This window comes from Rattus rattus, chromosome 16 (genome assembly GCF_011064425.1).
Source record: "Rattus rattus isolate New Zealand chromosome 16, Rrattus_CSIRO_v1, whole genome shotgun sequence".
NCBI lineage: Eukaryota > Metazoa > Chordata > Mammalia > Rodentia > Muridae > Rattus > Rattus rattus.
In genome coordinates, this window is record NC_046169.1 from 23,811,184 (window position 1) to 23,927,133 (window position 115,950).

The window sequence follows — 115,950 nt, forward strand, 5'->3', positions numbered from 1 at the left end:
TGTTTTTTTGTTTTTCCATTCTCCCTGGACATTCTACTCTTGTTCACCCATAGGAAGAACCTGGTCACTTGAACAGGTGGCCCACAGAATTGACTCCTGGTTAGCCTTCACAGATCTCAGGACTTTAAAATGATTCAAGTTGGGAGAACCTTAAGAAAATTGGTCCAGTAGCAACCAGGCTTTCTCCCAGCCCTGGAGAGGTAGAGACAGGAAGTTCAGGAGTTCCTCATCTCTGGTGTTCTTGGCCTGCGCAAATACAATGAAGGCTGTGGGTAATACCTTCATAACGAGAGCACACGAGGAGGATGCAGTAGTTTTGAGAGTAAAGGGATCTTTCATGACCCAACTGTGCTTGACACAAGGATGTAGGGTGCCAGACATGGTCAGGTTGGTCTAGGAAAGTGGCTCCAAGTGGATGTTTAAGGTCTCTGAGGATTAAAGACACAGTCACTTCTAGAAGTGAGGTGAAGACAAGTTTTCTGAAAGAGGAATACAAGTAAAAAGGGCCACAGAGATGTTTTGCTGTGTAAAGATCTGCCATTCAAGCTTGGCCAACCTAAATCCAAATCCTGGAACTGATCTGACCAAAACAAAGTGGAAGGAGGGGCTAGAGAGATGGCTCAGTGGTTAAGAGCAGTGGTTGCTCTTCCAAAGGACCTGGGTTCAATTCCCAGCACCCACATGGCAGCTCACAGCTGTCCGGAGTTGCAGAGGATCCAATACCCTCACATAGACATACATGTGACAAAATGCCAATGTATATAAAATAAATGATTAAAAAAATAGGAGAGACCCAACCCACAGAGATCTCTGCATCCACACAGGATAGTCATAATAAAAAAAAAAAAAAAAAAAAAAAAAAAAGGAGGAGACTCCTAGGTACATTTACTACAGAAGAATAAAAAAGCATTCTGTGAGAGATGAGTGGATTGTTGGAAGCCCTCTTACTACTTAGCTACAATCAGGTTGATGCCAACTGCCCATGAGCTCGCTTCATCAGGTTATCTCAAACCTGATTGCAAACATCTTTGTTTCTCATCTCTGCTGTGCTTGGCCGCGCTGCTTGAACTCTTAGGGTTCTTTTAAACCTTAGCTCCATATTTTCACGGCAGTATGTGTGAACAATGGGCGGGTCCACTATGGACCCTTCTCCTTTCCTAGCTAAAGAAGGCTAGCTCCCACCTCTGGAGGACCTAGGTTCAATCTTCGGAATTCAAAAAAGAATTGGGGTATAACTGAGACCTAAAAATTAAATAAGTTATCCAGCGTTACACAGCACTAATAGTGAAGGCACAGACACAGGCTAGTTTTAGTCCCTATTTGAAGAATGTTAGGGGCAGCAGATACATGTTGGCTGCCTTGTGAAGTTCTCTATAAAGCCATGCTTGTGCTAAAGATTCTGTAGACTGATTTTGGAGGGTTGGAATGTTGTAGAGCCATATCCCAGACTGTCTTTAGGTCTGCCAAATACCATCTCTGACTTACCATCCTTATGAGTTATTGGGCAAAATCTTTGGAATCTATTCTTATATGCCAATCGTAGCTTCCGCCAATCCAAAAGCTGAGAGTGTCCACAGAAAGCATCCGAAGCCTAAAGCAGAGATTCCCCAACTTTGCTCCAATGGCCTTCCTGTTAAGCACCACCAAAGTGTTGGGCAACTGCATTCACATGACTTGCTCAGTAACTATGAAAAGTTCATAGGCTGAGGCAGGAGGAACAGGAGTTGAAGTTACACAGTGAGTTTGAGAGCAGCCTTATCTACTTGAGACCATATTAAATTATTTAAAGCTCATGTTACCATGGTGAATATGTCATGTAAGACAATCTGGAAGTCTTGGGAGGGCCATTATCACTCACACTTGGCTACAAATACTATGACACTGTTTTGTGTCCACAGGCTCCGTGCAAGATGCCATTTCTGGCTTAAAGTGCAGTCACAAAACACCACCTGATTTACAATCCCTACTTTCCGTCTAAACATCTACCAAGCAGGAATTCATTGATTCCCTCTCCTTGGTGTTTTTTTTTTTTCTTTTTTTTTTCTTTTCAGGGCCTTTTTTTTTTTTTTTTTTTTCTGAGCTAAATCAACCCCTCCTTTTTTGGTGGGCCTTGTGCCTATTGATTAGATTATAAAACAAAGGTATCGGGGCTGGGATTTACCCCTCCTTGGTGTTTTCTTAAGTGCCCCTATTAGATTATCAAAAAAAAAAAAAAAAAAAAAAAACAAAAAAAAAAAAAAAAGGTATCTTTGCTGAGGAGTTCAATTCTAGGGGACAGGGCAGGTGACATGGCTAACTTGGTAAACACACTCAGCCAAGCCTGATGACCTGCATTCAATCCCCGAGACCCAGATATTGGGAGAGAACTGACTCCTAAAATTGTCCTATGACCACCAAGTCTGTGAGAGGGCATGCACACATGCATGGACACACTCGTGCACACGCACATACACACACACAAAGGTTAGCTGGGCATAATGATACACACACACACCTTTAATCTGAACACTCAGGAGGCAGAAACTGAGTTTGAGGCCACCCTGGAAAGATCCAGGACAGACAGAGCAACTGTGAGATCCTGTCTCAAGCTAAACAAACTTTTATTTTAAAATTTCAAATAGTTACATTCTCCGTGGTGGAGCCGAAAAGAAATCTCCATTAGATGGCATCGTGAGGACCAATGATGCAGAGAGGAGGGAACAAGACAACAATCAAGAGATTTGCCCTTTTGAGCTGGCCATCATAGCACAAGCTGGTAATCGTCAGGTGGCTGAAGCAGGAGAATTGTGAGTTGAAGTCCAGCCTCGACTCTGTAGGAAGGCAGGGTGGGCAAGTAGACAAGTGCAAGGTCAGCATGAGAAGGAACTAGCTAGAGATGGACCCTGGAAGTTCAGACTCGTTGAGGCCATTAATGGAACAATCTGCCCTTCGTGCCTTTATCGTTCCTCTGCCAATTCTGCTGTTGCTTATTGATTTTAAAGGGGGAGTTATCAAGCTGAGTAAGTAACCTTTGCTCCAGTCAGGAATGAAAATCTGTTACTATAACGCTGACTTAGTACCAACATGATTACTCTGATGTGTTCGTTCATAAACATCCATTGCCCCGAGTACTTTTAAATTTTAATGCTAGCATTTATGGGTGTTTTGCCAACACTTACCTCTGTGTACAAAATGCATGCAGTGCCCTCCAGAGGCCAAAAGAAGGCATCAGATCCTGGGACTGGAGTTACAGAAGGTTATGTATGCCTATGAAGGTGCTGGGAATCGAACCTGGGTCCTCTGTAAGAGCAGCCAGTGATTTTAACCAGTGAGCCAGCTCCCCAGTCCCTTGCCCCATCTTGTCATTGGTGATTACCATGTTGGAGGTAAAATACTTTGTTTCATTTTTGGTTTTTTTATGACAAGGTTTTTCTGTGTAGTCCTGGCTGTCCTGGAACTCACTCTGTAGACCAGGCTGGCTTTGAACTCAGAAATCCACCTGCCTCTGCCTCTCAAGCACTAGGATTAAAGGCGTGTGCCACCACCAACACCCGGTTTCTCATCTCGTTTTATACCTGTGTCAACTGACTTCCCTTTCTTTCCAATTTCATGTTGCTCTAAAACACTAGTTGGGTAGGAGGGGAAAGAATTATCTTAGAAAAGAAGGTTTCATGGGTTTTCCTGGGAAGGCATAACGCTCCAAATAGGGCAGAGAAACAGACTAAGGAAACCCCACATAACTGAACCACTGTGTTTAAAAGATTTTTATTTATTTATTATATATAAGGGCTGTCTTCAGATACACCAGAGAATCAGATCTCTTTACAGATGGTTGTGAAACCTGGGAATTGAACTCAGGACCTCAAGCCTGCTCTTCTTTCTCCAGCCCTGAACCACTGTGTTTAATTAGGGATGTTTACAATAGCATGGACGGTTTATGGATGGCTACAGCACTGGAGAGACCTCACTATACACACCCCAGCATTTTTTTTTTCTGAAAAGGTATCTCTAATATCCCAGGCTGGCCTCAAATTTATTATATAGCAGAGGTTGATTATGAACTGCTGATCCTCCTGCCTCTACCTCTCTTGAGATTATAGACATGGGCCACCACACGTGGCTCTAGGCTCGTTCCTTGACATTGGCATCGTATACTGTAACTAGTGTAATGTACTATTTATTTCAAAGTCAGAATTTAAGGACTCAGGAATTAAGAAGACAGGATTCAGAGTGGGCCATTAAAGTTTGGCTTCTTGTCCCCAAAACCTTCTGCTCTGTTGGCCTGAGGTCTTAGTTCCAAGGGGAGGGCTGCTTCTGCCAGGAGACACAATCATGATTCCTCTGAATCATCGATTAAAACTGCCATTTTAGCCAGGTGGCCCACACACCTGTAATCCTAGCACTTGGAGGCAGAGGCAGGCAGATCTCTGTGAGTTCGAGGCCAGCCTGGTCTGCAGATTGAGTTCCAAGACAGCCAGGGGGCTTGTCAAAACAAACAAACAAAGGGAAAAATAAACATATTCAAGGAGCTGGCATCCCAGTGTGTGTTAGGTTATGCTATGGGGAAAGTATGATCTTGTAGACATAGGAGGGAACACACAACACATCTTCAGGCAGAGTGGAAAAGTGGGACTGTAATGGTTAACTTTATATTAACTTGGCTGGGCCACAATGCCCGGGTCAAGTATATAATCCTATATACTTCTGATGGGGGATTTTGTGGATGAATTTTCTTTTCTTTCATTATTTTTACTTTTTTTTTATTTATTTTAAGTGTGTGTGTATGTGTGTGTGTGTGTGTGTGTGTGTGTGTGTGTGTGTGTGTGAGAGAGAGAGAGAGAGAGAGAGAGAGAGAGAGAGAGAGAGAGACCAGAGGCATTGGATTCACCCGGAGCTGTTTAGTGGCCATTCCCAGTCTGATGTATGCTAGAGTCTAGGTAAAATATTAAGGCCTAGACAGAACATTAAGGCCTAGGTAAAACCAGGCCTGTGTGACAGTTCCCTGGCTAGCATGACACTATAAGGAAACATTCTCCTGTGTTTTTGTTGTTACCAGGAACCTTTTTTAAATAATTTATTTATTTTTATTTATATGCATTGGTGTTTTGCCTGCATGTATGTCAGATCTTACAGACAGTTGTGACATGTGGATGCTGGGAATTGAACGTGGGTCCTCTGGGAAGAAGCCGTCAGTGCTCTTCACCACCGAGGCACCTCCTCTCCACCAGGAAAGTTTCTAATGCTAAGATTGATTCCATATTCTGTTATGTTCTGCGCCCTCGGAAACCAATCAGGATAGAAGTGAGTAGATGTGTTTCCTATAGTTACCCACAGTAAGCTTGGACCTAAACCAACTACTCACCGGCACCCCAAAAGCTTTTATGCTATTTGCCTTTCTAAGGTGCCTGTGGGATGGACCCCAACCCAAGAGAGACACCTGCACCAATATAAGAAACTATTCGGAATAAGACTTCCATTTTGAGTAGTGGTCCAGTAAAGTTTAAGTTCCCAAGACCTCCCTGGAAACTGACAGCCTACTTGGCAGAAAGACACAAGTCTGTGGATAACTGACATACCGGTTGGCAAATTTAGGCAAATGAATGTTAGGCAAGTCCCATCCTGCTACAGTTGAATACCCCAACCAATAGGAGCAGGATAAGTGTACAGCAAAGGCATGCTCCTAAGGAAATCCCTTTAAATCCTGATTTATGCAATGGATGTTTGTGGATTTTGGCCTTAAAAACCCTATAGGATCTTAACTTGGGGTCACGGTTCAGTTCCTCAATTTGGACCTTGGTCTTGGTCATCAGCCCTGGAGTATATGCTCAATAAACGATCTGTGCTGACCGAGAACAATGTTTGGGTGGCTCGTGAGGCACCTCCTGGAACCCAACAACGTGGGTACCAGGGATCAAACTTGGGTCCTCTTCCAGAGAAGCCCACACCCCTAACTGCTGAGCCATCTCTGCAGCCCCGAGATTTACCCTTAAACAGGTGGAAAACAGACCGTACTCGGTCTTACGGGTGGACCCTGGGTAGGCAGTTGAGGGTCTGACTCTGGAAAGCAGGGGGGAGTCCTGGCAGAGACAGCTTTCAGAGCATCTTATGCTGTATGCTGGGAGCAAGAGCTTCGAGAGAGACTGCACAGGGCTGAGCACTAGCCGCTCGCTCCTCTGGTGTACCCCAGCTCTATTCCCAACACCCAAATGGTAGCTTTCAACCATCTGTAACCCCAGTTCCGGAGGGATCTGACGCCCTCTTCTGAAAGTTCCAGGTACGCATGTAGTAGTACCTAGACATGCATGCGAAACACTCAGATATGTAAACTTAAATTAAAAAAGAAAGGAAAACACTGTGAGTTAGGCATGATGGTGTACATCTGAGATCTCAGCATATAGGGGTCAGGTTGTAGAGTCAGGAGATTTACTGCAAGTTTAAGGCTAGCCTGGTCTGTACAAAGGGCAGGCCAGCCAGGGTGACACGGGGTGACACCGCAAGACCCTCAGCCCTTTGTGCTGATGACCTGAACCTTCCCCGAGATGAGACAAAATAAATACCTCCTCCTTCGAGCTGTTCCGGGCAGGTATTTGGCTGCAGAAGTAAGAAACGGAGCTAATTCAGGAGGTAACCAGGGGCTCAGCCAAACCAAGAGGTGTCTGTACCAGTGCAGTTGGAAGATTTCACAGGCGACAATGTGCATGGATTCAAGGAGGGGATGCCACAGCAGCGTACAACGGACTCTGTGTAGGAATGCGAGGACCGCCAGGGTTGTGTGACTTTGGTGCTACCCAAGATTGGGAAAATGACGACAATGAATGCAGGAGAGAGGGGTAAAGAGAACCCATTCTTTTTTTTTTTTTTTTTTTTTAAATATTAGCCGTTTAGGTCTTTTTTTTTTTTTTTAAGATTTATTTATGATATATAAGTTGCTGTCTTCAAACACACCAGAAGAGGGCATCAGATCTCATTATAGATCATTGTGAGCCACCATGTGGTTGCTAGGATTTGAACTCAGCACCTCTGGAAGAGCAGCTGGTGCTCCTAACTGCTGAGCCATCTCTCCAGCCCAAGAGCGCCTATTCTTAAGTAGCCATGCAAGCCGCGATATTACCAGGTGATTTGAGTATAGCGTCTGAGGAAAGAAGCCCGGATGAGATTATAAACCTGGATCAATAGACGTACAAACGGGATATGTATTAGTCAGGGTTCTCTAGAGCACAGAACTTAGAGAAGGTCTCTCTATACTAAGGGAATTTATTGTCCTCCAACTATGGGCAGCTGTGGACCGGAAGTCCCAGAGTCTAGCAGTCGCTCAGTCCATGAGGCTGGTTGTTTCAGCTGCTCTTCTGTAGGAGCTGGGATCCTGAAGAAGTAGGTTCCAGAAGATGTGCTGGCAAGTAAGTGCAAGCAGGAGAGTGAGCCTTCCTTCCTCCATTGTCCTCATGTAGGCCTCCAGCAGAAGGTGTGGCCCAGATTAAAGGTGTGCACCACCGGGGTTGGGGATTTAGCTCAGTGGTAGAGCGCTTGCCTAGCAAATGCAAGGCCCTGGGTTCGGTCCCCAGCTCCGAAAAAAAAAAAAAAAAAAAAAAAAAAAAAAGGTGTGTACCACCACGCCTGGATCTGGAACTTACTTGTTCCCCGCTGACTTGAACTCAGAGGTCTCCTTGCCTCAGTGTCCTGGGATTAAAGACGTGTACTACACTTTTCATAGCCACTATGCCTCAAGACCTCCATGCCAAGATCCAGGTCAGAAACTTGTGTCTTCCAGCCTCAAGATCTGGATCACAGGTGTGCCCTCCGATTCAGGATGGTAGCTCATTTGAGATCGTCAAGTTGACAATCAGGGATAGCCATTACAGGAGAGTTATTAATGGAACGTCTCTCAGTTTCAAATTCACCGTTCATTGCTTTTTTGGGAGGGGAATCAATGGAAACAGAGACCTTTCAATTTTTTAAGAAGCGATACTCCTCTTTGTCGGTAGTGGGCGCTGGTGAGTCATGGAGCAGACAGGCATTTGCATTCCGGGATGTGCTGGGTCCAACACCAATGTGTGTTGAGTTTAACGGGAACTGCTCTGTGGTTTACACTGCAGTGGCCCCAAGCAAGCATTTAGAGACTTCCCTGCCACTCTGAGAGTCAAGAAGAACTGGACCTCAATGTTGGAGAGAGAAAGGAATTCTTCCTTTGGCCTTTATCCTAATTCTAAACCAAGGCTTCTTAATTTTTTTTTTTACTCCTGACCCCTAGGGGTAGAGCTTGACATTTTCTATAACTGGGTATATGGATAGATAAAATAGGTTCACAAGCTAAACATTTACTAGAAATAAGTCACAAAAGAATTGAGAGTAGGGCTTGGGGATTTAGCTCAGTGGTAGAGCGCTTGCCTAGCAAGCGCAAGGCCCTGGGTTCGATCCCCAGCTCCAAAAAAAAAAGAACCAAAAAAAAAAAAAGAATTGAGAATAATTCTTTAGTGTGTGATATATATGTGTGTGTATGTAAATGTATATATGTATAGGTGTACAGATATATGCACAAATGTGCACACATATATGTATATATGTGTATATAATATATATACATGTGCATTATATGCACACACATATATAATTTTACCATTTATAAAAGGTGAAGACAGGGGTTGGGGATTTAGCTCAGTGGTAGAGCACTTGCCTAGCAAGCACAAGGCCCTGGGTTCAGTCCCCAGCTCCAAAAAAAAAAAAAAAAAGGTGAAGATAAATTTGCATTCTAGTGAGACCCATAATGAACTAAATCTTAGCTGAATATTTGATGCCGCATAGAGCATCTCCCATGGTTTTTCAGAGTTAATATTCTGATTTCACAATACTCAAAGCTAAGGATGCTCATTCACATACTTAGTTAGGGTTTTACTGCTCTGAACAGACACCATGACCAAGGCAACTCTTTTTTTTTGTTTTAAGATTTATTTATTTTATTTATATGTATACACTGTCACCATCTTCAGACACATCAGAAGAGGGCATCAGATCCTATTACAGATGGTTGTGAGCCACCATGTGGTTGCTGGGATTTGAACTCAGGACCTCTAGAAGAGCACTCAATGCTCTTTTTTTTCTTTTTTTTTAAAAGATTTATTTATTTATTTTGTATATGAGTACACTGTAGCTGTCTTCAGACACACCAGAAGAGGGCATCGGATTCCATTACGGGTGGTTGTGAGCCACCATGTGGTTGCTGGGATTTGAACTCAGGACCTCTGGAAGAGCAGTCGGTGCTCTTAACCACTGAGCCACCTCTCCAGCCCGCACTCAATGCTCTTAACCGCTGAGCCATCTCTCCAGCCCCCCAAGGCAACTCTTTTTTTTTTTTTTTAAGGTGTTTTTTTTTTTTTTTTTTTTTTTTTTTTTTTTTTTCCGAGCTGAGGACCGAACCCAGGGCTTTGCGCTTGCTATGCAAGTGCTCTACCACTGAGCTAAATCCCCAACCCCAACCAAGGCAACTCTTATAAGGTCAACTTTTAATTAGCGCTGGCTCACAGGTTCAGAGGTTCAGCCCATCATCATCAAGGCAGGAGCATGGCAGCATTGGGGCAGGCATGGTGCTGAGGGTTCCACATCTTCATCTGAAGGCTGCTAGTAGAATATTGACTTCCAGGCAGTGAAAAGCCCACGCCCACCGTGACACACCTACTCCAACAGGGCGGGCCACACCTCCGAATAGTGCCACTCCCTGAGCCAAGCATATTCAAACTATCACACATACGAACACAGTACAGAAGGTGGAATGCACAGGTCTATCTAAGAAAGCGCAGGAAGGCCAGTGAGAGCGCCTCCTGAGATCTCCTAACTTGCCGAGCTGACGTCAGGCTCTACTCTGACCTCCCATGCTGCGCGCATGCGTGCTGCCCTCTGTAAATAGAGTGGAAACAAAAGAGAACAATGGTATTGGGTCTAGCTGGGTGCCATGACACATGCCTGGGGGGAGGCTGGTGCTGCTCGCCCGGCACTCACAAAGACCTGCGTTCCATGCCCTGCACTGTATAAACTAGGCATGGTGGTACATGTCTCAAGTCCGGGAGGGAAGCACAGGGCAGGAAGATTAGGAGCTAATCGGGGGTTGAGGATTTGGCTCAGTGGTAGAATGCTTGCCTAGCAAGCGCAAGGCCCTGGGTTCGGTTCCCAGCTCCAAATTTAAAAAAAAAAAAAAGGGAAAGGAACTAATGGTCATCCTTGGCTACACCGTGAGTGCAAGTCCTGCCTGGGTCACACGAGACCCTGTCTGAAAATAAAATAGTAGTGAGGTATGGTGTCTCACGACTGTAATCCTGGCACTCAGGAAGATGAGGCAGGGGGATTGCCATGAGTTCCAGGCTAGTCAAGGAACAGCGTGAACCTGTCTCAACAAGAACAAATATTAATAAAACAGGATACTTGTCATCCCAGCACATGGGGAGCAGTCAGGAACATCACGAATTCAAAGTTTACCCTTGGCCATACAGGACATTTTCGGCCAGGTTAGGGTATACAAGACCAGCTTTTTTTTAAAAAAAAAAAAAAAAAAAAACAAAACCTCAAATTCAATGTCAAAGCTCAGGCTACAATTAGGAGTTCCTTAAGTCATGCACTGTTGGAGGATGAATCACAATGTGGAGGGCAGAAAACACTAAAATCTTTCCACAGGATCTGATTCCAGTTTCCACTCCAGTCATGAAGTGTTTCAAGATGGTTCTAAGCCTTTCACAGGTTGGCTGTATTTTCCCCTGGGACACAAGGCCCTGATTCTGTTTGGTGGCAGGTGGAAGATTATTTACAACAACATGCCTTGGATCTTAAATGTCCCCTTTAAATGGCTGTGAGAGGCGTGGTCCCTATCTGGGTAAGGTGGTCTCCAACCATAATGCTGGTTTCTCTGAAGGCAAGAAAAGTGTTCAATCCCAAGGTTTCAAAACCAGCTAGGCAATGTAAGCCATGTCTGGGGAACAAAAGATGAGCGCCTGTTTCCCTTCGGGCACTGCCAAATGGTAACAGAACCTTTAGGAGGAGGGGCCTATCAGGAGGTTTTTAAATCAGTGGTTCTCAACCTTCCTAATGCTGTGACCCTTTACTACAAAGTTCCTCACAGTGTGGTGACCATAAAATCATTTTGTTGCTACTTTATAACTAAGTTTGCTACTGCCACGAATCCTAAGGTAAATATTTGTGTTTTCTGATGGTCTTAGGTGACCCGTGAAAGGGTTATTCAACTCTTCCCTCAATGGGGTCATGACCCACAGGTTGAGAACCTGTTTTACGTCGTTGGCGCGACATGCCTTCAGAACAACGCTACTGGACTCTTGTCTTTTCTCCTCTCCAGACATGTAGTGGATGGCTTTGCTCCACCCCAGGCTCAAATCAAACTGCTCTCTAAGCTGATTATCTCAGTTAAAAAAAATGTTTCTTTCATTCATTCATTCATTCATTCATTCATTCATTCAAGTGTGGCTACGTGCGTGTGAATGCAGGGGGGATTGGTGAATACTACCAGTACTGGAGCTGGAGTCACAGGTGGTTAAGGTCCACCTAATCTCTGTGCTAGGAACCAAACTCGAGTTCTCTAGAAGGGCATCGGGTCCTCTAGACCGGCGGGCAGACTACGCTGATTGGCCACTTCTCCAGCTGGTACTTTTTGCCTTACAGAAAGCCAACGCAGGCGGACCCGGAGTGTCTGGCTGTTTTTCAGAACAATTGGACAGACATCCTTGCAATTCAGTAGTAAAGCCGCCCTGATCCAAAACCTGTTTATGCTGGTTTTTGTGTCGTCGTCGTCCCATCGTCCTCCCCCCCCCAGCTGAGGACCGAACCCAGGGCCTTGGGTTAGCAAGTGCTCTACCACTGAGCTAAATCCCCAACCGGATTTAGAACGGGATGCTGTTCTTTTGTGTTGGGGAGTGTGAGCATTTTGGAAGAGGAAGTACAGTTCTGGCTCCTGGACGTCTTAGGCGACCGCAGTGTATTAATTCTACAGTAACATTGCTAGTTTTCTAGACTTTAGAAGCAGGCGCTCACCTAAGAAAGAAATGAAGTTCCCGGCTAATGAGCATGCGCCAGAGGTGACCAGAGAAGCACGTAACTCCACCTACTCAGGGTAACTACTCCCTTCCTCAGTGTCCTCCTCACCCGTGGACTCTACGTGAGGGGATGTGTGAGGGTGATAGACATGTGTGTCATGCTGGCACTAAGGAGGCAGAGGCAGGAGGATTGTACAAGTTTGGGGCTAGCTTGGGCTACACAGTAAGCTCCTGTCTCAAAACAAAAAACAAACAAAAAACCAAAAAAAACCAATCAAGCAAAAACACAGAGAAAGGAAATCGGAAAAAGGAAAAGGAAGGAGGTGGGGAAAGAGAGAAAGTAAGACAGGAAGGGAAAAACCAAAGGATAAACAGAAGTTAAGGGATCATGCTGTAACATGCCAACCCGAAAAACTGGTGGGGAAATCCAGTTAAGAAGACACCATTGCTGGTTGGTGATGGTTCATGCCTTTGATCCCAAAACTCAAGGGAGGTAGATCTCTGAGTTCAAGGCCAGTTGGGGGGTTGGGGATTTAGCTCAGTGGTAGAGCGCTTGAGCACTTGTCTCAAAAGCACAAGGCCCTGGGTTCGGTCCTCTCAGCTCCGGGGAGGGGAAAAAAAAAAAAAAAAAAAGGCCAGTTGGTCTACACAAACACTGCCTCAAAAAATTTTCACCTCATGAAGCCAAAGGTTCACACAGAAGGGTAAAAACCCTGAGTCTGAGGGAAGAGGCCACACCCTAGACACAGACCCTAAGGTCAAAATACCCAGTGTGTATGTACAGTTAGCTCTAGAGGGCAGCAGTTCCACAAGCTCAGGCTTTTTCAGACCTAAGGCCTGGCCAGCAAGGACTCACCAGGGAGGTCTCCCTCCCACTCACCGACCCAGGAGTCTGGCCTTCTCCCATCTCATAAGACATATCTGTCAGTGACAAGGACAATAGATTACAGTCAAGGCCGAACCCACAAGTGATCCCAGAACTTAGGAGGCTGGTGCCATGGAATTTCAAGACTAAGGCCACATTGGGCCACGTACGAGCCTGCTTCAAAAGAGAAAGACAGACAGACAATGAGGGCTATAAAGTAAGGAGCCCTTTTAAGACCAGCTTTAGGTCTCCTTTCCATTAAGAGGGTTTCTGCGGGGGGCAGGGAGGGGTGCACATCTTTTTTTTGTTTGTTTGTTTGTTTGTTTGTTTTTGGTTTTGGTTTGTGGTTGGTTTGTTTGGTTTGTTTTTTTCCGGAGCTGGGGACCAAACCCAGGGCCTTGCGCTTCCTAGGCAAGTGCTCTACCACTGAGCTAAATCCCCAACCCCGGGGGTGCACATCATTAATCCTCTTATGCTCAGCAGATCTGAGTTCAAGGCTAGCCTGATAAAAAGAGCAACTCGTAGGGCAGCCAGGCCACACAATCAGGGTTTTGGCCTGAGGATCTGGTTTGGTGTGAGCATGCTCGCTTGACCTCTTATGGTCATCGGTTCGATCCCCAGCCCCGAAAGGAGAAAAAAAGTGGGGAGGAAAAAAGCCAGGCATGTAATCCCTTACTTCCCTAACTCTCAGCAGTATGGCAGGACTAGAAGTTCAAGGACCACCACAGTGTGGAGGGCTGGAAAAGAGTTCCCACAGGATGCTCCTCTTCCTGAAAACCCAGGTTTGCTCCTGAGCACACACATGGCAACTCAAGGCCATCTTCAAGTTCAGTCTCGAGTACTTTGTACCTGGCTGGTTAACACACAGCACAGACAAAATGCCCATCACATAGAAATCTTTTTAAAAAAATCCAAGCATAATGCATGTACTTTCAATCCCAGCACTTGGGAGGCAGAGGCAGGTAGATCTTATGAGTCTAGCCTGGTCTACAGAGCGACCTGACAGAAGACATTGTATCTAGCCAGTCTGTTTTCCTCTACAATAGTCCCTTTGGTCAGTTTCCACTCTCACCCTTGAATGGGCCTCAAATTATTCTGTAGCAAACCACATTTTCGACGCTAAAAGTTAAAAAGGCAAACATTACTGGTTTGCTGTCCCAAGCTAGCCCCAAAATTTGGGATCAACAATCCTCCCACCTTAGCTTCCTAAGGAGCTGGGACCATGGATGCTTACCTAAAGAGGCTGTCCTGACATCTTCCTAGAGTCTGCGCACTGCACACTGACTGGCTAGGCAGGGTAACTATTGATTTGCACGAGGGAGAGTGAGGGCGACCTCTGCTCTGCCCTGACCTTGGGCTCTGCAGGTTGGGTTGACCTGGAAGACTACATTTCTCGAAGCTCATTTCCAATGGGTAAGATGTTATCAGTGGGCCAGGGCAAACATTCAGCAAGGGGGAGCACAGCTTTTGAGTCAAACAAATCAGAAACTTAAGGGAAGCAACTAGGCCACTGGTTCTCAACCTTCCTAAGGCTGCAATCCTTCAGTTCCTCATTTTGGGGTGTTCCCCAACCATAGCATTACTTTTGTTACTTCCTAGCTTTAATTTTGCTATTGTTATGAGTCATAATGTAAATACCTGAGAGTCCCAAGGGGGGTCGAAACCCACAGATTGAGAACCCGTGCAGTAGTAGCTTGGGCTGCACTTGGCCCCTCAGAACTCACCTGCGTGGTCAGTCCAGGAAGTGACTCCGAGTGTCCAGATGAGCTTAGCCAGGGAGCAGCCACACTCCACTTTGCAGCTGGCAGGGTGGTGGCAAATTGTACCCATTTCTGCAGGGACCTTAGTCTTCAATACTGAGGCTCATACCTGCTTAGAGTCACTATTTCTCCCTTGAGAAGAGGTGAATAGGACAGAGGGACTTCTTCCCCCCAGGGCACTTTCAACAAATGTCTGAGCAGTGCGGACTCTAGGGAGGACACACTCCTGAGCTTCCACGAGGACCGTCTCAAGGCTACTGAGTACCCTCAAGTCCAAAAGTCCAGATCCGGTCTCCAGGAAGAGCTGACTTGGTTTTTTTTTTTGTTTGTTTTGTTTTATTTTTTTTTTTTTTTTCCTTTTTTTGGAGCTGGGGACCGAACCAGGGCCTTGAGCCATAGGCAAGCGCTCTACCACTGAGCCAAATTCCCAACCCCCTTGGTTTTTGTTTTTAAAGACTGTTTTATGTATACAAGTGTTCTGTCTTCATGCACACAGTACGTGGGCACCAGATCCCATGACAGATGGTTGTGAGCCACCATGTGGTGGCTGGGATTTGAACTCAGGACCTCTGGAAGAGCAGTCGGCGCTCTTAACCACTGAGCCATCTCTCCAGCCCTAGGCTTATTTGACTGCGGCATCTCTAAACACTACATCTAAAGCAGTGGTCAAGGCACACTTGCTGGCAAAGGAGGGATGTTGGAAGTCAGTAAAGAAAGTCAGCTCGCCCAGGTTCTAGATCTTGACTTTAATGTCTGGTGGAGCTGGGGCTCGATGTGCAAGATTACTCACAAAGAGGTATGTTACTGAACACAGCTGTGCTCTGTACTAAAAGCCAAATTTATGCAAATGAAGACAATGGGCCGACCTCCCACACCCAATTCCTTCCCTCTGGAACTCAGAGATCTGCCTGCCTCTGCCTTTTGGGTGCACCACCACCCGGCTGGTGAAGTCTGTCTTAATAAAGACTCATTTCAGTCTGGGTGAGCACCAGTGAACTCCCCACCCCCCTCTGCTGCTTGCTCTGTCTCCTAGGGGTCTGTTAGTCTCCATGGAGCAAATCAGAACTTGATCAGCCTGGGACCGAGTGCTCAGTTAGTTCCCTAACAGCCTAAGCCCCAGCAGAAAAGAACAGGAGGGTCCGCCATGGTTGGCTTTTACTGTTGGAAATACAGCAGCCAGGTGAACAGAGGCAGGTTGTGGGTGGTGGCGAAAGTTCCCCTCCTCTACTTAGATCAGTGATGGTGAATCTCTCCCCCTGGGATGTCTTCCAGTGTGGCTCTCTCGGCCTTCCCTGTTGCTAACTCTATGGTTTAATTTGCATTGCGTTCTGTTGTGGATAACGTTACCCCACATGCTGCTATCAAGATCTTTCATTTTCCCAACCACTGAGCGTGTCTCCCAGGAGAAAAGATGCCCCAAAGGAAAACCGGAAGCAAGCTTAAGGGTAGTAGCACTTGGGTCTGATTCGACAACGCCCGATCTGGCTCAAGCCAGATGAGAGGCGTTGATTGACATGACGCATACATAATTGTGAGAAGGTATTGTGGGTCAAGAAGTTTTTCCTTACAAGTCTGGATCTGGGCAATTGCAACTGGAAAGGGATCAAACAGGCCAAGGTAATTCCCCCAGATAGGACCCTTTTATTTGGAAGCCATCCTCAGCCACTACATGCAACGGCACGTTTCAGACTAGCCTCGGTTTCTCCTTAGAGAGCCAAACCAGGTCATGAATTCTTTTATTCCATTTAAGAGAAGTTCCGAGAGGGTAAAGAAGGCCAGTGAGGAGAAAGTCCAAATAGCAAAGATACACTTTGACCTGATACTACCCCCCTCTCCCCTCCTCCCTCCTCCCTCTCCCCTCCTCCCCCTCCCCTCGCAGTGCTTGAAAGGGAACCCAGGGCCTCGTGGCCGATATTCCACCATGGAAGCACAAATCTCAATATATATTGCTTTATTTCATATTTCTATTGTACTAGTCAAGGGAGAATTAGAATTATAATAAATATATTTTGTAGTACAAAGAAAAGTTTCTGTGCGGCAAGACGGTGTACAAGTCGCTGGCTTAAGAATGCAAAGGGTGGGGGTTGGGGATTTAGCTCAGGGGTAGAGCGCTTGCCTAGCAAGCGCAAGGCCCTGGGTTCGGTCCCCAGCTCCGAAAAAAAAAAAAAAAAAAAAAAAAAAAAAAAAAGAATGCAAAGGGTTTTGTTATTTTTTTTTTTAAAAAAAGACTCACACAAGACGATTCAGTACATGGTTTGCTCCCTAATTCCATAAATATCAAGCCAATTACCTAAAAAAAAGGGGGGGGGATTTCTGAGCTGACTGTCTTGTGCCCCGCCTCTGCCTCTGCCAGCAGCCTAGACCTTTCTCTTGTCCCAGTGGTTCAAACCATATCATCCTGAGAATAAAAAAGGGGACAGAAAAGCAGTGTCTCTCTCCAGCAAGTCATAAGGACAATGTCTTTACCCAGCATCCTGTAACCTTTAGCAATCCGTCTGGGCCCGGTTTTTGAGCAGATCAGTTTTCTCTCTGTCTTGTATTTATGGGTTCTAATTTTCCCAGTGGTGTGATATTCTAGAACAGGAAGAGAAGAACCCCTGGCTCAGTTACTCAATGCCCCGGGCTAACTGTCCACTTTCCACCCACATGGACATCACCTGAACAGTGTACGTCACTAGCTCTCCAGACCGTGAACACAGGAGCTAGGGGAGGGGGGACATGCCCGTGTCCCCCAGAGCTTCGGAGGTAGAAGCAGGAAGGTCAAGGGTAGAAGATCATCCTTAGCTCGACAGCTAATATGAGGCCAGCCTGGGCTACATGAGACCCTGTCCGAAAAATAAAAATAAAATCAGTTGAAATAAGGGACATCTTTGCTAAAACAGAGCCACAGTGCTGGGCCAAGCGCCAAGCAGGGGCGCCAGAGCCTCAGAGGATGCATTGTTTGCTGAGGAGAACAGAGAGAGCAGGTGTCCTGGACGATGACTGACCCACACTCCCTCCTGGACCTCACCTCTATCTCTGTTATACTCAGAGACACAAGTTCAAAACCTCGTGTTTCCACGAGAGTTAGGGAAAGTCACTACCCTCCAGCTACACAGAGGAATTTAGCTCAGACCCAGAAGGGCCAGGCCTTATATTCCTCAAAAGCACAAGGGTGCCCTTAGCCCCCAACTGTCTGACTGCACCACTCTGATCCTACAGGTCTGAGCTTGGCAATGCTTCCCTTAACAACTCCTTACACGAAAAAAAATTTTAAAAAAAGTTCCATAAGAAAAGTATTATCCAGAAATAGGCAAGGACACCCATGACTACTTAGAACCCATAGGGTAGCCTGGACATGCAATGCTCTCAGAGGAAGCTATACAGCTCTCTTTAGGGGGTCCATGTTGTACCCTGTCTTATTGCCCGACTGCAGAGCAAGCCCCCACCCCCCACTAAATAAAACCTATTGAAGAGAGAGAGAGAGCATCCCTTCCAGAGAAGAGAGGTTCCCCACACTGGCTCCCTGCATGAGACTCAGCGGCGAGGCCCTGTCTTCTTAATATCAGAGAGAGATCTCACATACAAGGGGAGCCAGGCTCCTTGTCTGCCTGACTTGGGGAATCTTCAGAAAGAACCTTTAGAACTTAACATTCCAGCCCTGTGAGAGGAGAACCCTGCAAAGAAGGGATAATAATCTAAAGCTTCAGGGCAGGGCTGTAAACATTGTGGTTTTTCTAAGGCCCAACTTGGTACATGGCTTTGGCAGCTATGGTTAATCTCCAAGAGAAGGTGACAGGCATGTTCTGGGAGCACGGGACATATCTTTCTGCATCCTAAGACAAGGTACTGCAAGTCACTGAAAAAGCGAGGAACACACTGGGAGGAGAAGTATGCTTTCTTCTTTGGCCAGGGTTATAAGGGCAGATGCTCGGGGAAATCCCCCACCTCACTCCTTATCCCGCCTGACACACTGAGCACAGGAAGGTTCGAGGCAGTGATATCTCCCTCTGTCAGGGGCGGGTACGAGCTCTCCTGCAGTGCATCAAAAAAAAAGGTTATCAAAAGCTCTCTGGACTCCCAGTGCCAATCTTGCTACATCTTGTGGCTTCCAGTGAAGACGGCCAGGCCTTGAGAAGACCAGGTGAGAGCAGACCAAGTCCCCAAGGTACACGAACCAAGGAGACTACAGCAGCGCCCAGGCCTCTTTCCGCATCTGCGCCTCAGCGCTCTGTCCTCACCTCAGCAGCTTCTGGGACAGTCAGCAGCCCCTGTGGGGATCAGACTCCCAGAGTCACCCAAGAGGATGGACATCCTCCTTCGTGGGACTCTTGTTTCCCAGGACAACTCACCACCATGTGATTTTGAACTCATAGATGGGGCGTTTGCAGTAGTAGTGGTTGACCAGGTGCTTGTCACACACCCCGATACACTGGTGGTCCACCGTGAGGCCCTGGGCTGAGAGGTCCGTGACCAGGCAGTGCAAGAGGTCGTACACGTCAGCCACCGCCTCCCAGGGCCCAAAAGACACGTCCACTTCACAGTGGTGCTCAAAGAGCTGTCCGTCACTCTCACTCCGCTCAAAGCGGAGGGAGTTAAGGAGTGGACACTCATAGGGCGTGATGGGCATCTCTTCCTTGAAGACGCAGACTTTGAGCTTGGCAAAGCGGGCCTTCCGCTGTACTGCGCGAAGCCGGGCAATCTCCACGATCCGCTCCAAATGGTCTACAGAGTTTAACACAGCAGCCGTTAATGGACGGAGGTGGGATAGGAGAGGAGGGAGAGAGACGCAGACAGACACAGGAACACACGCCCAGTGTGGGGACGCAGAGGGAGGAGGCTGACTTCATGAAGGGACTCCATGGACTCAGTAAGAGCACACTTCACCCTCAATAAGGACCACGGCTTTCCAAAGCAAGGAAACCCCTGTAGGATGAGGGCGGCGGTACATGGGAGACATCTTTCTCAACTTGAAATGTCCCATTGTCACGGAAAGAGGGGAACATTTTCTCCTAATCTGGATAAACATTGGACCCGCCCACTCCTGGGAAAGGCCTGGGAGCCAAGGATGCCTTGTAACCCCTTTCCCCAGCTGGGAGGCAGCTGACCCCTCACCTTTGTAATAGGGCATGAGCCCCAGGAAGGCCTGGCGCACCTTCTCGCCCTTCAGTGGCTGCATGTTCTCCAGCTGCTCCAGGAGGGGCCCAATGGCGTAGTACTGGGCCTCTTTGTGCACAGCTCGCACATGCTCCCGGGGTGGCAGGTCCCCTGATCGCAGGAAGTTCAGCACATCTCTGTGCAGAGAAGAGAAAGGGTAAGAAAGAGCTAAGGATCAAGTGGTGGGATGGGAGGAGACGGTTATCCAAGTGGTTAGAGCACAGAATTTGGGCCATATCCCCAACTATAACTTTGGCCAGGTGAACTCTATCTTGGTGTGTTTCAGTGTCCTCCAGTACTAAGTGAAAGACTTTAAAAAATCACCTCATTCTGTTAAAAGAAAATTAAGCCCGGTGGAGTGGCATATGGGGGAGGCAGAGGCAGTTGGGGTTGTGAGTTCGAGGCCAGCCTAGTCTACAAGTGAGTTCCAGGCCAACCTAGTCTACATAGCAAGATTCTGTCTCAAACAAAACAAATCAAGCAACAAAGAACATGCAAATTCAATCGGGAGGGAAATTGAATGAGCTAATACATGAAAATGCTTAGAAAACTCCTAGCACAGAGTGAGCCCTCAGAAATTCCTACCGGTTGCCTTCCTAAGTCAGAGGTGTAACGGAAGGCTAGAATTCCATCAATTTAAAGCACGCATACAGTGGTTTTTCTCAGACAAGGTGTCATGTAGCCCAGGCTGGTTTCAAACTTATTAGGTAGACAAGCCCGACCTTGAACCCCTGCTCCTCTTCCCACAGTCTCTCATGTGCTAAGGTGGCCAGCATGCACCGCCATCTCAGGCTACGTATATACTTTATAGATCTCTGTACATTTGAGGTCAGTTTGGTCTACAAAGCAAATTCTAGGACAGCCAAGGCTACAGAGAGACCCAGTCTCAATAACAGAAGAAGAAGAAGAAGAAGAGGGAGGAGGAGGAGGAGGAGGAGGAGGAGGAGGAGGAGGAGGAGGAGGAAAAGACCTTTCGTAGACTCAGCACCAGTTTCCCAAGTACATGTTAGAAATGTTCAGTCATAACATAAGCACACAGATAACAAATAGTTGTAACCTCACACTTCCAATAGTAACAAAGACATTCTACTCATCCCACATTGCTCCCACTACTATTATTCTATAGCTATCTGGGAAGACAAAATACCCAACTGTGGGAGCTAACATCAGTTGGTGTCTCAGCTAAGTAAAGCCACAGACAGAAAGTACACATTCAGACTCTAGCGCCGAGGGTAACAATCGGGCCTATCGCCAGTACTTATGGGAAGAGAGGGAGAAAACCCGTAGCTCTGTTACATCAATAATTCATCTAAACCATAAGCAACAACAGCTAACACTAAGCATTAATGTGTCCTGGTCACTAACCATGCACCTACCCATTTGGTGCTCTTAATGACATTACAAGGCAGGTTTTCTCTTCACGCCAGTCTATAAACCAGGCCCACATGGGGCCTAGGAGGTTGTGGAAAACCCTTGCTGATGGAGTCAGAGCTGGCAAAGCCTCAGGTTCAGCCACAGCAGTCTCTGAGCCAACAACCACCACGCTCCTCACTTCGTTAGACTCGAACTAAGTCAAGTGCCTTCTGCACAATGAAGAACTTCCCCTCCCTGTCCCCAGGCCCAAGTAGCCCCTGGGATGGTAGATGGTCTGTCTACATGAGCTACAACAGCAGAGAAACATGTGCACCTTCCAAATACCCTGAACTCATACTCTGAAATTTTGAAAAACTCTTTATCTACTGCCGATAAGCCACAGAGTACTGGAGTCCAGCAGTCCAAGCATGAACGCTACTTCATCTCGAGGCCAACAGACAGCGTCATATAAGCCTCAATTTGGATCCTGTTCTCCTTCCCTACGACCCCTTTAAAGGTTTTAATTATTTTTCCATTATGTCCTGGAGAGGGTAGGTATGCACAAGAATATGGGCCCTCTGTGGAGGCCAGAAGTGTTGGCTCTCCCGGAGCTGAAGTTACAGGTGGTTGAGAGCCACCTGACACGGGTACAGGGACCTGAACTCAGGTCTTCTGTGAGAGCACTACACACACTGACCCTCTGAGCCATCTCTCCAGCCCCGCCCATCCCCACCCCTTTAAAGTCTGTCCTCTGAGATGCTCCACAAACCCTTATGAGCTCTGACAAGCAAAAGCCCTGGCGGGCGAGGCCCAGCTAAGAGCGCTATGGGAGACGCCAGCTGGGGCCAGCACGTCCCTCCCCAAATGGCCTGCAAACAAAAAATCTTTTTATAGTTCCACAGAGTGATGTGACACTCTGTTTTCTCACCATCAGAGGCAGCTGATGGCCCACTGGGGAAAACCAGACTCTGCAAAACAAATTATATCGCTAGAGGCTCCTTTGTAAGGATGAAAGTGACCCTTGTGGGCACTCTTACTTGGAGGTCAACACAAAGACAGATGTATCAGCTGAAGTTCCTGCCTCCCTGGTCACTGGTTCAAGGTCAAAAGCTAAATCAATCCTCTAGTCATCTCCAAAGAGACTGAAACAGCAGAGGATTCCAGCCATGTGCTTTGAAGATCTGACCTACCCGGGGTCACACACACAGGCTCTCTCCTTAACCATCATTGCCCCGCCCACCAGACAGCTACATTTATTTCTCATGTCAACAAGGAAACTGAGGGCTCGAGGGATGGCTCAGTGGTTAAGAGGACTTGCTGTTCTTCCAGAGGACGCAAGTGCAGTTCCCAGCATCCACAGCGACAGCTCACAACTGCTTGTGACTCCAGCTCTAGGGGACCCGACAGTCCATTCTGCCCTCTGGGGATACCCACACACACGTGATATGTACATATAAATAAAAACAAATCTTAAAAAACATCTTCGATGAAATTGAGGCATAAACTTTTTAAAGGTTTGACAGAAGTGGCTTTGTGGAAAGATGTAATAATCACATCTATTTCTTTAGGATAAGTACATTATCAGATATATTAAGACCATGGATGTGTGTGTGTGTGTGTGTGTGTGTGTGTGTGTGTGTGTGTGTGTATGTGTATGTTTGTATGTTTGTGTGTGTTACTGTTAAAATCCCAGTAACATACAAGTTTGATTTTTGTTTTGGGTTTGTTTTTATTTGTTTTTTTTCAAGACAATTTCTCTGTATGTAGCCTTGGTTGTCCTGGAACTCACTCTGTAGACCAGGCTGGCCTTGAACCCACAGATCTGCCTGCCTCTGCCTCCAAAGTGCTGGGATTAAAGACATGCACCCGCCACTGCCCTGCTACAAGATTGTCTTTAAGGGTTTTTTCAGCAAAATGAAGGGGCAGCAATACAGCACCAGCCCTTCCTTCCCCGTTTCTGCTGTAAGCCACTGTGAACCTCAGAACGGTCATCACCATGTACCACGGCCTCTGGGTGCTGCAGTTAGGATTCGTTGTTTGTTGGGAGTGTGGACACAGCGTCTTGCTTGCTACAAAGTACAACAATGCCCAGCTTGCATGGTATCACTGAATGCCAGAATCTAAATGTAAAGGTTTTCTCCAAGACCTTTTTCAACATTCTGTGTTGCAAGAGCGTTCCTCTACATAGACTTAACGACTCTCCAAGTCTCAAACTGCACAGAATGGGAAAGGTTTCATCAAACCCTGACAGTAGTAGACTTTCTCTCGCCAGGCTGTGGTGGTGCACATCTTTAATCCCAGCACTTGGGAGGCAGTGGCACAGGTGGATGTCTGTGAGTTCGAGGTCAGCCTAGTCTACAGAGTAAGTTCCAGGACAGCCAAGGCTACACAGAGAAACCTTGTCTCAAAAAAACCCAACCCAAACCAAAGAACAAACAAACAAAACTTTTTCTTGCTGTCTTTACCTTCGGCAAACAAGCGTTTTAATACAATACAAGTCAATGAGAACATTTACTGAATTCCACCACTAGGCTGTCTCTTCTGGTACTGGGGAAGATGGTAATAACGCTACCCAAGACCCAATCCCAGGCTCCTCGCTGGCTATGACCATGAAGCTGATTGTAGAGGAAGATTCAGACGTACCCAAAGTGTGTGCCGTCTCGGTCGATGAAGTACCGACCCTCCGAGTCTGTAGGGATGTAATGCCGCCCGCTGAACATGGCTGCCAGCATGGTGTCTTCATAGCGCCGCAGAGTAGACAGGCGAGTGGTAAAGTGAGCCCCTCCAATGTTCAGGGGGACGACCTCAGGAAACTGGAAAGGAACCACCACAGCTTTCAGACTGGCACAGGCAGCAAGATCTGGGCTCCTCCATGTCAGCCCGCCTAGGTCTGACAGATCATAATCACTTAGTCACCCCAAACTAGGGGACACCCCCACCCCACTTTCCTTGAGCATCCATCACCAAGTCCTACTCATTCAACCTGATAGTTTTTTTTTTCTTTTCTTTTCTTTTTTTCGGAGCTGGGGACCGAACCCAGGGCCTTGCACTTGCTAGGCAAGCGCTCTACCACTGAGCTAAATCCCCAACCCCTCAACCTGATAGTTCTTAAACCGGGACTCTCTTCACCCTGACCCTCCAATCTCCGCCAGCTTTCATCGTCTTCTACTCTTTCTGAAGTGCATGCCTTTATGTCCTTATGCTGGCTTTTTGGCCACAGATGTTCCTGACAGTCTCTTCGCTCCGAGGTAGCAAATGAAACTACCACACATGGTGTAGGTTGATCACCGTGTAAGCACCTGGATGACAGTTTGCTCTGTCAACCCAGGTGTGTGTCCCTTTTCTGATTCACACCAAGGCACTACACAATGGGCAGCATAAGTCCATTCCACCTTTATTCTGTGACCACTACCGCTCTTTCTTCCGTCTCGCATCCGAGATGCACGTACATATCCCCCCCTTATTCCTTCACTGCACTCTCCTCCATGATAGCACCTAGCACCATACAACGGCGACCGTTTTCCCTTGTCAACCCATTTTCCTAGCTGCCAAGCATCCCAGAGGCAGGGCGAGCATGTGTGCCTGCCAGTTGCGAACAGAGACCAATAGCTGTTTGCGAATGCACCGTGGTACCCAGTCCTTACTCTCTTCCTCTCATCCAGAGCCTGCAGGTGCTGGGCTGGATCCCTACCGCAGAGCTTCACACTCAGCACTCCCAACCCTCGTTCTCTACCTCACTCCATTCTCTCCTACTCGATCTATAGTGATTGATTAGTCTCCAAGTCACCTAAGGTTCCGGTCGCAAGGACTAAGTGAGGATGGGAAAATAACAGGAAAGGTTATTAGCTTCGAACACCAAGTTCCAGTTCTGACTCCAAATCAATTAAAAATTTATCCCAGCTTAAATTTTATCCTAGATTTTTTTCCCCCAAATACTACGTCTCTTTGGCTGTGGTGAAAGCCTAAAGTCTGTATACTTATCTAAATAAAGAGCCCTTTCCCCCAATCTCCATAGATCCTTTAAGAAAAAAACAAGGACCCAGCTGTGCATGGTGGTACACTGCTTTGATCCCAGCCATTGAGAGGCAGAACCAGGAAACTCTCTGAGTTCTAGACCAGTGAGTTCCATAGTCTATAGAGTGAGTACAGACCAACATGGGCGACCTAGAGAGACCCCGCCTCATAAAAAAAAAAGACACAAGTGAGTGAAATAAAACTTATCCACGATTTGCCCTTACAAGAGAGATTAAATTCACAAAAATCAATGAATGAAATGTACATGATTTACAATTATAAGTATGAGCTCAACTCTCAACTTATTATTATTATTATTATTATTATTATTATTATTATTATTATTATTATTTTGAGACAAGGTCTCTCTGTGTAGCTCTGGCTCTCCCGGAACTCACTGCGTAGACAAAGCTGGCCTGGAATTCACAGAGATTTATCTCCTGCCTCTGCCTCTGGAATTCAAGGTGTGTACCACCAGGCCCAACAAATTCAACTCATACACTCACGGTGCAAAGTGCCTTCTACATTTCTGCAGAAGCGCCAGGCCCAATGTAGGTACAGGTAGACTCAAATGTCATTCTGGTGTAATGCTTTTCACGTCGGGAGCTCTTTTTAAAAGGTAGCTGCCACTAATGCCCTTCTTTGTGCTGAATGCAGAACAAAAAAAAGTAACAGTAAAGAGTCCTAGAACACACACGGAGGGGGTGTGATTCAGAGGAGGCCAGGACTGGACAGCTAGCCTCCAGTCTACGGGGTTGTGTGTCCTTACACTCAAACCGCAACTTCTGCCCAATGACAGGGCACCAAAAAAAAAAAAAAAAAAAAAAAAAAAAAAAAAGTGGCACCACCGTGTTGGCTCTTTTCCCTGACTGCAGAGTTATGTCTAGAATTTTGCTTATTTTCACAAGTTTCCCACGATGCTGGCAATTCGGGGATTCTAACCTTACCGCAGCTGCCAGAGAGCCTCACCCAAGCCAGCTGCTTTGAACAACTCTGTCTGCCGAGTCTCCACTTTTGTATCCATCTTCCTATCTAGTTTAAGGGTCATATCAGGTGCAAAGTGTCACACGCACGAAGGACTACTAGCGAAGCCACAGCATACCACGGTACAGCAACAGATAAATGAAGCTCCCTAATCCATCCCATAATCTCTGCTCTAGAGTTCAACTCACCATTGCTCTCCTCTTAGTGCCCGAATTTACCTCCTGTATGTCCTTGCTCACGCTGCTTCTTTGCCCCGAATCCTCTACTGCTCACTTCTGCCCATCTAGCAAATGTAATTACCCCGTATGGTAACGGAGATTGTCTGCTGCATTAATAATGGTACCTGGACGAGAATTGGCCCGGCCCACTCAGGTGTGTCCTTTTTCCTAAATCACACCAAGGCACCAGATAGGTTAATAGGCACCGCAGTTTCTTAAGCCACTCCCCGGGGGGCTGGAGGATACACCTGGGCAACCCAGGGCCTCCTTTTGGATTGTATGGAACTTGCTATGTGTTGAGGAGTCCTTCTCTAGTTGATAAAGGTGACGGGATACAGGAATGGAATTGACATCTGGTAGCTACGGAGCATGGGAAGAAGGGGCTTGGAGTGCAGGTGACCCCGGGCCGGGAGGACACACCTAGTGCAGAAGTGGAATCAGGGATGGATAGCTCCCTAGGAGGCTCACCTCCCAAGGTCAGCTCTGCAAGCACCAGCTCTCCCTCACATCCCATCAGCCCTCCCTTCCCCCATCGCTCAATCCAGGTACCTCCTGGGGCAGCAGGGGCAGCCCGTGCCCCGCTTGCGTGGCCGTAGGAGTAGCCGGCTCCAGGAAGTCGTCTTCGGCTTCGGAGCTGGACATGGCACCGTCCGAGTGACGGCTGTCTGGCTCCCGCCCGTTGACTACCACCATCCCTCTGGCTCTGGGCGGTGGGCGCGGCTTCGGGTAGGCGGGTGGGCGGAGGCCTGAAGAACTAAAGTCAAGCAGTGCCTGACATGACGAGAGGAGCCGCCGGCGGGCGCTAGACGCCGAGGGCCTGCGGACAGTTAGGTTGTCGTGTGCTGCCCTCCAACAGTCTAACGACCACCGCGCTTCAGTTAGTCGCTGGGCTGACCTGGCCGCCTCCAGCCATTGGCCGAGCCTTCGCTGGCTCCGCCCTGATTGTCAGGGACTTCGCCCAATCACAGAAGAAACAGTTCCGCCTTAAGCCGAAGTGGCCACAGGCCTACCCAATTCTGATTGGCTCTTGGCTGACAAGCGCGAGCGACGCCAGCCTGCCCAGGGATTTGGCCGAGGGGAGGTGATCGCCAACTGACGACCTCGATCAGCAACCACCGCGTGGACCCTGCGCTGCAAATAGGAACCATGCGCTTCTTGCTATTGGCCGAGGTAGTGAGAGCTGCTGCTGTGATTGGCAAGAGCATCGTCCAATTATAGGGGGAACACGTCTGGCTGGGCTTGTTCCACTCTGATTGGCTCTCTGACTAACGGGAGCGCTACCTCCCTTGGTCCAGGCCGCTTACCTAGGGCAGCGGTTCTCTCCGCCACCTCTGTAACATTTCTGGCCTCACCCGGTCGCCTCCTACTATTGGCAGAGTCCGACTAGCACCATCCCAATGGTTAAAGGTCTGGTTCAACCATAGAGGTCTCGAACTAGAGTGACAACTGACAGCAACATGCCGATTGGCTCAACTCTTATTGGCCATCTAAAGGGCACGCGCTCTGCTCTCCCGACGTTCAACACAGCGCTGGTCCCCGGCGCGGTCCCCGGAGGGACAGACCACCCAATTGCTCCTGCTATTGGCTGTATCCTCTCTGGCCTCCGCCCCTGATTGGCAGGAAGCCCGCTCATAGGGGCCGCACCTTGGTTCTGTTTTCGTTGACTTTCTGACTAGCAGGCGCGAAGCTGCAGGCCACTTTATCTACCCGGTCCAGGCGTCCTGGGAAAGGGCCCAGGACTGGCTGGTTTGTCTCGATAGCAGCGAGTCAGTGAAAAAAGGCCTACTAGGCAGGCTGTCCCCGAGGATGCGCCGCGGAGGGCTGAGAGCACCTGCTGTGGGACAAATGGAAATTGAACACAGCAATACCTTGGCTGGCAGGGTGTGGCTGCTGTGCTAGCGCTTTTTCCGTGGACTCACACAGGAAGAAAAAACTGCCAAGCTTGGTCGCTTCATACGTTTAATCGCAGAGACTTGGGAGGTTTAGAAGGATTTCTGAGAATTTAACTCTTTTCTCTAATACAATAATAATAATAACAACAACAACAACAACAATAATGGAGCTGAACATGATGCCTCATGCTGTAATACGAATACTTGGAAGTCAAGGGCAGTCTCAGTTTCATAATATTGTGAGTCCATCTTGGGTTGCATGAGACTGCTAAAAATAAACAGTAAAAATGAAGAAAAAAAAGAAAACCCCACCCCTAAACAGCGCTCCCCTACTCGCTCTGACCTACCCACACCTCCCTTCACGTTCATGAAGCTGTGGGTTTATCAGCTGCCTCCTATTTGTTTAAATCGGCCAATCAGAAATAAGTGGATGGAGACTCGCCCTATACCACCAAAAGGCTCAAGCCCGCCTTTTGGGCTGGATTTCTGAATCTGTTGCCCCTGGCGGGGAGTGTGTGTATTTTGTTGTGTGTGACTTCAGTACAACTTGGCTGACTTTCGAGTCCCTGACTTTCCTGCTTGGTCATTCAACTAGACAAAGAAAAAGAAGCCACTTTTTCTGCAATTCTAGATGACCTCACCATGATGACGTCATTACCTCTGCACCAGGACACAGATGGAAACAGGCACTTCCAGAAGGCTCTTCCCAGCTAGCCGGATGACCCACTTGATGCCACACGTCCCAATCACACATCCACTGTGTGATCTCTGGGGTGGGGGGGAGCCTCCTTCAGAAAAAGCCCCGCCCCTTTCGGCAGCTCCAGTAGGCTTTTGCTACCTGTCCGGATAAACCACTTAAAGAGAAAAATAGAGATTTAATCAACATGGCCCACCCACACTGGGAAAAGGAGATGGTCATATCATTTTCAGATGAACTTTAGGCTTAAGTAGATGACGGACTGGGGCAGAGAATATGCCCTAGTCAAGACGTGGATTGTCTTGGTTTTGATTCTGTAAACTGGTCCAAGGAAATCCTTTCAGCATGCGACAAGCTGGATAATCCCTGCTGGAGATGTGGCCTCAGCATCGCAGACAATCGATCCCACGGAGTTGTGGGTGGGTATCTATTCTGTGAGCCTCTGCTGCTCATAGACTCCAAGATGACTTTCAGATTTTGAACAAGGACTAAACAAATGCCTTTCTGAGCACTTGAAACGGGACACTGTCGAGAGTGGGCAGTTGGATGGCTCAGTTATGTATCCTGTGGCCTTCAGTGGGTGAAGGGAACCAGGATAGATTAAGGCAGACGCTCAAGTGATTAACCTATGCAGAATCAACCAGGACATTGGCACAAAAGAAAGGAGACAAAATGAGGGAAGGGATGAGCGTGTGCAGATGCCCTTGAGGAGGCCAGATCTCCCAGAACTGAGAGCTACAGGTGGCTCTAAGTTGGCCAATGTGAGTGCTTGAGATCAGAATTCAGGTTCTCTGGAAGATCAACAAGTGCTCTTAACCACTGAGTCATCACTCCAGCCAGACTTTAGGTTTTTCTGGGGGTGGGGGATGGGAGGGGTTGTTTTGTTTTTGTGGTTTTTCTGTGTAGCCCTGCCTGTCCTGGAACTCTGTGGACCAGGCTGGCCTTGAACTCAACTTCCACCTTCCTCCGTCTCCACCTCCTCCACCTCCCTCTCCCCAGGGCTGGTATTCAAGGTGTGAACTACCACTGCCCTGCTAGAGTGGTACCATTGCAGCAGAAATTGCAACCAAGTTTGGTTTAGGTAACAAATAATTTTATTATCATACATGACAAGAAGTCTGAGCAGACAGGCACAGGGTTGATTCGTGGGACCAGGGTGTTTGTTTGTTTGTTTGTTTTGTTTTTCATCTATTCACTCTGCCAGAGGGTCTCATCCCTAGAATCCACAGGAGAAAACTGTGTCATTAAGGAGTTAAGGAGCACGGAGGAGATTCTGACAAGCTAATGAAAATTCAGGGAAGGTGACTCTCTCCTGAAATCCCTTGGGGAGACTGGGAGGCTGCGGTCGGAAGAGCTTGAGGCCAGATTGCGATTCACGGTGAGACCAAAAAAGGGTTGAAGTAGTAGTTTAGTAGGCACAGTACGGAACATGCACTAAGCCTGGGTTCCACCCAGTTAATAGTAATATATTCACTGGCTATTGTGGTAAATATAAAACTTGGACCAGTGAGGTGGCTCGTCAGGTAAAGGCACTTGCCACTGACTGACCTTGGCTCAAACACTGAAGCCACACACATACGCACACACACACACACACACACACACACATACACACACATACACACACATATACACATACACACACATACACACACATACACACACATACATACACACACATACACACACATATACACACGTACATACATACACACATACACACATGTACACACATATACACACGTACATACACACACACATCATGACAAACATGAGCGTGTGCACATAAACAAATAAAGAGAAAAACCAAACTGAGAACCCCAGCACTCAGGAGATAGAAACAGTAGGATCGGGTGAAGGTTGTCCTTAGCTACATAGTGGGTTGGAGGCCAGGCTGAGCTATATGAGACCCTGTCTTAAAAATGAAAGTGGGCAGGGTGTGGTGGGCATGCCTTTAATCCAGGCAGAGGCAGAGGTAGAGAGGCCAGGAGGACCTCCGCAAGTTCGAGGCCAGCCTACTCTACAGAGGGAGCTCCAGGACAGCCAGGGCTAGTACACTCAGAAAAGCCTTGTCTTGAAAAACAACAACAAAAGGAGTAGGGAAGGAAGAAGGAAAAAAGAAAAGGTATTAGGGAGTCCTAACATGCCAGGGGGAGAGAGACAAGGCATACAGAATCAGTCTTGTTTTTAGATGTATGTATGTATGTATGTATGTACGTAAATGAGTGCTCTCTTTTCATGCACACCAGAAGAGGAATCAGATTCCATTACAGATGGTCGTGGGTCATCATATGGTTTTGGGAATTGAACTTAGGACCTCTGGAAGCACAGTCTGTGCTCTTAACCACTGAGCCATCGCTCCAGCCCCACATAATCAGTTTTAAGTGCTGGAACTTTCTTCTACTTCTGCCAAGACTTTTCCTTTAGGAATGCACTTTCCCATTTGGTTTTGTTTATGCAGTTTGGGAACTCCAAGGTCAACAGCCTGGAATGAGGGCTGCTGGGAGAGTGGGAAGGGATGAAGGGGGGTGGGGGGGTCTGCTCCTTGGCAGCTGCAGCTACTGTCCGCACCACTCTGGGAATGACTTCCAGCGGGCTCAAAGGGAGGCTGCAGAAGGATCAGGGAGCCAACCCCCCCACCCCCCACCCCCACGCCCGAGGATAGGCTGGGCAGCACAGGAAAATGCAGGGGTGAGTGCATGCGTCTCAGAGAATAGAGGCTGTTATGCCTTGGAACTCCCCCCTCCCCCAAGAATCACATCACATGACACCAAGCCCTGAAATTAGGCACTCACTTGTGTCGTTTTCTGCCAACTCTCCCAAAGGAAATTTTGTTTTTTTTAAAAGAAAGGAACCTTATGTGTTTACTCAGTTGCTATTTACTCTCCTAATTTTATTTTTCTTTATGTGTCTCTGTGTGCTTATGCACCTGTGTATGGGTACCAGCAGAGGCCAAAAGAGAGGGTCCCGATTCCAGACGGTTGTGCCTCGTTCGATGTGAGAGCTAGGAATGGAACTCGGGTCCTCTGGAAAAGCAGCATGTGCTCTTAACTGCAGACCTGTATCTCCAATCTCTATCTTATTCCGACAATGGGTTCCACATGTCCCAGATGGCCTGGAGCTCTCTAAGCAACCCAGGATGAGTTTGAACTTCTAATGTCCCTGCCTCCACCCCGGGTGGATACACCATCACGCATCTGATTTACCAGCTCTGAAGTTCTGACGTTTGTTTCCAACTGGATTCCACTGAATTCTTGAAGTTGGCTGGAAAACGTAAGGCACGGGGAACTGCTGCTCCTGAGGCAATATTAAATGAGCAAAAGGGTGGGTCAGCCAGGCCTTGCTGTCCAGAGCCCATGAGTAAAGATCTTCAGGCTTGGCAAGCCTTTTGGTTTCTGTCATTGTAGCGAGAAAGCAACCACAGACAAGACCGAAATGAGTATGTGTGGCCAACCAGACGTGGTTCCCTGGCCAACATTTACCACCCCAAGGAGAAAAAAAGATATAAATCTCAGCCTCAGTGTAATCTTAAGTCAGCTCCATCCGACTTACATAGATGAGCTTCTCTGACTCGTTCTTGATTCACATTTCAATTCTCTAGCTGGGAAGACCAAAAAAGAGCCAAGTCTTGACGGCATCGATAGCACTAATCTTTACTCAAAAGGACAGGTTAAGTAGTTATCAGAACATAAATGCATCGGGCCGGGTGGGTCCTCATGTGTCTTGTATACCAGCATTTGAGGTTCAAAGTTGTCCGCAGCTATCTAGAAAATTCAGTGCTCTCCTGGGATACATAAGAACATAACTTTAAAAAAGAAAACCAAGGGGTTGGGGATTTAGCTCAGTGGTAGAGCGCTTGCCTAGCAAGCGCAAGGCCCTGGGTTCAGTCCCCAGCTCTGAAAAAAAAAGAAAAAAGAAAAAGAAAAAGGAAAACCAAGAGAGATGAAAGTATTATATCTACATAGGCATATCAACGACACTATTCAAAAACCACAGGGACGGGGTTCACCTGTAGATTTAGAGAATCTCTTGGGTTCCCCTCCCCCTTTCATCCATGTTTTGGGACTGGAGAAATGGCTCAGGAGTTAAGAGCACTGACCACTCTTCCAGAAGACTGGGAGTTAATTTCAGTATCCACTTGGTAACTTACAACCCATCTGTTAACTCCAGTCCCAGAGGACCTGATACCCTCTCCTTGCCTCTGTGGGTTACCTGTAGGATGTCATACAGGTGACAGCAGGTACAAGATAGAACGAGGCCTGTCATTGGACGAGAAGGAAGGATGGGCAGGAGAAAAGTTTGAGGGAAGAGGAGGAGCCTGGAATGGGAGGGACTGGAGAGGGGAAGCCGCTGAGAGAACCTGGAGGCTGACGTTAAGATTCCACTCTGTATATTTACAGGTTGTTATGAATGTTCTTTCTTAATTTTTTTTTTTTTCGGAGCTGGGGACCAAACCCAGGGCCTTGCGCTTGCTAGGCAAGCGCTCTACCACTGAGCTAAATCCCCAACCCCGTTATGAATGTTCTTAAGGGATGCATGTGTACAGGGCTTTGTATGTTTAGGTGGGCCATTATACCTTATCAATTGGATCAGAGGTTATTGTGTTGTGTGTTCTTTCATGTGGTGATTTAAGTTTAAGGGAGTGTGCGGCGGCTAGAGACACTGGGCCGCCATGGAGTTGGGATGTGTGTTTCTGGCATGGTGGCAACCTGCCTTGGGAACTAGATAGGTAGAGAGATTGCTGCCAGGCTCAGAGAGAAGCCATTGGCAGTGTGATATGGGATGAAACAGAGCAGGTGAGATGCTTTGCTGACTGAGATTAAGATATCTATCAGATATCTTGGGACACCGTGGTGCCAGATCTAGTTGGGGTAAAAGACAACTTTATTTTTTTTTTTTATTTTTATTTTTTTTTTTTTTTTTTTTTTTTGTTTTTTTTTTTTTTTTTTCGGAGCTGGGGACCTAACCCAGGGCCTTGAGCTTGCTAGGCAAGCGCTCTACCACAGAGCTAAATCCCCAACCCCGACAACTTTATTTTTTATAATTTTACAGCAACAGGTACCAGGAACTCACATGGTACACAAACAGATATTCGGGCAAAAACACCCGTATACATAAATAAAAACTAAAAAAAAAATGGTTTGTTTGTTTACAGTAGAGTCTCATATAGCCCAGGATGGCTCTTGATGCTCTTACACAGTCCAAAGTGACCTTAAACTCCTGATCCCCCTGCCTCCAAGTCTGAAGTACTGGTACTATAAGTGTGCGCCACCCCGCACAGCTCACTTAAATAAAAAAAAGCCCTTTGCAGTGGACATTTTTGTAGACAAAACTTTATTCTTCGTGTTATTTTTAAAAGTTTAAAAGATTTGTATGTATGAATGTCTTTCGTGTGTGTGTGTGTGTGTGTGTGTGTGTCCATCCATGCATGCGCTAAATGCTTGCCTATTACTGGAAGAGTTGAGCAAAAGGCTATGGGTCCCCTGGAACCAGAGTTACACATATTGTAAGACACCACGTGGGTGCTGAGAACTGCTCCCAAGTCCTCTGCCAGAGCAACAAGTGTTCTTCTTTTTTTTTTTTTTTTTTTCAGAGCTGGGGACCGAACCCAGGGCCTTGTGCTTGCTAGGCAAGTGCTCTACCACTGAGCTAATTCCCAACCCCGAAACAAGTGTTCTTAACCACCAGGCCACATCTCCAACTCACTTTCTCTCTCTCTTTTTTTTTTTTTTCCGGAGCTGGGGACTGAACCCAGGGCCTTGCGCTTGCTAGGCAAGCGCTCTACCACTGAGCTAAATCCCCAACCCCACCACTTTCTCTTTCTAAAAATAATCTTTTCATTTACTTTTTTTCTTCCTTAGTCCGTGTATCTGAGGTTGGAGGACAACATGTAGGATTCAGTCCTCTCCTCCCAGCATGTACGTTCCTGGGATAGACCTCAAGCGGCCAGGCTTGACCACAGCTGCCTTTACTCATCAGGTCCAAAGTAGACGGAGCTTCCATTTGTTCATGATTCTTTCCAACTGCAAAACTTTTTCAGATTCTGTAGTCATTCCATGCTTAGCCAACAGAGGGCACTTTTAGGCTTTCTCTATCCTAGCCAGACCACAAAGTCAAAATTCGACATATGTAACACCAACACAGTGGCTTGGCTGTGAACATTAACCAACTCTAGATTCTTAGTAATGACACCGCTGGAGAGGATGAGACACATTTATTTATTTTTCTAAGAGCATAGGGCCAGGCATGGTAGTGAACTCCTGAGACCCAGCACTTAGGACGCTAAGGTAAGTGTTCAAAGTCATCCTTAGCTACACAGAGCCAGCCAGATGCCCGGGTAAGTTCCCTGAGACTACCTCAGAAAACCAAAAATAAAAAAAATTTGTCATGCACACACACACACACACACACACACACCCCTACAAATTAAAAATAAATCTTTAAAAACAAAAAGACTCAAAGCAACAACAAAAACCAAACCTGATCTTAAGGAAAAAGTCACGTCTCGCCTAGTCAATCTCCTACCAGCCCGTCTTTGGGAGCAGCCTTGTGGCTGCTTGAAATAAGGGTTTACGTAAAGTCCTAAGGACAGTAATCTGCCTGGAGTTCTTAGGGCACAATCATGTCTGTGAGATGACCGAGTCCTGGGTGGTATTTAGAAAGTTCCCATAAGTACTAAAGATGAGAAGCGGAAAAGCTCCTGTGTAAAGATGGCGATTGGCAGGTAATGAATGGGTGGTCGCTGAAAGATAATGAATGAGTGGTGGTGGTCACTGAAAGGCAATGAATGAGTGGTCACTGGCAGGTAATGAATGAGTGGCGGTGGTCACTGAAAGGTCATTAAGACACAAGCTCTGAGTCCAGGCCACCTGCATCTGCACCCCACCCCCATCACTTACTCAATGGGCACCTTTGGGTAAGATACTTTATCTCCCTGAACTTATCTTGACAAATGTAGGTCTCAGCCCGGCACCCATCCGATGACCCAGGGCCTTGACCTTGAGCAGCTCCTGTGGATCCTTCTCAGAATGGCTGATTACAGGATGGCTCTATTTTTTTTTCCTCCTCTCATTTTTTTTTTTTTTTTTTTTTTTTTTTCCGGAGCTGGGGACCAACCCAGGGCCTTGCGCTTGCCAAGCGCTCTACCACTGAGCTAAATCCCCAACCCCGTCACTCTGGACACTCTTAATTCATGCTACAGGGCTTCATTTGGTTCTGTGAAATCCTAACTCTTCACAAACAGACATGTTTATAAAATGATTAAGGGCACTGGGTAGGGTAAGGCAGGAAGACGGCCACAACAAGTCTGAAGGCCGCCTAGTGAATTCCAGGCCAGTCTAGGCTACAGAGTAAGATCCCATCTCAAAAAAAAATAGATAGATAGATAGATAGATAGATAGATAGATTGATAGATAGATAGGCCAGGCAGAGGTGGCCTTGGCCTTTAATCCCAACACTCACCAGGTAGAGGCAGGCAGATCTCTGAATTCAAGGCCAGCCTGGTCTACAGAGTGAATTCCAGGACAGCCAGAGCACAGAAAAACTGTTTTGAAAAACAAACAAACAAACAAATGATAAAACGTGGAAAGGGATATCTTTTATCATTTGAAAAAGAATTACCTTTCTTCACGAAGCTCAAGAAATACATTCTTAGACCAGAGCCAGGCATGGTTCATATCTATAATTCTGGCAGAAGAGTTGCTACAATTTTGAGGCTAGCCTGGACTACATAGGCTGGCTTGGCCTACAAAATGAGACCCTGTCTCAAAAAAACCAACCAAGGGGTTGGGGATTTAGCTCAGTGGTAGAGCGCTTGCCTAAAGGCCCTGGGTTCGGCCCCCAGCTCCAAAAAAAAAAAAAAAAAAAAAAAAAAAACCAACCAAACCTAACCAAATACAACCCCCCCCCAAAAAAAAAAACAAACAAAAAAAAAAAAAAAAAAAAAAAGAAAAGAAAAGAAAAAGAAAAAAGAGGGGGAAAAAAAGAAAAATAATATACTTAGGCCAAGAAAAAGATTTAATGAGTTAGGGGTGAAGCGGGAGTGTCAGTGGGGGTTCAGAGGTCACACATATCAGGGACTTTTGTCCGGCTGTGAGTGGGTTCTGTCCCTTACGAACCTGGTGGAGCTATTAATAGGCCATTAGGGGTGTGGAAGTTCTCGGACATGGCTTTAAGAAGGACTGCAGGTAGTAAGGAGTTAATTAGAAGAGTTATTAATGCTGTGGTCAGACAGACAAAGCATGCCATAGCCCTCACTACCAGACAGACAGGGTGGTGACCTAGAGGGAGGAATCAGGACCTACATGGCAGAAACAGCCTCCTCTACCTTCTGAGCATAGGAGTGCAATCCTGCAGCCAGGCTCTCCCAGTCCCAGGCAGGAGGCAGAGAGTGAACAGGGGTAGGAAGTGTGACCAGCAAGCCTGTTAGCTAACTCCCCAGGTCAGAAATCACGGAAGCCTGTAAGCCAGGTCTCAGTAGGAATCTGTTGGGGTCTATTGGGAGACTGCTGCAGCACCGTGGCCGAAGCAGCAACCAGATCCTAACATTCCCTTCCTAGGCCCACGCTTGGCCCTGGGCACTCTGCTTCCTGGGCAACCAGACTGGACATCCACTCTCCCTGGCCTTCCCTCCATGATGGTCTGTAAACCAAAAGCAGCTTTCCTTCCCATGAAGTTGTTTCTGTCTCCTATCTTGGTCACAGCAGTGCAAAGGAAACTAGCACAGGTGTCTAGCTTTAGTATAAGAGCTAGAAGAATCTTCCAGAGAACACTGGGCTTGCAGAGACCTCAGCAGAAAGAGGCAGCTACCAGGCCAGAGGGGAAGACATTCTAGGGCGAGAACCAGTGGGCAGAGGCCTGGGGAGGGATGGAGCAGAAATACGGCTGGCTTGCAGTAGTGTGGGCTCTATTCCCAAGAAGATGTGGTCAGGACAAAAGTGAGACTGGCAGGACTGTTTAGATGATCTACTGCAATGGTGGCTTCACAGACAGGGAAGTCTTTGATTAGGGTTGGGACAGAGGAACTGGAGGTTACGTGGATAAATTCGACAAATACTTGTCGGTAGGATCAAAGGTCTTGTATTCGTGTATATGCACGGGTGGAAAGAGAAGGGTGGAACCAAGATGACCTTTACGTGTCTGGCTGAGTGGCAGGGCAGAAGGGACTTTCACTAGTGACACAGATATGACTAAACTGGGTGCAGATGTGAAACTGGAATACCACATACAACTTCTTGTTGTGTGCCTGGCACAGGAAGCATAATCAATAAATGGGGTTATTATTATCTACGCTATTCTGTGTTTCACAATAATGGCTTCTTGGAAACAGCAACATCTTTGACTTTAACCATAGTACGTCAGAATCAAACAGAACAGGACTCATAAACGAATGGCAGCAGGTCTTTGAAATACGTTACAGAAGATGTCACGTCCCTAGGAAAGTCAGCCTGAGGACGCACACCTTAACCACTGCGCTCCGAAGGCAGAGGCAGGCAGATCTCTGCGAGCTCAGTGACGGCCTGATCTACCTAGCGAGTTCCAGGACAACCAACCAGGGCTACATAGAGACCCTGTCTCAAAACAAATAAACAAAATGTCATTAAGAAGCGACCATGCTGAGAGCTAGGGAGATAAATGTCTTATCAGGTGAGGTGCTCGCTGGGCAAGTTCGATCGCTAGCGCCCGTGTTAAAAAGGCTGTGCGAGCCTCTAGAACCCAACGCTGGAAAGTAAAGACAGGCAGACTCCTAAGGCTGCTGGCCAGCTAATCTAGCAGCCAGCCCAAAACACATGTTCCAGGTTCAGTGAGAGACCTCAAAAGATATGGTGGAGGGTGACAGAAGACACCTGATATCAACCTCTAGCCACACATACAGGCACGAGCATGCGCGTGCGTGTGTCTGTGTGCGCGTGCACACACACGAGGGGGAAAGGGAAGGGCAGAGTAAGGGAGGTACCAAGGATGCTACAGAGAGAGGGGATGGTGCGAGGGAGCAGCTAGAGCACAGCCCACAGAAGAAGTCAGGTGAGCACCGTCTGAGATGTGTGCCTCTGAATGGCAGTACTGAAAACAGAGCCGTCAAATGCTTCACATTTAAGCTTTTATTTTGAAAAATAAAATACAAAAGTCATTAGGTTGTAAATGTATACAGTAATTTCCAAACGTCTCTGAAACAATACAATGAATTATTTAAATAATTAAGGTATTTATTATCCACATCAATACATTTAAACAGGCACGAGTGTTCTACAAAACATCGGAACGTGTACAGAAAGCCTATCTTCTGAATGAGACTGCTCGATTTTTTTGTTGTTGTTGTTGTTTTTTTAAACAGAACGCCATCTTCAAACTCTCCTTTCCTTGAAATTAAAGACTGGAATCTGGGAAGGAAAGACGGGACAAGAGGAGCTGTGACAGAACTGGGTCCCCACTGGGCTCCTCATCTCGACGGCCATGCATGTTACTGGGCTCAAGAGCCATCACTCGGGGAGGCCTGGATGTGTGACGCCTCCCCGGGGACAGGAGGCTGGCGGGTGAGCAGGATCTATGGGGCCGTTTCTCCCAGCAGACAGCAGTTCTGAGATTTCCCTTCTGTAGACAAGGCAGCAGTTGTCCCTAGGAAAACACACAGCATGTGATTACCAGCAGGGATCAGGGCGGCCTCTCCTGCACCCCTCCCCTCAGAACTCACTCCTTGTTTGTGCCAGGGGTGAGTGGGCTCCTGCAGCCCAGGGGAATGAGGACAGACAACCATGGCCTGAGGGACAGGCATGAGGGGCATAGGTTCCTATCTGCAAGTAAGTTCAAGTTGGAAAGCAAGAGGACAGGAGGGCTGTCACAGACGCTTTCTAACCATGGTGACAGTCACCTGCACCTGAAGCCACCACCAATGTCCAAAGCAACCACACTGACTGCTCGTCTTGTGACATGACCTTGACACACGGGCTCTCTGGGATCTCTTCCGGCTGGCACAGAGGCTCCGCAGTGTCCCGAGCTCTCTGCCTTATGCCCCATAATGTGACAGCCCCCGTGAAAACATCTCCACGCTTTCTCTGTGCCACACGCTCTGAAGAAGCCATGCCGGTCAGATCTTACCCTTACCCTGCTCAGCAAACTCTTCCTTTCACAGATAAGGAGACAGGCACAGAACCAAGCTACCCCTGCTAGCCCATGTGGAAAACTCCACCCAGCGGCACCCACCAGGCCTCACCTCACTCGTGGGAAGTTACGGGCTCAGCTACTCCACTTGCTCGGTCTGTCGAAGGAACCAAGAGATATGTTAAAATCCTTGGAGCTGGTCGGTGAGTAGGACAGGTGACTGTTCTCACCAACGGCAGGTATGGAGCAAAGGATTGTGAGGGTTAACATCACGTTCAAGGTTTAAACTTGAGAGACAAAAGAGCCCCTAGCGTGCACAGGCTGTACTCTAACTTCCTTTCCCCCCAGACACTGAGACCTATGCTTAAAATTGACTCATCTTGTAATATCTGCTGTTCCAGCAAGAGAGTGGGTCATAAGAACTGCTATTTTGGTCGTTTGTTTGTTTTGGGTTTTGGTTTTTTGAGACAGGGTTTCTCTCTGTAGTACAGGGTGTCTTAGAACTTTGTAAACCAGGCTGGCCTCTGCCTGCCTCTGCCTTCTGAGTGCTGGGGTTAAAGGCGTGTGCCTCCTGATGACTAACTACTATTTCTGCTTTTGTAATCAAACTTCAAAGAGATAATTAGGACAGCTGCAAGACACATGGTAAAACAAGACCCTAAGCCCTGGGCTGACAGGGCTAGGGGCTGCATCTCGGGAATGCTCTTGGGTACAGTCCTGGACCCCGGCTGGGGGTCAGTAACTAAATAAAAAGCCTCTAGCTAAAATTTACTCATGGTCATGGTGAATCTCCAAGGGACCTCACGCTTGTGAGAGGATCTGCCCAGACTTTCAGATAAACTCAGCCTATAACTGTTTGAAATTAAAAAGCCCCAACAACAACTGGACTGATCTTTCCTACAGCCCAGGGGGAGTCGAACTCCTTTGGCATCTCCCGAGTAACGGGGATGCCTTTGTTCCTCATGAGCCCCAGGGATACATCTGAGTCTGCTAGGACATGAGATCTCAGGGTGGGCTCATCACCAGAAAGATCAACGCTGTGGCCAGATGTTTGAAACTCTGAGCCAGCCTACCCTCAGTTCAAATGCTGGGAGCTAAAGTTCAGGGGACTTTTGGTTACTGTGCCCATGAACAAGGAGAAGAGCGCTGTCTCCAGGGCCCTCCCCGGCCTGGGTACCTCTTCCTTAGCGCTGACTGACCTTGAACTCCACTATGTAGTACGGAATGGTCTTGCAGTGGTCCTCCTGCCTCTGCCTCCTGGTTCTGGGATCACAAGCATGTGCTGCGGTGCCTAGCATGTTTCTATTTCTTTCTCCTAGCTGTGATAGGGTCTCCTGGAACCCAGAGGGCCCTGGACACTCTGTGCAGCTGAGCATGACCTGGAACTTGATCCTTCTGCTTCCAATTCACAAGTACCAAGACTACAAGCATGTGTCCCCACCTGGATCCACTTCTTACTTAAACCATAATCTTTCTTTTAAATTTTTATTTCTTTATTTATCACATATGGGTATTTTGCCTGCATGTATATCTACATACTACATGTATGCCTGGTATCTGAAGAAAGCAGAAGAGGGTATCAGATCCCTAGAACTAGAGTTACAGGTAGTTAAGGGCCACCATGTGGGGGCAGGAATTGAACATGGGTTCTTTGCGAGAGCAGCCAGTGCATGCTACAACATGCATTTTCAAGATTCTATTTCTATTTTTAAATGTGTGTGTGTGTGTGTGTGTCTGTCTGTCTGTCTGTCTAAGAGTGCATACATGTAAGGCCAGAACAGAGTGTCAGATCCCCTGGAGTTGAAGTTACAACCAGTCGGAAGTCATCTGACATGGGTGCTGGGAATGGAACTAAGGTCCATATAAGAGCGGTTGGTGGGTTGGGGATTTAGCTCAATGGTAGAGCACTTGCCTAGCAAGCGCAAGGCCCTGGGTTCGGTCCCCAGCTCCGAAAAAAAACAAAAAGAGCGGTTGGTAATCTTAATCACTAAATCATCTGCACAGCCTCTGAGTCACAACCTTTCATTTTCCAATGTGCTTGTAGGAAAGATGTAGTCGCCACAGTATTTGAACTGCTTATCAAGGCCTTCTAAAACCTTATTCACACGAAGACATCAAGAGATGTCGGCACAGTTTAGTGTTGGATTTAAAAAGTAACAAAGGGGGCTGGAGAGATGGCTTAGTGGTTAAGAGCACCGACTGCTCTTCCAGAGGTTCTGAGTTCAAATCCCAGCAACCACAGGGTGGCTCACAGCCATCTGTAATGAGATCTGATGCCCTCTTCTGGTGTGTCTGAAGACAGCTACAGTGTACTTACATATAAGAAATAAATCTTTAAAAAAAAAAAGTAACGAAGGCTTACTTTTTCTATTTCTTCACTGATAGGTCTTAAAGACTTTATCTTGGAGCTGGTATGGTGGTGCAGGCCTTTACTCCCCAAAGGCAGTTGAACTGTGAAAGGCAGAATTCTAGGAAGTTCTACAGCTGTCCTAGAATCTTCTCAAAAAGAGTGAGTTTGGGATAGACAGAGCTACAGAATAGAAAGACCTTGTCTCAAAAAAACAAAGACAATTTTATTATTGGCCTGAGAAAAGTCTCAGTGGACAGTATTTGTTATGGGCTGGAGATGGCTCAGTGGTTAGAGCACTGACTGCTCTTCCAGAGGTCCTGAGTTCAAATCCCAGCAACCACATGGTGGCTCACAGCCATCTATAATGAGATCTGATGCCCTCTTCTGGTGTGTCTGAAGACAGCTACAGTGTACTTATATAGAAGAAATAAATCTTAAAAAAAAAAACAAAAAAACAAAAAAAGAGTATTGGTTGCTCTTCCAGAGAACTCAGGTTTGAGTCACAGCGCCCACATGGTGGCCCACAACCTTTAACTCTAGTTCCAGGGGAATCTGCCACTCTCTGCTGGCCTCCCTGGGCATCAGGCACACATGTGGTCCACAGACATACATGCAGGCAAAACATACATACGCTTAAGGTAAAAATAATAATAATTTAAAGTTTATTGCTACTATTTTGAGACAGGGTGTCACTATATAGCCCTGACGGGACTAGAACTCACGGTGTAGACCAAGCCTGCCTTGAACTCAGAGACGTCCACCTGCATTGCCTCCCAAGTGCTGGGGTTTTCAAGGTTGTATCATCACGCCCAACTCTGGCATTCATTTTTTAAAAATTACTTATTTACTTACATCTGTGTAGATGGTGCTGGTGTGAATGCTCTGTGGGGAATGTGTGTACCACAGTGCGTGCCTGTAAGTCAGAGGACACCTCAGGAGACACGTCATTCCTTCCCCTTTGTGTGGGTTCCAGGAATGAAACTCGGCTTGTCAGGTTTAGTGACGAGGTCTTTACCCACCAGGCCATCTCACCAACTCTGGCATTACTTATTTGTTTTGTCTGGTGGGTTGTTTGTTTGTTTAAGATGGTGTCTGGCTCTGGAGTTCAGGCTGCCGTTGACCTTACTGTCTTCTTGCTTCTGTCTCCCCAGTGCTGGGAAAACAGGCGTGTGCCACCCTGCCCAGCTATGGTAAGTTGAGGATGTTGTAAGAAGTAAACATCCTCAAGTCAGTGTGCAATTTATCTTTAAGTCCATGACTGAAGACATCTTTTCCTCAGGAGGACATGGGACATGCCTCTCGATGTCCTTGTTCACCTCTACCCACTTTCTTCTCTACCTGGAGACGACTTAAGTGTGCACTGAAGCACAGGGATGCCTGCAGTTCACTCTCAAATCGCCTTTCTTGGTTCCCTCAAGTTTCTCCTGCCTCTTGGATTGCTTTCTGGCCCCGAGTTCCACAGCTGTGAGTAACAGTCCATTCGGGAACCCAGCCAGGGCTCTGGGATGTCACGTGCACTTTGAGCCTGGCCCTGCACCCCCTCTATGCAAGAGTCAGAGTATTGAGGTAGATCAGGAGTTTCTTGAGAAGACCTTTCCTTTTCCTCCAACTCCTGAGGATGGATCCTAATTTCTCACTTGTGACAGGTGCTTAGCAAACAATTGTTGAATCCATGAAAAGAATGGGAGAGGGTTAAAAATAGACCGCTAAGACTCTGCCTTGAAAGCACGTTAAGACTCTCTAGGACCAGCAATCAGTATGGAGGGCTGGTAACCAGAGTACTCAGTAGGGCAGAGCCTCACGCTGGTGGGAGACAGCGTCACTGAGCTCTAGGGACGGCCTGCTTGTTCCCTGCAGGCTTGCTGTGGGTGACACAGCTCACACAAACACACAAGACAGCATTTCCCCACAGACCCGAACTGAAATGCTGTGGAAACTAAGCTCACTATGGACAGTAGCACCCAGCCTCATGCTGGACAGGGAGGCTGTGCAGACAGCAGGGACTGTCCACTTCTCCCAGCTGTCCACAGGTGACAGACAGGTGGTGACAGGGCACCCTGGGCCACTTTAGCACACCTGCGAGAACGCTCTCTGTTCTCCAATTCAGGACACAGGAATGGCATGCAAATGAACAAAAACAGCTGCAATTGTAGATTGGTTTCTGTTTTTGTTTTCAGGCAGGGTCTTACTCTGTAGGCCTGGCTCTCCTGACACGTACTATGTAGCCCAAGGTGGCCTGGAACTCACAGAGATTCACCTGCCTCTGCTTCTGAAGTGCTGGGATTAAAGGTGTGCACCACCACATCCAGTGCTTTATGCTATTTTTAAAGCACAAGGACTACAGGCTCTGAGCTCTCACCAGCTGCTGACAGCCATGTGAGAACAGTTAACGCACCACAGATGTGAAAATAGTACAAATACCAACAACGGTGGCTGCATATTCTTAATGCAAAGTGGATGCTCAGGAGGCTGGGCCCTCTCCAGGCACCTCCTCATTTATGTGTGAAATACCTGTGGCTGTGTATGATCTGTTATCAAAGCACTTCCCCAGCTTTGGAAGGCCCTGGACTCTCAGATCACAACAGTCTGATACCAGAGACACCTGTCATAATCTTTTCCTAGTTTCTGTCTTTGTTTGTCTCTACACTGAGAGGGGTCTGACCTGGATCTCTGTGTAGCCTAGGCGAGCCCTGGATTTGTGATCCTCTCATCTCAGCCGATGGCCAACAGATGGGCATAAACCACCACAGCTGGCTTCTATTTTCTCGTTTTCACTTGGGTCTCGCTCGTTGTCTCTTCAAAAGCTCACTGGCTGGAGAGCTAGCTCTTATGTAACCAGAGGAGGACAGAGAAGCAGTACAGTACCTGGGGTTTTTCTTTCAGAAAGTCAGGTAGCTGAAACTCTCCTTTATGGACCTGGAAAGAACAGAGCAGGGTGAGTTTAGGAAACAGGCGACCCTGGTGCACACGTGACCTGGGACACTTCAGGGGCAGCAAGAGAAGCAGGCCTTAGTGAGACCCCCACTCTCTCTGATCCCCCTGCAGTAACGGTTCAGTGCTCTGAGCTGCCTGGCTAAGAAAGGGCTAGTGTGTCTGGGGAGGGAATCCAAATTAAAATGTCAGTGCTGTGCCTAGTGACAGGGAGAAAGCAAACCGTAGGCAAGCTTCTTCAGGATTCACTTTGGTTAGGAGCAAGCTTCTCCTGGCCGCCTGTCAATTCTCCTGTTACAACGTGGAGTTGAGTCAACTTTACTTCCCTCAATTTACCCAAGATCCTATTTAAGATGTCCTGTTAGATGCTCCTAAAAGTGACATCTAGTTAAAGTGTACAGATCTTTTGTTTGAGACGGGGTCATCCCAAACTGGCCTCAAATGCCCTATATAGCCACCAATCACCTTGAGTTTGTAATCCTTCTGCCCCCACTGTCCTGGTGCCGGGATTACAGGCAGCCATCGCTATCCTCAGCTTACACCGGCCTAGGGATCAGATCCAGGACTTCTGGCACGCTGGGTAAGCACTCCACTAACTCAGCTATGTCCCGCCCAAGCTCATAAAATTTTATAATAAAAAACATACTTTCAATATTACAAAGGATGTTTCTAGTTTATGTAGTAACTAGGCAATGATTTTATTTTATTTTCTAGTTTTTTTTTAATTTGTTTGTTTAGATTTTTCAAGATAGAGTTTCTCTGTGTAGCCTGTCTGCTCTGGACTTTGTAGACCAGGCTGCCTTTGAACTCAGAGATCTGTCTACCTCTGCCTCCCAAGTACTGGGATTAAAGGTGTGGGCCACCAATCCCTGCAAATTTTTTTTAGACTTTTATTATTTTGTTATGTGAATGTTTTGCCTGTACATGTGTCTGTGCACCACATTTATGCCTGGTAGTGAGGAGGTGGTGAGCCTTCATATGGATGCTGGGAATTGAACCTGGGTCCTTTGCAACAACAAGGGCTCTTAACCACTGAGCCAACTATCTAACCCTATTTTTTTTTTTTTAAAGATTTATTTATTTATTTTATATATAAGTACACTGTAGCTGTCTTCAGATACACCAGAAGAGGGCATCAGATCTCTTTACAGATGGTTGTGAGCCACCATGTGGTTGCTGGGAATTGAACTCATGACCTCTGGAAGAGCAGTCGGTGCTCTTAACCTCTGAGCCATCTCTCCAGCCCAACCCTATTTTTTTTAAACTACACTATTTTAAGTTTTAAAATCCTATTGACTATCTAACAATAAATATAACAGAAGAGTCTGGGAGATTCAAGACAGTAACGATGGCTCCTTAAATTAGTCCCAATTAAATTCCTTGTATCTTTTTTTGGAAAACAGCAAAAAGTTTACTGTAAAAATTATATAGGACTGCATACGGCAAGGGCTGGAGAGATCACTCTGTTGTTCTCTATGAAGCGTGAGGATCTGAGTTCCATCTCCAGATCCTACATGAAAGAATGGGTGTGGTGGAGCAAACTTGTGATCCCAGGGCTAGGGAGAGGGAGGAAGCAGTACCCTGAGACCCACTGGCGGGTTAGAGAGCTCCGATTCCCAGTGAGGGACCCTGTTAGAAAAGACAAAACGGACTCCTGAGGAACAACACTTGTGCGTGCTCACACACGTGCACTCATACATACACATAGAGAGAGAGAGAGAGAGAGAGAGAGAGAGAGAGAGAGAGAGAGAGAGAGAGAGAGCGCGAGCGCAAAGTGGGAGGGCTCGTGCTACCAGATACCAGCACACTGTATTCGACATCGCATTCTAATACATTAGTGCGCTGTGCGTGGTGGTTTAGAGAAGAATGGCCTCCATGGCTCTTGTGTCTGAATACTTGGTCCCCAGTTGGTGGAACTGTTTGGGAGGGGCTGGGGGTGTGGCCTTGGTGGAGGAGGTGTGCCACTGGGGGAAGGCTTTGAGGCTTCCAGAGGTTCACAGCATTCCCAGTGCTCGCTCTCCCTCTCCCTCCCCTCCCTCTCCCTTCACCCCCTCTCAGATATGCATTCCTGCTAGACTAATTAAGTAGCTATATAATTAGGACAATATAGTTTGTCATAAGGGCATATGATGTAACAAACTATCACGTCCGGATACAGCAGTCCTGTGTGACAACATGATCAGAATGGATAAATAAGCCAGGCAGGGGTGCACATCTATAACCCAAGCAGGGAGAGGTAGAAGCAGAAGAAGCTCAAGTTTAAGGCCATTTCTGAGCTACATAGTGAGTTCAAGGCCAGCCTAGGCTACCTGATACCCTGTTTCATCAATCAAACAAACCAACAAGCAGGGTGTGTTGGTGACCTTAGAGCAGGGTGTGTTGTGACCATGCACACACATACTTACATGCAGTCAAAGTACTCAGACACATAAAATAGAATAAGTAACTCTTTAAACACGTTATTAAAAGACTGCATCACAGTCAGACTGTCGTTTAGGTCACAGTATCTACAGGAGCCTTTCCCACCACAGATACTGTCAGGCACCCGCTGAGAGTCCGTGACTCTCTAGCTATCACACTCCAGGGTCCAGGGTTTCTGATCTGGAGAAGAGAGTTACACAAAGGAGGTATTTGTGGCCACACGTCCTGCTCCCTGCTTCCTTCCCTGCCTACTTCCTGGGACCTGGAGTGCCTGGCTACAGGCTTGTGGTGTGAAACCAGGCCCATCCTCAGAGAGCTCTAAGAAGTCCAACTTCTGCCACTTGGACCTGATTCTTATCTCCAGAGACCCTGCCATGCTGTCTGCCTCTGCTGCCAGGGGTTGGACTCTCCTCAAAGTCCCAACCACGTTGCTGTCTGTCTGTCTGTCTGTCTTTGACACTGGTAACTATTCTAATAAACCCCTTATCCCCTATCAGTTCCCTCTTGAACCCACATCTGGGAAGATCCCAGATGCCCCTGGGCCCCATCCCTGGACACTAACATTATGTATGCTTGTGTTTAAGCTGCCCCTATGCCTGAGGGTAATGTGCTCTGTTTCAGCAGATAAACAACTCTGGATGAAACTACTCTGTTGTAACACATGCCTAAAACGCAGACAGCGTCAGAGAGGAGAGGCAAGCAGGAGCCAGGACTTTATTTAAGGAGAGCAGCTATTACAGAAGCCTAAATGAATTAGTAGATTTTGGACTTTGAAGAGTCTGCCTGTGAACATTTTAAAGGATTTGAAGGACAACACAGAGGCAGGAGAGTTACAGTAGCTACAAGTTTAACAACCTGGACATGCAGAGAGTAGAAATGTACCTAATGGGGCTGAAAGGTACAGCCAAGGAGAATCAAGCCAAGTGTTAAAGGTTCCACTTGGTTTCTTCTTGATACACACAGTAAACACTCAGGGGGGAAAAAGGAGCCAAGATGTGATGGTTTGAAAAATGCCCAGGCCTCCATCTTCACTGCAGCAGTGTGGCAAAGTCATGCTCCCTCCACGGAGTCCGTCACTGCAGTGCCTCCTATTGCCCGCCCTCGTCAGGACCTCCTTTTGCTAGGCAAAGAGACACGCTCACGTCAGAGCAATGGGAAGTGATGCCTTCACAGATCATCATGTAGTCTATCACATGCAGACAATCTACGCCTAAGACGTTACCCCAGAACGTCTGCAGTTTGTAGATGGGGACCCAGGGTTACACACAGTGCTGTGGAAAACACCAGTTGTGTAGCCTGCACAGACCAGAACAAACAAACAAACCCAAAACAAAGCAGACCTCTCACATTGAGTCTGGAGAGATCGTTGAGAGCATAAAAGCATTTGCTGTTCTCCCAGAGCCCTATGGTATTCTCAGGACCAACATCGGGTGGTTCGCAACCATTTGTAGCTGGAGCTCTGAGGATCCAATACCCTCTTCCAGACCCTGCAGGCACCTCTACTCTGACATGTGACATCTACATACACACCCCATTAGATTAAATGACTCTTTAAAACAACAAACAAACAAAGCTCTCACATGTGTCTTTGAATCTTAACTCAGTCGGCTCTATGGGACGACTTTCTTGCAGATGTGTATACCCAGGATGCAGAGCACTGGAAACTTCCACATAAGAAAGCATCTGAAGCCAAAGCCGTGTGTCAAACACACATAGGAGAGAGGAAGCCGTCAGGGAAAACGTAAGAACCAAGTCTGTGTTAGGTATACACTGATAATAGTCTCACTATTCCTTCAAGTCTTCCCCGAGTCAAGGTGGGAAGGTAAAAACTTTTAACCAACAAATACTTTAACCTTAACTAAGTTCACTGGGCCAGGCCATAAGCACACAGCAGGGCTGGAGAGATGGCTCAGTGGTTAAGCACATTTGTTCCTGCACAGGATCACCCATAACTCCAGTTCCAGGGAAGCTGACCTCAGCTCCTGACCTCCTCGGACACCAGGCACACATGTAGTGTAGTAAGCAGACAGAAATGTGAGCAAAACATCCACACATTTAAAAAAAAAAAAAAGACAGAAAGAAAAAGAATCCCATCTGGGGGCTGGAGAGATGGCTCAGCAGTTAGGAGCACGAGCTGTTCTTCTGAGTTCAGTCTGGCACTGACGCTGGGCCGGTCAGGCTCCAGTGGGTCCACACCCTCTTCTAGACGCTGTGGGCACCCCAGCCCCCACCCAAAAACACATGTCAACTCTTCTTCATAAAACAGTAACTTAAAACAAGTGTGTGACCTGGAGCCTCCTCCTCGATACAGAGAGAGAGAGAGAGAGAGAGAGAGAGAGAGAGAGAGAGAGAGAGAGAGAGAGAGAGAGAGAGAGAGAGAGAGAGAGCGCATAAGGATGAGTGCAGTGTTCCAAAGAATAACTATACTATGTAACAGAGAATAACTATTTAGGGTTTGTGGGGCTAGACCCAGCTCTGCCCTAATAGGGCACAAGTAGTCGTACAGAACATTCAAATGAAGCAAGCTCTGGTCCACAAGAACAGATCTGCCTGTAAGCAATGGCCTGCAACCTCTTTAACCAAAATCAAAACTGAAAAAACAAAACCAAGAGCCTTACAATGAAGCTTTCTGCAATGTCCAACAAGAAATCACTAAGTGCTGGTGCCCAGCTTATGTGCCTGGTGCTGTCCTAGACGCCTCGGACTGGAGTGCTGCTTCTGTTCGCGGCTTTTTCAGCGCACACACACCATGCTTTACCTATCTCTGCGGTACCTTGCACAGAAGCCAGGACATGGCGTATACAGGCAGATGCCCCACCACTTTACAGCCCAGCCCCGAACTGCACGGGGCACAGGTGGGTCTCACAGTCTCCTCACATCCAAGGCCATACATTAAACTCTGCTATAGGTTAGAATGCCCTTTATTCTTCACCCCTTTCTCTATTAACTCACTACAACTCCTGTTTGTTTTTCTGTCCAATTATATGTAATTGTGCGCAGAGTAGATCAGTTTTCATTTCAGTCCCTGGCAGAATCTCACCAACAGACCACGCTCCGTGACACAATTCATTGTTTTTATTACTTTTTCTCTTGAGGAATTGTAACTTGGTATTTTTCACATGCAGAGAAAACACAATTCCAGCCAGGAATGACAGTACAGGAAGGAAGCCAGCTTTGAAGTTTACAGTCCCCGTCCCTCTGGGCTTGTGTGACCCAGAGGAGACTCATTATCTCCAAACCAGAAACGCCAACAGCTGGTGACACACGTGTTTACATGCTCTCATCTGATGCTAAGGTTCTGGCAGTTGTGCACATCAGATTAAGTTCTTAGAAAGTTCAAAGGTCTGGTCCTGTCTGAGGAAAATGATTATGCTCCCATATTATGAAGAAGAATGAATCAATCAGCACAGAAATACAAAAATCCACTTAAAAATGTCTTTAATAGGGGTTGGGGATTTAGCTCAGTGGTAGAGCGCTTGCCTAGCAAGCGCAAGGCCCTGGGTTCGGTCCTCAGCTCCGAAAAAAAGAAAAAAAATGTCTTTAATATGAATCGAAAAATTTCAGTGCCATAACTACTGGACGAAGACGAGTCAAAATGTGCCTAAATCGGGACTGTAAGCTAGTATTAAATAGAAAACTTTTCCTATCAGTATGTAGTATCAACGTACAAAATTTAGCAGTAAGACCTTGAATTCTGCCCAGGATGGTGGGATGGCTCTCAATCCCAGAACTCAGGAGGCAGAGAGAGGAGAATCTGTGAGTTCGGTGCAAACTTGGTCCACACAGTTTGCTGCTTGTTTTCGGTTTATGTGTATGGGTGTTCTGCCTGCATGCATGTCTGTGCGGGACATTCATGCCGTACCCACGGAGTCTGGAAGAGAGGGCCAGACCCTCCCTGGAACTGGAGTGACAGGCGGCTGTAAGTACCACGTGGTTGCTGGGGACTGAACCTGGGTCCTCTGGAAGAGCAGCCAGTGCTCTCAGCTGTGAAACCATCGCTCCAGCCCCAGGATAAGGGTCTGAAGACTACAGCTCAGGACCGGTGTGCTGGACCTCGTTTGTCAAGGACGGCCACGTCACTGTAAGTGCGAGTGCTCTAAAGAGCCAGCGACCGTCAGACAGAGACCAGCATCCTGGCCCAGCTCCCACTACTCTATGAACAGGCTGGGGATACGTATGTAAACACACATGTACACATAAAACCTAAGTCCATTTGGTGTTGCTTGTATGTTCTCGTTTAAGGCTGACCACTTGGGACTAAATAGCATAACCAGGGCCTGTCCCTGGAGAAAATTCCAATCCTAAGGGATCAGACGCCTGAACTCTGTACACATGTGATACTCGGACAGATATGCAAGCAAAACACTCATATACATACATTTTTAATCTAAAAATAAAAATTTTAAGAGGCAGTGGGTTGGGCATGGTGTCACTCATTAGCCGTTCAAGCCCTCAAAGGGTTGCGACAGTAGGATGGTAAGTTTGAGGCGAGTCTGGGCTATAAAGTGAGTTCCTGCACAATTTAGCTGCATGGCCAAATCCTGTCTTGAAAAACTGAAAATAAATAAATGTAAAAGAACTAGAGGCTAAGGAAATGATACGCTCTACTCTCAAAAGTTAGTAAAAACACTAATTGTCCAGTTAGAAACCACTGCCACGTGTGCCGTTTCTAACACTTACTGTTGTGAGTGAGAGCGCTGCAGCCAGGACTACTCCTGTTTATTGACTGCTCCTCCCTGGTCCTCCCTCCTCCTCTCTGGTCCTCTTCCTTCTCCCTGATCTTCCCTCTCCTTCCTCCTCCTCCCCCTCCTCCTTCTCCTCCTCCCTGATCCTCCCCCTCCTCCCTGCTCCTCCCTCCTCCCTGGGTCTCCCTCCTCCCTGGTCTTCCCTCCTCCTCTCTGGTCCTCTTCCTTCTCCCTGATCTTCTCCCTCCTTCCTCCTCCTCCCTGATCCCCCCCTCCCTCTCCTCCTTCCTGATCCTCCCTAGTCCTCCATCCTCCTTTTCTTTTCTGCCTTGAAACCAAGATCCTTGAAACAGTAAAACACCACCACAGTCTCTCCAGGTTCTGCTATCTTCCCACAGTGTTCCTTAGAGTCAGTGTGAGCTGGTCCTTGTCAGGCCACAGTCAGTCCAGAAAGCTTCTCATTACCCTGTTCTCTCCTTTGGAGGCACTATTATACACTGGATAATTCTCCATTTTGCCTCACCTATGTGACTTTTTCTGTAATTATCACCTTCACCTCCAATCTTTAAAGACTTAATTATTGTTTCACTGTTTTCTGCATGATGGGTGCTTTGTATGTCATCCTGTGTAGCAGGTGTGTATGTGGTATCTGTCAAGACCAGCAGAGGGTTTCGGATCCTATAGCTCTGGGGTTACAGGTGCTTGTGAGCCACCATGTGGGTGTGGGGAATTGAACCCAGACCTTCTGAAAGAGCAGCCAGGGCTCTTCCAAGCCATCTCTCCAGGCCCCTCATTGGAGCCGTTAGCTGTGCATCCTGGAAGAGCACCTCCCATGTGCCTGTGTCCCTCACTTGAACATTTCTACGGTTTCTGGTCTGTCCTTACCACAAGTCAGGGTTAGGGTTTTCAAAGGCTGGCTTCTCCCTTGAGTTGCCTGCCTTTTTTAGGCAGGGCAGCCCCTCTGATTTGGAAAAGAGGTGCGGTAAAGACAAGTCAGTCTTGCTCTGTCTTTTAAAAGCGGTCTCTGTGTAAGGAGCTTCGTGGCTTGGTCATAAGCTTAGTGGAGGCATTTCTCACTCTTTAGCTTAGAGGTTTCTTTATTTTATAGTATCTTTGTAGAAAGAGTGTGGTCAGAGATTAAAACGAAAGCAAACGACTACCAACTCTGAGTGCCTGGCACCCACTATGTAGTCTAGGCTGTCTCCGGACTCAGGGCCATCGTACCTCAGGCTTGGAATTGTGAACAAATGGGGTTTCTAACACTTTTAATCCCCCTAAAACACAGGGCAGGGGCTGACGGGATGACTCAGTGGTTAAGAACATCTTTGCTCTTTCTTCAGAGGACCTGGTTTGGTTCTCAGCAGCCACGCTGGCTCATAACTACCCTGCAGTTCCAGGGGATCCACTTCCTCTGACTTATGCAGATACCAGGCGTGCATGCAGGATACATACATATATACACGCAGGCAGGAAAACACCCATACACATAGGGTTTAATAAATAAATCTAAAAACAAACAAATAAAAACCACAGTGGAGCTGATGGGTGGCCGGGAGCATGCCTGTGACCCTGTACTAGGGAGGCAGAGGCAGGAGGATCAGAAGTTCAGAGTCATCCTAACTAACAGTGAGTCCCAGGCAGCCTGGGCTTCGTGAGACCCTGGTTTCAAAAACAATAACTGCAAAAGCAAAACAAAACGATTCCTAACAACCTCCCCCCTCAGTGAAAGCACTCGGCAGTCCGTGCACTGGGTGGTCCCGGTGCTCAGCAGGCTGAGGTGGGAGGATAAAGTAAACCTGGGAGTTCCAGAGCAGAAGCATGCTGAGTCCAAACCCATTTTGCCCCTCACAGAGAGGCAGGAGGATCTCTGTGAATTAGGTCAGCCTTATCTATGTAACAAGTTCAAAGCCAGCCAGTGCTACACGGCCAGACTGTCTCAGACAACAACAATAACAAGAATGTGGAAGGCACAAAGAGTACAAATGCCTCTCTTGGTGGGCAGCTGGACTGCGGTGCGTGCGTGCGTGTGTGTGTGTGTGTGTGTGTGTGTGTGTGTGTGTGTGCGCGTGTGCATGTGTGTGTACGCTCTGCAGAGGGAGGATGACTGGAGCAGGGCTGGGGTGGGGGGCTGCTGCAGGCAGCTGACTTCCCAAACTTCAGTCCAGCTAGCCCCAGAGGCGTTACTGATACAAATCAAGGAAATCAGTCCTTTATTTAGATAGCACATGTGGAGTGAGGATGTGGGAATTAGGCTGAAGTTCAGTATCTCCCTTAATTCACTTAACTCCAAGAGGAAAACCCAAATTAAAAGCTGGTGTTCAACCGCAGAGAAGCTCACTCTAAGACCTGAATGATCGGCCTAGCTAAATGAAGGAGGAGAAATGTGTTTATTTCACTTCCTATCCTAGTGTGTGTTTTCTATGCTTGCTTACATGAGTGCCTTCATATGTACATGCATGCAGAGGCTGGGGGTCAATGCTGACTGAGTGTTTTCCTCCACTTTTGGAGACAACCTCACTGAACTCATAGCTTATCAGTTCAGCTAAACTAGGGATTACAGGATCATGCCATGGTGCCTGGTCTTCACCAACCAAGTGACTGGTCCAGGCCCATAGCGCTACCTTCATACAAAAGGCCCAGCATAGCCACAAACATCTAAGACACGAGGACATGCAAATAAATATAACCCATGATTCTAAAGGCTCAACAGAGGCCCATGGATGAAGACAGTGAAGGTGGGGCTGTCTCTGAAAGTTACTGGCATGGGACAGAAAGACAGAAACCCAGCAGACACGGGGAGGGAAAGGCCCCTCACTCAGAAGTCTGGCTGAAGCCTCTCACAAGCTGAAAATCAAAAATTCCAAAACAGGTGGCCCAGGCCTTTAGTCCCAGCACTCAGGAAGCAGAGGTAAGCAGATCTGTTAGTTTGTGGCCAGCCTGATCTACAGAGTGAGTTCCAGGACAACCGGATCTACACGTGGAAACCCTGTCTCAAAAAACAAAAACAAACAATCCAAGACAATGAACAACATCTGCCCTGAGGGATGCCATCCGGGAGACAGCAGGCCTTTTATAGCGAGATTTCAAGTAAGAGCGCCTGCCACAGCAGTGAGCATGTGTAAGTCCTGAGCAAATCCGATCCTGAGAATAGCTTCACTCCTCTCCCACAATCTCCCAACAAGGCTGCTTAATTTATTGTAAAACCATCTCACTTCTCCGATCTGGGATTTTTTCCTTCTCAGCTGTAATCCTCTGCGGTGCACATCAGGAAACACCCTAGCATCTCATCTGAATCCCTTAGCACTCCCATGAAGAGACAAATTCAGAACCTTCCAGAACTGTATTCATAGCAACAAAACGACAACGAGCAGGTATCTCCCAGAAACCCACACTAGTGTGTCCTACACTCATGAGCATCTTTATTTCCAAACCCATGCTGATCTCAAATCAGTGCCAAATTCTTCTCATAATAAACTCCAAATCCACTTCATATTAGCACTAAGGGAGAGCAATACCCCAGGCTTCAGCCGCGCAGAGAACTTGGAAGACAAACCCTTCAGGCAACAGCACAGAGATGTTTCTGGCCAGTGTCACAGACACTGAAGAACAAAGAAAGACAGAAAGTTCAAGAAGAGAAATGGAAATCCAAGAGCTGGGAAATGCATTGTTTGAAACAAAAACGTCACTGGGTGGCAAATTAGATTCCTAAGAGAAAAAGGATCCATGAATTAAAGAATAAGTTCATTTCGTTTAAAACTAACAAAGAGCCAGATTGGGGCTGAGTAGAGAAAGCACTGTCGTGCAAGAATGAAGGTCCACACAAATGCTGGCTCCCCTGCACTCCCCGGGATTGATGGTGAACATGGGGGCCTCCCCAGAGCAAGGGCCAAGTGTTTTCTGTGAGATCTGGGTTCAGTAGAGAGACACTGCCTCAAAGACTAACGTGTAGTGACTGAGGAAGACTTCTGGAGTCACCCTCTGGCCTACACCCCCACCCCAACACACACACACACACACACACACAGATACATACATAAAGCCAGGCATGGTAGTGCTTATGCACCTCTACCAGTACAAAGTGAACACATGCAATTAAAAGGTTCTCAAAGAGAGACATGTTAGATTAAAAACCAAACTAAGAGAATTAGTAGCTAGCAAACCCTAATAAGGCAGGCATCTTGCTGAAAAGAAAAGATGCTGGAAAGAAATCTGTACCAAGAAAAACAGTACCCATGTGGCCTACAATGCATAAAATATTTAGTAGCTGTCTATTTACAGGAAAAAATGTGCAGCCCTTGTTCTGGAGCAACCATTACAGACAAAAACAAAGGATAGCCAAAATGAGGAGATAATTGCCACAGTGGATAAAAGACTACAAAGTAATAATACTAGATTAATCCAAAAGAAGTCAGGAAAATAAAGGAAAAAGACAGACGGTTCAAAATTAAGAAATCAGCCCTCAATGGCAGACTTCAGCCCAAGCAGATGAGTAATCACAATGGATGTAAGGAACTAAACATCTCATCTAGAGTGAAGGGACTGTCAAACCACGGCAACTATGTCGTCATCACTTCATCACTTTAGACACCTGGACTAAAGGATGAGGTAAACAAATGCGCGCATGTGTTCTGCTTATCAACAAGGCGCATGCGCTCTGCTAATCAGACAAGGCCGACCCCTAGGAAAGAACGTCGGTGCTGATGCTCCTCATAGGAAGAGACTTCTTCAACCGCTGTCTGCTTTTCCCTCAGCAATGCACACTCACAATGCATGAAGCGGGCCGACAACGACAGGAGAGAGGCCACTGCCACAGTATTCTTCTCTGAGTTTATAAATCAGCTAAGAACTATCGGACTGAGCAATATGGTAACAGTTACGGAACATCATAACCGCACAACAGTTTTTCATATGAACACGAGGCCACATGTTGTCCACAAAGCAATTTTAAACATATTTAAAGAATTGAAGCCATAGTGTGTGCGTTCTCCAACCACAGAACAACCACATCAAAAACCAGGATCCTAAGAAAACGAAATCCCCAAATACTTAAAAAAGTAAATGCTGTTCTAAGAAATCTAGATTTATATCCCATACTAAAAATAGACCTACTTAAGAATATTTCTTTCAGATTTATTTCCTGTCTCTGCCTGTCTCTGTCTCTCTCTCTCTCTCGTGTGTGTGTGTGTGTGTGTGTGTGTGTGTGTGTGTGTGTGTGTGTGTGTGTGTAATGGTTTCAGGTGCCTGCAGAGGCTAAGGAGGGTATCAGCTCTCTTGGAATTGGAGGTAGGTGTGACCTGCAGGTCCTCTGCAAGAGCAAGCACTCTAAGTACGAAGCCATCTGTGATGGTCTGTATATGTTTGGTCCAGGGGTCAGCACTATTAGAAGGTGCTGGAGTAGATGTGGCCTTGTTGGAGTAGGCATGTCACTGTGGGTGTGGGCTTTAAGACCCTCATCCTAGCTGCCTGGAAGTCAGTATTCTGCTAGCAGCCTTCAGATGAAGATGTAGGACTCTCAGCTCCTCCTGCACCATGCCTGCCTGGATGCTGCCATGCTCCCACCTTGATGATAATGGACTGAACCTCTGAACCTGTAAGCCAGCCCCAATTACATGTTGTCCTTCTGAGAGATGCTTTGGCCATGGTGTCTGTTCACAGCAGGAAAACCCTAAGACACCATCTCTCCAGCCCTCACTCTACTCAAGAGTGTTTCCATGGGGTTTGCAATGCTAGGTGATGCGAGGATGAATAGCGAGAGAAACAAGAATGCTGAGCACAGAGATAGACACAAGCAGAGCAGCTTGGGCTGGGTACAGACACCCCAACATGCAACGGTACCTTCTAGGCTCTAACAAGTACTGGTTTCAATGGGAGTGGTTTCTTTTTTCTTTCTTCCCTTCCTCCAGTCTCCCTTTCTTTCCTTTATAATTTATTGAAGTGTATGTGTGGGCGTTCATGTGTGTGCATGTGTATGTGTGCAGGCATGCCGTGGTGTGCATACAGAGTCAGAGACCAGCTTTCAGTAGCTGGCTTTCTCCTTCCATGAGGGAGGGTCCCATGGGTAGAGCTCAGTCGTTGGCCAGTGCAGCCAGTGCTCTAACCAACTGAGCGTCTCTCTGGCCCTGGAGGCGGCTCCTTACTGCAGGGTCCGGACCGTTAACCCAACTCCCCTCACTGACCCCAAGTTCCCTCCTGTCTTCTTCCGTGAGCCCCGCACCCTGACTACTTCTTTTCTCAGTAGGGTCTACTGAGGTTCCCATGGGATACACCATTCATATTTGGAACTGCGTTTCCCCCTCTTCCCTTTTTCTTCCTTGTTTAAGAAACAAGAACCTTTTATTTTTGTCTTGAGAACTTCATATGCGGGTACTGTGTTTATATCATGTCCACCCCTCCTCTCCCAACTCCAACGCCTTCCACGCCTTCCCTCACTTCCTCTCAGACTCATGACCACTTCAGTTATTCCTGTTATAGAGCTTTTCTTTTTTACCTTATTTTTTAATGTGGATGGATGTTTTATCTGCATGTGTGTATGTGCACCACGTGTGCCTGGGCCCAGGGAGGTCTGGGAGCTGCCATGAGGGTGCTTGCATAATATCAGGAAACGCTCTTTACCGCCCAGTCATCCCTCGGGCCCCACATGTACCATTCCTTGAGTGCATGTGGGACCTTACCAGTTCAGGCTGGCCTGGACCTCCAGGGTACATGAGTGTGGCTCCTGGTGGCCTTCATGCTCTGCTTCCCACACCTGGCTTGGAACTCCTCTCCAGCTCTCTGGTCAACTTTGCTGTCTTTTTTAGTAGTAGAAGGGATCGGATGCAGGGTCTCACACACTCTAGCAACGTGCTCTACCACTGAGCTACACCCAAGACTCTAACCCTTCAAGTTGAGCAAGCAGGTCTTGAAACAGCATTGGGCTTGACCTGTGTACTCCACCTGCTGTCTGCTCCCTGGCTTGCGGACTGCACACGTAAGCCATCACAGCTACATTCCCATGACCTGGTCTAGATTTCTTCCAGTCATGGAGCAATTCCAGCCAGCCCCTGTCTAGCAAGCGACAAGTGTGGACAGTAAGTCAGTCTGTATTCGGAATTTGAGGTTCTTTGGTGCCCAAGTAGCAGTTAGGAACAGTGAGCTTTCAGCTCAGCAAAAGCCCACTCAGAAAAAGCCCAGGGCACTACAGTTATCAGCAAATAGGTTGTAATGAAAGTCGTAAGAGTGGATGAGCTTCACGAGAACACTGTGAAACAGGAGACTTTAATCTGTGTCCACCGAAACTCAATGGACGGATATGCCTGTTTGCGGTAGAGAGGAATCTATATTTGATTATGTTCTCAAAGAAGTCACTAAGTTAGAAAGGTTAAGAAGTGGGCTGGAGAGATGGCTCTGTGGTTAAGAGCACCGACTGCTCTTCCTGAGGTCCTGAGTTCAATTCCCAGCAACCACATGGTGGCTCACAACCATCTGTAATGAGATCTGATGCCCTCTTCTGGTGTGTCTAAAGGCAGCTACAGTGTACTCATATACAATAAAATAAAATCTTAAAAAAAAATTATATAAAAAAAAAAGGTTAAGAAGTGAGGGAAGAGGGAGAAGGCTGAAACGTGACCTGGAGAGCATTATTTATTACAGTGTGCCACAATCTGGGGATTAGAGGCTTGTGGAAGAGGGCATGGAACGTGTTAGCATCTCATTTCCAGTTTACTGTGTGAGTCATGGCGACCGCAACACACATGACTTTCATTTAGATTTGGACAACAGACCCCTAAGACTCAGTGCTGACTCACACAGCACTTCTTTTGGGCTCTGCACGCTCTGTGAAAACCAACAGTTTTAGGCCTAGAGATGGGGATGTCTACTTCCCAGCCTAATGGGGTGTTTCTCCTACCCCTTTCCTTCCTGCTTCCCACTGTCAGTACAGACAGTTTCTCCAGCCGCCCTTTTCTTTCTCTGACACTTAGAGAGCTTGTGATCGTGATGCAAGCTCACAACTGCTGCATTCTGTCAGCCTCCAAGTCATCACAGGCAAAAGGAGAAAAGAAAAAGAAAAGGTTTTGAAGATGCATGGGATTTGGTCTGAAATACAGCTAGCACTGGTAAGACAAACAACAAAACTCAAACCCAAAAAACAAGGTCAGGGTTGGCAAGACGGCTCATTGGGTTCAGATGGCTAGGGGTGCAGACCTGGCAAGCCGAGCTTGATTCCTAGAACCCACATAAAAGTGAAAGGAGAGGATGCTCTCCAAGAGTTGTCCTCTGACTTCCACATGTGTGTCACAGCATACAGGCTAAATGTAAAATAACTCCAGGCACACTGGCATTGCATGCGATCTTACAAAGGGCCCGAATACAGAACTCATCTTCTCTTTCTCATCCACCCACCCCAGTGTGCGTCATGCAGACCTTTCAAAAGCCACAGTGAGTATCCTGGGTTCAAACCACAGCATTCCTCCCAACCTCCACTGAGGGAAGCCAAGAAAACTTGCACATGTGAGACTCTAGCCTACTGTCCTGGGAACCCCGGAATATCACTGGCACACGTCTCTTGGCTCATGGAAATACCTTCCCTTCTGTGCACAGGAGACAGCTGGTTGTCAGCCCGTTACACAAAGACCCTCAGGGATTGCTAAGGGAAGCTGAAGTAATGCTCACTGGATATGAAGCAAACGGCACTATAGACCTTCAGTGAGGGTAGGAAAACTTCAGAAACTTAAGAGGTGGTTCATAAAACACAAACAGCTAATAAACTGGAAATGTTCACTGACATTAATCAGGGAAACATTAAAATTATCAAAACTCATGCTGATTCTCAGATGGTCCTTTGTACACATGCATGGGCATCAGCATATGTCAAGTACCTTTAAAAAGCCCAGACGAGGCTGGAGAGATGGCTCAGTGGTTAAGAGCACTGTCTGCTCTTCCAGAGGTCCTGAGTTCAAATCCCAGCAACCACATGGTGGCTCACAACCATCTGTAATGGGGATATGATGCCCTCTTCTCGTGTGTCTGAAGACAGCTGCAGTGTGCTCACATACATTAAATGAATAGATAAATAAAATATATATTTAAAAAAAGGGGGGTGGGGGTTTAGCTCAGTGGTAGAGCGCTTGCCTAGCAAGCGCAAGGCCCTGGTTCGGTCCCCAGCTCCAAAAAAAAAAAAAACAAAAATTTTTAAAAAAGTCCAGACGCTCTACCCTAGCCTGATGTCACCTTTATTAGTCTGACCTTAAAGAAAACCCTAAAATATGGAACCTGAGTTCAGTGCCCAGCCCCGCTACTATATAGTGAGTTAAAATTAAAGACCAGCCTGAGCCAGGTGAGGTTGTCTGAATCCTCCCCCAACCCTGATCCCCAAAAGTTTCAATTTTACGTTTATCTTAACCGATAAAAATTTTAAACAGAAATACAGAATGATGACTTGAAATCAGATTTAACCATCAAGGTATTTATTCGGATTAGTTCTTTAAGGTTTTAGCACAGTGCTTTATAAAGCTGCGTTCCTAGTCATTTATTTTGATTGTAAGTGTTCTGCCTAATGTATGTAAGTGCACCACATACATACAGTGCTTTTGGAGGCAAAGGGAGCATCGGAACTGGACTTAGAGACAGTTGTGAGCTGTCATGTGGGAACTGGGAACTGAATGCAGGTCCTCGTCAAGAACATCCAGTTTTCTTAATGGCAGTCTCTCCATGCCAAACCGTATTCACTTTCATTATGTATGTGTGCTTATCCATGTTGGGGTAAGTGTATGCACACATGTGTATGGAGGTGGACTTTGAGGACAGCTTCTCTGTGGGTTCTGGGGACTGAACCCAGGGCCTCGTATCTGAGCAGGGAGCTGTCCTGACTGAGCCATCTCCCCAGCCCACATCTTTCAACTGAGGGCTAGGATATGTAATCATTCTTCTCATGGACCTACGTACCCGCTAGCCCTCAGGAGGTCAAAAAACCACACCTCATCTAAACAAAGCCTTAAAAGCAAAGTGGTCCTTACACTTAAGGAGAGGAAAGAGAAACAGAAGCAAAGTCACTAAGAATCCTGCTGTTTGTGCAAATGATACAAAGCATGCTGCTGGCCCGAAGCTTCTGGGAAGAAGGGTTTTGCCCACACTGCGACCACTGATGATACAGCATTCAGCAAGTTAGACAGCAGTCATTTAAGATACTTTTCTGGTCCCAAGAGGCAAGAAACAAAACAAGAAAAATCTAAAACCTCAAACCATGTCTATTTTTCCAGTTACGTTGGTGGTCTCACTTACCCTCCTGGTGTTTTCAAGGATCTTGGGGTCAGGTTTTCCGTAGTTAGGGGGATTGGCGTATGGATCATATCCCAGTTTGGCAAGCATGGGTGCGATCACTGCCATGTCTTGTAAGACATCTGGGGGTATCTTCCCAACCCACTTCGATAGCGCCCCCACATTGACGGGCTTGATGACTTGGTCTGTTGATCTTTCCACTCTGAAAACAACACCACAAACAATTACTTATTTAAATTCTAAACAAAACCAAAACATGTGGCATGCATAGAATCCCAGCTCTCCAAAAGCAGAGGCAGGAGGATTAGGAGTTCTGGGTTATTTTTGTCTACAAAAGCAAGTTAGAAGTCATCCTGCCTACATGAGACTCCCAACTTAAAAAAGAGAAAAAGGAAGGGGGTACCCAGCACTCCCTTCTCAGAGAAGGGGAGGGAGGAATCGGGGGAGGGGTACTGGGGGGGCTAATGTTAGGACGTAAAGTGAACTGTCTGAGCCTGAGCTGGTGAGATGATATGGTGGGTAAAAGTATTTGAAGCCTAGGTTGACAACCCACAATGGAAGAAGACAACACACACACACACACACACACACACACACACACACACACACACACAGTCTCTCTCATGAATTCATGCTTTAAATTTTAAAAAAATCTGTCAATTACGAAAGGTTGGATGAATATATCACAATCCTTTAGCAGAGATGGTATGGGAACTAGATGTGCCGACACAAATCTTTAATCCCAGCACTTGGGAGACAGAAGCAGGTGGATTTCTCTGAATTCAAAGCCAGCCTGGTTCACTTTGAACTCATCATATAGTTCAAAGCCCAGGGGCCCAGTCTCCAGAAACAGAGCAGACAGCGTGGGTCAATGAGACGGCTTACCTTTGTACTTGCACCGAGCCTATCAAGTGGAAGTCCCTTCCCCAGGACCAACAGGGTGAAAGGGGAGAGCTCATACTGGTTGTCCTCTGCTCGTGCTCACCCACCCTAACTCACATGCGTGCAAACACACACACACACATACACACAACACACACACACACGCACATACACACACACACACAGACACACACACACACACCATAACAATAAAAAATTAAAGCAGAAGGAAGTGTCTCCTTTGGCCACCATGTTCCTCAAGCGTGCTCTCAGGTGGCACTCTGGCACCCTCCATCTCCCTGGAGCCTTACTTATCACGCAGTGCTCGACACATTGGGGTGCTTTAAAACCCACAGCCCAACGTGGCAAAGCAAGGGACCTGTGAGTCAGCCAGCAGCCCATGGCTCATGACGGTCCAGCCTCTGCTCCCTTCTCAGCACCACTATGATGGCTGCTCGAGAAGTCCCTTGAGATGAGCAGAAGCAGGTGGATCTCCATGAGTTTGAGGCTGGCTAGGTCTAGTTCCAGGTCAGCCAAGGCTACACGGGGCTTTTTTCTTTAAGTTACTAATGGATTCATTTATGTTGAGAGTTGCTAAAATAAAAGTTACTTGGTCATGATAGCTTAACAGTCTCTGATATACAGTAGAATTCTTTTTATTGCTATTGTTTAAGATCTGAGAGATATTGAAAATTTTACCTAAAGTTTCCTTCCTGTAATTCTACTGACAACTGTGATTAAATCAAGGCTTCATAAAGTGACAAGTTTTTTTTTTAAAGATTTATTTATTTTATTTATATGAGTACACTGTAACTGTCTTCAGACACACCAGAAGAGGGCATCAGATCCCATTACAGATGGTTGTGAGCCACCATGTGGTTGCTGGGAATTGAACTCAGGACCTCTGGAAGAGCAGTCAGTGCTCTAACCACTGAGCCATCTCTCCAGCCCAAGTGACAAGTTTTTAAAGACTAAATTTTTTAAATTATTATTTTTGTATTATGTGCATGGGTGTTTTCTTGCATGTATGTCTACATATTACATGTGTGGTTGTGCACAAGGAGTCAGAAGAGAGCATTGAGCCTCTGAAACTGGAGTGTCAAGTGGTTGTTACCTGCCCTTTGGGTATCAGGAACTGAATCCAGGTCCTCTGAAAAAGCAGCAAGTATTCTTAACTCCTGAGCCATTTCTCCACCCTTATTTTTAATCTCTCTGTGTGTGTGTGTGTGTGTGTGTGTGTGTGGTCAGAGGGGTCAGATCCTGTTTCAGTCAGGGTTCTGTTGTACGTTGTGTGCATATTTGTGTGTGTGTGGTGTGTGTGTGTGTGTGTGTGTGTGTGTGTGTGTGACTTTAAGTAAGTGTTAAAATGGTAACAATAGCTGATTCACACCTGAGAAGCTGGGAGCCAGGTAGTTTATTTGGTCCTTGAGGAGCAATGTCTCAGTGGCTGTCTCTCACTGGAGGATGACAACAATACTCATTCTACAAGGAGAGCGCCTCAGTAGTCCCAGCCTCGAGCCAGAAGCCTTGAGGCTTCACAGAGGGCTTCTGGTCTATTCCACAATGAACGCTTGGGTCCCTAGTTCTGCTGTCATCTAAGGAATCAGCAACAACAGAGCAAATCCACCCAGCAGCAAAAGAAGCCACCCAGGCCATGCAAGCAGAAGGCTCCCTCCTCACACACTTTCTGTATCTGGGCTCCTACTGGAAGGTGCCACCTACAGTGGGGATGGGTCTTCCCACATCAATCGTAGCAAAAAGGACTTCAGGGGAGTCTAACTTGTGGCAAGCTGACATTAAAACCACACACCATTGATCTTGGAGTTATGGGTGGTTGTGGGCTGCTAGACATAGGTGCTAGGAGTTAAACTAGGGTCCTCTGCAAAAGCAGGACTCCCCTTAACCGCCCCTTCCCTGGTTTTTGTTTGCTTTTTTTTTTTTTTTTAAAGATTTATTTATTTATTACATATAAGTACACTGTAGCTGTCTTCAGACACACCAGAAGAGGGCATCCGATCTCTTTTACAGATGGTTGTGAGCCACCATGTGGTTGCTGGGAATTGAACTCAGGACCTCTGGAAGAACAGTCGGGTGCTCTTAACTGCTGAGCCATCTCTCCAGCCCCTTTTGTTTGCTTTTGAGACAGGGTCTCGAGTAGCCCAGTTGGGTTTCTGTGCTGCGTAGTTTTATGCCAACTTGACGTAAACTAAAGTCATTTGCAGCAGGGAACCTCGATTAAGAAAATGCCTCAGCTGTGGCGCAGCCGCCTCCTGTGAAGAACAGCGAACTGAAGTAAAAGCCAACCCTTTCCTCCCCGACTTGCCTTTGGTCACGGTGTTACATCACAGCACTAGTAACCCTAACTAAGACAGTCTCAACTCTCCATGTAGCAGACGCTGGCCTTTAACTCCTGATCCACCTCCGAAGGGCTGGGATTACAAGTGTCAGCCACACTGTCCTCTCCTGTGACCTAAAATGATGTATGTAACATTAGACTATCTCTCTAATGGCTGGAGACAACCCACTTGTGATCTCCTTACATAGGACAATTGTTTGCCACATTTGATTTCTCTGATGCTAATCAACCTGTCTAAGCTCAATATCCATCTTGAAAAATAGGCGATTGTCTCTGGAATGAAATTAATAAAAAATGCATTTTCATGATTGCTTTAAGTAGTTTTTATCCTATTGTCTCTCCTCGTCTACTGAATACAAGAAGCTAGGGAAACCTGTTTCGGTGTTTGGGAAACAGTGAGCATTTCTCCGTTTAGAGAACAGTTAACCCAAGAACAAGGGGCATGAGGCCCCCCTTTAGTCGATAATCTGCTCCCACGTATGTTGGCTCTGCCTCAGTCTTTCTTCTTCCACATTGGGGGAGAGCAGCTCTGGTGCAGTTTGTCCCCGGTTGTCTTATTTTCTCTGTGGAGCAACATCTCGCTGTGTGGCCAGCCAGGGCTGCATTCTTTATGAACAACAGAACTGATTTCATTTTTTTAATGGCCTAATGTGGTTGTAAAAACACTGCATTCCGGTTCTCAAATGTTCCCTCACTAACACATGCTGCTTTGGCCCTCCAGCATGAGGTAACAACCAGTGTGGTTAGACGCTGCTTACAATTAAGCCTTTTCTGGACTTCAAGAGTAACACATGGGGCCAAGGACTTAAATGCTAACTAAAATGCAATATGCTAACTGGCTTAGTTTTCTTTCTGTTGCTGTGATAAAATACCATGACCAAAAGTAACTTGTGGGGGAAACAATGTAATGGGCTTACATATCCCAATCAGAGTCCCTCTGTGGGAAGTCAGGGCAGGAATAAAACAGGGTAGGAACCTAGAGGAGGCATGAACTGAAGCAGAGACTACGGAAGGCTGCTGCTTCCAGAATGCTCTCTCCATGGCTTGCTCTGCTTGGTTTCTTACACAACGAGGACCATCTGCACAGGGGATGTTTCCTCTGCATTTTTAAAGACGTACTCATTTGCATTGTGTATGTTGTTCCTGTTTTGCCTCCATGCACGCATGTATGTGTACCACATGTGCTCGGTGCCTGTGGAAATCAGAAAGCATTAGACTCCCTGAAACTGGAGTCACAGCACCACGTGGATGCTGGAAACTGAATCTGGGTCCTCCCCAAGAGCAGTAAATGCTCTTAACTGTTACGTCTGATCTACAAAGCCCCTAAGAAGCATTTTCTCGATTGAAGTTCCCTCTTCTCAAATGACCCTGGCTTATGTCAAGCTCACAAAAACAAAAACAAAACAAATTCACCTAACCAGCACAGAAACCAACAGATTCCTAATTAGATTTAATTTAGGTTTTTTGTTTGTGATTTGTTTTGTTGTTGTTTGATACGGTGTCTCACTATGTATCCCTGTCTGTCCTGGAACTCACTATGGAGAAATTACAGAGATCTACCTACGTCTGGCTTGTTTTTACTTGAAAAATCAATTACTCAGAGCCTAGGAAATGGCTCCACCCATAAAGCATCTACCTTGCAAGTGTGGAGATCTGAGTTTGATCCTCAGAACTTCGGTGAAAATGCACGTGCTTACTACAATCCTAGAGCTGGAGAGGGGGAGACAAGCAGATCCCTGGGCCTCGGAAGCCAGACAGCTTGGCTCAGTCAGAGAACCTCAGGGGGGAAAAAAAAATCAAGGTGGCCAGCACTGGAGAAACAACATCCAAAGTTGGCCTCTATCTCCCGAGTGCACACACATGTGCACGGGCATCAGCACACACACATGTGCATGGGCATCAGCACACACATGTGCATGGGCATCAGCACATAGGTGTACCACACTCATGAATACACAGTTTGCAGTCATGGATGCTTAGTACATAGCTTTCTTCAAAACTGACTCTACAGAGTCTGTATTTCTTTTTGTTGTGCACAGCACTTAGGGTTGTGTGTGGCAGACTGGTAGTGACGGTTTTTCCTGTGCCTAAGTCCACAAGAGCTCTGTGTGTACTGGGAGCACAGTATTCAGCCAGGTGGTTTCTAACTCTGCCTTTGCCTTTGTTTCCTGCTTCTGTGGAGCCTTGAGATCAGCCAAGAATCTTCCCCAGGCATGCACCATGTCCAGGACTGGGGCTATCTGCACTTGCAGAAACATGTCAGAATCCTTGCATGTTTTCAGGGTTTCTGGTGCTTGTCCACATTGCTATCTACTGACACGGGCGGCATGGCAAAGCCTTTGTGAATGCTTTTGGTGGCAGCTTCTGGGAGCTGGAGGCAGGGGGAATAACAAGGCCTTCCAGGCAACTACAAAAACAGAAAAAGAAAAGCAAACAAAAGAACAGCACCAGTAATCCAGGCTGTCAATAGAGTCCACCTGATACGGAGAATGATGAACAGGCCTGGGGTAATAAAACACCATCGATACCACCCCTCCCCCTGAACTTCAGATAGGTTAAGAACAAGCACTCCCCAGGACGGTCTTAATAGGGTTTTACTGTACATGCATGAGTGCCTCTGCCCGCATGTGTATCTATGCACCACAGGCATGCAGGGCCTGCTGAGGCTGGAGGAGAGTGTCAGGATCCCTGTACCCAGAGTTACAAACTGTTACCAGAGGCTTAGAGCACTGAGAACCTAACCCAGGTCCTCTGCAAGCAGCAAGCACTCTTACTTCTGGGCCATCTCCTGAGCCCTGCAGACGTTTCTAGATTTCTGAAAAACTTGACTCTTATAGGTTTGGTTATTTTTATGTGGGTTGTATACGTGTACATGTTGCTCTTATGGAAGAGAATTCCATAGTTCTTTCCTGCACCATTTATTTTCTGATGTTACCATAAAACAGCAAGATTTTTTTAAAGATTTATTTATTTACTTACTTATTTCTTATCTATAGCTGTCTTCAGACACACCAGAAAAGGGCATCAGGTCTCATTACGGATGGTTGTGAGCCACCATGTGGTTGCTGGGATTTGAACTCAGGACCTCTGGAAGAGCAGTCAGTGCTCTTAACCACTGAGCCATCTCTCCAGTCTGATATTTTATTTTTAATTATTATTTGCTTATTTAATGAGTGTGTGTGATATGTGATGTACATGTGTGGCTTGCGTGGTGTATATGTATAGGGTGTATGTGTGTGTGTGTGTGTGTGCGCGCGTGTGTGTGTGCTGCACATGCAGAGATCAGAGAACAACTTGTCATTTTCCTCTACCATATGGGTCTCGGGATCAAACTCAAAGTCAGCTCATTGGTCTTGAAGGCAATGTCACGGTCATCTCACCTGCCCGGGAAAACATTTTCAAAATATTCACTTTTTAGAGGCGACCATGCAATAGTAAGTGTGGAGGTAGAGGACTTGCAAGGACTGGTTCTCCTCTTCCACCATATGGGTACTAGGGTCAAACTCGGGTCATCGGGTTCGGCAGAAAGCACCCTTATCTGTTGTGCTAACTCAATGGTTCCAGCAAACATTTTAAGATTGATTAATTGTATTTCATGTAGATGAATGGTTTGCCTGAATGCATGTATGTACACCATTCGTGTGTGTGATATACAGAGGCCAGAAGAGGGCCCCCTAGAATTGGAATTCCATCCTGTTGTAGGCCATACTCAGAGTGCTGGGAATTGAACCTGGGTCCTCTAAAAAAGCAGACAGTGCTTTTAATTGATGAGCTGTCCCTCCAGCCTCATTTCATCTTCTTTAAGATTTACAGATATTTACTTGTGTTATTACATGTGTGTACCTGGGTGTGTGTACATGCAAGACACGTGTGCAGTTGTCAGTGGAGACAGAGAGGGCATCAGAACCCCTGAGACTAGAGTTACACATTTGTGAATCACTCAATCTGGGACCTGAACTTGGGTTCTCTAACCACAGAACCTTCATTTCAAACCACTTGCAGATGCCTTTCCCCCAATCCTATTAAATCAATGTATCAAGCACTTACTGCAAATGTACAATGTTGTAAAAATAAATGATCCCAAATTCCAAATGAACCAGCTCTGACACTAGCATAGGATCCAGAAGCTGTCACAAACATAAGCATCCAAGCTACCTGAGATGTAACTGTTCAGAGAAAACTGGCTTCACCTCGACATACTAGGAATACTTACTGAAAGGTAAGGTAACTGTGTTACAGAGACAGAGCAGAAAACAGCACTCACAGCAGCACAGTCACCACTACAAAACCCGGGATGATCAACACGTGATAGGAAGAAGAGGGGATGAGATTGCTGCCACATGTCTAAAATCCCAACAGTCCGGAAACAGAAGTAGAAGATCAGAAATTCAAGACCATCCTTGGCTACTGTGATGGCTACTCTTGGTTTCAACTGACGACATCGGGAATGAACCTCAATCCACAAGTGGAGGGCACACCTCTGAGAAATGTTTTGCTTGGTTAAAATTGGATAGATCCACTTCTAGTCTGGTCCTTTGAGGCAGGATGACATGTGGCTTTGATCAGGATCTCGAGGTGGGAAGACATGCTTTCAATCTGGGCCCTTCCTTCTGCTGGAAGTGTAACCAAGGGCACAGAAGGAAGCTTTTGCTCTCTGCCTGCTTGCCCTCGCCTTGCTAGCACATCCATTCTGTCACTGGCATTAGGGTCTATTTCTTTGGGACTCCAGCATGTACTGAGCTGAGACATCCAGCCTTGAACAACTATTAGATCCTAGGACTTTCCATTCATAGCCAGCCATATTTGTATTAGCGGGACTACAGCCTGTAAGTCATGCCAATACATCCCCTTTATGTATACAGATTCATTATGAGTTCTGTTACTTCTAGAGAACCCTGACTGATACAACTATGTAGGGAGTTCAAGGCCCGTCTGGGCTTCATGCTACATGTCCCATCATGAAGGTTGAGTCAGTAGACACTAAGCAAAAAAAAAAAAAAAAAAACAAAAAAAAACAAAACTAGGAAGACCAAGAAAGGGAGAATGGCTGGAGTTTTCAGGACACAGACAAAGTTGAACAGATGGATTCTATCTGGAGTTTTGATAAAGGGAAAGAAACATCAAAACAATGCATAGGGAATTGTGTCCGCCCTTATATGCAAGCAGCAGAGTCTGCTCCCACCGTCCAGGTAGGAGAACTCTATTGAGTAGACAGCATTCAGGAAGGCCTTCCTCGCAGAAACTATAAAGTCCTCTGACTCACCAAACAAATCATACACACAAAATTCTAACTAAACATTCAAAATGGCCAAGTAACTGAACTCCACAACAAAGCTATAGAGTATTTATAGAAAGCACAAAAATATCCGAGACCCAAAATAGCAATGCTGAAATGTCTGGCACACGAATAGGCAGAAAAGCATTATTAATAACGAGGGAAGTAATCAAACAAAAGTGACCTGAATTTAGAATTATAAATGCATTTAAAAGCTACTCCACAGACTTTAGCTGGGTGGATAATATCCCATCCACAGTCAGCCAGGAGCAGAACACAGCGACTGAATGCATGCTCGTGCGTCTCTTCATTCGGTCCAGGACCCTAGCTCATAAAATGGGGCTGCCCATGTTCAGGGTGGGTCTTCCCACCTCGGTTCTTCCAATTAAGAAAGCCCTCACAGGGGCTGGAGAGATGGCTCAGTGGTTAAGAGCACTGACCATTCTTCCAGAGGTCCTGAGTTCAAATCCCAGCAACCACATGGTGGCTCACAACCATCTGTAATGAGACCTGATGCCCTCTTTTGGTGTGTCTGAAGACAGCTGCAGTGTACTCATATATAATAAATAAATAAATCTTAAAAAAAAAAAAAAGAAATCCCTCGCAGACCTGTGCACAGAATAATGTAACCTCCACAGACTCTCTCATTAAGATTTCCCAGGCGACTACATTGTGTCAACTTGACAAATACAATGAGTCATCCCAGGGGTAACTAAACACTGCAGCCACCCTGGAGGAAGCTTGGCAGCTTCGAACGTATTCTTATGATCCAACAGCCACGTTCTGTGGTGTTTATGCAGATGAGATAAAAACTTAGACCCACACAAAAATCTGTGTGGATGTTTATAGCAGCGCTATTCCTAACTGCCAAGTCTCAGAGGCACCCAAGGAGCTCTAGCTTCTAGGATGAATCACAATGACTAAGGAACACATGAAACGGTGATAACATAGACAATAGGATATCATCCAACTCTTTAACCCAGGAAGAGAAGGAGAAGATGTGCGTGCATATTACCAAGTGCAACGTGCCCATCTGAAGAGGCTGTGTACTTACGGTTCCAACTCTCTGGCAGTCTAGAGAAAGCATTGCCTAGAATATAAAAAAACAACCAAACAAAAACCCAGTGCCCAGGGCGACGGGGACACTGCTAGGACAATGAAAGCACTCTGCACTGGGGCTACAGAAACGGCTCTGTGTTCACACTCCAGGGCAAAGTTGTGGAATCTGAGTTCAGTTCCCAGTACCTATGCTTCGCAGCTCACGACTGCCCGTAACTCTACCTCTAGGAGATCTGAAGCCCACATCTGGATTCCACAGCACCTGGATCCATATGACACCTGCACACACACATATGGACTATATATCTGTATCTATAAATCTATAGAGACAGATATAGCTATATAGAGAGAGATCTTTGAAAAAAGTCAGCATCAACAAACCCAGTATAGCAACTGCATCACCAAGTGTCCCTCTGACTGATAGGTACATAATTACCGTAAGCATTACCTCTTTACATTCTACTCTGCGGATCTAAGGGTCCAGTTGAGGGTCTGTTTGTTTGTTGTTTGGTTTTCAAGACAGGGTTTCTCTGTGTAACAGCTCTGGCTGTCCTGGGACTCACTTTGTAGACCAGGCTGGCCTCAAACTCACAGAGATTCTCCTGCCTTCTGCCTCCTGGGTGCTGGGATTTTCTCTTCCTCTTCCTCCTCCTCTTGTACTTTTTCTTTTTCGGTGATAGCTGGGTTCTTTTACCATTAGATAACTAGCACTAGAGTCTCTAGGCCAACACACACACATAAGGAAGGAAATACAGTCAGCCAGCCTTCCATGTTAGGAGGAAGTACTTTCTGACCCTCCTCAGATAAAATCTGCACACACTAAAGACCCAGACTAAATGGCACAGCAAGCTTTTCCACAGAACGCATTCGTGTCCTCTCATATACAACACTCAATACAATTTAATGCGCGCTCAAACCCTCCTCTCCATTCAGTGCAAAACCCTACTTATAAAACAGAGCTGCCTGCTCCATTTATGTACTACACATGCACATTACACAGTTAAAGAACGGTAACAAGAAAGGGTCTGAGGTTCAGTATAACTTTTTCCAAATACTTCTAGTCGCTGAATCCATGTGTGCAGAGTCCCCCAGGACACAAGGTGGTACACACCTGTGTGCTCAGTCCAGAAGGATCAGAGTTCATGATCATCCCCACTGAGCTACTGAGACCTTGCCTTCAAACCATTTTAAAAATCACTTAGTCTATTATCTGGAAGGGACAATAAACTGATGACGGCAACTAGAGTTATAGCTTCCTCTGAGTCAGTCAACGTAACCTAGATGATGATTAATCACCTGCAAATAATCAGTGGCTGAAAGGCAGGTGGGTATAAGCACCCAGCTGTTCCTTTCAATCATCTACGTGAAAAATCCATTTTTACCAGATAACTCAGGGCCCTGACAGGTGAGTCTACAACTGAACCACCCATGTATAAACTATAGACACTGGGGTAAAAACAACCCAGGAAGCTTCCTTAATAGACGCAAGCTGGCACAAAAGGGTGGGGCATGGCTTTCCTTTTTTTCCCAATGAAGCAGAGTTGGAGTTTTATTTTAAAAAAATAGTTTAATATGCTGGTTATGGTAGTGAATGCCTTTAATTCCAGGACTCAAGAGGCAGAGGTAGGCAGATCTCTGTGATTTTGAGGCCAGCCTGGTCTACATAGCAAGTTCTAGGACAGTCAGGGTTAACCCTGTCTCGAGAAACAAAACAAAATAAAGAAATTAATGCAGGCTTAAGCATAATTAAGGGACAGAGACGAGCACTCAGAAAGACCCACACAGCGAGCGTGGGTGAGGGGGGTCTAAGGGAGTTGTTTAAACAGGGGGAATATACATGAATAAAAGTGAAGTTTCAAGTATTAGCAATTTACTTTCTGAATTTAACAGCAACTTCCATCTGCACTGCAGGAAAATCAGGTTATCAGCTAGTTCAGGAGAAAGGAAACAGACACTGACATTTCACAAACTACCAAAGTACTATGCACGCTGAACCTAATAAACTTCTCATATAACCTAGGTGCCCAAAGTTTGTAGCCTTTTATAAAAACTCAACGTACCCTTCACATGGCCCAAGAAGCAAGGTATGGAGCATAAGCTCTTAGCAAAACACAGGAGTCCACAGGGCAAGCTCTGGACTCTAACCCTAGCCTTGGTCTTTCTGTGGCTTACCATTCTCTTCCCTGAAAGAGGGAACAATGTTCTTGTCCTCTATATAACGTTTTCTAAAGTTAGCCTGCTGATGTGACCCAGTAAAGGGCTAGCCTAGCATACATGAAACCCTGAGGTCTATCCCCAGCACTGCATGAGCTGGGCCTGGTGGGTACAGCAGATGGTAGGGGCAAGAGGACCGGAAGTTCAAAGTCATCCTCAGCTAACAAGTGATTCCAACAATAGCCTGGTAGCTTTGAGAGCGTCTGTTCGTGTGTGTGTGTGTGTGTGTGTGTGTGTGTGTGTGTGTGTGTGTGAACTAAATGCTCTGAACTCACTAAATGCATGCACACATGGTAGATGTACTTCCTGATATAAACTACAAAAAGACCAATTGTTCTAATCTGCAAACGTACCTAGAAACCAGAAAATCAGAAGTCACTGAATCTGAATGATGGACATGGAAGTCCAGGTCAGAGAGCAAAGCTTTCACTGCATAGAAATTGGGTTTGGACTGATCAAACAAACACAATCTCTCACACACACACACACACACACGTAAATGGAACTACAGGAAATGAACTGGTAGTGAAAGGACAAAAGAAACCTCACCAATGAAAAACAAACACAAACACACGTCTGTGGACATCTTTTCTCTTCTTTTTTGAGACAAGGTCTCTCTGTGTGGCCCTGACTGGCAACATTTCATAGACCTGGTTGGCCTTGAACTCTCAGAAATCTACTCCCAGGTGCTGGCAAGTTCCGCCATGAGTGGCACAGGTCCATATCTTTATCAGCTGAACACAAGGAAGGAAGGAAGGAAGGAAGGAAGGAAGGAAGGAAGGAAGGAAGGAAGGAAGGAAGGAAGGAAGGAAGGAAGGCAGGCAGGCAGGCAGGAAGGCAGGCAGGCAGGCAGGCAGGCAGGCAGGCAGGCAGGCAGGCAGGCAGGCTACGTTTACTCACTTTGACAGAGAAACGCCCCCAGCTTTCCCGATCATCTCTTCGTGGTGTAAAACTGAATGGTTCCACGGAATATGGAGGAACTTTAAGAGCGTTCTCATCCACCGTTCAGGGTGTAAGACCAGCTGTTCATAGTGGACCAACATGCATTTCTTATAACCAACTTCCATACACTGGTTGTACATGGTCTCTATGGCCCGGTTCCACTTGGTCAGACAGTCCCGGTAGCTGTTCAGGTCAAATCCAGCTATGGTAACTTTCCGAGAAATCATCGAGTGTACTGACGCCCGGCCATCTCGGACCATCAGGAGAAATTTGGCATTGGGGAATAACCTAGCAAGGTAAGTCAAGGATTTCAGGGCAAAGGGATCTTTGTTACATAAATAAGGTGCTGGCTCCCCATGTTTCACGATCACCTCCAGAAGGAAGGCTTGCATGGCAGAATCCAGCACTTCATCTGTGACGCCAGCCTCATCCAGGCGGATCTTCTCTTTACTGGATCGAGACCACATCTGCTTCAGGGCCAGGATTCGAGGGATGACCCTGGTTTCCTCTCCGCAGCGGATGTCAGGATGTGCATCCAGCATAGCCCTCATGAGTGTGGTTCCGCTCCGAGGTACACCTCCGATGAATATTAAAGGCATATTTTTGTGATAGGTGAACGTTTTGTTGGCTTTGATGTCCAGACCAGTTCGCACAGTCGCCTTGGGGTTCTCCAGTCTGGCTGGCTGGCTACGTTCCTCTATTCGGTGATGGCACTCCATGGCATGCTGGCCCAGGTAAAACACGGTCACAGAACTAATCACCAGGCACGCCAAGAGCAAGTTCTGCTTCAGCTTTCCAACCATCTTGATGTGGTTATCTTCTTATTAAACGGATATTTTGCTCAAAATTACTGTCAGGAAATGTTCAGGCCATGGAGATCCTACTGCAGAAAGATGAGCAGCATCTGGTGGAAAAGCAAAGATCGCCATCACATTACAACTGTCTCCAAACCGCCATCAGTGCTTATAGCCAGACAGCAACGGAAGCAGTCTGGATGCTCTACTGTCCTAGGAATATAACAGCCACAAATGTGAGCGAGAACAAGCCAGTCGAGCACAGTGGTGTGGGCCTAAAACCAGCTACTCAGGAGGTGGAGGCAAGCAGACCGCATTGTAAGTAAGCAGACTGCACTGCAGAGTACCTCCGAAGCCAGACTGATAAAACGATACCAGGAATACAGCTTAATGGCGGAGTGCTCACCTGCATGAAGGCCTAGGTTTAACCTCTAGAAAAGAAGCCCACCCCCCAAACAAACAAACAAAAATTGTTTATACTCAGAAACAGCATTTTTTTTTTATTTAAGAAATCTGAAGCTAGGTGTCTGACTCAGAATGGGAAAACAAAATGTTTTAACAGCAAATTCAGCAAACATTTAATACATTACAACACGTATTAAATATTGGAGTCTAATCCAATGTTGATCACCTGTATTCAAACTGCATCGCCCACCCCCATCACGAGCTCCATATTCTACAATGGAGACAAATTACCTACGTAGAGTCCAGAGCACAACTCATATGTGCCTAACTGTCCTCTGGAGTTTAAACTTGCAGCCCTACAACCACTGAGCCATTTCCTTAAAATCAATCTCCTAGCTGTCCCACGTCCCACATGTCTGTGTGATGTGTCCCCTAAGCTATCTGGTCCCATGTCCTCCTCTCTGTGTGTGGTCTTGCCAGCTGTTTCCCAGCAGGACACGAACTAAAACAGTAAAGAGGTCTATAAGGAGAAATGATCAGACATACTAGAGAAAGAATACATTCTGACGGGCTGGGGAGATGGCTTAGCTCCTGCTGCTCTTGCAAAGGACCTGGGTCCAATTCCCAGCACCCACATGGTGGCTAATGATCATCTGTAACTCCAGGTCCAGGGAATCTGATGTCCTCAGGCACATGTATATACACATACATACACACATCCATATGCACAAGATATAAATAAATAAATAAATAAATAAATAAATAAATAAATAAATAAATAAATAAATCTATCTATCTCAAGGTTTATTTATCCAAGAGTCACGACTTCCAGCTCTGGCCTGGTGACAACGAAGCCAATCTCCCACCTCCCAAAACCACTATTATAAAGCTCGATTATCAAGTGGGCCTTTCAGTGCTCTGGAAGTCAGTCATGGAATAGAACAACCTAAGAACATTTACAACTGACAAGCGTAGAAACTGGTCAGAAGAGCACGCAGGACAGCACAGAAAGTACTGGTAACTTCCGCTCTCGAGTGGTGGGGAGCTCGCTGAATGTGAGATAGCGAACAAGACACATGCCCAAGAGCACTGTCAAGTTCAACAAGGAAGTGAGCAACTGTAGTGGGCTGAAGCCGCCGGGGTCCTGGCTGGACGACTCAGGCACTAAGGGTCCAGGAGAAGCTTGTATGGTTCAGATTCACCATCCCAGTACTTAGACCATGAAACATGTAGGATGCTGGGCATTTGGCACTAGCCTGGGCTATATACTGAGCTCTAGAGCTCAGGCTAGACTAGTGTGATGCCCTGCCTGAAGAAATTACAGAAGGTAAGGGAAAGAGGGAAAGGGGAAAAGGAAAGGAGAATGGGAAAGGGAAAGGAAGGGAACGCAAAGGAAGAGGTAGACGTACAAACAGCCTGAACGGCTCTCCGGCTCCTGGCCGGATCTACTGGTGGAGGAGCTCAGGGCTCAGCTGTCTAAGCCAAGCAACTATTGAGTGCTGAGCCACCCAGAGAGGTGACCGGCAGAAACCATGCTTAGAACGGAAAGCAATTACAAGAGCACATATTCTTTACAAAAATACAGGTCTGCTTCAAAGCCTCATAAGTACATAGTACAGCTGTCATACAACTATCTGCAAAGTTACAACCTCACAGAGAGACACAGTATATCCACACAGGCGAACACGCGGAGACCGAGAACAGACTGCCGACAGCGGTGTGGCACTTTCCAGAGCAGATGAGAACTTTGACTCGAGTGTCGTCAGAGTTGCACAACTGTAAAATCTAATAAAACCACTGAATCATACACTAACAATGGGGGAGGATTGGGCATATGAAGCATACCTCAACACAGCTGTTTTCTAAATATGAATACATAACTAAAAAATATTTTAATAGTCTCAATGAGCCACACCAACGGAGATCTGGGATTTGTTTATTCACATTTGATGCATCTGAGCTCATGCTATTCTGTCAGCCACTGCACAGAACTTCAGTCAAGAATCCTGAAGAATCGGTCAAGATGAAAAGATTGCCTTAATCAAAGGACTACAAAGACGAAGCATCAATTAAGATAATTGGTAGCAATACAGCATTAAAAAGTCTTAATACGGAATGGTATCCATTATATGGAAGACACACTTAAGATGCTATCCTAGGACTCAATTGAAAAGGGAGTGGTGCGGGAAGAAAGAACAATGGTGAAAAGACAGTCTAACAAAAAATACAATTAGATCTAACCTTAGGACATTCGGGTTGATGAAATTAGAACTACATTGTAAGGAGGAGGGGGACCTTCCCAAACTAGACTGGGTAGGGCAATCTGTAGAGCCGGCGGGGGCAGGGGAGCTGTCTTCAGAGCTGGGGCAGGGCTGTCTATAGAGCTGAGGATTTGTTTTGCACAAATGACAGTGGACACGGGACATAGCTTGACATTTTAAACATTCAGGAAATAATTCAGCAGGACATCTAATAAAAATACGAAGAACTTGGGGTTGGGGATTTAGCTCAGTGGTAGAGCGCTTGCCTAGCAAGCGCAAGGCCCTGGGTTCGGTCCCCAGCTCCGAAAAAAAAAAAAATACGAAGAACCAAAGGGCCAAATAACCAGCTGGCAGCACCAGATGCCTCAACTGAGGGAGGGAGGGATGGACAGACAGACAGACAGGTGGAGGGTGTTGGAGTCACTGGACTAGAGTAGCTACAGGCAGTTGTGAGCCACCTGAAGTGGGTGCTAGGAACCAAACATGAGTCATCTGGAAGAGCAACAGCAAATACTCTTAACCATACATCCAGTCCGATTCCTACCTCCCCCTCTGTCTCTATCTGTGTCTGTCTCTGTGTGTCTGCATATCTGTCTGCACAGCTGTCTGTCTGTCTATCTGTCGTGTGTGTGTGTGTGTGTGTGTGTGTGCGCGCGTGTGCGTGCGCTTGTGTCAGATGTATGGGAGTATATATGCCTGAATGTAAAGATCAAGTCAACCTTGAGTGTGCTCCTCAGAAACACCACCCACCTCTTTTGAGACAGGGATTCCCACAGGCCAGGAATTCACCATGTATGCCTTGCTAGCGGGCAGATGAGCTCTGAGGCCCAGACCGGTCTCTACCTTTCTAGCACTGGGATTACAAGCACGCATCACCACACTTTGTTCTGGGGATCAAATTCCTTGTGCTTGCTAGGCAAGTACATTACTAAAGCCATCCCTCGAATCTGTCCTCCTTTGAAAGTGGCACTCGGGCTAAGATTTGAATAGTGAGTAGGAGTTAGGCAGTGTCAAGTGAAGGGTGTGCCGAGCACAGGAGCCCATATTGAGAAGGCGTCTGAAAGCTATCAAGAAGTCAGGAAGGCAGGGAACAAGAGGAGAAATGAGATGAAGCCAGTCAGGGCTGGGCGACAAACCTTGCAGGGCAAGCTAGGGGTGGGAATTGTGTGACAGAATTAAACAGGACGGACTTAAAACATTTTAGGCAAGAAGTCACTTGATCAAATTTAGGTTTGTAAAATCTCACTGTAGCCAAAACAACCTTGACAAACAAAGAATAAAGTGGGAGGGCTCTCACTTTGAAGTTTCAGAACTATAAAGATATCAGAACGGTATCAACCTAAAATGACTAATGGGAAGACTGACTTAAAGACAGAAGTTCAGGGGGCAAAGTGCTTTAGAGAACTAGCTAAGAAGGAAAAAGTGCTTTGAAGAACTAGCTAAGAAGGAAAAAGTGCTTTGAAGAACTAGCTAAGAAGGAAAAAGTGCTTTGAAGAACTAGCTAAGAAGGAAAAAGTGCTTTAGAGAACTAGCTAAGAAGGAAAAAGTGCTTTAGAGAACTAGCTAAGAAGGAAAAAGTGCTTTAGAGAACTAGCTAAGAAGGAAAAAGTGCTTTGAAGAACTAGCTAAGAAGGAAAAAGTGCTTTGAAGAACTAGCTAAGAAGGAAAAAGTGCTTTAGAGAACTAGCTAAGAAGGAAAAAGTGCTTTAGAGAACTAGCTAAGAAGGAAAAAGTGCTTTGAAGAACTAGCTAAGAAGGAAAAAGTGCTTTAGAGAACTAGCTAAGAAGGTAAAAGCATCTGCCGTGCAGGCCTTGGAGCCAGAGTAGAAACAGGACTGACTTCCAATGTTTTCTTTGACCTCCATTGACACTTGTTTACATATACACACGTGCACACACACGCACAGACGCACATTTAAAAAGCGGGGCACAGGCACGCACAGATATTATGTGCCTCTGTGTGCAATCCCAGCACAGGGAGGTAGAGACAGCTCACTTCCCTAACCTGCTTGGCAGATAAAAGGTGGATGGCACCAGAAGAATGAAACTGGAGGGAGTCCTATGGCCTCCCTACACATGCATACCCACATGTGCACTGCACAGACGAGAACTGGGAGAGTGCTTCCCTACCATGTATGACACCCTGGTTCATGCCTAGCACCACATAAATCCAACATGGTGGCACAGGCCTGGTAATCCCTGCTCTTAGGTGAAGACAGGAGGATCGGGAGTTAAGAGCCAGCCTTGGCTACACGACACTCCATTTCAAACAATAACAAAATAAGTCAAAGAACGGTGTGGGGAAAGGTCAGTCTTGCTATATGTAATTTTGTTTCTCCTTTTAAAGACTGTCTTTATTACTAACTATGTGCATTGTGTGTGCACAGGGGTGCGGGTGCTGGTGGAGTTGGGATGAGGGTGCTGGATCCTCTGGAGCCGGAGTTTCAGGCAGCTGTGAGAGCTGTCTAACATGGGCGCAAGAGCAAAGTGTGCTCTTGACTCCTGAGCCATCTCTACAGCTCCCGCTTTCTTCTCTTTAATGAGGGAAAATAGGAGGAAAGCACAATGGCTCTCAGAGAAACAAAAGGGTGGATCTAGGTCAGGAGGCCACGCCCCTAAATGGTTCAATCGCTACATAATGCTTCTGACCAAACAGCGCTCAGCGCCGTGGGTTCAGTGGCAATGAATGTGGTAAATTTTACTGATACTGACAGGAAAATGATCCGGAGGAGAAAGCTTTCATGTTGTCTCTTTTATAAACTTGTCGGTGAACATTTCAAAATAATTGAAATCTGGACAAAGCACACTCAGTTCACTCAGTGAAACAGAGCAGAGCTTTTAGGGGCTCTAATAATGGTTTCCTTTCTCTTCGGATTGTCACAGGAGTGGTTTTCTAACATTCTATTTGTTTTAGAGCAGGCTACAGGAGAGCTGAGGAGTAAAACAGTGACGGATTCTTCTGAACTAGCAAGGCTTTCTGATTAAAACTTACACTGTTCGTATCTTAAATTACATTTAACTTGCTAACTTTTGACAGATGTCAGGATTCAATAGGTGACAGATGACTGAATGTCTTTTAAAACTGCCTTAGCATTACGGTGTAAGTCAGCTAAAGGCGGGTGTGACTCAGTGGTAGTGTTTGTCTCGTACCCACAAGGCCTCGCTTTCCATCCCCAGGAGGCAAAAAACTCCACTCAGTTGTAAAACAAAAAACAAATAACTAGCTACCCTTCTGAAATCAAAAATAAAAAGTGTACCCCTAACAAAAATTAACAAGGTACGCTGGGCATGGTGGCACATACCTTTAATCCCAGCACTTGGGAGGTACAGGCAAGTGGATCTCTGAATTGGAGGTCAGCCTGGTCTACTGAGAGTTCTGGGACAGTCAGGGCTACACTGGGAAACCCCGTCTTGACAAAACAACACACACACACACACACACACACACACACACACACACACACACACACACACGGTGTGCATGCCTACTATCCCAGTGCTTAGAAGGCCCAGCAGGAAGAGGAGGAATTTAAAGCCATCCTTAGCTACATACGGAATTTGGGGCCAACCTGAACTGGAGACTACAGCTCAAAAAGAAAAAAAAAATGTTAGCATGACTGATGTCTACGGTATCTAATTTCATTACTAACTCTCCACTGAAACATCTCCACTATCAGTTCTGATCAAGCTGAGGTGTGTCAGCATGTCAGCAATGTACTTTTTTTTTTTTTTTTTTTTGATTTTTTTTTTTTTCGGAGCTGGGGACCAACCCAGGGCCTTGTGCTTCCTAGGCAAGCGCTCTACCACTGAGCTAAATCCCCAACCCCAGCAATGTACTCTTAGAACATAGATTCTTCTGACTCTACCTAGGACTTCTGCACTTCTAACCAACCACACGTCCCTAGTTAACAACAGACAGATCACCTGGGCATGCTGGCCAGCTAAAAATCCAAGATGGGGTCTTTGGCTTCGCCTTCCTTTCTCCTTCCTTACTTTCCACTAATTTACAAAGATCGACTTCCTCTTTGGATGGCTCTCAAATTGGAAGCTCACACATCCTCCCTCCTGCATCCCTGCTATAAGGGGCTTCTGGGTTGGCCCATTTCACAGATGAACAGGTTGAGGCTCAAGCAGTCTGTTATCCTCAGCACTTCTTCAGGTCCCACCAATTCTTCCAACGTCCCTCTGCAGTTTATCTTACAGACTGTATGTATTCCAAATGATTTTCAATCCCTAAAGCCCAAAGACTGTCTACACTGTGCATCTACCACACCAGGCTTAGCAGAGGGCCAGCTCTCACTGGGTACTGCACCTCCAGCAAGCTTCCGAAGGGACCCGTTAGGCAGCTCCTTTCTCTGGATAAGAGGTGGTGTTAAACCTGAGGTCTCTACTCACACCTCGCTGTGGTTCTTCTCAAACCCTTGGCAAACAGCCCTTTAAGAAGAAGGCACAGGGTGGGGATATGGTTCAAAGGACAAAGCACTTGCCAAGCAACTGTGAGAACCAGAGTTTGGATCCCTAGAACCCAAACAAAAGTTGGGCAAGCATGGTAGCTGCCTGTTGTTGAAGCACTTGGGAAACAGAGAAAGGAATTTCTCTGAGCAAGCTGGCCAGTTAAGACCAGCTAAAACAGTCCTGGTTCAGTGAGAGACCTTACCTCAATAAAGTGGGCAGAGACTGAGAAAGACACGGAGAATCCAAGAGTCCAGCTGTCTACACACATACTCACATCAACACACATGCCAACGCGAAACACACACAGACGCAAAGACAGCAAAGATACACAGAGAGAGAGAGAGAGAGAGAGAGAGAGAGACAGAGACAGAGAGAGAGACAGAGACAGAGACAGAGACAGAGAGACAGAGACAGAGAGAGAGAGAGAGACAGAGACAGAGAGAGAGACAGAGACAGAGAGAGAGAGACAGAGAGAGAGAGAGAGAGAGAGAGAGAGAGAGAGAGAGAGAGAGAGAGAGAGAGAGACAGAGAGAGAGAGAGAGAGAGAGAGAGAGACAGAGACAGAGAGACAGAGAGAGAGAGAGACAGAGACAGAGAGACAGAGACAGAGAGACAGAGACAGAGACAGAGAGACAGAGACAGAGACAGAGAGACAGAGACAGAGACAGAGACAGAGAGAGACAGAGACAGAGAGACCAAAAAGGGAAAAAGACATGGCAGGGGCTGGAGAGACCAGAGTTTGATTCCCAGCACCCACATCAGGTGCTCACAACTGCCTGTAACCCCAGCTCCAGGAGATCTCTCACCTCTGACTTCTGTGGGCCCCTGCATTCATATGCACAAATCCCCCATACACGTAACTAAAATAATAATAATAATAGTAAATCTCTTTTTAAAAAAGACATGGAAGTGGGAGGGCTTGGTGGGAAGAAGGGTTCAGTGGAGAAGGAGTTAAAAGGCGATGGGAAGAACAGAAGAACGAGATACAGAGATACCAATGAAGCCAGGAAAGGCTAGGGAGGTCAAACAGAGAAAAAGCACTTCAGGAAATGCTGACCTGACCATGTCCCTTACCACTGCATACGTGTGCGTGGACACCTGTGTGACGCATGCCCAGAGGCCTCTTCCTGGATCCATCACATCTTTTCAAAAAAAAAAAAAAAAGAAAGTAGTAGCAGTATTTTCTCAACTGGGGCCTTTGCAGAGGCAAGGCTCAATAGAACCAGAACAGAACCAGGACGTTTCATTTCATTTTTAGCCTCAAGGGAAAGAGAAAGAAGCGCGGCAGTGTAAAACATAGCTTTCGACGCTATGAACAGAGCTGCTCCACTGTTCCACTGTCTCGGCAGGCCAAGTGACGGTGACACCTTAGAAGGAGCAGAGAGCTTTTGGACTTGGAGCGTCACAATCTCTCTCTCCCTCTCTTCCTCTTCACTGTCCAGGCAGTGTCAGAGAGCAAATAAAGGGCTTTGAGTGTGAGGCAAGCAAAATCTCTGCATACTTTATGAAGTAATTCCGCTATTAAAAGCAGCACTGAGCTGGAGAGATGGCTCGGGTTAAGAGCACTGGCTGCTCTTCCAGAGGATCCGGGTTCAATTCCCAGCACCCACATGATGGCTCACAACTGTCTGTAACACCAGTCTCAGGGGATCCAACCCCTCTTCTCACCTCTGTGGGCACTGTGTGCATGTGATACACAGACAAACAGACAAAATACCCACACTTATGGAATGAATGAATGAGTGAATGAATAAATAAACAAACAAATAAATAAATGAATAGTAAAAACGACTTGCCAGCTGTGGTAGCACACACGACTTTAATCATAGCACATCCAGCAGGTGGATCTCTGTGAGTTCAAGGCCAGCCTGGTGTACAGAGCGGGACAGCCTGGGCTACCTAGTGAGATCCTGTCTCAAATAAATATGTAAATAATATAAAATGACAACAGCAATGACTGGCCAGCAAGGTGACTCCCTGAGTAAAGATGCCTGCTGCCAACCTGATGACCTAAATTCATTCCCCAAACTCACATTAAAATGGAAGAGAAGCAATTCCTGCAAGTTGTTGTCTAACATCTACATGAATGCCATGGCACAGCCCGTCCACCTCTCCTATAGCCACATAACATGACAGGTAAATAAAATGAAAAAGCCACAATGCTGAGCCTGGTATGGATTCTATAGTTGTTTCGTTGACTAGGGGTGGTGGAGGGGTAGTGGGGATGATGCTGGTGGGGCTGGAGAGATGGCTAAGCAATTAAGAACACTGACTGCTCCTCTGGAGGACCCAAGTTCAAATCCTAGAGCATGGCAGCTCACAATTGTCTATAACTACACTCCAGGGGATCTGACTTCCTCTTCTGGCTTCAGTGGCCCCAGGCACTCATGTGGTACAGACATACATGCAAGCAAAACACGCATAAGTATGACATAAAAACTAAGCTCGTATTTTCAATACAACTCTTGGACCTAGGGCTCAAAGAGAAGTGCAGAAAAGGGGGGCAGGGACATTGTGAGACCAGGGGAGGGGCTGGAGAGATGGCTCAGTGGTTAAGAGCACTGACTGCTCTTCCAGAGGTCCTGAGTTCAATTCCCAGCAACATGGCTCACAACTATGTAATGGGATCTGATGCACTCTTCTGGTGTGTGTTTGAAGACAGCTACAGTGAACTCGTACAAATAAAATTAAATAAATAATTTAAAAAAAGAGAGAGAATCAGGAAGGTGCTGTGAGAGTTCCTCTCCTAGACATTCAAGAGAAGCTACCCCCATGAAGTCGCACCAACATGGCTGCCTGACCGTGATGTGAACATGGATGATATCTGCAGATAAATTAATATGGATGAAGGAATGCTCCGGAGGCCTCAACCCTAGACCAAGAACTCCAAGGACAGACCTGACTGGAGGCTGCAATGAAGGAATGAAAAATAGACAGACACAAACAAAAGCTGGGATTGTGTGGACCGGGCTTCCTGATGGAGAAGGGCTCAGCATGTTTGACAGAGTTGACCAGGGGAGAGGGATTACTGCATACAACTGAACAAGGAAGCAGGGTTATTACACACAGATGACCCAGGAGACAGAGTTAGTGACTTACAGCTGGGTCACTCACCGGGAAAGGTTTAGCTAACCTTAGTAGGAGCGGTCTCTGTAGGGGAGCAGTCTTCAGGTTGTGAATGAATATTCGGGGAAAGGATTTCCTGCACTTGCCGTCAACATCTGTATGTGGACTGGAGGACAGCTTTGACACTTTACAGTAGGTCCTGGAGTGGACATGGCTGTGCCCGTGACAACATACACCAGCACAGGACTTCACTAGCTCATGGATTCCTCTGCTCCCTATAACAACCAACCAAGGAATGCTGACAGCAGGAGAAATAGTGTTCTCTACTGAAGAATATACCAATTGGTTATCCAATACCAAATGCTCAGCCCTGAAAACATACACACAAGTAACACATGGATTGAATGTGTTATGTTTATATTTAGAAATTTATTTGCATATATACATATATAGGTGTATATGTATGTGTGGAGATATATATATATCAACAATTAAAAAGAGACCAAGCTAGAGAGATGGCTTAGCAGTTAAGATCACAGAATGTTATTCCAGAAGACCAGGGTTCAATTCCCTGCACCCACAAAGTAGCTCACAATGGTCTGTAACTCCAAGACCTGACACCCTCACACACACACAGGCAAAACACAATGTACATAAAATAAAAGTAAGTTAAAAAAGAAAAAGAGGCCATGAATTTGAATGAGACATAAGAGGATGTGGAGGGAGAAAAAGGAAGGAGGAATGATACAATTACATTATAATCTCGAAGACTAAAACAAAAATGAATCTCGAAACATTGTAATGGAAAAAAAAAATCAGTCAACAAACACAGGTACGGATTGGTGGTTCGTTAGCCGGTGCCAGGACTCACTGCACACACAGGCCCGGTTACATGCTCATGGGCAGAGCTCTTACACCCTGCCATTACAATCAGGAAAGTAGCCACCCACATTCCAGATCCAAAACGATGCTTGGGAAATGTGTCAGGTAAAGATAAAATAAAAAATGAACCAAGCCCCTAAGCCTTTCTCCTCATGGTTAATCATGAACTGCTCACCCCTTTGTTAGCCATCAGCTCCTCATGGTTAATCATGAACTCCCCACTCAATCAATATGGCAAAGCCAACGCCATCCTGCCAGCTAACGTCCATTCCGTGGTAGTTCCTGCTTTCACTTCTAGCTCCTAAGCATAAAGAAAACTCACTGTAGGTCATGACTGGATTCACCAATGGATGTGTCCAGCAGTTAACCTCGAACGACTTTGTCATTCATCAGCAACTTCAAATCCTACCCAGTGAGCTACTTCAAGTCCTGTACTACATCAGAGCAATCAGAACTCATGGATGGAACACTCTGGGGCCTGGCTCTGGACCCAAAGACAAGGAACAAAGAGCAAAGGTGAAGCATGAAGAACAGGCCTTAAAACCTAGGATACATTTTGGGAGGTGTGGGGGAACACAAGCTAAAACCTCAAGCTCTTTAAGTGAAACAATGTCTGGGAGCTGTGTCACGACCACTGGAGGGCAGGTATGTGGAGGAGGACGTTTGACATGAGACTGGTAAGCTGACTTGCTGAAATTCAGTGAGGATCATAGAAGGCTCAACATCTGTTGTTGAACATCTAAGACATATGTCAAGAAGTCAAGATGAGGCCAGCAAGACGGGGCAGAGAGTGGGTGAAGGCACCTGCTGGCCAATGATGCAAGCCTGAGACCTGAGTTCTGTTTCCAGAACAAGTGTGAAAGAGAAAGAACTTACTCCACAGAGTTGTCCTGGCCTCCACAGTACTGCGTGAGCGCAGACATGCTGTCTGATTTTGCTGATATGTTCTTCTTCTGGATTCTTCAAGTTCATGTTTACAACCGGCTGTAACCCATGACAAGCAACACACACATACGCACACACCACACCACGCTCACACCCACACACACACCACACACACGGAAATGTGTTCCATCCGTTTATTTCCATTCAGTCACTCAATCAAGATTATACCTTTTCTACCAACTCGGTACGTTTTAGAATGAATCTCCACAAGGAAAAGGAGAAAAGGCGGCACTGAGTTGACCTAGCAGAAGCCCAGTCAATTACCAGGGATGGGAGAGCTGGGCTCTGTCTGAATCAGGCTTCTTCTTAGTCATCCGGCATTAGACAAAGCACTGAGTCATAGTTCTCTAATCCACAGAAGAACAACGATAAACCTTTCACAGTGTCCGCAGGAAGTGAAGCACACACACTTGCAGGCTCTCCTTCACGGCGCCGCTAGAGCCAAGCATGTCAAGGGTGGAAGGACCTTCTTCTTTTCTAAGACAGAGTTTCATGTGGCCCTTGAACTTCTGCCTTTCCATGTCCCGGCAGACTGCAGGTGCGAGCCGTCACGCTCAGTTTACACAGCGCTAGAGAAGCCCGAGCCTCGTGCATGCTAGGCAGCGCTCTAGTGACTGACTCATCCTCGGTCCACGTGTGGACGAGCTTTGAAAGAGCCGCTTCCAGAGGGCCCACACACTGGTCCTTGCCCACCACCACCACCTTCCCCATCTCCCAAGCAAGGCTGGTGCCACGGAGCCTGCCCTCAGGACCACTCCCACCAGCTCCGGCTGGGCTGGTCATCAACTGCCTGTGCTTGCTCCCTGGCCGTAATACACATCTCCTCAGGGAAGCTTCTGGGTGCCTGCTTCCCATCCTCCTGCACCAAATCAACCACTTCCCTTTCAGCAACCTCTAACTACTGGGTAAAGCGTCATGTGTGCACTTAGACCACTGCACTGTGGTCAGCCCACGCCACTCCACTGCAATCTCTGCTAAACCCAGCATCATCTAGGACGCTGTGGCTACTTGAACAGCGGGTAAGGATGAAGCCAGGAACCCACAGGTAAATAGAGAGTGAAGCACCATTTCCCAATCTTCTCGGAACACCTAGAGTCATCTGAAACAAAGCAAATGTTCAACAAAATAATGCAAGAGTAAAGCAAGGAACTATGAGGAAACAGACACAGAGTAATCTGAAAGCAGGGACAGTTTTGCGATTATAAATGTTATCCTCAAACGGTTTTGCTAGTTTTATTGTAGGGGTAGTGTGTGTGTACCACTTGCTTGGTGCCCACAGAGACCAGAAGAGAATGTTAGACCACTGGAACTGAGCTAACCGATGGTTGTGAGCCACCCTGTGCACAACAGGAATGAACCCAGGTCCTCTGAAAGAGCAAGCAGTTTTTGTAATTACTGAGTCATCTCTCCAGCCCCATTTTGCTGTTAGATGATCGTCGTCATCATCATCATCATCGTCACCACCATTATCACCATCATCATCGTCGTCATTACCATCATCACCACCACCATCATCGTCATTACCATCATCATCACCATCATCACCATCATCATCATCGCTGCCACCACCACCATCATCATCACCACCATCGCTATCATCATCATCTTTTTCCTTAAATCAACAAAACTACAGAATTCTAGTAGGAGCAGCAAAACAGCTCAGTGTATAAATACACTTGGCACCAAGCCTGCCAACCTGAGTTCAAGCCTAAGGAAGGAGAGAAGCAACTCCCTCACACTGCCCTCTGACTTCTACATGTTTGACTGTGGCGGCCGTGCACACACAAAATAAACAGTAAGTAAAGAACAGTGACTCCATAGCCTCTTTCCTGAGTTTTGACTTTCCCCATTCAGTCGTTCATTGACTTCAATATGCAAATTCACTCAACATTCCCCTGCTTAAGACCTTTCAGCGGGCAATTCCTCTCAGAAAGTAACCCATACCTAAAACACAAGGGAACTCCTCTATGGTGCACTCCAGCCTTCACCTGCCACTTAGCTTCTATAACCCCTCCCCACCCTGAGTTGCTTGTGCCAGGCAGCGCATCTATGCTACCTCCCATTCATCCTTTCAGCCTTCAACTGCAATCCATCCTTCCATTTGCAGTACGAGTATCTCTCACACCACTCCGTGAGGTAGAGGGCTAACTTGTCAGCTTTCCAACAAACCGTGAGCTCCTTGAAAGCGAGACTTTGTTTTTTTTTTTTCTTTTCTTTTTTTTCGGAGCTGGGGACCGAACCCAGGGCCTTGCGCTTGCTAGGCAAGCGCTCTAACCACTGAGCTAAATCCCCAACCCCTGAGACTTTATTTTTAATTATGAGTACGTATGTCTGTGTGTGGGTGTGTGCGCATAAGTACGGGTGCCCACAGAGGTCAGAAGACTCTTTATGTCCTAGAGCTGGAATTACAAGTGATTATGAGTCCCCAGCATGAGTGCTGGAACTGAACTTAGATATGTGCTCTTAACCCCTGAGCCAGCTCTCCAGCCCTGAAAACTGCAAAGAACTCATTTTGAATACATTGGTTTCAACTGCCAAGAACTTAGTGATGTTAGGGATGGCTGCGACTAAAGTCTGTTGTGAGTTCCTGGAAGGCACTGACAATACTTTACCCTCTGGTTTTCTCCATGGACTACAACCTAATACAGTATATGAATACTGGTTATTCAATCAGAGTGGCCACATTAAAACTTCCTCACAAAAAAAAAAAAGCGGGGGTGGGGATTTAGCTCAGCGGTAGAGCGCTTGCCTAGCAAGCACAAGGCCCTGGGTTCGGTCCTCAGCTCCAGGGGGGAAAAAAACTTCCTCACTAACACTCTAGGCAGCTAACACTTTTCAAAGATTAGCCTACTGGTCCTTTCTTCCAAGTTTAATATGATTTCCTTATCTTTAGAACGGCTAGAAATACACAGTTCAGCCTCTGTTTCCTTTCCTTTCACCTTGGAAGGCTATGGTTTGGCTTTTTGCTCACACATGTGTGTGGAATGCATGCATGTGTGTGTGTACATGAATGTGGAGACTCAAAGGTCTCAGTGACCCTCCACTTTATTGATGTGGGATCTTTCAGAGATTTGGGCTAGTCTAGCTAAACAGCTTGCTCCTGGGATCTTGTCTCTGCCTCCCAAGGGCTGGGAAAGCAGACAGTTGACATGCTTACCTGGTTTCTACACTGGTTCTGGGAATCTGAATTTCAAGCCTCACGCTTGAGTGGAAAGTACTTTACCCACTGAGTCACCTTCCCAGCCTCCTTCGTATATTTTTTAAATGTGTATGGGTTTTGCCTTCAGGTATGTCTGTATACCACAGGCATGCAGTGTCTGTGAAGGCCAGAAGAGGGCACTGGATCTCCTACAACTGGAGGTAGAGATGGTTGTGAATCAACATGGTGGTGGTAGGAATTGAACTGGCGTCCTCTGGAAGAGCAACAAGAACTCTTTAACTACTGAGCCATCTCTACAGTCCCTAATCCACTCTTTATAGATTAGTCTATTATATCTGCTTGTGTCAACTCCCACTCCACTGTGTATAAAACAGAATCCTAAGTTTACTTTGACCACTTATACTTGAGGAAAGAATTAACAAGGTGGGCTGGGCGGCCTGGGTTCAAGTTCATGCACTGTGGAATGCAGAGGGGGGTGAGTAACCAAAGAACAGGAACATTTCTCAGAATAACTGTAGATGTGAAGAAGAAACTGAGGCACAGGAAGACGATTTCCTTTGTATTTTTACTTGGCAAACTGCTGGCCAAGCCCGAACCTAGCTGGGCCTCATTCTGTGTTACTGTACATCCTAGACACTAGAGGTGCCATGAACAAAAAGCCTTGTATGCGTTGGAAGAGAACAGAAGTGAATTTTAAGATCTTCACAAGCAAACCTCTCATATTTTCTCTGGCAGAACCACCTTGAATATACTTTGAACGGTGGGAGAAAAGCCTAAACCATGTGTTAACTCTTCACTGGCATGAGTGAAAAGCACGCAACCACAGCTTTTGCCTCTTGTTCACCTGGATGGGCTTAAGGAGAGAACACTAGGCCTGATTTTGGGGTAACAAATCTATATGAAGGCCAGAAAATACATGGCCAAGTAGTTCTGCTTTTCTTGTGTAAGATTTTGTTGTTACTCTTTTTCATGGTTTTTTTTTTTTCATTTTGTTTTTTTTGAGACAGGGTCTCCTAATGTAACCTTAGCTGCTCTAGAACTCACTCTGTAGACCTGAATAGCTTTGAACTCAGAGATTCATCTGCCTCAGCCTTCTGAGTGCTGGGATTAAGGGAGTGCACCACTATTCCCAGCTAGGACTTTTTCAAAAAGATTTTATTTATTTTATCTATATGAGTATGCTGTCACTGTCTTCAGAGTATCAGATCTCATTACAGGTGGTTGTGAACCACCATGTGGTTGGTGGGAATTGAACTCAGGACCTCTGGAAGAGCAGTCAGTGCTCTTAACCACTGAGCCATCTCTCCAGTCCCCAGCTAGGATTTTTAAAATGTACATGTGTGCGCCTGCATGAGTTTATGTGTGCCTCATATCCACAAGTGCTTTCAGAAGCCAGAAAAGCGTATCAAATCCCTTAAAAGTGAAGGTACAGGCAGTTGTAACCTGCCTGATGTGACCCTCCTAGGCTCAAATACTGAAATACTTCATCACCAGGGAGTGGTGCTATTTGAAAAGATTAAAAGGATTAGAAGGTGCGGCCTTATTGGAGAAAGTGTGTCACTGGGGATGGGCTTTGAAGTTTCAAAAGCCCATACCAAACCCAGGGTCAGGGTCTGAGTCTCTCGGTCTGTCTGTCTGTCTGTCTGTCTGTCTGTCTGTCTCTCTCTCTCTCTCTCTCTCCTCTCCTCTCACCAAAGGCATTAAAAACAGATGAGATACTCTACTGTGTGTGTGTGTGTGTGTATGTGCGCGCCTGTGTGTGCGCCTGTGTGTGTGCGCCTGTGTGTGTGTGTGTGCGCCTGTGTGTGTAAAGTGCCCTTGGATGCCAGAGAGGGCATCAGATCCCCCTATTAGAGTTACAGAAGTTGTGAGCTGCCTTGTAACCACCAAACCCAGGATCTCTGCAAGAGAAGCCAGTGCCCTTAACCACTGAGCCATCTCTCCAGCCCCAATGTAGCTTTACTTTATCCCAGTCAGTAGCCCATGTGAAGAGGTTCTCCACGTATGCTGTGGGAAATTACTGCCTCCAACCTAGTTACTCACAGATGAAATTCTGTCATCTTTTTAAAGATAGATATGAAATTGCTCATCGGAAATCACTATTACAACTTTTATGAGCAAAATGGAGATGCCTTATTATTTAATTTCTTGCACCTTTCTGAGGACTTCGTGGGAGAGGGAGGCCTGAGTACTTTTTCTAGCGTAGGAAACTGAATAGAGAAAATGCAATCCACAGCACCACTATCTTACATGTGGACTCTTCTTGCCATGAGGTCAGCCGGACTCCTACCTCTCTGCCAAACACACAGAGCATATAAACAAGTGTGACGCACCATCTCCCTGCAAAGAAGGCAGGAGAAGACAGAAACTCCACATATGCCATGATGGAATGATAGAGGTCATAGGGAGGTTTGAACAGACATCTAGAGCTTAGGAAGGTGTATATCCACAGGCTGGCACAGGGCAGGGCGGAGGAAATGGCACTAGAGTAGAGGACAGGCAATAGCCCCACTGTGGAGCCGAGGTAGGACATGAGTATCTTATCAAGAAGTCTCAATGTGGAAGAGGGCATGGGCACATACTGAGGGAATATTAAAGTCAGTTACTCTTGGTGAACAGAGTAACATTATAAAACAGAGACACAGATCTGGAGTGTTTCAGAGTTACCAGTGGCCTAAACAAATGTGCTGATATAACACAGGAACCTCTTCGCCATAAATGGGAGCAGACAAGAGAAGAACTCCTGAGTCAGTAGAGTAGGACTTCCAAGAGTCCACTGTGTGTGAAGTGCAGGAAACTGACTATATGGTCAAGGCCAGCTTTTTCTCAGAGCTCTGAAAACTCACCAAAGGCTTACAAAAAATCCAAGGAATGTTTATACAAGAAAGAAGCCCGGCTCTCGGGGAGCAGAGTGAGCTCCTCGGCTCGATAATTTGCCTCACTCCCTTTCCCCAGCTCTGAAGAACCAACAGCTTCAGAAACAACTTCTGGACACCAGAAGCCACTGACTGGAGCAGGACAGAACTGCAGCTCCTAACAAAACAATGGCCCTGACAGCCTCTACTTACCCAGTCCAGAAGCTCCCTGAAAAAGTTCCATTCTTAAAGCTTATCGTCATTTGAAAGGCATCAGAGATGCCTCTGTCTGAATGGGCATAGCCACAAAGCATTCGTTAAAAATAATCAGACACAACTAGTTAATACCACTGCTTCCGACAGTGGCAACGGCAAACGGAGCAATCAAGACTAAAGATCTGAGGATGAGACATTCATAGAGAGCTTAGAAAAGCCCTCAAAATGTCCGAGAGTGTTTGACCTCATGTTCTGATTTCCTGATGTACGAACAGGAAATGTGGACCAAGGCACAGTGGTCAAAGTGGTTAACTACTGGTGTACACACGTACACACATACACATGTGTCACACACACACACACACACACACACACACACACACACACACACACACACACACTTCTAAGATGGTGAAGTGGAGACTTCCAAAAGTCTGCCCTCTGTAAAAGTCACGAGAACACTGGCAAATGGTTACGATCAGCTTTCTCAGAACTCTGAAAATTCATCAAAGGCTTCCAAAACTCCAGGGAATTCCTATACAAGCAAGAAGCCCAGCGATTCTGAGCAAGCAGAATGAGCTCGATACCATATACGCCACTAGGTTTCTCCTTTTCCCTTCAAACCCCATTCCTTTCCTAGCATTTCCTAACAGGATGAATAGACACGCCACCAAGACAGCTACCGAGGGCAGAAACGGAGCAGTGGTCCCAGGGCTTTTGGTGCAGTGCAGATCAGTAGCAGCATGTATGCTCGGCTACATGCAGAAGACCCTGAAGTTGATACCCAATTCCCCAATGCTATCCTCAAATCTATCCCTGAGCTCCACAGGCCTTAGCATCCTCACCGACCGCCCTGTGCTGACCTGCATAAAGCCAGTCTTGTCTCTGTCTAACTGCTCTCTCGCAACACTACCAGAGGACCAGAGGGCTCTTCTCAAAACAGATTCTCTAAGCTGGACAGATGTCTCAGTGGCTGGTGCTCTTGCAGAGGACCAAAGTCTGATAACCAGCACATCAAGAGGCCCACAATTACCTGTAACTCCAACTGCAGGACATCTGGCGCCCTCTTCTGGCCTTAAGAGGCACTACGCTCACTCACACAAGCCTACACATTCACATACAGAAATATACACACCCAATTAACAAGCAAATAAATATTTTTAAAAACCTACTCTCAATGTCTATTCGTGTTACCTGACAGAGTATAAGTTGTGGACATTGAAATTCATCTGGATTTCAAGCCCTGCCCTTAGGGCTGAGACAGAGGGAAAAGATGTGAACAAGAGAATGCAACCATCACAGGTCTTTCTGACAGTAGACAGGAAGCACAAGATAGCCCGGCATGATGGCTCATACCTGTAATGTTAGCACTCGGGAGCCGGAGGCAGGAGGATTGTAGCAAATTCAAAGCCAGTGTGAATTTGGAGATCCTATCTTTTAAAAAGAAAGGCACAAAGACTGGGAAATGGTTCAGTGGGGTAAAGTGCTCACCGTACAAGACTGAGGACCTTCGTCTGGATCCCCCAGAAGTCATAGAAAGCCAGTCACAGTAGTGTGTACCTATAATCCCAGAGGGGCAAGGTGGAGACCGGCCGGAGGCTCTCTGGAAGCTTGCCAGTCAGATAGTCTGACAGACATGGTGAAGAAATAGAAGCGACCTTGCCTTAGGCAAAACAAAGTAGAAGGTGAGGACTGACAAACAGCAGGGATGTCTTCCTGACTACACACATGCGCACCCACACTCACAAATCTCTATAAAAGGAAGATAAATGGAAAGTTTTGCTGTAAACGGGGAAGGGGTGGCCACGCCTTTAATCCCAGCACGAGATAGAAAGGCAGAGGACTACACAGAGAAACCCTGTCGAAAGGAAGAAAGGAAGGAAGGAAGGAAGAGGGAGGGAGAAAGAGGGGAAGGGAGAGAAGAAGGAAAAGAAACAGAGAGAGAGAGAGAGAGAGCGCGAGAGCGCGCTTTCTATAAAGCGAGCATGTGGTGAGATCTGGCCCCACCCCTTTCCTTTTCCTTCATTACACTTTATTGCTCTCTCTGTGTTTCCTGTACCAGTCGTCAGGTAAAGGGTCAAACATCCTCCTTTTGGAGGCTGGAGAGATGGTTCTATTGTGAAAAGTGCTTGCTGTACAGTCTCGAGGACCAGAGATGCCCTGTTCTGGCTTCTGTGCATACGCTGGCACATACATCCCCAACACATACACATATGCACGCACTCATACATACAGACACACACACATACATAAATAAATCTTTTTTAAGCATCACTTTGGGGGAGTTGGGGAGATGGCTCAGTGGTTAAGAACACTTGCTGTTCTTCCAGACAATCCAGGTTCAAGTCCCAGCACCCACACAGGAGATCACAATCACCTCAGGCATTGGCTGAGCACAACCAATCCCCAAGCCAACCTCTGTCAATGAAGAGAGAAAAAGACCTGAGGTCACAATAGGATACACGACAGACCCAAAGCAAGGAGTAAGAAACCGATTTATTATTTATTATTAAATTATTTATTTAATTTATTATTAAAGGTGTATTTTTGTGCATATGTATGTGCAAGTGCGTGGGTATACGCACATGAGTGCAGGTGCCCCAGAGTCCAAAAGAGGGCGTCAGATCCTCTAGACAATTGTGAACCACACAACACAACATGGGCTCTGGGAAGTGAACTTGGGTTCTTCTCAAGAGTAATACAAGCTCTTAACTGCTAAGCCAGCTCTGTCTACAAGTTCCTGGTTCTAAGATTTCTAAGGAGAAATGGTCATATATATGCTTGGGTCACAGAAGAGGAAGGAAGGGACAACCAGCCATGTTTGGAGCGCCGAGATAATTGCATCTAGCAGAGACGAAACTGAGAGCTGAAGTTTACCAGAAAAGGGAACTGAATAAAACAACTTTGAAAAAAAACCAAACCCTGTGGGCATGCTGGTGCCACATGGCTTTAATCCCGCACTCAGAACCCAGCACTCAGAAGGCAGACAGGTGGGTCCTCCTTAGGAATCAGGATTTCTCTTCCTGAGATAGAAGGACAGATCGGAATCAAATAAGCACAAACAGCAAGCAGAGAGGACAGACCTTTCCAAGCCCAGGCCTAACGCCCACCAATTTACTCTATTAAGTGTAGACGTGGGCAGAAAGAGAGAGAGGGAGAGGGAGAGAGAATATGCCAACAGTCAGAGCCAAGTGGCAAAGACATCTGAACAGCACTGTAAGTTTACTATACAAGCAGAAGTCAAAGTACTCTAAGCAAGCTGGGGCTACCTTCCATGGGCTAGACCTACTGTGTGAGTGACCATCAATGAGACTTTACATGTTATGGGAACAGCTTCATGATGTTTATTTGTAGACATATCTCACATCATTTATTTATTACGGTATGAGTGTCGTGTGCCATAGTTCCTGTGGAGATCAGAGGACGACTTGCAGAAACCAGTTCTACCATGTTCTGGGTTCCGGGACTCTAACTCAGGTAGTCAGGTCTGCCAACATGAGCCCCTGAGCCATGGTTCACACCTGTCATCCCAACGACTGGGGAGGCTGAGGCAGAACGGCGTTGAGTTCAAGACTATAGTCAGTTCTGGCCAGTCTAAACTAGTTTGAGGCCCTGACTCATATGGGGGCGGGGGCAGTTGTCGCTGGAGCCAGTGCTCAGGGATTTAGAGCACTTGTTCTTGCTGAGAACTGGAGTTCAATGGCCAGTACCCACCTGGTGGTTCACAACCACCTCTAACTCCAGCTCCCAGGTACCCAGCGCCCTCTTCTGGCCTCCTCAGGCACTAAGCACACGCATCGTGCACAGACATACATGTATCCGTATCTAAAATAATTAATAATAATAATAATAATAATAATAATAATAAAGGAGCTGGCATCAGGAACATGGGAAATGTCTCAAGTGTCAACGGACAAGAGAGGAAGAAAAGGTGGACGCTGATTAAAGCCAGAGGAGGTGAACAGGAAATAAAGGGTCTCCGAATTAAAAGGTATGCACCACTCCATGAAGAGAGTCAGCAACTGACACGGAAAGGGGGTCTCGCGATGCCTCATGCTTGTCATCCCAGGTTGAGACACGAAGACCACCACCAGCCTAGTTTACATGATGAGGTTGAGGCCAACCTGGGCTAGATGGTGATTCCTAGGTCAGCCTGGGCTACAAAGTTAAGTTTCAGGCCAGCTTAGGTTACGCAGTGAGTTCGAAGACGATGTGGGCTACAGGATAAATCGTGTTCAAAGCCAACAGGGATTACTCTGAATTCAAGGCCAGCCTGGGCTACACAGTGAGATGTCTCAAAAAAAATAAATAAAGGGGGTGGTCCTCAAAAAAATGGGATGACGGTCTCTCCATCAAGGATAGGGATCCACAGTGAGCGTGCGCAGGTGAGGTGGGGTACGGTGCGTGGAAAGTCGGATGCCTGCTGGGCAGACACGGCAGTAGAACCCAGGACTGCTAGGCGAAAGGAGCGGGATGCGCCCGGCGACCGGAGCGATGGGGGAAGGGGCAGGCGGGATGAAGGATGGAGGCGTCCAGGGCTCGGCGCCGCTTACCTACGATGGCGGAGGCGCAGCCGTGCCGTCGCTCCAGCATCTTGGGCTTCGGCCGCTTCTCCGGCCGCCCTAACTGGTGGCCATGGCGCCCGCCCCGGGAGCGCGTCCTCTCCGCTAGGCGACGGCCCTGCCCGGCCCCGCCGAGAAGCGCACCCGCGGCCGCCTCAGCAGCGACTGGCCGCGGTCGCCGCCTCAGCTCCTGCCTCCCGCCGCCGCGTGGCCGCAGGATCTCACGCACGCCGCCATTGGCTACCCGGAGCCTGGCCGCGCGATGTGTCTGCCTCTCTGATTTGTCAGTTCCGAGGGGAGGCGGGGTTTGGGAGAGAGCCCCTCGGGCAGGCGCTACGGGGTGGGGTCTGACATCCGGGCCCAGCGTTTGTCGAACTCACAAAAGCGGGGTGCCCTGCCGCTACCTACATGGGTAGTTTGTTGCTGGAGTAGCGGAGCCGGTGGCCTAACTGGAAGGGGAGCCAGCACTTGTTCGAGGCCCTCACAAGTCCAAGAAGGCCTCATCATTGAAACGGCAGGGACAAACAAAACAGCGTTTCTAAGAAGTCCACCTCCACTGCCTGCCCATTGCTTGACGCAGCAGGCAAGCACACAAGTCAACTTGCACAATATTCCAAATCGCGGAAAAGTATAATCGAGGGCTGAGGATGGAGTTCAGTGGGGAGAGTGCTTGTCTAATAGGCGTGAAGCCCTGGGGTCCATCCCCAGCATCAACTGGACGCGGTGGTAGATGCCTCTAATCCCAGTACTGAGGTCATAGGAGGCAAAAGGATCAAAGCCATCCTTGGCTACATAGGGAGCTTGGGGACATCCTGAATAGCATGAGTCCCTGTCTGAAAATAAAAACGTATAAATGAAAGATGGTGTGATGACCATCTGTAATATCTCAGAAGGCAGAGGCAGGAGGATTGCCAGGAGTTTGAAGCCAGTCCGGGTTGCTTATTGAGTTCCAGGACAAAACGTGTTACAGAACAAAATCTTTCCTCAACCTCCCTTTCCCCACTGCCCAGAAGTCAGGCAAAGTGGTCTCCATCTATTATCCTAAGACTCCAGAGGCCAAGGCAGGACAGAACTCAAGACCCTGTCTGGGCTGCATAGCAACATCCTGTCTCAAGAGTTTAATTTTTTTTTAAAAAAAAAGAAAGGTTGGGGATAGAACTCAGCTGCTTAGAATGCCTGCCCTGCTTGCGTAAGATCCAGAGCATCTCTGGCACCATTTAAGCTAGAAATAGTGACAGGAGTTTATTATCCCAGCACAACCCAGTCTGAGTCATGAGCATCCAGGATCGAAGCTCGTCCTCAGCCTCATGGTGAATCTGAGGTCAGTCTGTGCTGCATGGAGTACTATTGCAGCGAACAAAACATGAAGGGGGTGGGATGGGGGTGGGGAGGACGCCCATAATCCCAGCATTTAGGAGAGACATGAGATCAATAGCTCAGGGTCACTCTTATCTACATATTGAGTTTGAGGCCAGTCTGAGCAATATGTGTGTATGTATGTGTATATGTATGTATGTGTATATGTATGTATATGTATATGTATGTATGTAGTCTGAGCAGTACGTAAGTATGTATATATGTATGTATATACATACATGTACACAGGCATACATAAATAGTGATAAGTGGAATCATTACACAAGAGAAGGGAGAGCTACGAAAAGGGGAGAGAGAATTGAGAGGGAGAGGAGAGATCGGTCTTTCCCATTTGTAATCCCCATGCACCACGTCTCTGCCAGGTTCTATTAAAGCAGTAACTTCCGCTCTATTGACAGGGACTGGAGATAGCGCGGGCTCAGGGACCTAGAAGCCAAATATGGACTTCCTGTCATCCTCCTGCGAGCAAACGTCACCTAGAGAATGATGTCCAATCTTAGAGATTTATTTACCGAGACTAAGGTCGAGGGCTCCATAATTTGTTCGTGGAAATGCCATTTATTATCGCCCTCCCCCAGTTAGAGCCCGGGGGCATCACTCAGTGATCATCACATCAAAGAACTCTTTCTAGAAGCCCCCAGCAGATGGCGAGGGTGGGATTCTGCAGCAGGGCCCTTGCGTAGAACCCTTCAGTAAAAGGCTGGGGGTGTGTCTCTTGCCTAGACTCACACAGAAAGGGCTGGGGGTGTGGCTCAATAGTGAGGCAGCTACCTAGAATCCCCAGTGAGGTGCTGGAGGTATAACTCAGCCTTGCCCAGCTCGCTCGGTGCCTGGATTTAATCCCCAGAACTGAAAACAAAACAAACCTAAACCTGGAAGGGTCGCTGTTAAAAAAAAAAATCATCACTCCAGGATCTGGTGTGGCAAACGGATGGGGCAGATGGGGAGGTGGGAAGCTCGGAGGTGCAAAAACGAGTTCCCGAGAATCTAGGAATGAGAAGGCTGTGGCAAAGGGTTTGCAGAAGTGGAAAGGTAGGAGGTTAGGCGTACAAAGAAAAGGAAGACACAGAGTTTGAGGGTGCAGATGTGGCTCTGAGAAGAACTGTGGCTGCCAAAAGGGCTGTGAAGGGTATAGAAACGGCGTGGCTGAAGATGGTTGTCAGTCCAGCCTTCCCACTCTGACCTGGCACTGCTTGGATGGACGAGTGGATGGATAAGTAAGGAATGGATGAATAATGGTTCCGCAGCTGCTCGTGAGGGCTACTGAGGACACAGGGTAGGGACGGAGAGCAGTGGGGTTTCCCTTCTGGGGAAAGGCAGGGAGCTAGCTCTAGGCGAGGAGATCACAGTCAAGATCTATGATGTAGAAAATGAAGGTTAAGCTTGCATTCCATAAGGGGATCCAAAAGCCTTTGGTTAATTTGGGACAAGAAAGCGCTTGCTTACCTGCAGGCAGCAACCAAGCGCGGTGAGCTACAGGAGAGACTTCCCAGTTGTTTCCAAGCTTGCAGGATAGGTTGCGTGGAGGCAAAAAAAAAAAAAAAAGAAAGAAAAAAAGAAACAATGATACAGTTTCAAGGGAGAACGAGGAAAAAGAGCTTGCCTCCTCACTTTTCCCCACCTCCAGGTACCAGAGCCCTGGCCAGGTCAAGCCCTTCAGCCACATCAGCATCTTAAAATCCAGCCCAACCTGTGAGCAGGCATTTTCCACATGGCTACAGAACGCTGCACCTTCCAAAAATACCACTTCAAGTAACCCATGCCAGGGAACAAGGGCCACATGCCCAGGCTAGAAGCAGCCAATGGGATGTCCTGAATCCCAGGAACTGCAAACACCAGCTCTACAGACCCCAGAGACAGGAAATGCTCACTGCCTGGAAGGTAACCCAGGCCAGCATAAACCTAGGGCAAGGCCTCAGGCTGAAAACTTCAAGCATCCTTTTTTGTTTTGTTTTTTCATTATGGAGCCCCTTAACTTGCGGTAAACCTCTGGCCCTCAACCTTGTAATTGCTAGGGTTATAGGGATGAGCTAAGACGCCTGGCTTTCCTTGTTTTGTTTTGTTTTGTTTTGTTTTGTTTTGTTCTGCTTTGCTTTGAGGCAAGCCTCATGTATCCCAAGCTAGCCTCAAACTTACTATATAACCAGGGGTAGATTTGAACTCTTGACTCCCCCGCAGAAGCTGAGGTGACAAGCAAGCATTTCTATGGCAGGCAATGACACTGTTTCTTGACGACTCAGTAACTTCTTGCAGTTACGCAGCCCGCTCACTTTGTAAGTGTTCAGTACAATATACACATTTACACATCATTAAAAAAAAATAGACTGGGCATGGTGGTGTACAGTCACAGTTAGAGGCAGGAGTTCAAGGCTAGCCTCGCCTACATACTGTGACCCTGCCTCAAAAATACTGAAAAAGGACAAAACCCTTTATTTAGAAAAAAAATAATTATCATTAGGACAAATGGTGAGGATGAAATTAACCCCACGATGCTTACACTTCGGTGGGGAAGCAGCTGTGGGTTAGCGGTTGTAAGCAGTTATCATAGCTGTTAAATATGGAAGGCAGGTAGATAGAAGATAAATAGATGGATGGATAGATAGATAATAGATAGATAGAAGAAGCGACAGACAGACAATGGACAGTTGGATGGATGGATGGATGGATGGCTGGATGGATGGATGGACAGATGGACAGAAGAAATGACAGATACATACATAGAAGAAATGACAAACAGACAATGGATAGAAGACGGATGGATGGATGGATGGACAGAAGAAATGACAGATACATACATATATACATACATACATACATACATACATACATACATACATACATACATAGAAGAAATGACAGATTGGGTAGACAGGAGATAGATGATAAGAGAGTTGATAGATAGATGGTAGACAGATAAAAGATGACAGATTACAGATGATAAATGGACAGATAACGGATGGCTAGATGGACAGATGAAAGATGACTGGCAGATGACAGAGACAGACGGACAGACACATCTCACAATCGTCTCCACTATTGATCCATTTGAGAGTAAACTTCAGACACAGTCCTATGTTCGTTCTTCTTGATTACTTCACCAGCATCATGTGCAGTCTTTGAAAAACATCTTAGTTATATATTCACTTTTAATTTATGTACCTGTGTCTGTATACGCCACATGGGCGCAGTGCCCACAAAGGCCCTAAAAGGAAGTCGAATCTAAAGAGCTTGGAGTTACAATTGGTTGTGAGCCGCCCATTGCTGGCGGGTGCTGGGAACTGAACTTGGGTCCTCTGGAGAAGTGGTGTTCCATGATGAATTTAAGAAGGGCACGTTGAGCTTGGTGTGGTGGCACAGGATTTTAATCCCAGCACTTGAGAGGCAGAGGCAGGAGGATCTGAGTTCAAGGCCAACCTACAGAGCAAGTTCCAGGACAGCCAGGGAGGGCTGCAGAGAGAAAGCCTGTCTTGAAAAACAAAAAAAAGAAAAAAATAGGCATGTCGGTGCACTCTTTCAAACACAGCAGTAAGGAGGTTCAAGCTGGAGGTTTGCAAGTCCTGTATCAGCCTGGACTATGTAATAAGACCATATCTGAAATTTTTTTTAATAAATCCAGCATTAATTTGATTCTATGACCTAACAAACAATATTATCACATCACATTTTCCCTCCATTATTATCTCTCCGCTTGTACTCTGGGTCATTTCCTCTCTCTTCCATTGAGAAGGCATAGTAGTTATTTGCCCTAGGTGTGGCACTCTGCCTTCCTCAGTAGCGACACGTCTGTCTGTCTCACTTTGAGGGCATACTCAAGCCTCAGTGAACGCAGAATCTAAATGTCCCCGGTACAAAGTGACCATTTTAGTCTTTGTGACAAATAAACTGAGAGATATTCAGAGCCTTCAGAAGTATTCTGGTCCCTGACCACTGAGGATTCCCTGCCCGGCCCCACGAAACCTCCAGTCATTCAAGGAAAGTGGAGCTGGACCGTGTTCAGGCTGTGAGGTGACCAAGATCCAGTGCCAGGTTGGGCAGGAAGGGAACGAAACCAGAGCAGAAATCGGTGCCTAGAACCACGGGACAGGCTACAAGCTGAGCAGCATCTCGTGTCACCGGTGTGAGCATTAGGTCCCTCTTGCCCTTCAGCTTCTATCACCAACCTCCAGGCACCTCAGTGGCGCTTACCTTTGCCCTCACACCTTGGAGAGAAGCCAGTTTGTAGGAAGGGAAGAAGCCAGGGGTCAACATGTCCTTCCTTAGCCCCTACTGGTCCTTGACAAGGGGTCAGGGGTGGGGCGCAAGGGCCACTATGGGTGAGATAGAACACAGCGTTATTTCCAGAATATTCCAAGGCTCAGCAAATCTTAGGGTTCCACACTTCTGGATCTGGGGTGTCCTTCCTCCACAGCACCTCCACACGCTCATGCCTGTTTGCTCGGCTCCCTGCAAATATTTGCCCGGCTGTTTTTCCTGGCTCTGGGCTGATAGTCAATGTAGAATGGGGGAGGGAAGCAAGAATTACGCCCACAGGACACAAACACAAGCGTGAACAAATTGGCTACAGGTCCCTGTATGCTTGACAGAGGTCTATTAATTTCCTGCGGGGCCATTTAGAAATGAGTGATTCACAGTCTACAGGTAACATTTCTTCTCTTTCTTTCTTTCCTGTCCTCTTTTTCTTTTTCTTTTTCTTTTTTTTTTCTTTTGAGAGAGACAAGATCTTAGTGTATAGCCAAACTTACCTGGAATTCACACTGATCCATCTGTCTTGGCCTCCCAAATGCTGGCTCTAAAGGCCTGTGTGCCACACCCAACTACACACGTGTGTGTGTGTGTGTGTGTGTGTGTGTGTGTGTGAATGTGTGTATGTGTGTGAGTGTGTGTATGTGTGTGTGAGTGTAGTGTGTGAGTGTGTGAGTGAGTGTGTGTGAGTGTATGAGTGTGAGTGTGTGTGTGTGAGTGTGTGTGTGTGTGTGTGTGTGTGTGTGTGTGAGTGTGTGTGTGTGTGAGTGTGTGTGTATGTGTATGAGTATGTGAGAGTGTGTGTATGTGTGTGTGAGTGTGTGTGTGTGAGTGTGTGTGTGTGTGTGTGTGTGTGTGTGTGTGTGTGTGTGTCACGATCGATATACCATATAGGTCAGGGATGTCAGATTACCACAGAGCTAAACATTCAGATAGTGAGCCATCTGACAGGAGTGCTGGGAACTAAACTCAGGTCCTCCGGTAGAATAGTGCATTTTCGGGGTTGGGGATTTAGCTCAGTGGTAGAGCGCTTGCCTAGCAAGCACAAGGCCCTGGGTTCGGTCCCCAGCTCCGAAAATAAGAAAAAGAAAAAAAAAAAAAAGAATAGTGCATTTTCTTAACCACTGAGCCATCTCACCAGCCCTGATTCTTTATTTTGTTTTATGTGTGTGGGTGTTTTGCCTGCATGAGTGGCTGTGTATCACATGTGTGCAGGGCCCTGAGAAGCCAGACAAGGGCATTGGACCCCTGGGGAGCTAGAGTTACAGACATGAACTGCCATGTGGGTGTTGGGAATTGAACCTGGGTTATTGGGAAGAGCAGCCAGTGCTCTTAATCACTGAGCCATCTCTCCAGCACTGGGAATGTATGTATGTATGTATGTATGTATGTATGTATGTATGTATGTATGTGTGCATTTTAGAGGATTTAGGACTTGCTGAATCAATGCTCCACATAGTACCTGGGCCTGAAGTCACTGTCCTTTCCTTTCAAATCTTCTTAGTACCTAGGAACTAGAAGCTTCCAACTGTGTCTATGGGGTCTATAACTTTTCTGACCCTTTTATGACGGTCAACCATATGGACTTCAGACTCAGCCAGAATCCACCAAGGCAACCTCTCCTAAATCAGTCCATGAGGCTGTAGTACAAGTGGTAAAGAACTTACATATCACACACAGCACTGTGGACTCTGTCTTAGTTAGAGTTCCATTGCTATGAACAGATACCTTGACCAAGGCAACTCTTATAAAGGACAACATTTAATTGGGGCTGGCAGACAGGTTCAAAGGTTCAGTCCATTATCATCATGGCGGGAATCATGGCAGCATTAAGGCAGGCATGGTGCTGGAGGAGACGAGAGTTCTACGGCTTGATCCAAAGGCAGCCAGGAGAAGATTCTCTTCCACACTGAGCATAGAAAGAAACCTCCAAATCCACACCCACCGTGCCACACTTCCTCCTACGAGGCCACACCTACTCCAACAAACCATTAGGAGTATACACACACACACACACACACACACACACATGTGCATTGAATATTGTACTGGTTTTGCTTACTAATTTTTCATTAATACACTAATACATATAAAACCATTGGGAATACACACACACACACACACACACACACACACACACACACACACACACACCGGCAAGCACATGAGACACAATCTCATACAGCATGTAGGGGAGGCTGACCTGGAACTTACTATATAGCCTAGGATGACCTTGGACCCTGACAGTAGCCCTTCAGTGTCCCAAGGGCTGGATTCCAAGCCTGCACCACACCCGACCACCTGACCTCCTGACCTCCTGACCTCCATTTTTGTTTTTCTTTTTTCATATCCTTAGCATGACATCATCAGACCATCTCCTAGACTGGAGCCTCCAGAAAGACCAGTATCTTGGGCTGTTTGAATTTTATCTTTACATGTTTACATCTACACATGTGTATACGCATGCTTTTGTATTCATGGGGTGAGAGTGCGTGCCTGTGTATAGGTGTGTATGCATCTGTGCAAATGGAGGTCCAATGCTGATGTAAGGAATCATCTTGAATTATTCTATCCCACTAGCCAGTGAGGCAGGATCTAGAGATCAAACCCAGACTTTGCCAATATAGCAAGTCTTGCTAGCCAGCTTGCTCTAGGGATCCCCTGTCTCTGCCTTGGGGAGCAGGGGCAGAGTTACATGTGGGCCACCACACCTAGTCAACATTGAGTGGATTCTGGGGATCTGAACTAAGAGACTTGGACTTATGGAGCAAGTGAGACTTGAACTTGTAGAGCAAGTGCTTTACCCACTGAGCCACCTCCCCAGGTCCCTGCTTTATATTTTCATAAACTTACAAGTCATCTGCTGACCTCTATCAGGAAAAACGCTGAGCTATGTATGGTGCCCTTCCAGTGCCAGCACCCAGGACTGGAAGCAGTGGTATTGCTGTGAATTCACATACACATCGTGAGTTCCGGGCTGGTCTGAGCTGCAGCGTGCAGGCCTCACTCAAAACCCCAAAAGGAAGAAAGAATACATTGGCATTTTTATAAGGATTATGCATAACATACAAGTTTATTTTTTAAAAGACTTTTAACAGACTTAATTCATTTGTTTTTCTTGTATAAAAACCCTTCTGTGGTAGCCACAGCTGGAGCCTGGGTCCTCTGAACAGAGAGTCTGGTGTGGGTTTTCACAAGATGGTCAGTGAACTCCTGATCAGGAGATTTGGTGAACACAGTCTCTTTCCAGAGGTCAGGGGTCAGGTAGCTGTAAGTCTTGGAGATGGCATCAAAGGTGACCTTGGGAAAGTTCCCTAGGGTGGCAGTGCGGCCCCTGCCTGAAGTGTAGCAGTCATCTATACTGGCCATCATCAGTAGCTTCTTGGGCACAGGAGCAGAGACAATGCCAGTGCCTCTGGGGGCGGGGATGAGACCCACCAGTGCAGAGCCACAGTGGCCTGTCACCTTGCATGGCATAGTGTGGGGCTTACCAATCTTGTTCTCTTGAGTAGCCTCTCCACACAGGGATAATGGAATGCTTGGCCAGGGTGATGGTCCCTCGGACGGCAATGGTGACCTCCTGGGAGCACCTAACACCAAGACCAACTGACCACTGCAGTTCCCAATAGGGATGAAAGTCTTGAACCTGGTCCGCTGGCCAGCCCGAGTCTGCGTCTGCACTGGCATGGTTTTCAGAACCTCGTCCTTTAGGGATGCACCCAGGAAAAAGTCAGTAATCTCAGACTCCTTAACGGGCAGGGAGAACAGGGAGATCTCCTCCAAGGATTGATCTTCATGTCCTTAACCCGGCGGCCCAGCTCGGTGATGGGATCCACTCCTTGTCTTCAGTTTTACCTCCACGAGCCCCACGGCCTTGACCATGGCCACGGCCCCCAAGATGGATGCTATATCCTCCATAGAAGTCGCTGCGGCATCCTAATCCTTGGACCCCCGGCCCGCCCACTGCACCAGCATCATTCACCATTGGATGGTTTCCTGAAGAAGAAGTAAAGGATTTATTTTATTTTATGTGTATATATGAGACATAAAAATAGAAAGGGGGGGCGGAGAGATGGCTCAGTGGTTAAGAGCACTGACTGCTCTTCCAGAGGTCCTGAGTTCAAATCCCAGCAACCACATGGTGGTTCACAACCATCTGTAATGAGATCTGATACCCTCTTCTGAAGACAGCTACAGTGTACTTTAATAAATAAATCTTTTAAAAAAAAAAAGGAAAAAAATAGAAAGGGGATAGTTGACAGATGACATAGAGAACAGAATTGGTAAATAATATAGATACATATTAGATAGAAGTTAGATAGAGATTACAGATGATAGATAGATAGATGGATGGATGGATGGATAGATAGATAGATAGATAGATAGATAGATAGATAGATAGATAGATAGATAGATGAGAGAGAGAGAGAGAGGAGCAGTAAGTGACTGGTAGGTGATAGCTCCCTGTTGAGCATGGTTGTGCATTTTTATAATTCTAGCTTTCAGGAGGCTGAAGCAGGAAGATTCAGAGATCTTCCTAGGGAGACCCTGTCTCAAAACCAACAACAGAAGCTAGGTGTGATGGCCAACCTGCAATCTCATCACTTGGGAAGGAAAAGGAAAAGAGATTAGGTGGTAGAGAGAGAGAGAGAGAGAGAGAGAGAGAGAGAGAGAGAGAGAGAGAGAGAGAGAGAACGAGAGTGAGAGAGCAAGAGAGTGAGAGAGTGAGTGAACGAGAGAGTTAGAGAGTGTGAGAGAGTGAGAGAGAGCAAGAGAGCGAGTGTGAGAGAGAGCAAGAGTATGAGAGAGCGAAAGAGTGTGAGAGAGACCGAGAGAGTGTGAGAGAGTGAGAGAATGAGAAAGAGAGTGAGAGTGAGAGTGTGAGGGAGAGCGCCTGAGAATTTCACAGAGCCAATAAAGCATTCTGGGCAATTGTATCTAGGTTACAGTCTCTGGAGTAGAAACGATTCAGATTTCCAGAACTGGAAATAGAACTGCTGGAATTTAAGTTCTAGATGGCCAGTGACACATTTTATTCATTAGCGCTGATGCAGGCCAGATCGCTTTCCAAGAAACCCTGCCCTCTTCCCTTCTCCAGCTCTTCCCGATGGAAGACACTGAAGACTTGGGCAAGCCTGGAGGGAAAGTTGTGCCCTCGCATGGTGGCCAGCTCTCAGGAGGAGCAGATGCCAGCAGGGCGTGATGACAGAGAGGTGACTCCAGCAACCGTCCCTTTCCCGAGAGACCACACTCCTCCAGGACTGGAGACCCACCCCCATCGTCCAACTATGACCCTGTTTCCCCCGTGCTTCTGAAACCCAACCATGGATTTCTTCTCATCCAAAACTGTGTCACAAAACGGAGCAGCTTTAAAAACTGATCTCATGGGGTTGGGGATTTAGCTCAGCGGTAGAGCACTTGCCTAGCAAGCGCAAGGCCCTGGGTTCGGTCCCCAGCTCCGAAAAAAAGAAAAAAGAAAAAAAGAAGAAAAAGAAAAAAAAAAAACTGATCTCATATGTCACACACAGCACTGTGAGGTTACAGGGCTGTAACTACACCCTTGGTTCCAGACCTCGTTTGGCTTGTTGATGGTTTTCTGGTTGGTTGGTTGTTGGTTGGCTGGTTGGAGACAGAGTCTGAGTAGCTCAGGTTGCCCCAGGACTCATTTTGTACTCCAGGCTAGCCTCCACCTCTTAATCTCCTCCCCTGGGGCTTTTTTTTTTTTTTTTTTTTTTTGGTTCTTTTTTCCGGAGCTGGGGACCGAACACCGAACCCAGGGCCTTGCGCTTCATAGGCAAGCGCTCTACCACTGAGCTAAATCCCCAACCCCTCCCCTGGGGCTTTCAAGTGCTGGGCTAAGTGTGTGCCTTGGCTTAAAGCCTGTAATGTTTAATCTTTATTTCAAATGTGATGGGATTTACAATCGCCCTGGAAACAAACCTCTGGGTGCATCCGTGAGGGTTTCTAGTCTGTGTTCACTGAGGAGGGAAGGCTCACTCTAAATATGGACAGCACCATCTTCTGGGTTGAGAGGTCTTCAGCTGAGTAAAACATGATTTAAGTCAGTATTCATTTTCCCTGCTTCCTGGCTGTAGGTAAGCCAGACCATGACTTCCTAGCTAAGATGGACTGAACCCGGTCTTTGAGACAAATGGACCTTCCCTTGAGTGGTTTTGTCACAACAGTGAGAATAACAAGTAATATAGACCACACACACACACACACACACACACACACACACACACACACACACACACACTCAAATCTGGAGCCTAGTCGATATTATTTAAGAAAAGACCATGGAGGGGTTGGGGATTTAGCTCAGTGGTAGAGCGCTTGCCAGCATGCGCAAGACCCTGGGTTCGGGTCCCCAGCCCGGGGGGAAGCAATGAAAAGACCATGGAGATTCTCTAAGCCTCGAATTAAAGACCGGTAATTTAAGTTAACCTTTCTCATTGCTGGTACCAAATCCCACAAGACAATTAAGTAACAGAAAGATTTATTCTGACTCCCAGTTTGAGTAGGCAGATTGTCGTGGGAAGGCTAGGCACGGTGGCAGGAGCGTTAGGCACAGGGTCCATTTCACCTCATCTGGGAGCAGGCAGAGACGAACACTGGTGCACAGTTCATTTTCTCCTTTCTGTGTAGTTCAGAGTCCCAGCCCAGGCAATGGTGCGATCCATACTAGGTGGGTCTTCCTACCTCCCGAACCTACACGGGAAACTCCCTCCCAGCCACGCCCAGAAGCTCACCGACGTCACACTCCATAAAGCGCCACAAGGGCGGTTAGGTGGGGGTTGGGGATTTAGCTCAGTGGTAGAGCGCTTGCCTAGGTAAGCGCAAGGCCCTGGGTTCGGTCCCCAGCTCCGAAAGAAAAAAAAGAGCGGTTAGGTGTTGAAAGAGCATCCAAGGACACTGGAGAACCTGGCCTAGGAGACCATGATCAAATCAAGCACAAGCACCGGTGTCACGCTTGGCTCTAGAAGGATCTTCAACGCTCCGGCCGGGCTGTCCGGGGACACTGACTGCCCTCTTTTTCACTCCATCCTGCAATAGGTAGAGATCCTCCCATCCACAAAGTTCGGCTCCAGCCTTGCTTGCATTCGAATGGCGAAATCTACCCGGTACTCTGAGGGACGACAGAGCCCAGCATACAGACAGGAGCAGAGCACTCGCCTACGTGTGCACAGCCCCAGGTTTCATCCACAGCGCTGAAAACTATATTTCAAACCATGTAACACAAAGAACAGACCTGAGAATCTTACAGCAAAGGCCTCCAGGGCGTTTGCCTGTCTTATAACCCGCCCACCGCGGAATGATTTCTCGCATCGACTCTAGACTTGGCAAAACTTTCAGAAGAGTGCATGGCTATCTTGATCACTTAGTGAGTTTGAGGCAAGCCTGAGCCACATGCGACCCTGTCTCAAAAGAAATGAGAAGGCTGAAGAGATGGCTCAGTGGTTAAAGAGCACTGACTGCTCTTCCAAAAGTCCCGAGTTCAAATCCCAGCAACCACATGGTGGCTCACAACCATATATAATGAGATCTGATGCCCTCGTCTGGTGTGTCTGAAGACAGCTACAGTGTGCTTATATAGAATAAATGAGGAATGTGTTCCTCAGTGAGGATGGCAGGAAGGTACACCAGAGCTGAGGATGGCAAGAGCTGTAGGAGGACTCCTACACAGACACAGTGACGTCAGTGCTGGTGACAGTAGTGGACATACGTGGCTTTGGCAGCCATGGGCAGGCTCTGGGGTGAGCATACTGGTTTCCTCATCAGGTCGGTTCTGCAACGTGGTCTGGGCACTGATCCTGGAGGCTCCGTTGCAGGTGGTTCTGAGTTTCCCCATTTCCCACTAACAAGGGCTTCTTCTGTGTAAACTAGCTGCAGGAGATTTTGATGTATGTCGAGAAGTCTTTTCCGACCCAGGAAGCAGACCGAAATGATAAAGGGGGTGCAGCCACATGAACTGTAGTTATAGATACTTGGTAGTTACAGTGTGGGTCATTCATTAGCAGTGGCACCAAGGACTTGGTAGCAAATCCAGCATCTGGAGGCTGGGGCTGCAGCTCTGTCAAGAGCTCGGGAGGACTCCCTGGATTGGAATCCCAGCAATCTGTAAAGCAGACACAGTGAACGAGCCTGCACTCTTAGACTCCAGAGGTGGAGGCAGGAGGATTGGAAATTCAAGTTAATAGGGGCGGTGGTGGCACATGCCCTTAATCCCAGCACTCAGGAGGCAGGGGCAGCCTGGTCTTCAGAGAGTTCGGGGCGGGGAGGGAGTTGAAGTTAATCCTCAGCTACACAGCAAGTTTGAGGTTAGCCGAGGATACACAAAACCCCACTCAAAATAAAACAAAACCAACTAGACAAAAGGAGACAAAACACACAAAGTGAGTATTTTCTATGAGCTTGGATGGAATAACTCCCAGAAGATATTAAATGAACATCCTGAGCTGCATAACAAAGCACTTAGCAAGTTCTAGAACAGGCTAGGCTACAATGTCTTGAAATTAAACGAACAAAAAAAGATTAAAATCGGTAAGAACGGAAGAAAGCAAGAATTGGAAACAGATTATATACAACGAAATCGATTTTGTTTCAAATTAGTTCTATAGCCACACTAAATTTCCTAAAGAATAAATTCTACTAACTTAATAAGTTATTTGACTCTGTACCCTCAGCTGGGGGCAGAGGGTATGATGGGAAGGAAGAGGAACCAATAACAAATCCAAAATTCTTTGTTTTCTTGTTGGTTGTGTAGACGGGGGGTGGGGTGGGGTGGGGGTAGGAGTTGAGAGAGGGGGTGGAGGTGGGAGGGGTGTCTCTTTACATAGCTCTAGCCAGCCTGGAACTCACTATGCACAGACCAGGCTGGCCTCAAAGGCTCACAGATCCACCTGCCTCTGCCGTCCCAATGCTGGGATGAAAGACGTACCCCACCAATGCCTAGCCGAAACTCTTGTTTTCAAAACTAAAGTTTTATTTACCAGTCTGTGCTCTGTGTTGGTGACTGTGACTCAGGTAAGTAGAGTTCAGGGGACAGCTCTGTGGAGTAGGCTCTCTCCTTCCACCTTTATGGAGGTGGGGGGCCATGTTTGTGAAGGAAGCACCTTTACCCCCCAGGAGCCCCTAAGCTCTTTTAAATGGCTCTGTTGTTCCCAAAGGCACACGAATCCAGTCAGAGACGTTTTAGACAGGACAGGGGACTGAGTTAACATGTTGATACAGTCGGAAGCCAGGGTTCTTAGAGGAAGACACATGTGGAATGGGGGTATCAGGTGTAGTAATATGCACACGCAATTTCAGGGTTTAAAAAGCTGAGGCAGGAGGATTGCAAGCTTGAAGCCAACCTAGACTGCATAGTGAGACCCTGACTCCAAGAAAAACCAAAACATTGAATGTGTTAAAGGGGCTGGAGAGGTGGTTCAGTCTCCAAGAGCATGTGAGCAACTTTGGTTCACAGCAACCATGTAACGTGGCTAACGATTACCCAGATGCCGTCTTAAAGGACTCTGATGCCCTCTTCTGGCCACAAAGAGCACTGCAGTCATGTGCGCACAGACATAGACATACAGGTATACATAAAATAAATAAATAAACAAACAAATAAATATTAAGCAGAAAAAAAACCCTATATTACCTTGTAGTTGCATTGATGTCAACACCTTAAACTTGACCTTGAACACCATTCACTACTAACCAGGAATGGTGGTGCACACCTTTAATCCCAATGCTCAGGAGGCAGAGGCAGGTGGATCTCTGTGAGTTCCACGCCTTCCTGGTCTACAGAGGGAGTTCCAGGGCAGTCAGGGCTGTTACACAGAGAAACCCTTTCTCAAAACTAGACAAACAAAACAAATAAACAAACAAACAAAAGAAGAAAAAGAGGTGGTTTGATCCAGAACTGGCACGGGATACAGTTGGGACATTGGGTTTTATCAAAAGTCACAAAGTGATTTCTTTTTTTAAGGACAGAATTTTGGTTTTGGTTTTGTTTGTTAGCTTTTTTTTCTTTTTTTTTTTTTTTTTTTTTTTTTTTGGAGCTGGGGACCGAACCCAGGGCCTTGCGCTTCCTAGGTAAGCGCTCTACCACTGAGCTAAATCCCAGCCCCTAGCTTTTTTTTCTTAAAGGCCAGAGGAACCCAGGAGATATTTTGAGGGGGGTTTCTACTAACAAATCTGAGGCAATTTGAACAACCAAAATAATTTAGTGAAAAAAAAAATGTTGGCGCTAGTCTCCTATAGACCAGGCTAGTCTCAAATTCACTATACAGCTAAGGATGACCTTCTGACAGTCATATGCACGCATGGCACGCACCCGCCAAGAAATGTGATTTACAAACAACAAAACCAAAAAAAAAAAAAGGAGCCATAGGTGGTAACGTACTTTTGTAATCCCAGAACTCCAGAGGCAGACAATGGACTGTAGACTGAATGCCTCTACACCAGTGAGAGGCTGTGGCTAAAAACACAGTGAGTGGTTACCAAGGAACCCACTTGAGGTTGTCCTCTGACTTCCACGTGCACAAGTGTACACACATGCACGCGCACGCGCACACACACACACACACACACGCACGCACGCACGCACACACACACGCATACACGGACGCGCGTGCGCGAGCACACACACGCGCATGCACTCGCACGTGCGTGCAATTCAGGGAAAACATGCATTTATTTGTACATCACCTATATTTTTTATCACATTTTATAAATTTGTTTCCATGTTTTTAAAAAGAAAACAAAAAGCTATGACGTAGAACAGTGTCTGGGAGTAAGGGTCCGGACGATCACAGTTTTCTTCCAAAGCGGGGGAGGGGGCAGCCGAGACACCACAGAGGAGCTGCAGCATCAGGTGCCACAGCTGATGAGACACGGAAGCTGGGTCTTCATGGAGCAAGGAGTAGGTCTGGCCCTGGGCGCCTGTTGGATGAGCTTCACGGTAGCTGGAGAGCAGAACGTTCTCCACGGAGCCTGAGTGTCACCCCATCTGGTGCTGCCTCCTAGTCTTGAGCGCTCCTAGCCCTGGGGCAATAGGCTCAGACCACTGTCCACCCCGAGTGCTGGCTAGCGGCTCTGGGGATCTAGACACGGGTCAGCCTCTCCCATCCCAGTCCGAGATTTTGCCTTGCCAGGTTGGTTCTTGGCTCCACGCTTGATGCAGTCCCTCTCTGTGACCTTGTCTACAGTTGCTGACCTCCTCCATGCCAGTTCAGCCCCTGGCTTTCCTTCAGCAGTTCTGGTTTTGTGTGCCTTGCTGTAGCCCTGACTCCCCGGCCCCTCTATGACTCAGGACACTGGCTCCTTGCCCCAGGACCCCACCCTGACTAT

General features: G+C 46.8%; 2 protein-coding genes and 1 pseudogene across 3 annotated transcripts; all 3 read right to left on the reverse strand.

Moving 5' to 3' along the window:
* Positions 1 to 18,486: 18,486 nt before the first annotated feature.
* Positions 18,487 to 27,235, reverse strand: Kctd7 (potassium channel tetramerization domain containing 7). Its single transcript, XM_032886984.1, has 4 exons — positions 26,885 to 27,235; positions 23,763 to 23,932; positions 19,725 to 19,903; positions 18,487 to 19,334 (listed from the first exon to the last, which is right to left on the reverse strand). The coding sequence occupies exons 1-4, from the start codon at positions 27,026 to 27,028 to the stop codon at positions 18,958 to 18,960; spliced, it is 870 nt and encodes a 289-aa protein (XP_032742875.1). The 5' UTR covers positions 27,029 to 27,235; the 3' UTR covers positions 18,487 to 18,957.
* An 11,771-nt stretch (positions 27,236 to 39,006) lies between these two features.
* On the reverse strand, positions 39,007 to 99,176 carry Tpst1 (tyrosylprotein sulfotransferase 1). Of its 2 annotated transcripts, XM_032886697.1 has the most exons (6): positions 98,983 to 99,175; positions 75,349 to 76,294; positions 62,666 to 62,864; positions 45,237 to 45,287; positions 40,134 to 40,178; positions 39,007 to 39,538 (listed from the first exon to the last, which is right to left on the reverse strand). In XM_032886697.1, the coding sequence occupies exons 2-5, from the start codon at positions 76,191 to 76,193 to the stop codon at positions 40,161 to 40,163; spliced, it is 1,113 nt and encodes a 370-aa protein (XP_032742588.1). In that variant the 5' UTR covers positions 76,194 to 76,294; positions 98,983 to 99,175; the 3' UTR covers positions 39,007 to 39,538; positions 40,134 to 40,160. The 2 variants fall into 2 exon arrangements, with proteins under 2 accessions (XP_032742588.1, XP_032742589.1); XM_032886698.1 differs by lacking the exon at positions 45,237 to 45,287 and having other exon boundaries at positions 98,983 to 99,176.
* On the reverse strand, positions 98,885 to 108,595 carry LOC116885919 (annotated as a pseudogene).
* Positions 108,596 to 115,950: the final 7,355 nt, after the last annotated feature.

Coding starts and splice junctions, on each gene's coding strand:
- Kctd7 (XM_032886984.1), bottom strand. CDS start 27,028: ATGGTGGTAGTCAACGGGCGGGAGCCAGACAGCCGTCACTCGGACGGT. Junction 23,933..26,884: donor TGCCCCTGCTGCCCCAGGAG/GTACCTGGATTG, acceptor GTTCCTTTCCAG/TTTCCTGAGGTCGTCCCCCT. Junction 19,904..23,762: donor CGAGACGGCACACACTTTGG/GTACGTCTGAAT, acceptor TTCTCTGCACAG/AGATGTGCTGAACTTCCTGC.
- Tpst1 (XM_032886697.1), bottom strand. CDS start 76,193: ATGGTTGGAAAGCTGAAGCAGAACTTGCTCTTGGCGTGCCTGGTGATT. Junction 62,865..75,348: donor GGGGGCGTTTCTCTGTCAAA/GTGAGTAAACGT, acceptor TGTTGTTTTCAG/AGTGGAAAGATCAACAGACC. Junction 45,288..62,665: donor TCCTTGAAAACACCAGGAGG/GTAAGTGAGACC, acceptor TGTTCTTTCCAG/GTCCATAAAGGAGAGTTTCA.